The 144,179-nt window shown below is 42.0% G+C and overlaps 1 protein-coding gene and 2 non-coding genes across 3 annotated transcripts; all 3 read right to left on the reverse strand.

Annotated features, from left to right (window-relative positions):
• Nucleotides 1–4,519: 4,519 nt before the first annotated feature.
• On the reverse strand, nucleotides 4,520–110,782 carry SLC7A14 (solute carrier family 7 member 14). The gene is given in 11 exon segments (XM_036015728.1): nucleotides 4,520–11,283; nucleotides 22,112–22,989; nucleotides 24,836–25,044; nucleotides 27,549–27,620; nucleotides 27,622–27,696; nucleotides 36,166–36,368; nucleotides 38,140–38,221; nucleotides 38,223–38,275; nucleotides 38,278–38,376; nucleotides 59,986–60,442; nucleotides 110,593–110,782. Coding segments are annotated over 10 exon segments (2,298 nt in total). The 5' UTR covers nucleotides 60,290–60,442; nucleotides 110,593–110,782; the 3' UTR covers nucleotides 4,520–10,960.
• LOC114491213 lies at nucleotides 71,140–71,271 on the reverse strand. Its single transcript, XR_003684018.1, has one exon. It is a non-coding gene; the product is annotated as a small nucleolar RNA SNORA75 (small nucleolar RNA).
• A 28,735-nt stretch (nucleotides 110,783–139,517) lies between the features above and the next one.
• Nucleotides 139,518–139,590, reverse strand: TRNAM-CAU. Its single transcript has one exon. It is a non-coding gene; the product is annotated as a tRNA-Met (tRNA).
• Between the last annotated feature and the right edge of the window lie 4,589 nt (nucleotides 139,591–144,179).

The following is a 144,179-nucleotide window of genomic DNA, read 5'->3' on the forward strand; positions in this document are numbered from 1 at the left end:
TTTTAAAAAAATTTTAATCATTGTTCAAGTACAGTTTTCTCCCTTTTACTCCCAATCCAGCCCACCCACCCAACCCTCCCCACTTCCCTCCCATTACCACCCTCCCCCTAGTTTTTGTCCATGTGTCCTTTAAATTTGTTCCTGTAAACCCTTCCCATTCTCCCCTGAAATTCCCTCTTCGGTCCCCTCTGGTCACTGTCATACTGTCCTCTATTTCGGTGTCTTTGGTTATATTTTGCTTGTTTCTTTGTGTTGTTGTTTAGGTTCCTGTTAAAGGTGAGATCATATGGTATTTGTCTTTCACTGCCTGGCTTATTTTGCTTAGCATAATGCTTTCCAGCTCCATCCAAGCTGTTGCAAAGGGTAGGAGCTCCTTCTTTCTTTCTGCTGCATAGAATCTTCTAAATTTTTCTATGCATTTATAAAGTATATATATTTTCAAAACTAAAGACATTCTATATATAATCTTTGCATTCTACTTAAAAAATTTAACATAATGAAGATCACACGTCATGAAACATTCTTTAAAGACATTTTTAGATGGATGTACAGTTTCAAGTTCTACAGTTATACTATACTTTTTTAAACCTCTAGTTTGGGATATTAGGTTGATTTCAATTTTGGGGGCATTTTTTTCTTGTAATTACAGATATATTTTTTGGCACAAATCTTTTACCATATCTCACATTATTTATTTTCTTAGGATCAATTTCTAAAAGTGATTTGAAAGATCTGAGATCTGCCAGAAGTAAACTGTTGAATATTTAGAGTGATTGAGATTGTTATTCACTTTGGAAGGAGAACAGGGGGTCCTCTGAGTGCTGAGGAGAAACATAACTTCATTCATTCCTTCAACAAGTATTTGTTGAATGCCTCCTCCATCCCAGGCTATGCACTAGTTGCCAAAGGTGTACCAGGAAGCAAGAGAGATGTGTTCACCCCTCGTGGTAGTGGGGATGTGGAAAGGTAGAAATCATGGGCCAACTTCTGGTTTATAGATGGGAAACAGGAAGTGGCTTGCCTGAGTTTACCTAGCCAGATGTGAAAAGCCAGGAATGAAATATGGGTTTCTCTCCCTTGGAGTCCAAGCCTCTTTGCACCTCACCAGCCATCTGTTCCTTCAGAGTGATTTGGGGACATCAGTTCAGGGCAGGTTTACGGTCTCTTCTCCCCTTGTTGTATTTGGATCTAGCTCTAGGCAAGGTTGGGCAGTGAATGGGGCCCAGTGTATCTGTTGGACCCTGATCTCTTCCTCCTGTCCCATTTCCCCTCCTGAAGTCTCCTAAGCCCCTCTCAAGCACCCAGAGAACTCATAATCTTTTCTCATGACTTGTGGGAATGTGTTTTCTGAGAAGAAACTGGTGTCGGTCATTCATATCTCAACTTAGATGAGTTAAGACACTGTGCTCCTTCTTCCAGGGGGAGTTAACTGTGAAGGCATTGAAAGATCTCTTTCTTATTGAAGAATGCCAAACTTTGTTTCCAGTGGAGGCGTTTTGGGCATCAGGGAGCAGATAGGGCAGAGGTGCCCCTCCTCCACTGGCCTCCAGGCTCACAGCACATCTTTGTACATCCTTTTCACCTTGGTTGGTTAGCCCAACTCCACATTCTCATATAAGAGGGAAGGCTGGTGAGAAAGTTGAGGACATTGTATCCACACCTGGAACTTACTACCAGTAGATTAAAGGGGCTGCTTTGGGGGTAGAGCTTCGTAGAACAGGGAAACTCCATTGCTAGGAAACCCCTATCCTCCTCCCCAACCCTGCCCGGTGAGGAGTGTCTCTGCTAGGAAGGAAATTCAATCAGTCTTCCAGCCACCAGAATTGAATCTGGATGGACTATTTCCTCTTCGGATCCTGTTCCAAATTGCATTCCTCTTGCATGTTTGAAGTTAAGAGTCACAAATCATTTGTATTTCCCCTTTCTAAAGGAAAGCCTGCCACAATAATTACCTCACCCCATTCGCTGACTTACGGAGGGCTCATCCCTTCCTGAAAACACTCTAAATGACTTTGATAGGTAAGTATCAGGCTCACACATATATGTAATAAAAGCTTGGAGAATTCAAATTTCTAGTTCATAGAAGTGGGGGGGTGTGATTTTCTCTCCGAGCCTCATAGTTTCATTTTTCTTGATTAGATTGAAGCCAATGTGAGAATGGAAAACACCTATCTTCACATAGGGGAAGAGATGCACGTGGGCCAAGGAGAGGAAGGGAGCGTGACACAGGAAGGACTCTCATTGCCAGTCAGAGAACTGCTGACAGTTGAACATCAAATGTGAAGGAGCTGTCAATTTAATATTTGTGATATGAAGATTCCTCACATTTCTAACAGGGTATTTAAATTTTGAAGTGGCCTTGAGTTACGGTGTAAGGAGAAGATGGTTCTAAGGCAGCTTTGATACTCGGAATAACATTTTTAATTGTTTTTCCATTTTAAAAACTGTGGTAAAATATGCAGAACATAAAACTTAGTATCTTAGCTATTTTTAAATGTACAGTTCAGTGATAGTAAGTACATTCATCTTGATGCGCAAGGATCACTACCATCCTCTTCCAAAATCTTTTCGTCTTGTAAATATGAACCTCTCTACTCATCAAACAGTAACTCCCCACCCTCCCCTTCCCCAGCCCCTGGAAGCCAACCTTCTTCTGTCTCTATGATTTTGACTACTCTAAATACCTCATGATTGGAGTCATGTACTACTTGTTTTTCTGTGACTGGTTTATTTCACTTAGCATAGTGCCCTCAGAATTCATCCATGATGTAACAGGTGTTATAATTTCCATTCTTTTTAAGACTGAATAATATTCCATTCAAGGTCTGTTGGAAAAAGTCCACCCATTGTTAATGCAATGGGAATGGTTTACACTACATCAGTGTAACCTGGCAGCCAAGGAGAGTGGACTGGGATGAGCATGCATGAACAAGACTTCACTATACTAGTCAGAGGGAGTGGTAGATGCCATTGAGTGAGCATGTGTACATTGCATTCAAAATGACTGAGTGAGTACAGCAAACGAATGTGTGTCAGATTTTGTATTAAACTTGAACATTCCTCCGTGTAAACTATTCGGATGATTCAGAAGGCCACAGCTATGGGCAATTGGTGATTGACAGCTTCACCAGGACAATGCATCCACTCATGCATCACGTCTTATGTAGAGTTTTTTGGTGAAACACCAATCCTAGTGACTCAGCCCCTCTATGACCCAGATTTGGCATCCTGCAACTTCTGGCTTTTCCCAAAACTAAAATGACCTTTTTTTTAAAAAAAGATTTTATTTATTTATTTTTAGAGAGGGAAGGGAGCGGGGCGGGGGGTGGAGAGAAAGAGACACACACATCAATGTGCGGTTGCTGGGGGTTATGGCCTGCAACCCAGGAATGTACCCTGGCTGGGAATCGAACCTGGGACACTTTGGTTCCCAGCCCGCACTCAATCTACTGAGCTACGCCAGCCAAGGCTCTAAAATGACCTTTGGAAGGGAAGAGATTTCAGACCCTTGGTGAGATTTGGGAAAATACAATGGGGACAGCTGATGGCAATTGGGAGAACTGTGTGAGGTCCCAAGGTGCCTATTTGCCCTGTGTACCATGTGGAGAGAAGCAGGGAGAGAGGAGGAAGTCCAAAGACAGAGCCTTTACCTCAGAAACTCAGTCATCTGAAGAGACTAGACAGGAACAAAACTGAGGTTCTATAAATTAATACATTTAAAGTTTGTTTTTCTCCAGTGCTATCCTGTACGGGAGATCATGAGGGGTAGGGAAGAAAGACACAGCAGTTCTTCCCATCTCCAGTAGTGTAGAAAACACGTGACCCTGCTGCACCTCTCTCCATTACTCCAGGTATCACCATTACCTGCACTACCAAAAAGTGCAATCAATTAAACCACCACTGATGCTATTACAATGGGTTTGGGATTGTAGGTGGGTAATATTCCTCCAACTTGTCCTTAAAATGAATGGGGGCCATGGAAGTGAATGCTCCGCGGTGCCAAGGCTGGAGGGGGCATGTGGCTCTCACTGGGAGCTGGTCCTGGGAGTGGGGTAACTCAGGAGGCGGCAGAGTGGGCTTGGTTCTGGGTAGAGCCCTGCACCTTGTTGGAAGGAACCAGTTCCCGTTTTCCTGGGTGCACTAAAGTAAAGTGAATTTTAAAATGCAGGATGGGTGGGTGGGCTGGAATGGGAGTAAAAGGGAGAAAACTGTACTTGAACAATGATTAAAATAAAAAAAATGCAGGATGGCACTGGCTTTCCTCAAATTTAAATTTTGATAGTCAGTTAGCTGTACTTTTTAAAGTATTTTTATTCTGAAAACAAATTTTCCACAATAATGCAATTTGTTTCAAACCAAAAAAAATGTGCTCATTTATCTGGCTTTTCTAGAATGGACAACTGAAACATTTAAGGCAAGATTCATTTATTCACCTCCATTTGAGAGTGGAAAGAATGTCTCAGACATCAGGCACTGGTTATGGTTAACAAAATATGGGGGAGCTTCTTCCTCTTTTCTATTGTCCTTCAATAGTCTCCTGTGTAAAAGCTTTACAATGCTATGAATATTTTATAGTAAGACACTTTTGTTTCTGACTTTTTAAATAAACCTCTTTTAAACTTAAAGGCACACAATAAAGCTTTATGCATTTATTAAAATATACACATTTTGGTAAATTTAGAATTTTCCCTTAGTATCTTGGTAAATCAATATATTATCAATACCACAATCAATTTCAAAATAAAACATACTCCATAACATATCTGCATATTATTTCTTTCTTCATGATAAACTACAAAACCCCATTGTACAGTGCACCAATGGGAATTAAAAACCACAAAACGAACAAACTTTAACGAATACAGCAATTTCATACCAATATATATATACATATATGTATCAGAGAATGACACCAGAAATTACCAGCTGCAAAAAGCAAGTTGTACTTCTCAAGGACCAAACAAAAATGAAACAAGTTAGTAAAATTTACAAGCTGTACTTATAACTTTGGATACGAATTAAACAGTAACCTTTCTTTTCCACAGTGAGAAAAAGCTAGAATGTTGAGTCCTACCGTTGGGTGGTGTGACTACATGGGCTGAGAACAACACCTGCTCTCCCGAAACCTGCAGCCCCGCCGGTTCGCTCAGACTGTTGAGGTATTTATGTGCCATCGTAGCATCAATAGTGTCTTTGCTTTGGAAAGGGGGGGGATTATAATTCTCGCCTTCGGGAGTGTGAGACGAATGTATCACAACTGCCAAGACCAGTCAGGAGAAGGGGGGCAAGGAACAGTCTCTGCATCCCAATATTCAAACCAACACAATCCTTCATAGTCTGCACTTCCTGAGAAATTTACACAACCCACAATTCCCTTCCGCCAATGCCACGGATTCAATGTCAGGAAGATGTAATAGCAAAGGAAATATAAAAAGCATAGAGGGAGTCCCAGATGAAAAATCCATGCTGCCCCCAACTCCTAGTTCAAATACAGAGCCATTTTCTTTTCTTTTTGTACCAAAATGCACTGAATGTTTTTAAAGAGTAAGAAATTAGAGCTACCTACTTTCAGAAGACTTCAAGTCCGCAGCTGTGTTTGTGGAAGCCCTATGTGAGTTTGTAATTCCATGCATGCAGAAGACTGTTGAATGATTTCTAACACTATTTTAGTTGATACTGCAGAATAGAGGTATATTTTTGATAGGCTTCAAAACTTCCACTAATCCCTTTTGAGCTTTAAGTCCTAAAAAAAGGTGTTTTTTTCCTTGGAGAATTAATTTTGGCAAAAGGCTACAGCTTAGGTATTTCAGAATGATGCAAGCTGAACAAGAAGAGGAAAGCATTTTAGACAGGAAGTCGCTCCCAAGGAGGAGAAACAATCACAACAGCCTCTTCTGTAAAGTCTTAGAGAAAATACAAGTAGACGCAGGCTTAAGAATTATGTACATGAAGGGTTTTTTGTTACCCATCACCATTCCAAAGGAAAAACATGAAGCACACTCACTCCGTGGTGAAAAGCATCCTGGTTCCTGCTTGTGGAGGTGCCTGCCATTTGAGATGCTGCTTCTGTACTTGTGCATTTGTTTAACTACAAGTGTTGGCTCTCTCACAGGGGGCCATCATGCTTACCAGTTGGCACCTTTCTTGGGGACTTCAAAGGGCCCCGGAAGACAAACAGGTCCTCAGCATCAGGGAGGTGCTTGCATACCAGAGAAACCTAGGTTTAGCAACAATTTTTGATAGAAACCCTCTTTGACTAGTCTTGTGCCAAATGGCATGAAGATAAAGGGCTACCATGCAGCCCTAGGGGCCAACTTTGGGGTATGAGTTTCCTTGCACCTCCTTCCCTGCATGAGTAAGACATTAAGGCCACCTGTGGATTGCTCACTAACCTGAAGGCTTAAATCCAAGAGTGGACCATTATCTGCTGCCTAGACTCAGTGAGCTGACCTCAGCTCTGGCTTCAAACTCATTTCCTGATATCTGACTTCTCCACCCAACAAGACATTCCAGTCTGAGATACAGGACAGGTAAACCTGTGGCTGACCCTCCATGGGCTTCCACTGACGTCTCTGGGACCTGGTAAAACCTGGTGGGAAAGGGGACAGCAGTACACTTTAGTTTTTTAGGCCAGTTCTCACACTCCTTGAGCTCAAGCTGAGTAAATCTTGAGCTGAGGTTTTACTGTGTGGATAAGATAGAAATAAAAACTTGTTAGCTTTAGTTGTTTAAACTTATTGTTGAGAATTTTAAAGTAGCTGCAAATAACTTTGTGTTATCTGTGCACATGTTAGATGCCCACACTTCTCCTAGGTTAATGCTTTAGGTGTGGATGTTTTTTTCCCTTTAATATGTTAGATCAGCTTGGAGCGTGTATGTGATTTGTTAACTCCTTGCATAGAGGGAGTCACTGCCCCAGCTTCTTAAAGTTCAAATCTCCCTGATTCATACTTTCATCATTTCCCCAGTGCCTCCCCACCCAAGCAGAGTCAGCCAGCTCAGCTCTACTTTCACGTCTGTCTGTGGGTGAGCCCTAACCTGCCTTCTCAGCATGTTTTCTTATGTTTCATACACAAATCATGCATAAATCATGAGCTCTTGCCAAACTAGCTTCTTGCTTTCCCTTGAAGGAGGCACAGTACAACTTACTAGTTAGGAGACAGCCATCAGCCAGAGTCTATACCCTACTCATACTGATCTTCCGCTCTGTAACCCTTTCTTCCACTTCTACCCGGCAAAATTCTGCCCACTCCACAAGCCCCAACACAAGGGCCGCATTCTCTATGGTCTTTCCAGTGGAAGGAGGTCTTTTTCATATGCAAACCCCCATTGCACATTATCTTCATCTCACCTGTCATCTTCACTATTGTTCTTTATTTGTATATTTTGTTTTCCCTATTTCTTATGCCATAGCACACAATAAGCAGTCCATAAAAATGTGTTAAATAAATGTATTTCATTTTCCTTTCATTCATCCATGTGTCCATTTATCCATCTAGCCATTTGCTCAGTCATCAGATATTTAGGGGACACCCAAATACGCCAGGCACACGTACCTGGTAAAAACCAGGTCTGATGCTTATCTGTGGGTTTCAGTGATCTATGCAATTGCAGTTCTCTGCCCTTATGAGGGGACATTTATTTGTATCATACAGGAGTACTTCTTCCTGTCATTATCAACAATTTTATTGTTTTTCAAGTTGCCCCTCATTGGAAATTAGCATTACATATCAAGGTTCTGCCCTGGCTGGTGTGGCTCAGTGGATTGAGTGCTGGCCTGTGAGCTGAAAGGTCATCAGTTCAATTCCCAGTCAGTGCACATGCCTGGGTTTCAGGCCAATTGAGGGCATGAGGCAATCAATCAATGTTTCTTTCCCTCTCTTTCTCCCTCCCTTCCTCTCTCTCTAAAAATAAATAAATCTTTAAACGGTTCTGCATTTGATTACTTAGCACAGTTCTAGCTTTGTCTTATCCTTTTTATTTGCCCCCAGCTCCTCTCTTAATTATTTTGGGTATTACATGTATTGTAATAGCTGCCTCAGATCCTTTTGAAATGAAACAGAGTACCAATACATGACAAAAATGAAAAAATCAAATAATTGGTTCCAAACTACAAATTTGCATGATGTAAACTCAATGGAAGAGCTCTTGCTACAGATGAGAATGTAAGAAAATGCAGGTCTTCCTTGGACTCCTTTCAAGGGGTCTAAGTTTCTGTGGGAATCATTTACAAGGGGATCTTTTCATGTGGGTTCACAAATGAGGTCTTAGGAAAATTGTTGGGAAACACAAATAAAGTCATTCTAGTGATTGTCGGTATTTGAAACCTGCATTGTGGAATCTGGGACTCTTTCACAAGGGCTGGGAAACATGAGGAAACATGTGTCTATTTACCTTCAAAAACTTTTTCTATTAGATTGACAAATGGTTAAAAAAGAAAAACAAGTTTACTAGAACGCTAATGAATCAATTTGAGAGAATAAAGAGATCAAAGCTTAAAAAATTATAGAGCTACTGAGTGGGAGAAGTGACCCCTGCAATGAGAGGGATTCACGGCATCCTCAGGGAATCAACAGCAGTGGTGTGTACCAGCGCTTGTGCTCTCTCTTCTAGTGCTCAGGAATCGCATGCAGCAGCTGCCAGACTGTAATACCTAAACCTTTCTAGTGGAAGCTCTAAAGGAAGCTCTTTCACCCACAAAAGATTTTGTTATTTTGCATTAATATCTTCCTTCGAACATTTTTAACAGATACAGTACCACCCTATCTATCTGGATATATCTCAAGCTTAAGAGATTATATTTAAACTAGGAGGATTTGTTGAGTTCTAAAACCAGTTCAAAACTTCATTCTTGCAAAAAATGCTGATAACTCATTTACAATTAATCCCTAAGGATGTATTTCACAGGCCAGGTGCTGTATCTTTATGGTTAAGTTTAGGAGAGAGAAAAATACAGCATTGCTAAGCATTACATTAAAATGACAAATGATCTCAGAAACCAGAGTTGTATAGAATTAATATAGAAGCATGAAAGAGATTTAGAAAATAGTAATAATTTGAATTTAAATGACATAATGTTGGCTATGGGTATGATATGCAATTTATTTAAAAGCCTATTAAAATGTAGTTTCAATTGACCTTTAAAAACTACTATGTTGAAGCCCAGTGCATCAACCATGGGGACCTGCCATGTTCGGCTGTTGTATCTACAGTTATCAGACTCCGGTGCTGCTCATATTCCCTGGACCATGAGCCTCCAAGGGCAGATGTCATTCTTTTCGCATTCCCATCACTTAGCACTTGGTATGTTCTCAATCAGGGTGAGCTGAGGGGAAAAAATGGACTTCTGCTCCCTGTTCATAATCTTACAGCCTGCCAAGATGGCTCTAGCCTCACCCTCTAAAAAAGAATAGACTGAAATATTTGTTGATGTATTCTGGAAAATTTTTGGCATAGTGCTAGATCCAGGAGAGGGAGAATAAGGAATTTGGTATTTTCCCCCCTTTCAGGAAATTCTCCCAAAGACTTTAGCTTGGTCCAACTTGTGCTTCATGTGCGTGTGCACCTTCCTCAGTGCGGCACTGAAATCCCTGTCACACAAGAGGAGAATTTACAGACCGTGAGTTTTTTTCCTGCACCAGATTGTCTCACCTAGCTCGTTTCAGAGAAATTCCGTTAAGAGCCTCTCTGATGGACCAGATTTAGAGCCTACCGGGTCGATATTTCTCTGGGCTTCAGTGAAACTGCTCTGGCAAATCGCAGGAAAAATACATGTCCGGAGGTGAGCTACCCCAGAAAAATAAGGTTCGGGAGGGAAATGTGATCTCATGGAATGCAATTACCTAAGAAGCTGCACTTCAACATTTTTGTTTTCAGAGTAGTGCCCACCAATCAACTGGGGGCATATCTCAAAAAAACTACAGAATTTATAATTTTAGAAATCTGAAATAGAATTTGCAATGTGATCTCAGTGGCTGGTTCACTTTTCCTTGTAAAGATTTTATCTGATTATAAAACAAACAGCCTCCTTCTTCAAGGCATATCAGTGCCATGAAATCATGCTCCAACTTTGCCCCTTCCATTATATCAGCAGGAGCTTAGAGCTTGGTGTAAGAGAAGGCTTGACAGAGAGTTAATTTCTGCCAGTGCCCTTCTGGCCTTCACTACAAGAGATGGTTATTTCATTTTTTCCTGGGCATTTAGTAGAACTTTGATGGTGCTTCTCACCACATGACTGGGTCTGCATGACTGCCTTCTGGTGAATCTGAAACCTTAGGGAGAATGGTCTCCAAGTCCCTGAACTTTGCTGTATCCTCAAGTTACAGTTTGCAGACTATGGGAATGTTGGTGAATACAGAGAAGCATGCCTCTTTTCTATGGATTTGTTTTTGTGAGATTTCAGTACAAAATGTTGCTTGCTGAGGAAGTGCCAAGGCCACCTGCCCACCCGGGCCTGGGGAGCAGCTGTCAGCCTGCGTGCTGAGCACAGAGCTTTGCCCTGTGGTCTCAGGGGTGGGAATGCTGCCTGTGCCCACACCCACCTGATTTGGCACATCTCCACCAGGGGCTGCAGCCTCAGTGTGGTCCGAGAAGTTTTCTCCTTGCTTCTTGGAGTATCAGTAAGAAGCAAAAAGATTCAACCAGCAAAGCAAAGGCCTAAGAAACATTTGCTGCCATCAGCTCTGATGGTTACACCTAAGATAGAATTTCTTTTACCTTCTTGTTTAGGTTGTCTTTGTTTTCCCACAAGGGGACCAGTAAGGAGACCCAGATTAAACCCTTTGACAGAACTATCCTGAAGAGCAGAAGTAGCAAATGACAGGCTGTGATTGAGGACTGACTCTGGGGAAGGCTGGACTTTTGAAGTGAGAGGCAAAACACGTTTTCACCTTCTAGCCCACAGGTAAAGTTACTGAAAATAAATCACCACCATTTCTACATATTTCTTGTGTGTTTACTCCTACTCTGGAGAGTAATCTAACTCATCGTTTGCAATCAGGGCCTCCGAGTTCTGTTTGTGTTTGCTTTTGCTCTTCGCTTTGCTACTTGTCCGGGTGTTTTCCTTCACATCTGACATCTGTTGGTAATAGAAGCCTTTGTCTTCAGCCGGCCCGCCCCAGTTCTCCTGGCTCTCACCCTCTGTGGCGTAGGAGAAACCCTCCTCCACGGAGAAGGGGTCGTCCACGTCGTAGCGCTGGTACGTGCTTTGGTGCAGGGCCTCTTCCCGGGCGCTGATCTCCAAGGTGCTGTTCCAGATGCCATACCCAAAATAAATGAGCATACCTGCAGGAGGGGAAAGGCACAGGTGAATAAGCAGCTGCTTGGAGACTCATGGGACGAGTAGGGAGATCCCTCTGAGTGGGGCAAGCAGAGCTGGTGGTAGATGTGTTCTCTTTGGTCTACGCCATGTTTAGACGAGACAAAATTAGAGGCTGTTTAAAAATTGGGCCATCTTGCATTAAGCAACCCACATGTATAGCTTCCCCTAAGAATGTCATAAAGTCTGACAACACTGCATCCACATTCCTATCTGATAACTTAAGCCTGAGGGTGAGAACTAGCTGACAGGTTAGACAAGATATGGGTTCTCTAGGTCACCTCAGTCCTCACCTCCCCTGTTGACATCCAGCTCACTACATTCTGAGGTGTAGGTGCCAGCCAGGAATCTGCATTTTCTTTTACCTTGGGTTAAACATTTACGGATCAGTAACAGGGTATTCCCAACATTCTCACGGTGTGTTATCCTATGCCTTCACTGTTTACTTTGCCACTTAGCAACATGCACATATTATCCTGCGATTTCCCTTGCCATGTCTCACTCACCAAACACATAATGTGTCACTGCCACGCAGGGCCATCCACTCTCTTCTGTGGCCTCTCAAAGTGTCTAGTCCATGCCACTGTTAGGGCCCTTAGCTGTTCTGTGATTGATTATTTGCATAGTGAGGTTCTATTTTATAGACTCTGCAGAAAACTGGCACTTAATACTTCTTGAATGAATGAATGAATGAATGAGAATTCCTAATAAGCATGAAATATCCAGTGCAACTCTGTTTTGATGTCACTCCAAGCAAAGGAAAGAACTTGTCTTCCTAGTTAATATGTAGCATTAACATTTCACTGCCATCAGAGTTTTTTTTGAAATAATACATAAAATACTTTGAAAGCCCCCATTTTGTATCTGGAAAACTGAGAACCATAGCCTTGGGAGGCCATAAGGGCATGATGATGAAGAGTGAGAGCTGTGGATTCAAATTCTGCCTCCACCACTATTAACTGTATAGTGTACTTAGCCTCTTTGTGCCTTAGTTTTCTCTTCTGTAAAAGCACAAGAGTTATTGTACCTATCACATGGGGTTGATGTGAGAATGATACCAGTTAGGCAGTAATTTTCAACCATGGCTGCACCTGAGGGTAACCTGGGCGTTTCTGAACCACCCTGCTATCTAAGCACCACCCCAATATCTAAGCACCACCCCTAGAGAGTCTGGTTTAATTGGTCTGCAGTGTGCCCCAAGCCTAGGTATGGGTGTTAAAGCTCCACAGGTGATTCCATTGATCAGCCAAGTCTGAGAACCTCTGAGATCAGGAGCATAGAGCTCCTGATGCATATGTTCCACCGCCAACTCTGGCCATATTATGGTCTGGCTGTTGGGGACCCCTTGGTTACGCAACCTTCCAGGCCCTGACACCCTCTTCTGAGCGGCACTAGTCTCTTTGACTTTGCTAAGCCTGCAGGCGTCTGCTGGGCTCTTTGCTTAGAACAGCAAGGTCAAGCCTGCTTTCTGCTCTGGTGCTTGAGAAATCCAGCTCCCTTTTGCATTTGAAGTGTGTCTATTTAAGCTTGGATTTCTTCTTACTTGTCTCAAATCACCCCCAAGCCCCGTGAAATCAACTTTTCAGCAGCCAAAGTAAGCAGAGATTTATAGTCCTAATTGGTAATAAATCCTCTAGTTAATCATTTGCAGATGTAGCTATTATTCTTAAATCCTGACTTTATTTTTCTGAGCAGGGATTTTTACTTTTTTCTTGCTTGGGGGTGCGGGTGGCCATGGGGGATAGTTACTATCCTTGGGTAGCACGAAGCATCAAATCTCTTAATAAAGGAGAATGCCTCTGAGACCTGAGAATACATTTCAGGAGATGAAGTAGAAATATCAGGCACACTCCTCCTTTGCTCAAGTTTGCTTTTTTACTTTATTTTATTTTTTGCTATTTCCCTGCCAGACATCCAAGCAGGTGCCAAATCTTGCCTCCTGCTTCTGCTTGTTATCTATTATATCAGTTCTTTCCTCTCTGATCCCCATCTCCGACCTCATTTATTTCCCTACTGAACCGAATGCCATTTTGTTTCTCTTCACACGCTCTCTAACTCCCCTGACACTCCTCGCCTCATTCAAGCACTGGTTTGACGTCTATTCCGACAGACCATCCCCTACTTCCACAGGTATTGGGTGCAGGTAGATTGATATTTATGGGAATTCTCTAAAAGTGTTGGTGTGATTGCTCATAAAATCATAGACATTCAGAGTCTATAGATCATCCATTTACTTGAATATCTTCATTTAACAGAAGGACACACAGAGGCTGGGAAAGACTAAGTCACGTCCCTGGGTCTGAGAGGGGCAGAACCAGCATTCCGCATGGACCTAGAAAAGGCTCTCGCATGTCCAGTCCTTCACACCTCCCCTCCCATGGCTGGTTGATAGACTATACTTGTTGCAGTAAACACTTAGTAAGAGTTTTGGTTCACATTTGTTCTTTGGGAGTGGCTGAACCCAGAACGAATGTGTGTGTGTGAGAGAATGAGTTGACTGTGGTTACTTTGGGAAAGCAACCCATGGAAACCTGCCACATAAATATTTATGGGCCTTTTCATGTTTTCTCTGAGCTCCCGGCAGTTTCAAAGGTATGTCACTCTGTCTTCAAAAACACATTTCAAATATGAGTGCTGTGAACCAAGAAGTGACTGTGTGTGTGTGCAGCCTGCTGGAATAGTCGGCATTCTTCTAGGTCTTGGCTTTCTTTCTGCCTTCACTCCTCTTGCAGCCCTGGGCTTCAGTTCAGGAAAAGTGGTGGGAAGCAGAGAAGGTTCGGAGAAAGGGAAAGTGGAGGGGGACAAAGAAACAGAAGGGAGCAAATGAAGTGAGGGAGGGGAGAAAGAGGGAGAGGGGGAGAGGGAAGACAGAAACATGTACTACCATCTGTCACACATAAACAAGGGCTTTGTGTCGGAGGAGTAAACAGAGCTGCTAACAGCCTCCGGTGTAGGAGCAGGGTGCTTTATTTCTGCTGCTTCTTTCGTTCGGCTGAGAGAACTGAGCAATGAGGTAGTTTCTGAAAAATCTGTGGTGATTCCGGGAATCCTGAATCATCTAAACTGAACTTCACACAACACCTCTGGGTGCTGAGTTTCTATAATGATGCATTTATGTTGCTCCTTTATCTCAAGGAGCTCAAACTGTTAGACAAATATTAGCTTGTTTAGACTCCTTCTGGCCTGTTTGGGAGTGTGTGTGTCTAAGGCTAGGATCATGTGCCTTTCACAGACAGGAGACTGGGCACGGGGCAAAACAAAGCATTGTCCCCAGCAATGCGGTTAGCGGTCGGACTGTGACTCCTGGGTCTCTGCATCTAACCTGGGTGCTTCTATCTGTTATTTCTCCATCTACCAGGGATGGCTATTAGGTATAGACTGGTCGAAGAAAATTTTGCTTAACTTTTTATTTTGGAGAATTTCAAATATATGTGTGTGTACACACACACACACACACACATGCACACACACGAGTGGAGGGAATAGTGTAAAGAACCCCAGGTACACATGGTAACCTCCCCTGGCATTCACTCCCCTGCCTTCTTCTCTTTAAGTCATTTTGAAATAAACCCCTTTTGCTCTATGTATGTATTTCTAAAATAGATTCCTTTTTAAAAACTCAGTATCGTTATACATCTAAAAACTAGTAATTCCTTAACATCATCTGATATCTGCTAGTATTAAAATTTCCCTGAATGGTTATGCATGGGGGGAAAACCCTTCGCCTTGTGAGGCTGTATGCTTACTCGGACGGGGCTCTCATTGCTTCACATAGCTTTGGACACTGTTATTTAGGTTGTACACATTTGTTTTGTAAACCCTCAAAGCTGGCAAAGTTTTATTTCTGAGAGTGCATTTGGTTTTGGCATAAGCCAGAAGTCATTTGGAGCCAAGCCTTGAGAATAAGATGGCTAACTGGGAAATAATATTATTTCTGTATTTGCATACTTAATTCTGTTTCTTAAGAACTTTGATCCATTGCTTTGTAGTTACATACTTTGTATCTGTAATAAAGGAAAGGCAGGTGTGATCTTGAAAATAGAAGGGAATCAAATTTTGTGCTGCGGCATGCACTTGCGCCTGTGCTCGCGCACACACACACACACACACACACACACACAAGCTCGAGGGCCCTAGAGGCTCCCTTGCTGGGCAAGAGTCATTTTTTCAGTTGATGAATCCTGGTGGGAGGGGGCACTCCAGGCAGACGCTAGTTAGCAGCAGAAGTCGTTCAATATTTTTACAACAAACATGCTGTTTCGGGGCACATGGGCCGAATGCCAGCCCTGGTCAAAGGTAAAGGCCCTGAGTCCTGTGAAAGGCTGTTGGCAGCAAAGGGAAATATTCAAAGGGAGGCTTCAGCTTCATTTCCAGACAGAGTTCCCTGGTGGAAAAATGTGCCCATGAGATTTTCGGGCTAGACAAGATGGAGAGTCCTGCCTCCAGCCATTGAATGAGCTTTCTTTATGTAGTACAGCACTTTGTGATCACAAAGTCCCTTATAAAAAAGCATTTTCTCTTCCATCAGCCCAGAGAAGCTAAGAACTGTATTGTCAATCAGTGATTGAAATGGCACTGAAACCCACATCTCTCGAGTCTGAAGGGAGGGCTGTTCCTCTCCCACCTAAATGCCCTGGGAAGGTGCAGAGATGCCAAGCCTTCAGATGCTGGGGCACCTCAGCATGAGCTGGCAGTACACCTGCTTGCTCTGCTTGTGTTGATCCGCTCTGTGAAAATTAAGCAAATGACCCCAAACCTACAAGTGAGAGGGGTGGCAGGAGGGGTCCTCTGGATAATATGGGAGAAAACCTAGAACAAAAACTTAAAGCTGAAAAGAGACTGGGTGACCTGGAATTAGAAGCTAACAGCAGCTTTCCACTTCTGCAGGCACAAACTCTGGTAGGGGAGCAGGCCCTTGATCTCTGGAGCCCCTCAGGAGCTTCCTGTGCTGTGCATGTAGCTCCACGCTCCTGGCAGAGGAGGCGGGCCACCCGACCTCAGGCTGGGTGGAGCTGCCTCTTCCTGGGGAGCATTTTCCAGCAGGAAGCCCTGCCCGCTGCAGATAACTGAGGCTTTTTTATTTTTACCACTCTGGGATCAACTTTCCAAAACAGTGTTTGCCAATGCAGAAATGAAGACGGGATGCTAATGAGGTGTCCTCCCATCCAGCACGATCCCCACCTACTCCCACTGTGCTGATTGTTTTTTACAATACCTCTACAAGTCCTGTTGATTATAATAACAATACGGTTTGTTTAATATGGAGTGGCCAGCAAGAGCAGGTTTAGGATGGAAAGATTCTCTTCCTGGCCCTGCAACTAATCTAACATAAAGCCACATTACTTTGTGTCTCAGCGTCCCATCAGCAAAATGGAGCTGGGAGCCCTTATTTTATTTGAGGGGGATAATGGGCAGGAGACAGAATGCATCTTGGTAAAGAATATTTAAAAATCCAATACTCCAAGGCAGCAATCCAATTCTAACTCAACAGAAACCCAAGAGAAGTGTGCCTGTGTTGTCACCAAATGCACGTACAGGAAGGTTCACAGAGGTTCTGTTCCTAACAACCCCAGACTGGAAACAAGCTCAGTGTCCACAGACACAAGTGGATAAATACCTTGTAGTGGATCACCACAGTGCAAGGCTGGACGGCAAGGAGAGTGAGCAAACTAAAACCACAGGCAACAACGTGAGTGAATCTCTCTCTGTCTCTCTGTCTCTTTCTCTTTCACGCACAAACACACACACACACACACACACACTCACACACACACACACACACACACACACAGGGGGAAAGAAGCCCCACACCCACTCTTTCATGGCTCTAAGTGTGTTCCAGGTGCACTGCACACCCCACTACAGGGTCTTCTATCTCTGCCATGGTCCTCTCTCCCCTCGTCCTCAGCTGCCCCGGGTGCAGAGCCATGGCCTCTCCCTGCCACTTCCTCCGCATGTGTCTCCCTGGCCTGCAGAGCACCTCTGCCAGCAGGCAGCCAGGACCCTTGCAGGATTCACCTCCACCCTCCCTCCTTTTTGGAAGCCCGCTGGCCCTGTTGCCCTCCTCAGCCTGGCCTTTGTGATTTTTCTTGCTCTTCTGATGTTGAAAGGGCAGTGGTTTTCTCCTCTGCCTACAGGAGAATTTCAAACTTATTTATGGGACATCCCATCAGGAGTTTGTTGATCTTGGTGCCCTCTCAAGTCCAAGTTCATGGTCTCTGTCTTTTCCTCCTCTTCTCCTCATCACAATGGCTACTTTGGTCAATTTCCAATAAGATTTCAGATAGCTCAAAAACCATAAGTGGTGTCTGCTCTTCAGAATATTTATTTTTAGTACGGGATATATGGGCTCCATTGCCCAAATCGTAAGTCCTATCTGGTCTCTAAATCTATAGACAAGAAATGTTTTTTCTCAGATGGACTGAAAACATTTCAGATGAAAACTTGGCAGACCCCAGGTTCAGGGGGCTTGCAAACTCACCTAACAGATCATTGATTCATATTAATGGCCCGTAGGGAACAGTTGGCCTGAGAGAGGCTCGTGAAAAGCCCATCACAAGGTGTTCTCACTGGACCCTCCTGCTTTCCTATCCCCTGAGACTCTGCCCAACTCCTTGAGGAGCTCTTCAAAAAACTGCATCAGCCAAGAGAACAAGAGAATGAAGGCCACTTTGTGCTCATTTTGTTGGGATTACCAAACATTTGTTATTGAATTATTTCTCTTTGCTGAAGGAAAAGAAACAGGTGCTGGGTAATCTTGTTGGGACTTGTGCCTCATTGAATTCTACGAGTCGTGTCTTCTAAAGGTCAAAGCTTAGCAAAACATTGTGACAAAATGCTGTAATTAAGATTCATTTAGAGAGGGTTGCGTAAAAAATGTATCCAAGAAGATTATCACGTTATGACTCAGCCGAACCATATAAATCTTTTTGAAAAAGTACCTGATGTTTCATAAGAAGCTCCATTTAAAAATATCTCTACTGTTCTCCCCAGGAAAGCTATACTATGAATAGAGATTAAGATGAAAAAATCTGACATTTTGGAGACTCAGAAGTTTAGAGGTGGGATATTTATTCTATAAGATCATTAAAGATTTTATAAGCCAATTTGGGGTTGTGGGATGGATATATCTTATACATGTAAAAGTTAGTTTGAAACATACAAGGGTTTGTAGTTAAATTATCTGCCTTGCTTAGAAGGATAATATCTTCTTATCCTTCGCTCCATATGAGTGGCTCTCAAATGTGAGCATGCACCAGAGCCACCAGGAGGGCTTGTTAAAATCTAAACTGCCCTCGGAGATTCTGTGTTGGTAGCGATAGGGCCCCAAATTGCACTTCTAACTAGTTCCCAGGTGTTGCTGATGTTGCTAGTCTGGGAGCACACTTTGAGATCCACTGTTCTAGCTAGTTAAACATAGCTGCACATTAAGATGACATGAGAGAGCTTAAAGATATACCAAATATTGGCCATAGCAGACCAACAATCCAAAAAGCTCTGTGGCGGAGATCCTGGACATAGAATGTTTTAGAAATAACTCAGGTGATTCTGGGGTGCGTATATCTTTGTTCTAGGCAAAACAGACCCATACACCAGCCTTCGAAGATCACAATACCAGTAGCTTGCTGCTGGGTGCTTTTTGAACTGCCATCTCTGGTGCCCTCCATCTGGCCAGCCCCAGGCTGCAGGGTGGCCTCCTCCCACCGCAGGGAGTATCGGTTTCTGGAGTGAGCCTGAAGCTTGTGCTATCAGCAAGATTATAAAGGGCTCTCTGGGAGTTTTCTCCTGCCTGCTAACTGGGAGGGCAGCCTGAGTCAGAACAGGTTCACGCTGTACTTTGGCGTGTGATAGCTAGTCTGGGGGACAATGAATCATTTTAGATTTTTTAAAAGAAAGGTAAGATAGAAGTAGTTCTCACTGCTTTCCCCAATATTTTCTTCTCTAAGCCCCAAACCAGATCAAGGCTGGGAAATTATCTGCATTTTTACAGATGAGTAAACTGTACACTGAGGCCCCAAGGAGGTAAGTGAACTTCCCAAGCTTACAAGACACAGAGGTGGCAGAGCTGTGATTTGAACCTGGGGTCTGAACACAAAGGCAAGGGTCCCTGCCACCTCACCACTTTTGCAAAATGTCTTCGGTATCCCATAAACCCTAGATATTATGTAGGATCAGCCACTTAATTTGTGGGCCCCAGTGCAAAATGCAACCACGGAGCCTCTTGTGAAGAATTCGAGAAGGCAGCAACAGGGCCTTCAGCCGAATGCAGGGTCCCCTGTGATGGCACAGGTGGTACGCCCAGAAAGCCAGCCCCGATGTTGTGTGTTAATCCACACAAGCTACATATCAAACATTCTGATCAAATAAAAAGGTCTGCTCAGAGGCACCCTGGTAGGGAGGTAGGAGCCCCAGATCTGAGCTTGGAGATACTGGGTTGTAGCAATAGCTCTTGAATAATTTCCTGTTATTCCTGTTGACATCGAACATGCAATTTAACCTCGTGGAGGTTCAGTTTAGTCATCTGTGAAATTGGGAGAGGGAGAAGTGGGGAGGTGGGGACCTGTGTTCATGTTTCTCAAACTGTAGTTACTCATGTAGCGCGTTCTAGTGCGGTGGCCACGATCAGGGACTCTGGGCCCGCACGCCTGAGTTCTGATTTTGGCTCTGCTATATCCTAGCGATGTGACCTCAGTTAAATACCTCAGGTTCCTCATCTGTAAAATAAAGATTGTTTGGAGGGTTAAATGAGATATCACAAGTAAAGCCTCAGAATAAAGGCTGATATGTGATAAGTGCTGTATGTGTTCATTATTACTGTGGATCATATGGCACCTGTGCCAGGGCTAATGTTTTTCTCAATTTGACTCCCTTTTTAAATTTAAAAATAATTACTAGATTTATGTGAGTATGTGTATTTTTTCTAGTATATATGAACATGTATAACAAATATATAATATTTTATAAAGTTCATTTATATACTCTCTAAAATCAGCCCAAATATTACCAATAGAATGATCACCACACTGTGGGTAACACTAACCTAGATATTGAAGGCTCCTTCCAGCTTTAATAATCTAGCAATGAATTAGTAAACCATGTATCTTTCTGTCTGTACCTTCATTCATTTGACAAATATATGACTAAAATATTTGTACGCCCTTCAGTCACTCTACCCATAATAGAATCTTTCTATTGCTTAGCTGCATGTTCAGTGGAAAAATGTTTAAACAGAGAAGAGAGATTGTGAATAAATGATATAAGTGGTTAAAACCTGATGAGTAAGTGGTGATGTCCCCTGGAGAAATCTCCCCAATGTCTAACAAGCGATGAGACCTAGAATAGTGGACAATGGAAACAAAATGCTTATAGAAAGGCACAGAATGGCCATCAGAGGTGAGGAATCTGCTGGAGGACACTGGCCCTTTCCTTTGAATCCTAGGTTTTTACGCACTTCCCTCTATCTAAACCTTACCTGATCGGCCCTGTTCAAATTCTACCTCCTCGAAGTCCTTTCCGGCTGTTATGACAGGAAGTTCCATTGTTTCTCATCTGAAGAGTGCTTATAATCATAGAGATGTATTTATTAGGCACATGGTACTATATATTCCAGGCACAGAGGACACAATATTGAACACCATATCTCTGACCTCGAGGAGTGGATGGTTTACTAATGGATGCGTCTCTATACTGTCTTGCCCGGGGTAGTTGATTCACCCATATTTGTTTTGCCTCTCATTAAGGCAGGGGTTACTGATTCTATTACTTTTCTGTTCCTCAAAGCACCCAAGATCCTCCTTAGCTAAGTGTTTGTTACCAGAGACCCTATGGTTACCAAGTTGTGTAACAAACATAAAAATAGTAATGGAAGAACTTTAAAACAGGCTTTACTTAAACATCCTTCGCAAGTTACCACTAGCACCAATCTCAGCCATCTCATAAACATCAGTGATTGTTAAAATAGATAGGATATAAATAATATAAATAAGTCACAAAGAAAAATTAGAAATCTTGGGAAAGATACAGATCTTCTTGAAGGCAATGAAAGTGAGTTTAGAGAGAGCAACTCTGATTCACACCCAAAGCTGTGAACAGCTGAGGACCTGCCAAAGTCCTATCGGTCACCAGCAGAAGAAGGATGATTGTATGATGGGTACTTCCCAAAGAATATTGGATTGGAATATCAAAGGATGAAGAAAGGGCCTTGGGAAAAATGAAAAACTCTTGAAGAGTTTATAGAAGTCAATATGAAGGGAGGGATGTTAAATGACGCCATAATGCAATTTTGTCAGGAAAAAATGATGCCAAAAAATCCACACTTAATTTATACTTTGCTCATTAAAAAATTATGGCATGGTTCCTATTTTAATTTATTTTTTTCAAATGTAAAGTACATTTTTTCATGATTTTTAGTTTATAAGATAGAATGTCAATCAACTTTTCCCACCCTCACTTTTACTATGTTACTTCCCCCTTTTTAAAATATGGATTCATTTAAAGTAGATTTTATGGTATTAATTATCCATAAGAAGAATAGAATGTCCAGTATTAACATTCAATGAAGTGGTGGATTGATCAGCATCATTCTTCAGAACCAACGGCCAAGACCATAATAGGCAGAAAGAGTACAACCGGCTTTCTTGCCTCTAATGCAGAAAGCAAGGGTCCATAGATCCATAGAACCAGCCAGATTTCTCTTGGAATGCTGATACCTGGTCCAGCAAGAAGGAAATTTTGGGATAAGCCTGTTCAATGCCTTAAAAGGGAACTCTCAAGGCTCCAAAAGAAGTTGCTTACCCACAAAGCACCAGACGGCAAACCGGATCCATGTGATGGTGGAGAGCTTTAGCATGAGATAGATGTTCACCAGCATGGCAAAGGCAGGCACAAAAGGGAGGCAGGGGGCCATGTAGGGCAGCTTCTTGGGGTTCTCTGGCTGCTGCAGGATCACAAACACCAGGGTACTGATCAGCAGCACCATTAGAACAACCAGAAGGATGGCCCACCAGCTCTGCTCTGAGATGTAGTCGGAACCAAAGATGATGAAGGAGCAGAAGATGAACATGAGGATGAAGAGCAGGAGCACGCAGATTGTCACCGTGTGCCCTGTAGCTGCTGTGGGCCGGTCCATTTTGCCTGGAAGGCCCAACCGGATCCTCATGGTGTAGTAACGGGGCCCGATCAGCTTTTTTAACTTGATGAGATAAATGTTTTCAGATTCATCAGCTTCTATGCCTGTGGTCATGTCCACAGTGCCATAGTTGGGGTGGTTGACATTGTAGGTTGACTTGTCTGATTTCCCTATGAGCATCTCATTGTCTCCCAATGATGGTAAGTTCTTGGCCCCACATGTGTTGGTGGCAGGGCCAGAAAACTCTTCCCCTTCACTCACAGGAGAACATACTTCCTTCTCACAGTCAGCCAGGATGCCCTCCTTCTTCTTTGTGTGCTCCTCAGATAAGAACTTGACAAAACCATCAATGTCACTTTCTGGTTGGTATCGAAGGAGCAAGACGCAGACAGAGACCAAGGTGTAGGCGAGAAGTGTGCCAATGGACATCATCTCTATCAGGTCTCTGAGGCTGACTAATAGGGAGAGGAGAGCCGCCAGGAACCCCGACACGACACAGGCCACGACTGGTGTCTCTGTGTAGGAGCTCACATGAGCCAGAAACCTAGAGGGTGAGCGAAGTACAGGGTTAATGTGGGCTACCCATGGCAATGGACTCTAACACGGCTTAATTCCTCCAGGCCCTACCCCTCCAATTGACTTGTGAGTTCATTGCTTTAAATAAAGCTGACATTCCTACCCTAGGATTTGGTTCCTGGAATATAATTTAAAAAGAATTCACTTTTAATTCCTTGGTTTTGAGACATACTTTTTATTGAAGTTCTTACTTAATTATGTGATGTAAAGGGTTGACTGAATCCAGGGGGTATTTCAGAAATCTAAGTGGAAACTCAGGCTTTGCTGAGAAGAAGTGCTAGCTGGAGAAGTCATATACCTGCCTGGGGTCCTCTAGACCTTCGTTACCCAAAGTGTGGCCCGTGCATCAGCAGCACTGGCATTGCCTCGGAGCTTGTGATAAACACATAATTTCAGCTTTCACCTGAGAGCTACTACATCAGAATCTCTGGGAGTGGGGTTCAACAAACTGTGTTTTAAAAAAACCTCCAGAGTCTGATTTATGCCAAAGCTTGAGAAGCACTGCTCTACAGCAAAAGTACAGGGATTTAGGCTGGTAAAATAGTACAGTAATTAACGCAGTCTGAATTCAGGCAGTTACCACCTGGAGAGGATCAATAAGGGCAATTGAATGGCAGCTGCTTCCTTAGCAGTTCCTGGGGGCCTTTGGTAGGTTCCTGCTGTCTTTCTTCATGACCTCGCCTGCTCCCTCCTCTTCCATTCCTGCCTTAGTTTCGGGATTCTCACAAGACCATAAACTGTGCATGGAGCCTCAGCATCTTTCCTCTGAATTTTCTTTGACAGCAGAAAAACCTTTCGGGTATGTGAAGTTGTCACAGCTGCACCACAGTCAGATTCTTCCTGATCTGTCCAGTTCCTCAGACACCACTGGGACCTGGTGATGCTTCAGGGGTAGGTTGAGGAACTGGAGCATGAGATGACAGACAATGACAGAGATGAAGTCCCTGAGCGGGGTCCCCCTGCACCCCTGAGAGCTCGGTGCTGTCCGGGGTTTACTTTTTTCTCTTGTGCACTGGGAAAATACCTTCCCTGCAAGCCCTCACACGGTGGGCACCAAGAACCACAAGATGGGGCCACGCCCCCTCTGTACTGTGGCCAGATAGGCCACTTCATGGTCAAGATGAGGGTCTGAAACTGTCACTAGACTGGTGTGGTTGGAAGTCTGGTCTTTGGAGTCAGACAATCCAGGGTTCAAATCCTGGTCCTTCCACTCAGAAACTGGGGGATTTGGGGCAAGGTTTTTTGTTTTTACACTCATCTGCAAAATAGAGTTATTGTGATGATTAAGTAGGATACTGTGTACAAAGCACCAGGGATACACAAATATTCAATGGTAGCTCTAGTTGGTACTATTATTAGGTCCTGTTCAGAGGGTGTTTATTATTCTCTCTTTGATTATAACTTCAAACTTTCTCAATTTCAGAGGGGCCGTGTGGAGAGGGCCAGGTGCCAGACCTCAGTTTGAGGGCAGGTCTAACATGTCCCTGGGGTGGGTTCTTCCTTCTGTAGGCCACTTGGTGTTGCAGTTTGGCACCCACTTATCTTTACAAAGGAATATACAATGTCAAGTGGGAGAGGGGGTAGTTAGAGGAACAGATCAGTTTGTGCTAGATGGAGGTACCCAGAGTCAAACTGAGGGGCTGTTTCAGGGACTAATCTCTTTCAACTCAAAATCTATGTCAGGATATATGACAAATTCCACAGTCTAGGTGACAGGCATCGACATCAAAATTGCAGTCAGGCTGACAGCAGGTGACATTCTCCCTGTGCAGGCGTGGCAGAACAGAATCAGTTCCGCAGAGTGTAACCCTTACCTGAAAAGGAGCCCATCGCCAGCCATGGCATAAATGACCCTTGGCATTGGGAAGAGGGAGCCCAGCAAGCTGACCGTCAGTCCTGCCACCGACCCAATGGCCACTACGAATTTTGCAGCATAGAACCCATGGGCCACAAACATCTCCATGAGCGGGGATTCCGTGTCAATGTCATAATATGGCACCATCAGAGTTAGGATCATGCTCACCTGTTAAAACAAGAGAAAATGTGTCTGGAGGTGGCGGACACCGACAGCATGGGTGAATGTCCCGCAGGAGAGCAAGAGCCCAGGGCGTGGGGTCAGAGGCCTGCACGCAGTTTGGATCTGCCACTTCTTGGCACGTACCTTCACTTTAGACCAATCACTTGGCCTCTGGAGTTCTCAGTCTCGGTATTTTTCTCCCCACATGTGGAGTTAGTGGGCTAGACCAGACAATCTCTAATATCTCTCAGTGGGCATTTCACATCTGAGGACTAAGTCTGCAGGGATTTTAGCCACATGAAAGTGGAGCTAGACCGACAGTTCAATGAAGGGCAGACATTCCCAGGTGGGAGGAGCCGGGTCTGGCAGTGACTATGAGCACCCTGCCAATAGGGACATGACTCTCCTTTCTTTTATACTTCCACGGTGCTACAAAGTCTTAATAGTACTCCTCATCACCCCAAAGACCAGAGATCAAAACTCCAAAGACAGATGTGTAGGAGACCCATAGCCAATGAGCTGATGAGACCCAGATGAGGACTCCTGTTTCCATTTCTTCTCTGTAGCTCAGTTCTAGGAGCCAGGCAGGTCAGCAAATAAATTATGTCACTGGGTGGAACCCAGGCCTGTTTGGGCTGTAAGACCACCATGGCTTTGCCTAATCAGGGATCACTTAACCAGGACTTGTCTCCTCCTTCCCTTCAGAATTGGCTGCAGGCAACGGCTGGAGCCACCAGTCATATGGTCCAGCTCCCCCTGGCCTGCAAAGGCCAGTGCTGGCATCGAGAAGGGAGTTCGGAGCCTTGAAAGGGAGAGAGTGGTGCACCTCTAGATCACTTCTTTGCCTACTTCTCAGGAGCTAAGATCCTGCAGGGAAGCCATGGGCCACAAGGCAGGACAGCAAGTGGACCACCACAGCCCAGCAGTTCAGCTCCTCTCCTCGTGGTGGAACGGCAGCCTGCTGACCAGCACAGGACCAAACAGCTTCTGAGCATGGTGAAGACCCCTGCATTCTAAATGAATATTTCCCAGCAATGTCACCACTTGCAATGTCCCTTTTAGGAGTGGGGTGAGGTGGGCTGGAGAAGAGTGGGGTTGATCTTATAGCAATTTGTGTTGAGTCTCCTGCCCACATTAGATGAGGACTGGCAAAGAGTTAGTGGATGCAGGGAAATACTCTGTAGTCTCTAAAGTGCTATTCTGAGGAAGGAACTATGGTTATTAACTTTATTGTGTGTGCTGCAAGGGTCGACCCCTGGAGGAGGGGGAGGTGTGAGGAAGGAATAGGAGGGGACATGCAATGCCAGGTGTGTCTCTGCTGCTCCCTCCACAGCACCGCCCCTCCCTGAACACTGTCGGCAGGGATAATCAGGATACAGAGAAGATGAAGCCACTTGTAATGTGTGTGCATAGTGACAGGTGGTAAGTTTGGCCCTATCCACGAACGTTGGATGGGCAACTGAATTTTCTATGAACCACATCCAAAGCTGCTCTTGTGTTTTCCTTGGTTTCCAGGACAATCCTGTTTTGCAGCTTGCTTCAATGATCAATTGCTGTGGCTTCTTCAGGTGGTTGCTAAAATTTTCCTTTTCCTGGGGGAGGGCAGAGAGGTGCATTTTGCCAGCTACGTCAGTGGGAGCCGGAGGGCCTACAGGGCGTACCCCAGCTGCTGACTTCTAATTGTGGTGGCTGAGATGAGTGGGCCCCTCAGGGCCTGGGAGTATTTGTGTAACCACACACCTGTTGGCTTGTCAGCTGGTTCTCTCCATTGCTTGCCGGGGCTGAAGTGGGGATCTTGGATGTGGCTGAACTATCTCTGTGATAGAAATCCTAGGGTGGGAGCTGAGAGATGACACAGCAAAAGTGTGAGGGGCATCTCAGGGAGGGATCCTGAGAACACAAGGTGGAAGGCGTCATTCTGAGGACCATGCTTGACAAGGAAACCCTAAGGGGAGAGCTTGAACTCTAGTAAAAAGAAGCAACAGCAGAAAGAAATTGCACTTCTCCCTGGGAGTTAAGGGGAAGAGCATCTCCAGAGGATGATGTTCTCTCTCTCTCTCTACTCTGGGAGAGCCTCACATCTCCACTGCCGGGAAGCTCCCAGAAGACAGAAGGGCATTGAGGAGGGTGCACAGAGGCCCACAATGCCTCTGCTCGCACACCCACCCGTTACTGCCAGCCTATGATCTGAGCTCCTTGGACGGCAGCCCACTCCCTGCACACCGTCCCGGGCAGCAGTGGATACCAAGAGACCTGATGTGGGGCAGTTGGGGATAGAGAATCAGAGGCCGTGGCTGAAGTGAGGGCCTGGGGCTTCTCCCATCTTCAGTTTGGAGTCCTGATTTTCATCTTGTCATTGGTAGGTGAGGATATACAGAGCACAGATGCAAGCATACAAATGCTAAGGAAAGGATCATTTCCGGGCGGAAGGGACCCCAGTCCCAGAGCCACATGCTAAGGTCAAACATGGAAAGGCCAGGAGGAGGGTCTCAAAAGCATCTGGTACTTACAGATACATATGCTGTCAGGCAGATGACCAGGGAGGCGGTGATAGCATAGGGGATGGACGTGTTGGGGTTTTTTGGCCTCCTCTCCGGTGGTGGCGATGATGTCAAAACCAATGAAAGCGTAGAAACATGTGGCTGCTCCTTGCAGCACCTGTAGGGATGATGACATTTGTCAGACTCAGAGTGTCAGAGCAGCACCAGGGTCCGACATGTGGTACCCACTGTTGCCCAATGCCCAGCAGTCTTTATTGAGTGCCAGAAGGGATAACACGATGGGGCTTGTGCTAAACATGCCAGTTCTGATCTCCTCTACTTTCTAGCCGCGTGACACATTTCCTCAAGTGTAAAATGGAGGTAAGAAGAGTTATGCCCAAATCAAAACAAGCCATTCAACACATTCAAATAATTTTTAGAAATAAGTGGGGTTATAAAAAATCACTAAGTTGGCCATCCTTAGGTCTTGGGGAACTGATGAACCTTTCTTCTATGCTTTTATCCAGTGGTTGTCGACCACAGCCAGGGACTGTATGTCTACCCCTAGGGGGTGTTTGTCAATATGGGGGGGTACTTGTGACTGTCACAGAGATGTGGGGTGGGTGCCTCAGGCATTGAGTGTAGTGGGCTCAGATGTCCGCACAAAGAATGTCCTGCCCAAATTACCATCAGTGCCTCTGACAGATTATCTCTATGGTAACTTCTAGATCTGAAATGATATAAAGATTCTCAGATCTTCACATATTCTATTGTCTTCTATAGAAGACAGGTAGAGATGGTTTGGTTTTTTCTGCTTTTGGGGGGGGGCTTCAGTGACCTAGTTGGGCTACAGGGCAGGAAAGGGTCTGAGGTCTGAGGGGGTGTAAGGCTGAGGAGGTGGTGTCCAGTGACATCTGCTGGATGTCTCTCTGTCAGGGGTACACAGGACTCCATGGGTGGGTGGGGCTTGATAAGTCAAGGTGCCAGTGAAAATCTTCCACTGAGCAGTGTGTTACTTTCTTCCCAAGAATCTACTGAAGTGTAAATAAAGTTTCCCTACCTTAGTATCCCCATTAACAGCTGAAAGTAAAAAATGTGCTTCTTTGAATGCTTGGGGATGTCCTCTTAGGGGAAGGTGAGGGAGATTTTTCTGGACTTGTGGGCATGGGGTGAGGCAACTTCACAGTGTTTAAGCTCTAGCCTGGGGTCCAAGAATAAGGCTCTATGCAGACTGGACCTTTTGTTTAATTTTGTGCATATTCAAGTTATAAGTGATGAAATTCAAAACATATGCCAAGCAGATATCTCTCCCTAAATTTTCACTCTTACCATCTGCAATGACTTCTCAATAAATAAAAACCAAAATATTCAATACTAGAACTTACAAGGTACATCACAATGTTGAAAATCTCACACCTTCAAAAACACCTTTGGCTCATCGCGAAATGAGTTGGCCTCTTCCACAGTCTCTTCCATTAGGACCCTATCATTCCGGTTCCCTAACTGAGAGTTCTTATCCCGGGGTCCATGCAATTCAGGGGTCTGTGGGTTTGATGAGAAAAACATGGCATCTTTCTTTTCACTAACCTCTGACTGAGTGTAAGCCTTTCTTTCCGTTATGAATGGGGGTGGTAAAACTAAGGGTTCCTATAACTTGGTCACTAACAGCATTATTTTCTCCTACCACATTAGGGGCATTGCAGAAGCTTAGATTATCAGTTGTGCTCATTGTTATTTTTAAATGATGATAGTTGTTAGAAGCACATGTTAATATTTAATGTACAGCAAAGAACACGTTGCTATTATATCACAATTTGAAAATATTTTTATAATTGTATTCCAATGTAATAGATTCCTTTTGATTTCCTATGTAATTAGGTTATTCATCTAGAAACACAATTCTCAGAAGGGGTTTACAGGCTTCACCAGGCTGCCAAGGAGTCCATGCCTCCCTCCCCACCCAGAATCTAAGGATTCCTGGCCTATTTAATAACTCAGGTAAGAGAACCCCTCAGACAAGCAGCCCCATTGCCAGAGAGCTACTTTCGGGGAGAGGAGCTAAGCTCCGACCCCAGCCCAGACAAGCCCTTCATCTCAGGGCATGGAAAATGTCTTTGGCCTGCATACAAGGAGAGAAAACAGATGTACACGGAAGCTCGCAGGCTTGGAAATGTGCTTGTTTTCACTTATCTGGAAAATGTTTCTGTTCTTTAAGGATGAACACATGCTGGGCTTGCAAGCTTGCTTAGCTGCCTCAGTTGAGAAAAGCCTTGTTTTAAGACAGCTTCCAGAAAACAGGTCCTGCTTATCTTCCTTTAACATCTTTCTCTACACACCCCCTCTTGTGAATCATACAGTGACCTGTTGTGACCGTCTGAAGGTGCATCACTCCTAATTAGGATGTCCAGGGCTCCAGCTCCATGCCTGTTTAGTGTGGTCAGTTCTGAGTCAATTTAAAAGTTCATCGATACTAGAAGAGCTCACTGTTGAAAAAAGGAGGATGGGAAGGACCTAAACAAGAATTCTGGGGCACATCTACCTCAGAAAAAAGTGAGAAGTCTGTAAGTCACACCACGTGAGGGACACCTGGGGGCCTGAGGATGTCTAACTTGAAGAAGAGAAGATTCAGTGAATGTCATAGAGACATCTTCCAATTTTGGAGCACGGGCCACGCAGTAGTTGGAGGAGAGGTATATTGTAGGCTCCAGAAGGAATCTCGGAGCCAGGCATGTGGGCGGAATCAGACTTGATTAGGAGTACAGACTTCGTAGACTGTCAGACCCAGATTGGTTCTGCCACATACTAGGTTGATGAGCAAGAACAAGTCTCTAACCTCTCGGAGCCTAGATTTTTTAATCACTTGAATGGAGATAGTGATAATACTTAGCTCATAGGGTTGTTACAAGATTAAATGAGATAATATAATACACTGCAATCCAAGAATACTGTAGTTGCTCAATAAGTGTTATATCTTACCACTAGTATTTTTATAACTATTGTAAGTTTTTCTAGACCAGATGAAATTAAGGGCACAAGTTTTTTCTCCTCATCCTTCCCCTCCTTCTTTTCCTTGTTCTTGACACATATTTGCTAAGTGTTTCCATGTGCCAGGCACTGTGCTTGGTGATGTGGAGACAGTAATGAGCGAAAAGTACTCTGACCCTGGCCTTGTGGGGCTTGGGGTCTCAAGAATACTGCACAACCCCAAATGCAGTCTTGACTGTAGTAACAAATTGAACAAACTGAATAAGGTGAATAAATATCTACATATATTTTTAAAAAGGAAATGCTACTCTTTCCTAAATGAGTGAAAGAATAGATGTCTATTGCTGATAATGATTAGATACCAGAAACTGAACTATAATCAAATTGGGAAGAGAGAGAAAAAGTTTGCAACGAGAATGTCTATTAGCCTGAATTTGCAGATATAGAACTAGGAAACAATTAGGTTAAAGAAAGACAGGCTAGATCAAAGGTAGGATGTTGGGAGGTTCCACTGCATTAGGCAGAGAACAGAATTTAACTGAGGTGGTTCAAATAAAATTACTTCAATGAGGGGATTCTAGGAGCTAAGGGTGGGCAAGAGTGAGGAGGAAATACTCTGGCCTTGCTCTCTGCTCACCTTCCATCTCCTGATGATACCTCCCACTGACCCAACAGGAAGCCATCGCAGGGGTCCTCTGGAGCACGGAAGGGAGCATGCGGGGTGGAGAATGAGTCTCGGGAGTGGAGGCAAAGGCAGAGAAACCAGCATACCTGACAAGATCCAACAGACCCTGGCCTAACAAGCTATAGATTAAATACACAGATTATCGAGGAGAAGATAGTAGAATTAGCAAATAAGGTCACCTTTTTACTTAAGTTGGTTTGAATGAGTTCTTCCTTGCAAGCAAAGGCAGGATACATGAAATAAAACTGTGTATGGGTATATCTGTACTCAAGTGACCACTAAAACTGCTTTCCACCTGACTCTACCTGGGTTCAGACCTGGCCACTGGTATTTGTGCTTAGGATACCCTTGCAAGCATGAAGGAAAGTGTGGTACCTGGGGAAGCATCTGTGAATAAAATTAGTGGGTAGTGTGTATGTGTGTGTGTGTATGTGTGTGTGTGTGTACAGATGTGTTATGTCATCAGTACTTCATCCTAACGTTCCTTTAATGGTTTACATAAATGAAAATTAGCATTGACTTTTTATTCTGATGACACAAGGGAAAGTTGTTTTCCAGAGGAAACTTGGTGTAGCCGCTCAGCCAGGTGATCCAGCTCCGTCTGTGCCTCCACAGAGCTTTGTGGGGAAGCAGCACGTGCCTCAGTTGCTAGAGGACTGCTTCTTAATTACTTGTCCAAAGCGATGTCTTTAGTGGCCTGCTACTCAGTGTGAGGGGTCCCTAAAAGCTGAGCCCCTGTGCTTTGCTGATATGCTGCAAGGTATTAGGTATTTGAGAGGCATTTGAGAGGCATTAGGATGGAGCAGCCCCCCCCCCCCCCCCCAAGCCATATCATGCCTTACTCAGTCTGCCAGGTGCCTAGGGGATAATTAGACACTTTTATATAATTTGCTCCCAAGGTAGAACAAGACAAAACTACAACTTTAATAGCATTTTCTACCATGCTCAAGATCCAGATATATTAGCAGCCTGTTCACGGTGACAGTGGAATGTGCTAATAGGTTCCAACAAATGGATTCAACTGTGCAAAACGTGGAAAAGAACTTTTTCCTTGTTGGAAGGCTGTCAGCATTCCCCACAAATGCTTGCTATGGACCATTTTCCTGGGAGATATTTGTGCTTGTAGAGCATCTTTGGTTAAAGAGAAGCTGTAAGATAGCATCAAGGACAAATAACATACAGGGAACACACATCAACAGTGATCAGGGGCTGAGGGTTTGCAGATGGAAGCAGGGGTTCAGCTGAGGGCCAGCAGTTACTTGATATAGGGAAGAAATGTTTGTTGTTCTTAAGCTCTTCAAGACAAAGAAGCGTTTGACCCAGAACCTGTGAGTGAGGTAAACCATTCCTTAAGCTATTTTCTTTGGAAAGAAGTAGCAGCAGCAGAGGAAGAGTAGGCTTATGAGGGGTCCGTGGCCAGAGGATAGAGTGCTCATTAACCCTTTCCAAGTATCTGAGAATTGTGTTTCAAGTCATGTAATGGTGGCCTTCTAACCCATCCCCTATGCCATGGTTTCCTCCATGCCACCCTACCGAAAGCAAATGAAGTGGACTGGAACTCCGAACTAGTCCCCTTGTCTGGTAGGTCAGGTTTTCCTTAAGGAGTGAAGAAATTCATGCAGCTGCCAGGTAAGCAACCCACTTTTGTCGACAATTGTTAGATAACAGAGTAGGGAGTGTGTTTATTAACGTGGTGGAAGAAATGCTCATGAGAAGGTGTCAGACCTTAAAACATTGGATCTATATTCAAAGTGGTCTTGCTGGACTGGAAAAGTGACCTGAAACCAACGTTGAGAAAGAACAGGTCCAGGCCAGTTCTCCAGGGAGGAAATGCACGGTGCAGAAATCCAAGGCCAGGCAGATAGCAGAGGGGATGAGTCAGCAACATCTTTGCACTGGGATGCCCTTGTGCTCAGATGATGCTTTTAGTCACGGCCACTGGGGCACGTTTTTGAATTTCCTGCAGGGAAAATGGATTTGCAGTGAAAAATCCAAATCCCAGCCAAACTTTTTTGGTGGTCAACGGCAAGCCTCCTCAAGATAGTCAGTTTGGGTTGCAGTGAGGTCAGTGGCCAAAGGAGCAAAACAAGACAATTGGTCCCACGTGTCCACTATGGTGGTGGTGGGGTGGGCAGTGAAGGACGTAAATAAGGGCTTTGGCTCATCCAGGCCTGGGATTGCCTTTCAGCTCTTTTATGATTAAGATCTATGGCCTAAGCTTCAGTGGTTTCTGATGTAAAAGTAGAGATCATTGTATTTATTTTCAGTGCTGTTGTGAAGATTAAAGGAAAACTGTATGTGGAAAAGTTGTCATAAAGAAAACGTTAACAGTTAGGAATGGAATCTTTCCTTTTATATGGTAAAACTAAGGCTTTTGTTAACAGTCTTTTCTTTTTTTATTATTGTTTATCCTATCACAGCTGTCCCAATTATTTCCCCTTTGCCCTCCTCTGCCCAGCCCACCCCCAACCCCTGCTCCCACAGTCAATCCTCACACTGATTTCTGATCTTCATTTATTACTACAAAAGTTGGTGAGAACCCAGGATGTATAAATGGGGAACCTCTAAGGCTGGCTTGATTAGCTTCTTCTTTGATGAGGCAGACTCCTGAATGAGAAATGATATGGAGCTCCCAAGAAGGAAAAAGGAGACCCCCAAAGAGAGTAAAGACCCCAGGACATAGCACAGGAAGAAAGACTAAAAGACTTATCTTCTTCAGCATGGACAAAGGGTGTTTATAGGAGGATATGAACTCTTTCCAGTTGTCACATGGGGCCTGGACTCAGTGTGTGCCACTCAGGTAAGCTATTAGGAAAGATCTGAAAATTTTATGTGATTCAAGTACTTAACAAAAGTTTTTGAATTATTCTGATATGAGGTCTTGGTAGACAGTGCACGTTTGGCCTGAGCTGGTTTAATTATACTCCCATTTGAAGATAAGAGACCAGGCCATCTCGGAATGCATTTCCCCATTCCCAGACCCTAAGACTTTAGGAAAGGTTAAAGGAAATAAAAATATAACATGTCAGATTAATTATCTTATTTAAGAAGGCCTCAGAAGGGAGCATCATCATATTCACACACTGATGTAGTAGAAAAGCTTCTGGAGGCCACACAGACCAGGGCAGGAATTTCAGTCCTGGCACCAGCTAGCTAAGTGGCCTCAGGTGAGTAACCCAGCCTCTCTGAGTCTTGGATCCTCAATCTGTAAGTTGGGTATGGCTGACACTCCATTAGAGTTTTGTTGTAAGAGGTGATATAATAGTCATAGTGAACAATGCATGATTCCACAGAGCACCTAGGTAGTGGATAAATCCTAGCTTCTTCCTCCTGTCATTATCACTATTGCTAGCCGCCCAGTGTGCACGTAAAAAACATCCAAAATTTATTCTCTTTTGCAAACATTTGGTTACCACTAGTTTTTCCACTTGATAGCTGCAGAAAACACCTGAAAGCACAGAGTTAGCTGTTGGCTGAAGTCTTATAGTAAGTCCATGGTCCCACTAATTTCTTACAATTGTTAAGAAAATGGTGAGAAACAGTTTTTTGTGTGCTATCATGGAAATGTAATTGAATCCAGGAAAACATTCTTTTTTTTGTCATTCTTATAATTTGTTGTTTCTCTTATTTGACAGGAAAGGAACAATGTGTATCATAAGAAAATATAGTTCTGAGGATCTAGAATGGGGTCAGCAGTGTTTCTTTGTCTCTTCTGGTTTTAACCAGTCTCAGGATTTATCCACTTTGAGGAGGCAGAATGAACTTTGTGGTTCTGTGGAATTCTTACAGATAAGCAAAAGACTAGAAATCTTGGCTGAAATTGCTTCCTCGCTTATTTCTCTGCATTGAACAGCATGGCATGGTTCAGAATAACAGAAGTTATTTTGAATGTTCTCCAAGAAAGATTTCTGGTCCATGAATGTCTTGAGGAAAACAGTCTAAGCAAAAGCTACAGAAGCAAAACTGGAGGAATCCTGGACTTGCTTCTGCCACCATTTTAGGCAGGTTTTGCCTCTTTCAGCCTCAGTTTCTGTATCTGTTAAATGAGGGGGACAGGACCTTGGTGACATTTAAGACCTCTTTCAGTCAAAGTTCTCTGATTCATGTTCTACGTTTTTAAAAAATGGGCTAGCAAATCTACCAATTAATCCATGATAGTTGAGCATTTTAGTCATCCCAGAGAAAGAATCCAGGTGCACCTGAGAACTACCTGTCACTGGGGTGAGATCTGAAAATGTCCTTCTGGTCCAGCCCCTCTCTCTTGCCAACCCCCAGGCTGCACCAGGTGGACTTGTCTGTGTGAACATGCCACTAGAATGGAATTCACAACCTGCACCTACTGGGCCCACTCAACTGCCTTCAGACCCCTGAGGGACTAACCACCTTGGGTCAAACGGCCAGCATTAGATTTTGAAACTGTTTGTTCCCTAGTTCCATACCCAGGAAACACACCCCCTTCCCCACCCGTCCACTCTTCCCGCTTCCTTTACTGTCTTGTTTGTTTATGGACTGACTGTCATCTGAATAGACTACGGGGAGATTCTATGGGTTTTGGAGTCAGATAGTCCTGGCTTTGGGTCTTTTGTATTTACCTACACTGTATGCTTAATAGCAAGCCATATGATCTCTCTGCATGTGAGTTTTTTCATCTGTAAGACCAGAATGTAAATATTTTCTTACAAGTTACTAGGAAGATTAAATAAGCTGTTACATGCAAAGCAATTAGTAGGAGGCATATTGCAAGGGACCAACATACCAAATCTACCATTGTTATCTATAAAATAGGATCTTAATAAATGTTTGTGAAACAAATAAAGTAAGAGCCACTCTTCCAGAACATTCCAATGAAAAGTGAGGAAAGGGTGGCATGAAGATAATGAAACAGAGCAGCATTTTCTTGAAAATATGTCTCAGACTAGTCACAGGGTGGAAGGCAGAGGGTGTGACAGGTACACCAGGATTTAGGAATGAACTCACCCCTGACCAGCCGTGGGGCCAAGAACTGGCCTTCAGCCCAGTATTCCTATTGATGAAGAAGAGGCCTGCAATCATGATGAACACCCACACTGCCAGGTTCAGCACGTTGAGGACGTTGTTGAAGCCCACGGAGTTCTTCACCCCCAGTGCGACGATGATCGTGACAATGACTGCAATCACCAGAGCCAGAAAGTCTGGGTAGACTCTTCACCTTTACCTAGAGAGCAAAGACACGAGTTAATAATGTCCCGAGGGATAAGAGGCCATGCAAACTCCAGCACTGTCGCAGGCCATCTGCACTCTGCTCTGAGAAGGGTGGTCAGTTCGTCACGGCCAGAGGAGAAACTCTGTGTGTGCATGTGTGTGAGTACACACATGTGTGCCTACACTGTGGTCTACAAGTGTCTATTTGCACATGTGAAGGTTTTGGTATGTAGGTAAGATGACCTGGTATCCTGGACTGAAAATTGGATTACATAGTAGGACAGTCACAAGAGTCCTATGGAGCCATGCTACAGAACATTTGAAGTTAGGACTGTCCTGGGATATTTGGCATGTAGATATAGGTTTAACATGTTATTTGAAAGCTGTTTTATCTTCATTTTTGTTTACTCTATGGTCCACAAATTTTCCTTTCCAGTCCAGCAATGTTTTCATTACTAGGAAAAATTGAAATGTATGTCTTTGAAAACTATGGGAAGAAGGGTATACTTTCCATTTATGTGTATGTGGTTGTGAAGAAAATGACCAATGAACACGCCCTGCCTGCTAGGTCTTGTCTGTTAGCCAGTGGACTCCTGCCCTCTATAGAGTGGAAAAGACACAGCCTCAGTAGCCAGGCTCCCAGATTTCAGCTGTACTTTTGCCCATAACCAGAGAGGTCAAATTAGACTAAATCGCTGTTAAGCACATAGGGTAAGCAAGCACACAGGACCCAAAGCCAGGACTGTCCGACTCTTTGGGCAAGTGTCTTATTTCTCTGGACCTCACCTGTAAAGTTAGGGGCTTTGATTGCATGATTTTGGAGGACACTTATAGACCTAAAATTCTATGAAATCAGCATATGAGGAGATGGGGTCTTCATATATTTTTATCTTCTCCTGGGACCTGGATACTCAATGTTTTTGAGTCATTTCTTCAGAGATAGGGACACTGGAGTTAAATGACTTGCACTGATCCCCCAGAACTAGTCCCTGGAAGTTCTGGGGCAAGACCCCAAAGCTTCCTCAACTAATGTCTAGCTTCCCATGAACGTGGAAAGATAAAGTCAGACATAAGAATGGAAAGTGGGTTGCAAGTGATGGACAGAGCCTGAAGTCTCCAGATAATTGTTACGGGAGCTTCTTATTGTTTAGTATTCACTCAGTTCCATTACCCAACCTTGACCACTGCTAGACTGGAATCCATTTTGTTCCATTTTAACAATGTATATTCTTATTTAAGAGTTAATATTTGCTAATTTATGAAAATTTAAGAATCTGCTGAGGAAACCACTGAAGAATTTCTTGACAGGTTCTTACTGCATTAGTTTTATTTTTATATAGTTATTAACACAATACATGATTGTGTGATTTGCATCCTTTGTCACATGCCTTGCATTAAAAACATTCCATGTTATTACAATAGTCTTCCTAGTCATTCTTTTAATTTCTAGCTACATAATGTGCTTTCACAATTTACTTAGTTATTTGCTCCACTGTAGAATATTTAGGCTGTTTCTAATTTTTTGTTATTATAAATAAGGCTGTAATGAACATCTTTTTGTAGAAAGCCTTATGGAAATTAGACTGATTTCCTTAGAATAGATTCAGAGGGGAAGAATTACTTGGCAAAAAAAAAAGAAAGAAAGAAAGAAAGAAAGAGACAACATTTAGGCTCTTGTTATGTTTTTACCAAACTGCGTCCTGAAAGGGGAGCACATTTATTTGGCTCTTCAGGTCTGCAAGTCCGGGTGGGAGGACATGGCAGTCTCACCCAGGCCATTGAGGGTTCCCACGCTGTTTACCATCCAGCGGCTGAAGGTGTGGTTTGCCAGCGAGTCAAACATGCTGCTCAGAGGCACTGGCGCCAGCTGCAGTGCCAATCAGGTACTCCAGGATCAGGTTCCAGCGATGAAAAATGCCACAAACTCCCCGACAGTGACATAGCTGTAGGTGTAGGCCGACCCTGTGGTCTTTGGGACTCGGACTCCAAACTCGGCATAGCAAACACCTGCACGGACAAACACACGTGGGTGGGAAACTTCAGGAGATGAGCTAACTTCTTGGTGACTAAACATTTGGGGTAGAAAATGCTGGGAATCTCTGGGATTATAGAATAAATACAGAGAGTTTTATGTATATGAATCAATTCAACACCAGTAATGTTTCAAAACTTACTCCTGAAAACTTTTAACCTGAATGCCTGGAAGGCAATCAGAACTCATTTTAAGGAACTATTAGAAACTGATCTTATTTATTTAGAAAAATTTGCATCTGTATTATGTTTTTCTGGCATTGTTCCTTACGTGTTAGATACCCTGAGTGAATGTGGGCCTGACTCATTTGACCCCCACAACTGTTCGCACCAGGGTTAGATTATGTATAACATTCTTCCCTTTCATTTTTACATACTGCAGAAGATGCATCTCATTTGAGAGTAATACTTGCAGTGATTCAATATCTAGGGAGCAGATAAAAATTTCAAATATAATAAACAAGTAGTTATTTTTTTTTAAAAATTTAAATTTTTATTGATTTGAGAGAGAGAGGAAAGGGTGGTGGGGGGTGCACAGAGAGAAAGACAGAGAAAGAGGAGAGAGAAGTTTGTTGTTCCACTTATTGATGCATTTATTGCTTAATTCTTGTGTATGCCCCGTCTGGGCGTCAAACCTGAAACACTGGCATATTGGGATGATGCTCCAACCAACTGAGCAACCCAGCCAGGGCTAAAAGGCTAGCTATTAACAAGGAAATTTAGTACATGCAAAAGATAATTTAATGAACATTTTTAGAGTACCTGGCAGGTTGCTAAGTGCTGGGAATAAAAAAAAGACCAGTAAGACATGGCCTTGCTCTCGAGAAGAGATGCCCCAGAAAGTCATCACACATGGCAGGCTTTATTCAGATAGAGAAATGTATAGGAATGAGAGCAGAGAGGAGAGGAGTGTGCATGAGCTGGTTTGGAGGAATTAATGTGGAGGAATTAACTGGACAAAGAGGCAGAACATGAAGTAAAGATATAGCAGAGGGAGATAGTATGAAATATTTGAGTGGAGGGGAGTGTGTGTATAGGGGGTACTTGGAGGGTCAGGGCCCACTTCAATCAGAATTACCTGTTGAATCATAATTTTGGGAGATGGGTACCAGGAATCTGAATTTTAATAAACTCGCTACTTATATTTGAAAAACATTCATATATTGCCTCATTCTCTGTTTAATGGAGTTAGAGATCAAATTAGAAAAAGGCTGGGAATGCACCAGACTTCTGGGGGTTGGGAGAGTTTCCTACATCGTGCTGGTAGCTCTGGATGTGGGGCCAGTGGGTGGGGTACCAGGTTGGAGGACAGATATAGGACAGGTTGGAGGAAACACAGCAGGAATGGGATGTAGGAGAATGTCAGAGGGAACTCAAAGCAAACTTCACCTTCAGTCCCAGTTTTGTTAAGGGCCAACCCTGAAGCTCTCTCATCACAAATCAGAGAACAATAGTTCACTCTTTTGTGAATAAAGACAGCAGGTTTCTTCTCCTTTAGAAGGGGAGACATCAATGCAAAGAAGCAAAAATAGTGATGCCGAAAGTAGTGACACAGTGAGAGATGAAACACAGCGATGCAACGTCTCCTCTCCTTCCTCTCAGTGACATCAGTTATCAGGGTGGTGTGCCCGTATGGAAGGAGCCCTGACCAGTTGGGCTGCGCTGTTATCTCAACTCTACCTCGGACCTGTTCCACCTTTTCAATTCCGTTTCCTTCTTTGTGAAAACAAAGGGATTTGACCGGGATGCTCTCTGAAGGGTCTTCCTACTTCACCACCCTAGGATTCCACCTGCTATATTGAATTTTGCTGCGAAACACATTAAGCATAATCCAAATTTTCTTTTACATTAATTACTATGCTGTCTGGTATCACAGAGATGCTACAAGGGTTAGCAGAGCTGTTTGTCCCTACATTAAATGGCCCGGGCTGCTTTTATTTTGAGTTCCTGTCTCAGCCCCTCTCCTTCCACTTTGTAAAACAGTTTTCCATCTCCTTCTTGGAGATCAGAAGATCAGTTGTTTCTCCTTGTCATTGTCACAGGGTTTACCCTGAGGAGTCAAACCTCCTTTCTAAATTACTGCTTCTAACACTTGATGTTTGAATTGTTACAGAGAGTCTAGAATTACGAGGATGTGGTCTTGGGAGGAAGACCTGAAGAACGCTTCCGTGAGGAAATTGTAGGGTGTATAAGCACCAAGTATGAGGACTAGATGACATTTTCTCTCTTGGAGGACTTTTGTGTTTTCTTCCCCTGAAGAGAGCTGACTTCACACACACAGAGTAGGTTGCTCTTTTAGCGCAGCCTGAGGAAGGGATTAGGAGGCAACTAACTTGTCTTTGGTGTAGGATCCACAATTTTAGCCAATAACTCTTATATGTTGTATGAGTATCTTCTCTCCACCTACCTTTACCCCCTAATAATATATAAGGATTGCAGCAAGCATCAATTTGCAAATTTAATTTGCAAAGGCAGTATTGTGGAGTTTGTGCAATCAAACATCCTCTTCATAATATTTGATCTGCCAAATCAAATGTTAAAATACTCTCTTCATGATCAGAACCGAATAGCCAAGACATCATTAGGTGTTAGGGAGGAGCCTGATGCACACTCCCAAGTTTGTAGTGGTTCTACAGATGCCAGCAACATCTGATTATTTCAGTGGGTCTCCTAAAACACTTATGCCCCAGCATTCACACATTGAAATAAATATTTTTTATTAAAAATTGCTTTTCCTTCATTTATATTTCATACTCAGGGCACATTCTATAGGAAGGTAACATTAGCTCTAGTTTGCATTTCATGATAGTAAAGGAAGCAAAGCAAGTATTTATTACTCAAAGTTGATTTGGTGCACTGGGTGAAGAATCACTATTTTAAAGGAGAGATACATTTCTAAATAATCTTTATTCAATTTAGTATGTATTTAAAAAGTTCTTCCCCCAGAGTTACCTTCCTAATCATATTTGCCTGGGCTAGTGTCAAAGAGATTTTGTATTCCTTGGCTAACCATCAAGTGATTGGAGAGAAAGAGGCATATCGACTCCAAAAGTATAACTGTGTAGCTGGAGAAAGTCAATATAGAGTAGTGTTGAAGTCCAGATAGCCATCAGTGTGGGACTGTGTCATGCAGACCACATGATGGAAGTTTTCCCATTGGAGTTGTTCAGAGATAGCAGGACTAGATCCTTGAGAAATATGGAGGATTCATTTCAGCAGGACTAGAGGAAATGAGTAATTTCTCATAGCTTGTAACTCTGATATCCTTTTCAATTACCCACTCTTTAAGTACATTACAAATGTATCCATGTTTTCATTTTGTCATAAACCTGGTATTCTACTTTTATTCCCTAAACTATTTTTGATTATATGGACACATTGCCAGCCTAAAAGGCAGTCAGACTTACACATTGAAAAGAGGATTGGGTCAAGATATCAGGAGGTTCCATATTTGGAATATTCTCTATAAGCCATCTCATGTGTATTTCAAGTGGTGCATGATTTGGGGCTCAGAAAAATTCAGTCCCTTTCGATGTGAATTCTTTCCAACTCAGAGAGTCTATGGCTCTATCATATATCAGCACACTAGATCAGCCTCAGGTTAAACCCGAGAGACTATGTACTTTGTTGAACTTTCCTGCTGTGCCTGAGACTATGCCACACAATTGCAGAACATCACTAGGTGCTCCTCCTCCTCTAATTTCATTCCTCACTCACAGCCTGCCCTGGCTCTCTATGCTTCTCTTAGAACCAGGAGGCCAATATTCTCCAACCTAAAAGAATATAAAGGAGAAGACCCAGCTAAGAGTAGGCAAGTGGCAGAGAAGGGTCTCTTGACTAAAGAAATGTATTCCCCTCCACAGTCCACCAAAGAAAGTCATTAGATAGATAGCTACTTTTTAGAAGTATTCATTTACCTGGAAAGATTTAATCTAGTGGTTGTTCGCACTTGAATGTTAATTTCTCTACTCAGATAAAGAGGTTTTCTCATTAACATGTAGTTTAGCTTATAGACTAATTTTCTAACCTACTTATCAACTAACTTACCAATTTCCTAAGTAACTCCTGACTTTCTAATTTCCTTCCTTTATGTGTTGCACATTGTTAAGTGCCTGCTAAATTGATCACGGTAGTGAATACCAGAGACACACGGTAAGTAAGGCATGTCTCCTGCCTGTGAAGCATCTATGTTTCAGTCAGGAAAGAGTTGAATAAACAGATGATTCCACATGGCTGGTTTTAATGCTACAGAGTATTTATGAGGTGCCCTTGGAGCTCTGTGGGTCAGCTTGGTCCTTGGGGATATGGGTCTTTGGTTGATAGGGGAGCAGGGAGGAAGGGGTATGACTTTTGAGCTACATCTTAAGGGTGAGCTGGGTTTTGCCAGGCAGAGAAAACATGAGAAAGGGCAGTTATAAGCAGATGCAAGGCTTAGCTGGGTTGACACACGAAGGCCACTTTGGGGATCGAGGAAGCTGAATCTGCAGAGGTGGACTCGGAGTAGGTCATTGAGGGGGTGGGTCCTTTTTAACAGATGTGGGAATCTACTGAGAGGACTGGACAGTTTATCTACTTCTATAGTTTTAAACCTTTGTCTTGGTTGTAAAAGCCCCTTTGCACACAAAGTCTTATTTAGGAACCTAGTACATAAATAACTAAAGGTAAGGTGGCTGTGTCTGAAGAGGGCAGGAGACCTGAGGCTGGCCTGTCCAGGGTCTCCCTCATCCCACACCTTCCCCCAGCCCTTGACCCTCCTCTGCAGATGCACAGGTTATACTGAGCATGGTGTGGGGACAGGTGTCAACTGTTCCTTGGGTTTGATATGACTGATCCCCAGACTGAAGTTGCACATTCAATTAAATACAGAGCTGGGCTAGAATGGAGGTCTCCTCATATCCACTCCTAGGAGCTTTGAATTCATTCCTTTATCCAAAAAATTTATAAGGTGCCATCTCTGTGATTCTATGTTAGCTTTAAGGGATTCAAAGATGAACAGGAAGAATACTATCCCCTTTTTTGTGGGTCTTATAGTCTAATGGAGAAGACAGACCAGAAAACCCACAATTATAATAGAACAAGAAAGGAGATTTTGGTTGCAGGGAGTGGGAGGGAAATGCATGAGCTGCTGTAAGGAATGGCAAAATTGAGTTTTGAAGTCAAGTCTTCTGACAGCCAGGGGGACTGTTCAAAGGGAAAGAAAGTGTCAGGAGATATGAGAGGGAGTGGGGGCAGTGTTCCAGAAAATAATTAGCCAGGCCTGAGTTTTCATTCAGCCCCCTAGGATCAGTAACATCCTGAGTGTGGCTTGGAGTTCTTTCTTTGGGCCTTGCTTTGTGTGATGGGCACAAGTTGCAGGCTTCGGTCTGATGAGTTGTTTTGAACACACTGAATCTACAAATACTTCATTCTGGGGAGGTAGGAAGGTTGGGATGGGCTGATCTGGCAAATGGATGAGGTCACTGATTCCTCATTCATGAAGGCAATTTCCCCGGAGTGTCAATTATCCATCGTCTGTCAGACACAGGATGGAATCCGAGGCTGGGCTACCCTGGTACAACTCACCACTTGGGCCCCAACATGTCTTTAAGAAAGCCCTCACCAAATATAGCACTGCTGAGATGGTGATTACCCATTTCCTTTTCATTTTCTTAGTTGTCTTAAAACATCTTTGTTCTGTTTATAAATTCACAGCAGGGCTAAGACATGTTATATACATTGCTGTGGTTGCTAGTGCTGCTTAAATTGGGAGTAGGGGAAAAGGAGAAATCACAGAGAAACCTCAGAGAGTATAAATTCTTTCGGAAACATTTGTTTTCTCAGTGACACTGGATTCCAGATGATGGGTGATGATGTACCCCAGTCCTTGCTGTCCCCCTTGAGAAGCAGGTTGCTATGTTCTGAGAATCATCTGTTTGCCCCCCATCCTATGGGATGCTGTGGGATGCTGTGATCTGCACCCGTGTCTTCCTCCTAGTGTGCTTGATACGCCAAGAAAACCATGGACCTCTTCTTCAGGGGGTAATCCATCAGGCTCTCCCTCCCTCCCAGCTCCCTGCTACAGTCTCTTCTCCCTGAGCAACCTTGGCCACACACCTGTCAGCAAAGACCAGACAGTTTTTATAAGTGTTTTATAAATTGTTATATAATAGTAACAATGTTGTTATTGTTAATGTGCCTGGAAACACCTATGTTTCTTTGCGTCCAAGAAGAGACTTACACCTGTTCTGCCAAAGCAGGCCCCAGGTGGACAGGAAGAGCCTGTGTGTAGCAATTGGACAGTATCTTCAATCAGGGAGACTAGGACACCGTTAGTTCTAGACCAGACAGAGCTCCAATTAAAGCTGGGTAGTGAACAAAGAACTTGAAAGTTCCCCAAACTGCAGAATGAGTATATCAACATATCAACAGGAGCGGAAAAGCTGTCTGCAAGGTTAGAGAAGTGAGCCCTGAAACAGGTCGAGGAAGTTTAATAACGTGCTGATTAAATGTGACCAGGCTATCCATGTACTCTCTTCTCCAGCCCTCCCTCTATGAGAATAATTTAGAGGTTATTGGAGGCCTGATGTCTGTTTCTATAATGTGATGAATTCGAGCATTATATTGTCTGGTCATGTGATTGTTAACTATCATCATTAGTGTACATTATTGTCCTTTTTAAGGAACTGCATCATTTATAAAATGATAATGAAGATGGTAATCATAATAATAATGCTCATGTGGTTGCTTCCAGCTAGAGAATCCACAAGGTTAGCTGTTCCCAAAGGCTGGAGGTGACCTCAGGGTAACATCCAAGCAGTCTTGGAGGGGGAAAGGCATTACAAAATGGAAAGGCAAAGCCGTGTTTCTGCACACTGACCTGCGCTAGGCCCTCATCTGGTGCTCAGGGGAGCTGTGAGGGAGTGCCGAAGCCTCCATCTGTAGCCCCGCTTTGCTCCAGGAGAGGCAGTGAGGTACTATGGAAGCCACGCAGCCTCCAAAGAGAGACCCAGGGAGCGGTTATGATGATTAGAGATCATGCACATGAATCACGTTGCCCAGGGCCTGGCACACAGTATGTGCTTGATGAATGGCAACCAAAGGCATTACCAACTGTGGCCTTGAGCAAGACTCCAGGTTGTTGAGCCTTAGTTTCCCCACGTGGAAAATGGTGATGGCTGTTCCTGCTGTGTAGGCTGCTGTGGATCTTCAGGAACTCAAGCACGATTCCTGGCATATCACAGACCCTCCTTCTGTGGAAGCTGTGGCTATTATTATACACAAGGAAAAGGAATCTTGGAGAGAATGGCTTAGCAGTAGCCTCTGGAGTGTTTAGCAGGAGCCCTTGCCTTGGAGGTGGGATAAAGAGGTAGGAAGTAAGTGCTGTTGGCTGATGGTTTTAGAGACTCGGCATCTTCAGGGATATAAGAAATTCCCTAGAGTCCAGACTAAACCCTCGTGTGCTTGATTCACTTCTAAAACAGAATAGGGAAATGTTTCTTCCTAGGTTTTAAATCTTTAGTCTGGAAACAACTGTCTAATTCCAAAAATACACTTAGAAATGGTGAGATAGAAAGTTCCCATTTTCTTGCTCAAACTTTCGTTATGAGAGCTACAGCCCCTCATCCAGATGACCCTCATAACTGGGCTAAAAAAGGCTTTGTGCAGAAAGCAAAGGAGAGTGGGAGTAGAAATGACAACCAGCAATTCTGTCACCCAAATATTTAGCAGCTCATCACTCTGCAGGGGTGGTCAGTGCCCCTATTCCTAAGCAGATGGAAGTTACACCAACAGCGATGACTGACCTAAAAAGCTTCTGTGAGGTGACCAGGCCACCACCCTCTTGCCATGAGAATTTAATGGACAGAGTTAGAGGTGAACACCAAGAGAACACACCCAAGCCCTCCTGTGGTCTCCTCAACCCATCTGAGGCGCAGGTGGACCGAATTTCCACTGGGACAGGCTGCAGTCTCAGCAGATGTTCAGCAGGGTGAGACGCAGCAAATCTTTTTTGGGCCTGGATCTGCTCTCTAAGGAGGACCTTCCCAGAGACATCAGAAACCCCTCACATGAGGGGGTGCCATCTTGACTTCTTTGCAAATTGGGCCAACTTGCAGGGGACGTGGGGCAGGGCCAGAGACCCAGGATTGGAAGACTGATGGAGAGAATCTTTCGGGTGTGGGGGTTTGGTTAGAGCTCCTCCTTCTAGTTCTTCTTCCTCCTTTGATACAAACACCTACCACGTCTACCTTCCTCCTTCTCCCCTCCCTCTTTCTACTTCATGGCCCTCAAAATTTGAGAAGAATTCTATTGGGCATAACTATGGAATTTGTATTTTAAGGAACGTTGCCACCTACTGGTCTATGAGGATGGAAGGATGGCGTGTGCTTGGTAAATGGTGCTGTGCACAGTCCCTGTGTGCAGCGGACAAGGGTCTGCAGGTTGCTGTTCTTCCCGATTCTCCCCTAGATAGTCCTGATGGGTTGTTTCCAAGCGGGCAGCCCCTGCTGAATGCAAAGGCGCTGGTGGCATTTTAGCTGATTTTTCTGCAGGACAACTCTAGTAAAGAGAACAGCGACTCCCCTGGATTTGTTGGTGCCTTCACGAAAGAGGAGTTCCTCCAAGGAAAATATCAAGTGCTCTTGGCCAATTTGTAGTATTGCCTGCTCTCATAGTGAAAAACACTCTGAGAAATGTTTGCGAAGGGGCAGGCATTCGTATCTATGCTTCACGTATAAGAGAAATTCATTAACTTGGATATTTTCTTAAAAAGCCTAAGAAATTACAAGCTGAGGTATAAAGTTTCAAGATAAATAAATATAACCAAGAGCTATTAAATTTATTCCAAAATAAATTATCCACTGAAGTCCTGAGTTAATAGTATCTAACAATATGTTTGTGTGCATATGTATATGTATATATACATATAAAGTTATATATACACATATGTACATATGTATGCATGTATATATGTATGTATACATTTTCAGCTACTCTGCAAGGGATTTTTTTGGGGGGGCCAGATCCATGAAAATGGCCAGTGGTGAAGTCTACTATGAAATGTTTGTCATGCATATTAGCAAATCATTACTTTTCACACATGTACAGACACTCATGGGTGCTCAGTAAAGTACAGGCAGAAGTTGTCTCCAAGATAAATGCATTCCTTGGGTTGTTAAGTCAATGATTCCTCCTACTGCTTGAGAGTCCCTCTTCTCTTTGCAACTGTATTCTGTGAAATGTGGTGTCTGTCTACACTACACCCCAGAAACTGCTACTTTCAATCCATGGGCTGTCATGGCAATGGCCTTTCCTGAGTATTTCTGAAGCCTGAGACACCAGGGCTTACACTTTTAATTCCTTGGGTAAGAAGCTGTTCTTCCATCAGTTCTATTCTTACTCCTCTGCCCACTTTTTCTCTTTCTCCATCATTGCTTCTCATTTATCTTCTTTGATGGCAGCCATTTAACCAAGTTTGGCCCCTAGCTCTTTTATACCTTTTGCTTTGGTGATCTCATCAAAGGGATTTTCCACTAATTGCCAATGCAATTTGCCAGGAGTCCCCTGATTCCCTTGATGGTCATGGTACCTTAGCACCATCCTCTGCGACCTGGCAATGTGAGGAGGGATGTGGATGTTTGGAGCAGGGGGCCTGGCACGTGCAAAGCCCCTGAGCTGCCAAGGCCAGCCAGGTGGACTCTATGCACAAAGTCTGCCTTGTACCAGGTGTCTGAGGCAAAGGCTGGCACTTGTCATAACTTCTCTTTAAGGGTTTCTATCCGCATTCCCATCTCAAGTGGTTGTTCCATAGCCATTGTGCCTTACTCATCTCCAGCGCCTATTTCACTTCTCGGAGTTGAAGCTGCTTAAATATCGCGTGGTCAGAGATAGCACTTTGTCATGGTAACCTGTTTAATGTCCTTATAGCACTAATCACAATTCATAATTATTGTATTTATTTCCCTGTTTTCTGAGGCACAGCCTCTCTGTATGTTTTGAAGTATATAGCATTTTTTAATGGGGCTGGGCCACAGAAGTGGCAATTCCTTTTAGGCAAATATTTTCAGAAGTAAAAGCATACTCTTTGCACAAGGTTCATCTGGAGAAAGGGAGGGTAGGAGGCAGGCCTGCTGGGTCTTTTGCTGGGTATGCACTGAGAAGCTTCAGAGTTTAGACCAGGACTGCTCATCTGCATTAAGGACACATCTAGCCTTGTTAAGTTGGGGACCTGGCCAGTAGTAGTGGTAGGAGAATAATAATAACAGCAAAGACTACTGAACATTTACTATGCACACCAGTTATACTAAACACTTTATATATATATATATATAATTTTAATCTTATGAGATGGTTATGATGCATAGGCTGTTAATATTTGTATTCACAGATGATGAATCCAGGATTTAGTCAGGTTATCAGGACTCCCCAGTCTTTTCTGACAGAACACACCTAGATAATGACACTGTTTGTATGGGATGAGAAGGAGGTCATGTGTAAGGGGGTGAGGCTGCTCACAGGTAGAACGGACTAGCCTGGGCCCTCTGTCACCCCCGCCAGCTGCCCAGAGGGCTAAGGGATCAACATGTCGGCACATCAGTAATTTTGGGGATGCTCTAGGTTAAGTGGACTTCCCAAGTCACACAAAGTAGTGAATGGCAGAGCAGGGCTCAGCTACAGGGACTAATTGCTACGTGAGGTTGGTGTGTGTGTGTGTTTGTGTGTGTTGTGGGGGAGTTGAGGTATTGGATCTTTCTTTATAAATCTATCCCTTCCTAGATTCATTAAAACAAACAAACAAACAAACAAAACCTAACTCATACAGGCAATGTAATCCAAATTCTTCATTTTGCAGAGGGAGAAATTGAGGTCAAGAGATGTGAACAACTTGCCCAAGGGTCCCAAGCTGTTGGGGGACAGAGCTGGACCTAGATCTGATGTGTCCTGACTTCTGACCCAGGCCCTGTTGTCTGCTGCCGTGCTTCCAATTGTGGCACATGTGCCTGTCTTCTTTCTGTGCATCAACTCCAGGTTCTTTCTGAGTTCTTTCCTGTGTTCTGCAGCAACTCAGAGCTGGTGGCCACCCTCCGCCCCCAGCCATGCTAGGTGCTCTTGGTCTGCACTGTCCACTCTACGAGGGGCTGCTGAAGATGTAAAAGAAGCCCTGGTTCTTCTGGGGTTTGCTGGAGGAGACTCATTTTCACAATCAGCAATTTGAGAAACTTTCAAGTTTCTATTATATAAAATATGCTCACCTTCTCTGCACTGGTAACTGACATCCTTCCTACAGAGCTGTCAATCAGCCCTGTAAAGAAGACCTACATGCACTTCACAACACCCTTCTCACTGCTAACAGGTGACAGAAAGGTGACAGAGCTTAGAAGTCATTTTCGTGACCTGGGTTACAGAAGTTTTGAGCTAAAAAAAGTGCTCTCATAATCAATAGAATACAATGAGCAACAGGGTTTTTTTTTTTTTTGAAACCCCAATAAGAGTGAGAGTTTCCTTGACTCATTTGATTCTTTGATTACTTTTTGAATTTTGGGGTGTGTGCCTGCATGAAGCAGCTTAGGGGTAAGCGTCTCTGGAGCCAGATAGAACTCAGGTTAGACTTGGCCTTTGACACTGACTGCCTTATGGTCCCAGCAAGTCACCAAATCTCTCTGAGGTTTAGTTTTGACATCTACAAAAAGGGTATAATAATGGCACTTATTTTGTAGAATTTGTTGGGAGGATTATGCAACTGGTATTTAGCTAGTGCCAAGCACATTGTAAGTCTTCAGTGGTTTAGCTTTTAGGATTCACCATAAAATCAAAACACTAACATCAACCTAGCAGGGGGGTTGGGAGTATTAAATGAAGTGATATATGCACAGTATTTGCCTAATAACAGTAAAAACAGTAGTAATAATAATGATACCCCACATTTATTGAGTGTTTAATAAGTTAGGCTGTCTCAGAGACTTTACAAATATCAGGAGTAGCTGTGATCATTATTAAAATTTCAACATGTGGCTGTGTGTTTGAACACTATTTTGGAGTTCTCATCTTCCAGAGGCTTGAAGACTGGTGTGCACTTGCTTGTCTTTGCCCTCCTTCCCTACCCTCTCAATGTTGTTCCTCTTCTACCTCCCAGTATGGTTGAGAGCAGTTCTCAGACATGTTTGGAGGAACAAATCAGGGGAAGTTTGTGGAATGAATAAATGATCTTAGATCAGTGAGAAGGTGTTGCACAAGAACGAATCTCCTGATGTTCACCTCTCAAGTCTGGTTTCAATTTAAGGAGGGGAAAATGGTTTGCCCTTAAAAACAAAACAAGGAAACTCACCAGGCAAACTAAACAGACTCTGAATCTTTAGAAATATTCCTTAGCCATAAAAATCCAACCTGAGATGACCGCTGGAATGAGGAGACTCTGCTTAAACTTTACAAAGGTGCCCAGATCCAGCCCAAGGAGGACGTTGGGAGCCTCCCCTGTGGGAAAGGCATCTGCTTGATAGAGCTCTGCTCCCCTGACCGCCTCCCCAGGGATTCAGCTACCACGGGCTCACCTGCTGGTGAGTCAGAGATGCTAAAGAGCAGCTGAGGATGGCAGGACATATGAACTATAAACCCTAGTGCTAAACCATAAACTAAGAGGACTGAGAAAAAGACTACTCGGTTTGATGATTCTTTATTGCCTTTTAGGCCCTTCTCATTACTGCAATTTATTAATCCACATCTAATGACAAATATTGGCTTCAAAGATCTCAGGGGCAGCTTGCTGAAATGGAAGACCTTGAGTTTTGGGTCCTACAGACTTAGATTTCACTTCTGGCTCTACAATGAAATCTCTGCCCGCCTCTCAGGAAGTTGCTTTAACCTCCGATTGTTTGGCTCCTCATCTGAGGACAGAACTAAAATCACCCCTCCCTCCACTGTGTTGGCAACACAGACAGCAGGTGCTGCATGAAAGCACCATCTGCAGTGTCCTGCACACAAAGGTTAATTTACTACCCCTTTGGGTGTTCTGTGAGGGTCCTCTCTCTATACTGGACTTTTCTTTTTCTACTTTCACTTTGTGTCACCAGAATAGTGTTGTAGATCAATTATTCTAATGACATTATTTCAAAAACATTCTTATTTACTCTGAGTCTTTTCTCAGCTAAAAAAAGTACTTATCTTTTTTCCTTCAGCCTCCTTCATCCACCCATGCTCAAATTTTCTCCATCTTAAGCTCCTTCTATCCACTGTTAGGGCCCAGCGCTTCATAATCTCTTGTCTGTTCCATGCAGTATGCATACAACCCATTTCTTCACCTCTCTTCTCTCCCCACTGTTACTAAAATACAGATCTGGTCATGCCACCGAACTTCTCAGCACCTACAAAATGATATATATAATCTTGGTTTGGCCCCCAAGTCCCTCCCCTAAGAACCCATTTTGCTTAGTGAATTATCTTGATGGACTATTTTGTTGGGAGATCATTGTCTTTGAAAAATGACCAGGATGAACTTGGAGGGAGATAGAGATAAGCAAACTGCTCTGGATAAAATAGGGAACGAGCTTTAGGGCTTGACAGTGAGCAGGCTAAAGAGTATGAAGGAGAAAGGCTGCCTATTAATGGGACTGGAGGCTGGAGCCAAGAAGAGAGGGTTGATTGACATTCTCTAAATGCAGGAAGAATCACAGTGTCCTGTATTTAATTGTAAGCTTAGTGTCCACTGGAATGGACTGCCCTGTATCTCCCATCTCTGGCCCAAACTTTTCACAAAGTCCGCTGTACATGCAATGTACATGTTGCCTTGTTGGTTCTTTGGGGAGCAGAACTGGGGTGTCATCTAGTTGGATGAAGAGGTGAAGAAAGGGGCATTGAGAAGTGAAGTGGAAAATGGAGACAAAAGAGACTCCGTGGAAGCAGAGATTCAGGGTTGGAAAAGGTAGGAGAAAGGTAAGGCTCACAGCTCCCTAGATTTATTAAAGGGGCCCTAGATTTTCTAATTGTGCATTACTGGGAATCAGAACCGATTTTACTTAAATATTTCAGGACAAATTGACCTCAGCAAACTGGAGGGCTTAGGGGTCATACATCCATTATGAATCTGGCAGGGACAGCCAGTTTTCCTTTCTTTCCCCATCAACAGAACCTCTATAATACTGGGGTTGACAATATATCCAATCAGAAGACTACATTCTCAGCCTCACTTAAGTGGCCAAGTGTCTAGGTTGTAGGCAATGTAAGTAGTAGTTATAGAAAAAAAAAACAAAAAACAACCCACTCATGAGAAATGTTCTTATAAAGGGGACAGAAATGTGGGAAGTGACCTGCCCCAACTTTCTGTTCTCTTTCCTGCCTTCTGGAACTCAGACATACTGACTGGAGCTGCAGCAGCCATTTTGGACCTCAAAGTCACTTTGAGCGTGGAAACCACACATCTGGATGGCAGAGCAGAAAGAGCAAATAGCCCAAGACCCTGTGACTGTGGAGCCACAGCAGCAGCCTCCCTTCAGAGTTCTTTTACATAAAAGATAGGTGAAATTATCTCTCACTTTTAGTTGTCTATTTTATACAATTGAACCTAATCCAAATCTGCTAATACAGCAGCAGAACAGCCAAGTGAGTAAGGAGCAAAGTGAGTAAGGAGCTCTGGAGTAAGGCTGCTTTCACTCTGTCCCCTTTTCTGTCACCTCATAAGCGAATTACCAAACTTTTCAAAAGACTCTACTTTCTCATCTTTAATATAAAGATAATAACACCACTTATCACATAAGGTTTTTTGTGAGGATTAAGTAAAATGATGTGCTAAGCATTTAGAACTCTTTTGGTACATAGTTATGTACTCAACAAATGGTCGCTATTGTTGCTACTATTACTATTATTACTATTACTAGTATTACCATAATGACTTCTCAGGTTTGGTGTTCATCTCCATCAATAAGCCATGGCCTTCTGGGGTAGAGATAATTTCTTATTAATTTTTGGTACTGCTCCAGGACTGGTGGTATATGGTGGGTACCTAATACATTGAGCTATAGCTTATTAGATTTTTGCCAACTATTTCTTCTCAGTAGATGATAAAAAATGACTGGCATTGTACACTGGGCAGGGGACTGATGCTGTCTGTGTGTGTGCACTGTCATTTTATCCTTACCCAAACCATCTGTGATACAAGCTTGAAGAGTTACTGTAGAAAGTGCATGAACTTAGGAGTCAGGTCTATATTCTTTTGGGGGTTCAATTTTTTGATATTAAAAGAGAACTGGAAATAAACTTAGAAAACCAGCTGTCTTTTATATGAACTCAAGTTCATAGGAGCCTCTTAGGGAAGGTTGCTTATAATGGCCAGATGTCACTGACGTAGTGGCTTTGCTCTGTGTTTCATCCCAGTCACCTGAATTAGAGAACTTCGTGAACCATCTTTCCTCCATCCATCAGTCTCTCAACAGAGCTGTAGGTGGTAACCAGGAAGAAAAACTATTTTCCCTCCCTAGTTTCTTCTTCTGGTATATACAAAATGGGTTTTAGCTCTGGTAATTGGCATGGGGTTTGGTTGTGGTCTGCTGGGCTATTAAAGGGTGGATCAGACCTTTTGGACAGAGGGCAAAGGTGACAGCACAAGCCGTTTCCTCTGCAGTGTCCCCCCGCTGTGATGGGCTGTGGGCAACTATGCTGTAGGTGCCAGATTGGTAGGAGGAGTGAGGGAAGTTATTGTAACTTTGGGTCTTGTCAAATTGTAGAGAGAGTCACTCTCTCTCCTAGTCAGTTTTCTTTTATATTATAAGCAGGCTAGCATTGTATGAAGAGTGAGGCCACTAGGCTAAGAAAATCTCTTAAGAATCTGCTGGCCAAATAGTTTCTACTCTAACATACATTTCCTCTTCTTATAGGTCATGGCTGCAGAGAAGGTAGGTTCTGGTTTCTATAATAAAGCTGTCCTTAATCCTGGCTGTACATTTGAATCCTCTGGGGAATTAAACAAAAACAAAAACAAAAACAAAAACAATCCAGGCTCTATCCCAGTCCAATTACATTAGAAGCTCTGGGGATGGAGCCTGGGCATCAGTATATTTAAAAATAAATAAACAGAAATAAAAAACCCTCAAAGATGAGCCACAAACTGGGAGAAAATATTTGTGAAAACATACCTAAAAAAGGTCTTGTATTCAGAATACATAAAGAACTTTAAAAATTAAATAATAAAAAATGAAGAACCTAATTAAGAAGTAGGCAAAAGATTTGAACAGACACTTCACTAAAGAAGCTATGTGGATGGCAAATAAGCACATAAAAAGATGCCCCAAATAATAATAATTCGAGAATGTTATCAAACCCACACTGAAATACCACTAGATACGTTTTAAAGTGGCAAACAAACAAAACAACCACAAAAACACAACCCATAACAGTAGTGAGTGCTGGCAAGCAACAGGCAGCTGGAACTCTTGTGTACAGCTGGTGAGAATGGAACAGATAACGCCACTTTGGAAAGACATCTGGCAGTTCGCTGTGAAGTTACATATACACTTACCGCAAAACCCAACAATACCACTTCTAGGTATTTACTCAAAAGAAATGACAACTTGTGTTCACACAATAACCTGTACATAAATACTTACAACAGCTTTATTCATAATAGTCCCAGACTGGAAATAACCGAACTGTCATTCAACTAGTAGATGGATAAGCAAACTGTGGTATAGCCATACAGTGAGATATTACTTGGTAATAAAATAGAACAACCTACTGATACAAACAATATAAACTTATATTGCATCAGGCTAAGTAAAAGAAACCAAACTCAAAAGGTTATATACTGAATGATTCCATTTATGTGACATTCTGGAAAAAGCAAAACTATAGAAACAGAGGAGATGGGCGGCTGCCAGGGGTTGGAATGGGAGGAGAAGAAACCTACAGAGAGGGAACATGAAGGAATCATTTGAGGGTGATGGGACTCTTATGTATCTTGATTATGGGGAGTTTACATAATTCTATGGGTTGGTTAAACTCATAGAATTATACATTTAAAAGGGTAAATTTTACTGTATGTAATTATTATTCAATAAAGCTGACCATCCCCTTCTCCAATCCATTATTCAGAAAAAAATTCTTCAAGAGATTTAAATTCATAGTCAGGGTTCAAAGATATTGTTGGAATAAATAAATTTGAATCTAGGTTTGAAATTTGAAAACAGAATCTAGGTTCTGTTATTTAAGTTTCAATTTTTTTATATGTAAAACTGGAGATAATAAAACCTACCTTGAAGAGATATGAGTTTTAAATGTGATAATATATGGTGAGCGCCTAGTATAGGGTTTAGCACATGATCGAAATAAACACTTATTTAGTGTTATGTGTCAGGCATTGTACCAGGCACTTTACAGGCATCTCATTTAGTCCTCACAACTCTGTGAAGCAGGTATTATTCTCCATTTTCAAAGTGGAGAAACTGAGGCTCAGAGAAGTTCTGGAACTCGCTCAAGTTTTCACAGGTAGTCAGTGGCTGAGCCAGGTTCCAAGTCTAAAGTTAACATTACTAATTAATTCTGTGCCACTTATGAAATCTTAATTTCAAACATCCCACTCTACAGTGTCACTTCTATCCTCTAGCACACTTCTTCGATATTTTTATTTCAGTGATTTTTTGAACTCATTGAGAGCACCAACTTCCACTGACCTCACCACTTCTGAATCACCTCTACCCTCATGTTCTCACAGAGAGAGAACTGGTTATGTTTGGAATAGGTTGAATTGAGTGTCTCTGGAACATTCAGATGGAAATGTTTGGTAGGCAGTGTGAAGCTTGGAGGACATGTATATGGCCGAGACATGAATTGATATAAGCATGCGGGTATTGATGACGGTTGAAACCATGAGACAAGACATAATCATCTTGGAGGGAGCATAGAGTGGGAAGCACCAACATTTGGAGAACAAATAGAGAAAGGGAAGTCATGAAGGAGAAAGGGAAGAAATGATCAGAGAGGTTTAAGAACTTCATATTTTCACACAAAGTCAAGAGAATATTAAATGTCTCGAGATAGATGGCATCACATTGTCAAATATAGCAGAGTTCCAATAAGATAAATGCAGAAAAAATATCAATAAGACTTGGCAAAGGGCATACCATTGGTGACCTCAGTAAGTTTTGTTTCATTACGTAGTGGGGGAAGATGCCAGAAAGCAGTGGGTTGAGGGATGAATCAGAGGTAAGAGCCACCAACGAGCATTCTTGAGGAGTCTGAATGATTAGGAGAGGAGGAAGATTGGAAGTTGCTAGAGGATAATGTGATCCTAAGAATTATATTTTAGGATGAGAGAGACATGACCTGGGAAAGAATCCAGTTGAAGAGAGGCTGAAGACACAATTGGAGAGGAAGATTATTGAGAGTGTAAAAGGATAAGGTTAAGGGCTCAAAGAACTGACTGACTTGAAAGTGAGGACATTTTACCCTCTGAAACTGGAGGAAGGGTGGCATGTGTGGGTGATAGTATAGGGACATATTTGGTGGCATAATATTTAAGGAGCTCATGTCAGGTATCTGGAAGGAATCAAGGTTGTCTGCTCTAAGTGAAGAGATATAAAATGAGCAGGGCTAATGGAGAACAATGAAAGTGTAGAAGACCATTGAGAAGATTTGACAAAGGACAAGTGAAAGAACTTGTGGACCTAGCAAAGGGATGCTGGAGACCTTAACTTTGTGGTATGCTCCTATGTGAGATTGAATGACCTCTCCCAAGAGCTCATTCACCCAGGTGCAGACTTGAGAAAGCAGATTCTGGGATAGATTTCACTGGGTCATTTCAGAGGCTGGATGATGGACAGGGAATCAAAGGGGTTTAGGAGCAAGCCCAGTAAGGGAATGAGCTATAAGAGAGCAGCGTTTTTGTTTAAGGTTATTGAAGTAAAACCATTCTAGGTGATGACAATATCAGGGTGTATCCACAAGTGTGGTGGCTGATGTGGCACCAGTAGAGGTGAGAGCCACGGGCATGACACTGCCCAGTTATGGCTAGGTTGTGGATGGGTTTATCTGCCTGGCTATTCCAGTTGCCTGGGATTATGGCAGAAGCTGGGCTGGAGAGGAAGACTGTGAGGAGTGACTGGGAGGTGAGGAGATCAGAATAAGTGAGCATTGTGGGGTGGGGGCATGAGCCTCAGGAAGATGAGTTTCATGGATGTTCGTCACTGACAGGCATTTTGCCAAGATCTTTGCATATATTTTCACATTTACTCTTCATAACAACACCACCAGTAAGGCTCTATTATTATCTTCCTTTTGCAGATGAGTGAAACAAAATAGAACTTTGAGAGGTTTGGTAAGTTTCTGAAGACCACACAGCAAAGCAGTGGTGGAGCTTTATGTGATGGAGGAAGAACAGGGATCTGGAAGGGGCAGTGGAAGCAGATTCCCCTGACCTTGTGAGTGGGCGAGGAGTGTGGGAATGGCATCCTCCCCAGATTGGGTGGCAGGGCAATGGTGTCCTCAGGGTCCAACCAGCTTTATTTCCAGCCAGAAGGAGAAAAGGACCACATGATATGATTATTGTGATACAGAGCAGCTGTCAAGGGAGAGGCAATATGGGCTGATGATATGGGAGTGGAAAGAAGACAGTGGAGGGGGACTTTCTTTGTTTAGTGACAAAGGATAATAGAGTGAGAGGCCTGGTTGAAGAAGCCTGCTATAAATATGTTAACTTTGGCACAAGTTGTTTTGGTCCTGGCCCTGGCTGGGGCTCTAGGAGGATTCTGGCTAGCCTCAGCAGGGATCATACCTTGTAGAGAAATGTTATGAATGTGGCCATATCTGGAGAAAGGCGTGTCCCTGATTGGGGGAGAAGCAGGCTTTTCTTTTGGTGCACCTGTTACTGAGCAGCAGTACCAGAGCCTTTGGTGGAGCTAAAACCCAACTACCTAAAAACAAGCAAACTCTGGTTTGTAGCATTTACCGGGTTCTGTGGTATGAATACTCCCACCATAACTGACTTCAGGTTAACCACATGACCTCACTAAATGCAAAGTTGGAAGCAGGCGCAGAATCAGGGTTCTTGGTGCGGTGCACTACAGCATGGACCAGTCCAATCTTAGACCCACGTGAGTAGCAGAAGTGTCTTGGTTATGCAGCACCCACGAACATTGTGATGGGGGCAGGCTCCCAGTGGGACTGGGCCTTGTCCTGGTTTCTGAATGTAGTGTGGCATCATGAAGAATAAGATGTGTGTGACTCATTCATAGAATCACCGTGATTTGGGGGACTGGGTCCCAGTAGGATGGATTGGGAGGAGACCATGCAGCTTGTATGAACTGAGCAGGACTCAGCCATTTACCCTGTGCCGTCTGTAGACCCTCGGGTTACAGGTCTGCCTTTGGTCCTACCATGGCTAGTCTGTTCTAGACAGTGACACTTTAGATCTATAAATTTATGGTAAAAATCTGATGCCTTCTCCCAAATAATTTCCTTGCCAAGTAAGTTTGAAAATGATTGCCATCAAGTTAATAGAACTTTAATCATCCATGAAATTCATCTAGGCGAATAATTTATTTTCATCTATAAGGAAAAAATATCCTTTGTTCTGCAGGAACCTTAATTATTAAAATATTCATGCATATTAAAGAATGACTTTAGAAAAGGAGATAGTGGTAAAACTAGCAGAAAAGTAAGCCATGACTGAAGATAGATAAAATCAGTCTGGAAATATTCCCCTCATCAAATTGAAAGGGTGTCAAATACAAACCAGCGTGCTTTCTGGTTGCATGTTTCTAGTCCGTGCACCCCACGTGCACAGGCCACATGGTCTGGATTTACAATATGAGGCAGACTTTCCCGTGATGGCATATGTTAGCACGCAGACCTCCTAAAGTAAGTTCACATCTCTACGTCTCATGAAACATTTGAAAAGACCACGACATTCACCCCTTTGCGGGTTGAACCACATAATCTACCTCATGCTTTTGCATTATAACCATCAAGAGGCAGAACATTTTCCTTTTTCTTCTCATTCAAGTTGTCCGTTGACCTATCCCTGGCATTCTGGGAAATTACTGTATGGATCACAGCTCAAGAGAGGAGGAAGGAGAAGAGCCATTTCACAGATGATAAATGCTAGGTCCTGGTACCTCATTAAAAAGGATAATGAGTTTTATGATTCTTTCTCCAGGAAAGAGAAGGCGCTAGTTGTGCTACCTCTGGAGATCATCAGTCTGTGTGGCAGATGGTGCTTCGTGGGTCTCACAATGGCTTTGCATTTCTAGCTTGGTTTCCTCCTGCTGCAGAGTCGCAGTACCAGTTTGAGGCTCATCAAATCCCAATCATATCAGATTTATTGACTTATTTTGCTACTCTTCCTAGCCTTTATTTATTATTTATATCCAAGCTATATTATCCGTCCCCTCATATAAAAGAATTGACCTTTCAATGGAAGGGAAAGTTAAAATAAAAATGGAACCATTAGGACATGATAGGGAACAGGAAGTTGGGAGATGGCTAGGCACCAGAACAATTATTTGCAGCAAGAAACCAATGAAAAGGGTAGCTACTATAGTTAAGCCAAAACTCTAGAATTGTGGGATGAATGGCAATAGGACGGCAAGCATGCTTTCCACAGGCCTTCCCCTGCATGGAGGCCCTTACCTGATAATATGGATGCAACAGCTGCAATGATGAAGGACACAATGACACCAGGTCCTGCCATTTCCTTGGCCACCAGGCCAGATACCACGTACATCCCAGTGCCCACACAGCTGCCAACGCCAAGTGAGATGAGGTCCACGGTGGTGAGCACCTGGGCTAGCTTGGTGCCATGTGCTGTGGTGGCCCCTGTTCCCTCCAGCATGGACTCTACTGGTTTGGTGCGCAGGATCCTGGAGTGCATGGCATACCAGGCAGCCCCCCACTGCACCCGCCGGGGGTCCAGGGAGGCCAGGAAACCACTCATCCTGAGTGGTATGGGTTCCGGTGAAGGTCAACTGATGGAAGAGGGCTATGGAAGCCTTAGTGGCTGCTTCTGGAGCTCATTTAGTGCGCAGGGATCTCCCTTTTAGGAGAGGTCCAGAGAGATCCAGAGCAGCCTTCTCCTGGGCATGAATATCTGCAGGAAAAACACAAGGAAAGAGATGAGACTAAGTGGGGAACAAACCATGACTCAGAGGCATGCTGGCAGAACTGGCCTATCCTGTTTACTCATACACAGGAGCGTTGCATTTTCTCCTTTGTGTCCCCTCCACTCCTAAACAACAGTCTGTAGTTCGCTCTGTGTTGCATAGTTGTTCAGAAGAGGCTGGTCTGCATCAGCACACTGCCACTTGCTTCTCTGGGACCTGGACTAAGTTCCTTTACTTTTCTGTACTATGCTTTCAATTGTACAATGGGGATAAGAAAGTCAGCCTAATGTTTATGTGAAGATTAAATTAGATTATGTCTAAAAAAAGCTTAAGACAACGCCTGGAACATGGAATGTGCTCATCTGTCCGAACTCTAAGAACTTTTTATCTGGCTTGGCCAAGACTTGGTCTGTGATTCTTGGGCATGCCCTTTGAGGGACACAGCATCCTCATTTTTTACACAAGGATGTAAAATTAGCTCTAGGACTTGTTTTGGAACCTTGCTCTCAAATGAAATAAAAAATGTTTTTCTTTGTTGTACACACCCAAATATATTTTTAATGTTCATATTTTAGCCTAATAACCAGAAAAATACAAATGAATACAAATCAAGACTAGTAAAACATGTCATAATTACTTTAAAATTTCTTAGCATAATGAATGATGGGCAGAGCTCTAATTTATCCATCCTTATTCATACAGAAGATACATGAATTAAGGTAACCAATAGGTTCACCATTATGAATGAATAGTGTAATTCAAGCTTTCGCTTGACCTAGTGAAACATGTTGGCGACCATTTTCTTGCTTTCAAAGACTGGGGATGGGAGAGTGCTCCTGGCATTGGAGGGTGGGCCCCAGAGAGACTACACATACAGGAATATCTCATCAGACATTTTCGTAGGTGAAAATTCTGGTTATGATGATCTGAACCTAAAACCTAACTCAGTTTTACATATAAACACATAGGATTCAGGGGTGGTTGTATTAATACACAATTTCATTGAATTTTTCAGGAACACAACTATAAAATAAATTGAAGGAAGGTTGTAATTTCTTTAGAGGAGTTCCTCTCCATTTTAGAAAACCAGTCCCCCTGTCTCCCGCCCCCCACCCCCTGCTGGGCAAGGCCACACGGTACTGCATCTCCCACGCTGCACACGCGCAACAGTCTACCATTTGGAATTGGCCCATTTTCAGTATTTCTTCATACAGTGCATGCATCTGACAGTTTCATTTGGACATGCCTGAGTGTTTACACACTGAAATGTGTTATCTGGAGGCAGGTTCTCCATGAGTTTTGCTTCAGGACATCAAAAGGAGTGTGGCACTCACTTATTACAAAAGAGAGGTGTTGGATCTGATAGACTTCAGAACTATTGTGTTAGATGACTTCAAAAGTTTTGTCAAGTTAGAAAATTACATGAAGCTACTTTCTTTGGAAGTCAGCAGCATTATAAACTTCTATAAAGGAAAATGTAAAGTACAGCTGAATATCGCACTATGCGGATAAGCCTGGGACATTTACATCTGTAATAAATACCAGCCCACATAATCTACCAATATTAATGAATACCACTTAGTACTTAATGTAACACTTGTCTGCTTCTAAAGCTTTTGCAAACACAACCTAATTAGGAGAATCATGTGAAATGCGGCAGTTTGGTTCACAGGAGTCGGGGGATGGCCCTACTGCTTAAATTTCCTCCTATCTTACAGTATTGCTCCATGCTGGGTTGCAAATCTTGACAACACCTTGAAATACCAGTCCAGTTCAATACCACTGTATATGCCAGAGTCATTTAAAAGCCTAGAGTGTGAGCAACATTCTTTTTTAAAAAATATTTCTACATTTGTGAGAAAAGGTGTCACATGCATACCAAAAGAGCTGCAAGAACGCCTGCTTTGCTTGAGCTCTTGAGGGGAATCTAATGCATTATCTGTTTAATTTCAATTCAGCCAGCCTATATTGAACATCTATTATGCACCAGACAGGTGTTAGGTTCAGGGGTGCAGAGACGTGGTACCTATTCTCACAGAGCTTCCCATGTAGAATGGGAAGTAAACCAAGTCGCAATGCAAAGGGGGGCTTGCTTTGTTTTTCTGAAAAGCTTTTTTTCCTATTACAAAAGCATAGCATGATTGTTGCAGAAAAAAATCCAATAATATAAGCGATAACATTCAGTGAGGAAAGACAAGGCATGTAATACAATACACAGGTAGAGAAACAGAACCAGATGGTTTCAGAAAGAGATTAGGGCTATGTTGTGGATTGAATTGTGACCCCTCAAATTCATATATTGAAGCTCTAATGAGCAGTACCTTAAAATGTGACCTTATATGGAAGTGGAGTCATTGTAGATGTAATAAGTTAAGATGAGGTCATGCTGGAATAGGGTGGGCACCTAACCAGTATGACTGTCCTTATAAAAAGAGATTTGGACACAGAGCCACACACACAGAGGACAAGGTGTGAAGATGAAGGTGAAGGTCAGGGCCATACATCTGTAAGCCGTGGATCACCAGGGGTTTCTGGAAAAGCACCAGAGGTTACGAGAGAGCCACAGAACAGAGCCTTCCTCACAGCCTTGGAAGGAACCAACCATGCCGACACCTTGGTCTCGGACTTCCAGCCTCCAGAACTGTGAGATCATCAATTTCTGTTGAAATCCACCCAATTTGTCATTCTTTCCTATAGCAGCCTTAGCAAATGAATACAGGCTGCAGAGGAAATCAGGCAGGGTAATGAAGGGGCAGGGGACTAGGGTTAGGCTCCTGACCCTCAGGAGCCATAGTGACACTGGCTCCTGAGTGCCAGGTGTCACTCTTCCTGCAGGTGGTCCACAGTGGAAAACAGGAGTGGCTGTTCTGGGAACCGAGTGATCATGACTGGGACAGCACGAGGAGAAGGATCTGAGGGCTGTGTGACAGCTTTACCTGTGTCCACTCATTTAATGCCTACAACAAAACTGCCTTTACAGATGAGGCAGTAGAGCTGGAAGAGGCCAGTCGCTCTGTGGAAGTCACGGGGCCCATAAAGTCAGAGCCAGCACGTGGCTCTGGGGCATCCACTCACGGAGCTCAGTCCTTACTCCTGGCTCTCCTGCCTGATGTGGGCAGGGTCAGACTGCTGAGGGTCCCTCAAGTCAACAGGAGGGGCTTGAGTTTATGCTACATACAGTGTGAAGCCACTGGAGGGTTTTATTTTGGAGAGTGACGTGACATGATTTATATTCTTAAAAGCTCATTGTAGCTGCTGTGCAAAGTTAACTGAGCCTGCACAGCCATCCCCGACCTTTTTGGCATCAGGGACTGGTTTCATGGAAGACAGTTTTTCCATGGGCAGGAGTGGGGTGGTGGGAGGATGAGGACAGGAGGAGGAAGAGCTCAGGGTAAGTTTTGCTCGCCTGCCACTCACATCCTGCTGTGTGGCCCCGTTCCTAACAAGCCATGGACCGTACAAGTCTGCAGCTGGAGGTTGGGGCTGGAGATCCCTGAACTGAGGAATCATGCCCAATGATAAGTTGGTCCCAGGATGAAGGTACAAGGTGCATGAAGTGCGCACCTGCTGCTGAGGGAGGCGGTGGTCTCCATCCTGGCTGCACAGTGGAATTTCCTAGGGGTCTTTCAGAAACACTGGTGCCTGGTCCCTACCCCAGAAACCCCAATTTAACTGAGGTGAGGTGTAACCTAGATACAGGGATCTGTTAGAGCTCCCCAGGTGATTCTAGCAAGACAGGGTTGGGGTCCAGTGCCCTACACCACCAGACATGGCTAAAATGCTGGTGTGGGAAGCCAGATATTGCCTGTGATGATGGATTTTATGTGTCAGCCTGACTGGAATTAGGGATGACAGATAGCTGGTAAAATGTTATTTTTGGGTGTGTGTGTGTGAGGGTATCTCTGGGAAAGATTAGGGTTGGAATTGGTAGGCTAAGGAGATGGCCCTCATCGGTATGGGTGGGCATTGTCCAATCCATTGAGAAGAAAAGGCAGAGGAAGGGTGAATTTGATGATTCTGCCTGAGCTGAGACTCTGTCTTCGCCTCTCCTTGGACACTGGTGTTCCTCATTCCCTTTAAAGTCAGACTGGAGCTTGACCACTGGTCCCTCCTGATTCTCAGGCCTTCAGCCTCCGACTGAGTTACAATGCAACACTGACTTTCCTGGTTCTCCAGCTCGCAGACAGCTAATTGTGGGACTTTTTGGCCTCCATAACATGGGAGCCAATGTCAACAATAAATCACCTCATATATATCTGTACACATATGTAGCCTATTGATTGTGCTTCTCTGGAGAACCCCAACTAACACATCGCCATTTTCCCCATGGGGCCACAAGTCCGACAGATCCAATCTGTTTCTCTTCCCGGGCAGGCAGCTGGGCCTCCCGGCAGCTGGGCCTCCCGGCAGCTGTCTCCTGCTGGCAGTGACCATGGATGCTATGCTGTCTGGAGGCAGCCTCTGGGATACTCATCCTGATCAGCCTTCGTCAGAAAGTGTCACAGGGACACTGAACCACGAACCAGGCTTGTTAGAGAGGTGGTGGCTTCTCTTTAATAGACAATTAGAAGCCATGGTGAAAAAAAACACAGAGACTCGAGTAGCACAAAAGTTGAGGGCAGCGAGGATTCCTTCCTAGCTCTGTTCCCTCGGTACAATTCTCCTCGGTGCTTGCTGTAGTGTTGCAAGCAGGGGCTTGGGGCATTTCCTGTCTTGGTCGGAAATCCACCGGAGGGGACAATATGTACAAGAGAAAACATGCTCCTAAGTGACTATTGACAATATCCATATTCATTACCCCCAGATTATGTTACTCAAAGATAGTTTTGGAAGCTCATTGCTGTTGTCTTTCCAAGATGAGCAATAAATGTGTGTTGTGCTTTCTCCAGCACTTTAATTCGAGTGTCTCAAAATACTTCACAGCTTTAACTAAGGAAGGCTTACAGGACCTCTGGGAGAAGACAGTCATCATTGTGGTGTTTGCTGGGGTGCAGGAGGGTTCAGCGGGCTCCAAGTATAATGTCGGTAAGAGCAGGTTCGGGTGAGGAGGAAAATAATTAAGGCTTAGACGTGCACTGAGGTAGGATTACTGAATTAGATTGGAGTCTGCCTTTGGAGGACAGGACAGGGAGGAAATGAAGGATAACAAAACAGTAAACAGCCCCCAATCATCATCCCTGCCTGATTTTGCAAATACACTAAGGGATTACTGAAATCCCTTTATGACATTCCTGGTGAGTAATTGTCCAGCCTTTGCTGAAACATCTGGAGCAACAGGGAACACTGGCTGGTAGAAGCAGCCTCTTCACATGGTTGGACAGTTATGATTGCCACAGAATTCTTCTAATCAGTGTCCCCTGGCAAACCGAGGTTACAGTTAGAGTGAAAGGTGCGAGCTGCACCTGGTGACTCAGGGTCAGGAGGAGCCTTCTGAGCCCCTTCCATGACTCCTGTGTCCTGGGGTCCTGTGCAGACCCTTCTCCCCTCATATGCTTTTCAGCCTCACTGTTTTTCCTCCTCTGGGCTGAGCTCCTGGCTCCTAGTTAAGGACACAATTCAGCAGCCAGATTCCCTGGGTTCAAATTCTGCCTCTGCCCTTACTAGCTAAGTGACCTTGAGCCAAGCCTCTGATGCTTCAGTGTTGCCATCTATAAAATGGCATAATAAGAGTACTGAGCTCGCAGGGGGCTGGTAAGGAGTGAAGGAGGCAGTACATGTGGAGCTTTCAGCACAGTGCCTGGCACAGTGTGCATGAGTGCCGTGGGAGCCTCATCTCGAACTGCCCTGCTCTGGCACCAGACCAGGTCTCCTGATTTCCAGAGGCTGACACCCTCTCCCGTCACCCCTACCTCCATAGGTAGTTCTCAGGGGACCCTTGGCCTGCTGCCCAGTCCTCATCCAGGGCTTTTCTCTGCTGAAACTCCTCCGAGTTTCTTCTGCTGCAGACTGAACACCCTGGTACTTCCTCTGCAAGGGACTCGTGCTTACCTTTCTCAGGTTTGCAGAGAGCAGCTTTCTCCCTTCCCCTTTTTTTGTCATCTAAAGGGGCATCTCAGCAGATTCGCTTGGGCCTTTGGGGGTTTCCTCCTCTCATTCTTCTACACCCTTGGCTTTTCTGCCCAAGATGTGGACACACCATCAGAGGGCTAGGCCATGGGGGTTCACTTACTGTTAGCACCCCATCCCTGAAGGCATGACCCCCTTCTGACCTTTATGCCTGCGACTAACTCTGCTGAGGTCCTTGCTTCTTTGCTCCTCTAGCCCTTCCAGGCTTGCCAGATATGGCTCTGTGTTTGCACCCCGATGGTGAATGTGCTTGCCTGTCAGTCACTAGGACTTTACACTGGTGGCCAGATCTAGGTCAGATGGGTCTGAATCTCAGGGTCTGCCCGGCCCTAACAAAACGCCCTAGGACATGGGATTGAGATCTGTGTCCTGGTAACTGTCTCCTGTTGTCCCCAGTTTCGTTCTGTTTCTGTACAGATTAGGGCTAATCCTGCTTATGGGGAAAGTCCTCATGTTTTTGAAGGCAATGAACATATCTCTTGGAGTCTCTATCTTTCCCAGACTAAACATCTTCGGTTTCCTCAGTGACCAGCAGTGTTGCATTGTTGAAGCTTCTAGAAGAGTCACATTCTGTTTTGTACTTCTCGGGCGGGCTGAAGTTTACCGCGCATGACGTTTTTGGACCGAGACAGAGTGGTTAGGAAGATGTCTTGTCCTGTGTATGTGTGCACGTGCCTCTTAAATCACACAAGGCTGGTTCCTGACAAACTCACTCGGACATATAACTGGCTTAAAGACCAGGGTTTCTGATTTTTCAGATCACTAATCTCCCCAGTCATATCTTTGTTAAGCATTTGATAGATCAAACCCATCTCAGGTATTTTTGGATCACCCACCAAATTACTTAACAATGTGTTAACCCTTTTATATTGTACATGAAATCTCAGATACAGCTGGCTTTGATTTGCTTGGAATGCCTCTAAAGGGGAGTTTGGATTTATGACGACTGAGTAGTTATGCAAAAGAGGTCATACCAATTCAGCTTCCTTCTCAAAGCTTGCTGTTTCTCTTTCTGTGTCCTGGGCTTCGGGCGAGAGGAGCAGCCCCTGCCTGACACACGGCACTCCCCCCTGCACAGGCCGGGAACAAGGGCTAGTGGAAATGTGCGTTGTGCCTCTTCTGTGTCTGCTTGGGAGTGGCATTTCCCCTGACTTTCCAACGGCTAAAGTAATTCAGATGACCAAGGCCACGGTTAACGGGTGGGTCGCATACCCTTCCCATAGCAGGCATTTTGGTCACATGGCAAAAGGTGAGGTTGTACACTTTTCTTAAACAGAGGATATGAATAGCTGTGATGATTATGTAACTTATCTCATTAAGCCCATGCTATGCACTAGGCAAGACAATTGTATTTTGTTTTGAGGCTTTTTTCCTTTTTTTTTCTGGAATGGGCACAAGTCTATGCATCTGAGGAGTAAACTTAAAGAGACTCTGTTGTGCTTGTTCCTGTACTTCCACAATTCATTCTGTAAAGATATAAACATCGGTTTCCTTTAATGACCAGTGTAAATCCAAAATTAATCTGCCCCGACACCAAGCAGCACCAAACAGTAAGCAGTCACTTTAAATTTATTTGCTTGAAATAAATAATTAAAGAGAAAAACCTTGTGAGGATTGATTGTTACCTAGTCTGGAACAGTATTTCTGCTTACAGAAGTTCCCCATTCTGCTTCCTTGTTTGTCAACACTCCAGGGGGTGAGAATATCATCTGTGTGTTTATTTGGCAGAAACTGTTGTGAAAACACTTTCAAGAGAATGCCTGGCATCTATCTACTGAGCGGGAGGAGCGAGGGAAGCTTGTTCAGAGATCTGGTTATTTAGCACTGAGACACTACCTTTGTCTTCCAACCCCTAAGCCAGGGAGGAAATCACAGCCTGACGCTTCCTTTCACTTTTTTCTCTCCCTCATCGCAGGCCCAGGATCTCAGGCCCCTGCATGGCATCACGTGTTATTCATTGTGCATTTAGTAATATAGACAAAAGTAACAAAAAAGCCCAGAGCCCAGGGAAAGGAAAACCGCCCCATTATCTGATTTCAGTGGGAAAGTCCTCTTTTAGAAGAGGCAAATCACACAAGAAAATAACTTAGCCTTTGCATGCCACTGTAAAAGATCTAAGAAATTCTATGAAATAAATCATTGCATGAAAGTATTTGACAAGTTCCTACTATGTGTTTGGCTCAATCATGGCTGTTGTGGCCATACCAGATATACTGTTAGATAGAGAATGTCAGGAATTTGGACACAAGGGAGCTTCAGGGGGTGTAAATGGCCTCTGGTTGTCCCTCGGGATTCTCTCTCGCTCACCTGCTAGCTGTGTCCTGGGATGCTGCCCGGCACGGCCTACATCCAAGGCTCCCTGGCCTTCTGGTTGGATTGGTCAATGGGAGGCACCAGCAGGCAGTTGGGAGGGAGGCTAAGTGTTTATCTTCAGCTCCCCTCTGCTGGGTCACTGTGTCCATCCACTAAAGATCATGGCTCCTGCCGGGTGGCCCTCTCCACACAACCATCTCTCTCTGAGTCCTGATTACACTTCTCTCCTTTTGCCCTTTCAGGCAGAGTGTGGTGCCTCCAGAAATACACTTTGCCTCATGATTGCTCTACCTGCACCTTTGTATAGTATAGTTATTTTTATCACACTTTCTTCAAAACACAAGATTTGCATGGGCCATCTGCCTCCTGCTGGAAGGCTGGTTGATCCATGGGGAAATCCTGGGGCTGGGAGGGATCCAGGACAACCAACCACACTGACTGTGTCTACGGAGACACCGGGGTTGACGCAGAACACTGAAGCTTAGACTCTGACTCTGCTGTGTGAACTTAGGTGAGTCTCAAAATCTCTGAGCTACAGTTTTCTCATCCAAAAAATGGAAGAAATAATAGTTACCTGGTAGAGTTGTCATCATTTAACAAGATGACGCTTGTGGATGCGGTTTAGAAACTACAAAGGAGCTTATCAGTGTCAGTATTGAAACAGTGACCAATGCCCTAAATGACGGCTGAGACACAGTGAGAGCCTTGACGATTAACAAAAATGGACCAAAAGGTGTTTATCCTGCTGGTCGTACCACCTGGTAGGACAGCGAGCCACTCATGTTAGGAAAACCTCTGGGCAGGAAGAATACTACAACAATACATTTTTGGTTCACACTTGGTTAGCCAGAAAAGTTAGCTAGAACATATTTCCTAAGCATTCCAGTTACTAGGAATTCTACTGCAGGCGACAGTTATTGGGAATTAGGGGGAGCCCGTAGGCCACTTCTAAAACACATGCAGATTTTTAAAGTTAACACTGAAAGGTGAGAGTGCCCCGTCATACAGTGAGCATATGACAGTGCATCCGGAGACCTCAGGCATTGCCCTCCGCTTTGTGACGAGCTAATGGTGAGGTCTTTAGTAGGCCACAGCTCACTGAGGATCCTGTTTTCTCTTTAAAAATATGATAACAACTTATGTTTTTAGTGCAACTCTACAGGTTACAAAGGGTATTCATATGTGATGCCTAACTTTTCACACAAAAATTCTTATCTCCCCACCTCAAGTGAGATCTGAGAGGCCATTCTGTCTGAAATAATGAAATCATGGGGTGTTTGAGATCACCCAGCACGGCACCTTTGTGGCACATGTAATTAATTCAAATGTTGCTCAGCCTCCAGAAGCCAAGCTGCACCCACTTGGGCAGGATGCCGACCTCAGCACGTCATCGTACCCCAGAGAGAAGCTCCGACTGCACTCCTGACATACTGAGGGGGGAGCACACTTTACTGAAGCCTTCCTGACAAAAACGGAGAAGTGCTATCCTATACCACACAGAAATCCCTACTACACCAGTCCCCTGTGGCTGCTGTAACAAATGATCACAAACTTAGTAGCATGAAATAGCACAAATTATTATCTTTCAGTCCTGAGTCTGCGGGGCTACGTGCCTTCTGGAGGCTCTACGGGACGATCTGTTCCCTTGCCTTTTCCAGCTTTGGGAGATTAGGGGCAGCCTGCATTCCTTGGCCTGTGGACCCTTCTTTGTCTTCAGAGCCCGCATCGCAGCATAACATCTCTCTTCTCTGACCTCCTGCCCCCTTTTGCTAATGAACCTCCTGACTATCCCAGGCCCAGCTATTTAATCCAGGATAATCTCAAGATGTTTATCTTAATCACCTCTGCACAGTCCTCTTTATCACGTAAAGTAACAGATTCACAGGTCCAGGAGATTAAGACAAGGACATCTTTGGGCACCATTATTCAGCCTGCATACCTATTAAGAACCACTCTTTAGACATATCTCCCTTTGTATTTCCATACTCTCTGGCAAACTTCCTCTCTCTTTTCTTGAAAAAAACTGGCTCAATTTTTCTCCATACCTTCTCTCCAAAATTCTGTCCCTAATAGAAAACAAACAGATAAACAACCCCACCCCACCCCACCGTTGGCCCATATTATATCTACCTACTGTTCCTCAAGAATACCTTTTATAAAGTAACCCAGTCAGCTACCTTCCCATGAGCAGCTCTGGAGCCCAAGCACTGAAGTGACCTATCCAAGGTCACACGCCAGGTAATGGCAGGTCTGCTGACCTCCATGCTTTACTGCTCCATTTTATGTCTTCTTTTTTTCTCCTCCATAATGTCTCACAAAACAGCTAAACACACCTCTGAAGACAGGAAGCAAAACAATGCCAGCTCTGTGAATTGTCTCTTCTCGTGTGGACCCATAAACTGCCACAGATTGGCAGAGAAGAGCTCAGTGAGAAGGCCTTACTGCTTCACTTCAAAGAAGGCGAACGAAGCTGCCTGTGTTTTCTATGTACAGTATCACTCTTGTGTGAGGCGTGGAGTGATCCCCAAAACAAAATTAGGTATCTGCCTGGTTGTTTATGTGGTAATGTTCCTTTAAAATATATTTTCCTCTTTAGAGCTGAGGGAAGGCCCAGGGTGTTTAAATATTCCTCAAGGCTCTTTCTAGTGACTTGGCCTCATTCAAGGAGTGGATTTTCTTCATTCCAGGAGTGTTCTGAATGCTTTTATTCCCACAGTTAACTAGCTGGCTTCCCCAGCATTGCTCGGGAAAATCCTTAAGTAGGTTCATCCCTGAAGCTACTCTCCCTGCATGTGCTAAGTAGAGTTGCCCATGTGAGGGCTCCCTCACAGACCAATAACTGCAGTTTGAACACCTGACTTTTTGCCTTTGGGTTTGAATTCATATTTGGAATTACTTTTATTTTCTCTGCTCATTCTGTCTTAACCCATGTTCAAGGCCTCTTTTGAACTTTGGATTCAGTTATTCTGGTGATTGGCCGCCTGCCTTTTTGAGATTCCTTCCACTGCCCCCACAAGATATTTCTACTATTTGTAAAGGGTCTGCATTTTAAGTCAGGTAATTTAAGTAGACCAAGTTTTGATAATGGCCATTTTTTTAATGTGATACAGCAATAAACAGACAAGTGGACAGAAGCTTAATTTTATTGATGTAGGTTAGTATAGGCACTGCATGAACTTTTGGTTCTGAACAAAGCTTGACTCCACATAACCAGCCCCACTCTACTCTTGGTTAGTACTGTTCTCAACACACACCGTCTGCTTTAATGAGCTCATAGCACCTAGTAATGTCTGGCACCACGTGTGCAAGATGCAGAGAGAAGAAAGAGAAGGCGGCCCGTGCCCACTGGGAGCTCCTGGCTGGCCAGGAAGATAGGCACGGCAATGAAGTGGCCATCCAGTGGGATTCAGCAGGTCTCCTTGCTCACCACGATGATTTTACTTCTTAGCCTTTCCTTTTTTTTTCTGTTTTTCTCACCTTTCCCCACTCCCTATCATGAAGCTATTAACATTTTCATACTCTTTTGGGACTCAGTTCTGTCCCATCTGTCATTAAATGTGTGTTAACCACAGGGGCCTCCCTTCCTGTGATTTCCTATGGGGCCCCCAACTCAGCATAAATTAAATTGCCTTGTCCAGACTGTTTCATGCACATGGACTGGGCTCTCCTTAAAACTCTCCAAATGGTTTTGTACCACAAAGAAGATGAAATCCAGATTCCTTGCCCTGACCTAGAGGGCCCGACACATTCTGGTGTCTACTTCATCTCTGAGTTCATTTCCTGCCATCACCCCTCTTGGTTCAGCCACACTGACCCCCTTTCCGTTCTTAAAGCACACTGAACTCTTTGTTATTTCAGGGACTTGGCACTTGTTTCCTCTACCGGGAATCTCTTGCCCTGCATCTTTGCATGTCTCTCTCCTCATGATTCTGGTCTCAGCAGACATGTCACCTCTGTGGAGACCTTCCTCTACCATCTGAGCTAAAAGTAACCCTGTCCTTCGTTCTCCTCCCCTCATGTTCTATCTATCTATCTATCTATCTATCTATCTATCTATCATCATCTATCTATCTGTCATCATCTATCTCCTATATTTTTGAGTAATTTATCTCCATTTGAACCTTCATTTATATTTTTATTTTCTGTATCTTCCTTCCATAAACTCCTTGAAGGTAGGATTTTGTCTATCTCATTTCCTACTGAATTCCCAGTGATTACAGCAGGGGCGGGAACACTGTAGGTAATCAACAAATATTTGTAGGGAAACAGACTCCTCCATAGAGCTAAAAAGAGTACTAGGTGTACAATATTTCTTTATGAAAGACATCACTTACAATAGCAGTTTGTAATAATCCCTGCTGTCTTGAGACATCTATTACAATGTAATTTCTTTTTTAATTGCTCTGTGTATAGAATCAAAAAACACAAAACCTTAGAAATCATTTGACCCAAGTCTCAGAGTTTTACAAATGAGAAAATTCTTTTCATTGAATGCCTTTACAGATCTCTTTGGGAACTAAATGATCTATAAATGTTCAATTGTAAATAAATTATCTCCCTATATTTTTGACCCTTTTACATTCATTAAGTCAAGGGGAGACCATTAAAAATCCACAATATTATAATATTAAAATTTCAACATGCATTTATTAAAATTTAGTTAAGGTTAGAGTGGTACTTTTTGATACAGACATTTCATGTAGCTGCTTGGAGACCTTAAACAGTCTTTTACCAAAACTGAGTAGTAAAATCTTCCTAAACCACAGACTTTTGACAACCTAGGGTTGTAACACATTTTTGAAAAATGGAGATCTGCTTGCTCTCGTCATTTCTGGCTCCTGAGTCTACTTTGAGGATGACACCTACACAGTCTGTGAGCTGCAGGCCCTCGGGTACACTCTAGACCTGCAGCCCAGGGAACTTCCCTCTGGGGGCGGGTTTCTTCCTCAACTGTCACTGTGTCTTTCCATTAGGAGATCTGAAAGCTAGGAGAGCACATTTCAATGCCGGCAGCCCTAAGTCACAGAGGAATGCCAGATTTCATTTGGGGACTTTTAAATAAATTCCTAACCTACGAGCTATTTGATGGAGAAGTGCTTGTTTCCAAGTTGTGAAGTTAAAATTTTCCCAGATTGTAAGTTTTTAAGTTCAAATGTATTCCTCACAGAGCACCATACCATACAATTGTCAGTGCAAATATAAACATTTGATACAATAGAACAATATGTCCATTATCACAACTATTCAAAGAAATGCCAAATGAAAGGAGACATTTTCTCTTACTAACATGGCAAAGGTTAAAAAAATAAAAATACTCGCTGTTGATGAAGGGGTCAAAGAAGTGACACTTTCATGCCCAGATGGTGGGATGTGAATGAACACACATGTTTTGGGGAAATAAGTGTATCATGTGGGAATAATCAGGTGCAAAAAGATTTTTTTCAAGGGCATCCACTGTAGTTTTATTTATAGTGGTAAAAATTGGAGACAATGTAAGTGTTCAAAAATAGGAACAGAGTTAAATGAGTTTTATGGCATTCAAAGAATAAAATAGTGAGCAAACACTAAACTATTGTTCTAAAACAGTATTTAAGGACATAAAAACTACTCAGGATATAATAAATTAGGGCTAATATAACTGTGCATGAAGTATGATACAATTTCACTTATGTGCTAACATTTTAAAGTGTGGATCCATGTGTGATGGGTTTAGGAATGATTTCTATTTTCATCTTTTCTGTGGCCAGCATGTATTCCTTAACAATCAGAAGAAAAACATTTTCAAAATAAAACATGCCACTTGGTGGCCAGGAAGAGCCATCCTTGGTTTTGTGTTTATGCTTCTATGCATCCTCACTATGCACCTGTTTTAGGGTATGTTCCCCATGCAGAACTAGATTAACCGACATTATCTTTATCATTCCATTCATTTGGAGGATTGAGTTTTCAGGCCCAGAGAAAGCTCTAACTTGATTATGAAATCAACCTCAGACAGAAGGTTTGAATGACAGGAGCCTAGAAATGGGTGGGATTCTCCCAGTTGCCAAAGAAGTTCAGGCCAACACCCCTGCTGGGAAGATAAAAATCTGTCCTTAAAGCAAACACCTCAGTCCTATGACCCTGGCTTCTCTTAGCATGGTTTTCTTCCTTTCCATGTTGACCATCCACCAAAAACAACTAATTCTGGTAATTCCATGGACAGTTCTAAGAATTCTAATTACTTTCAACAGGTTTTATCATACAAAACAAGCAAAAATAGCTTCCCTCCCACAAACCCCATGCCCTCTTCAGCTGTTGCCACACTGTGGCTGGCTCTACTTCTTCATAACTGGTCAGTAATCAGCCATCTCCATTAGGCCTTCCACGTCTTCTTTGCCACCACCAAAATTTCTTTTGCTGAGGTCATCAGTGGTTTCCATGTTGCTAAATCCAGTGAACACCTTTTAGCCCTCATCTCCCTCACTTGACCTGTCAGTGGCAATCAACACAGTAGTTCAAGTCCTCCTGCTGGAACGCTCTCATTCTCTCTTTCAGCAGTGAGAGCCATGGGCTGTGTGTGTTGGCCATGTGCAAGCGATGTCATACTCTCCTGTCACTCTTTTAGGAATAACCTGTTGTGATTTTTTTCAGTATACTGGAATTTTAAGAGGAAGAACACATCCTCCAGAAGATCCTTACTGCTGGTACATTTGTAGTTCTTAACATGATGTCTACTATTAAATGGGATCACAATGATATTTAGATGTGGCCATGTGTTAGTGTGAGTCAGCATCAAGAAACCATTATGCCTGGGATGTCTTTGCTGAAAGAGTGGTCTAAAAGGGGAAAAGAGACTATCTAAATACTCTTTAGTTCAACATAAAAAAGGGGGGATTTGGTTGACAAATATGAACAAGAATATACCTTCCTTAAGATAGACAGTTAGATGCCTTATGAACTTTCGGGTCTATCTGGGCTGTTTGGTCATCATTACACTTTGGCCCACACTTGGAGCTGACCTGAGACTGCTACCCTCCCTGAAATCTGAAGCTCAGGTCAAAAGTGTAAACTCCCCTTGTGGAGTGAGGCTAGGAGACCCACTGTTTTGGTGTGTCTGACCTCCTCCTTTCCCCCAGAAGACACCAGCCCATATCTGACCTATTTTTTTATGCCTTCTCCAGAAGAAATTGTCATGGTGCCTCATGTTTAGAATCAGCCCAAGAAGAGCCTACTTTACTATGTTCTGCATCAATGAGATCCATGAGCTAATGGGTCTCTGCCCATAAGAAGTGCAGTCTCTCGAAAACCAAGTGGGATGGGAAAGGGGTATGGGCCAAATAGCATTTCATACATGACCATTTAAGGGTATCCCAACAAATGAGCCTCTGTGTTCAGAGCCGGGATTGAGAATACTGAATGGGGTCCATCTGTCATAGCCAAGTGCTGACAGTATAAGTCCTTCCTGCTTATGGTTTGAGTATGAGTGGGACCCCCATTCCATTTGGTTAGTGAGAAATCTCTAAATAAGCAGGGGTAAACTCCCCTTGAGGCACATCACATGGTTAATATAGTCCTGTTTATTATTTTGAACTCTTGCTTTTATTCTGTTGCAAGTAGATAAAGGGTAAAATAGGCTAAAAGAGAATCTTTTATTATGAGGCTAAAAACTGAGATGTTAAAAGCTTATACGTCTGAAATGCAAATCATAGTGCTTAAAAAGGAGTGTTCCCCTCTCTGTCTTCTATGTTTGTACATCTGAGGTAGAAATATTTGCTCATGCTCTCTGATGTGCCAGAGGCTGCCTAGAGAATATCTTGGGTAAACTTCACCCCAAAATTATATAACTTACATATGCTTACTATGTACCAGGCATGATTTTAACTGATTTATATATGTTATTCTTACAACAACCCTATGAGGGAGATATTATTTTTTAACTATTTCCAAATTCAGGGTGAGGAAACAAGCACAGAGTAGGTAAAGCATGTGTTCAGAGTGACACAGCTGCTAACTGGCAGAGCTGGGATTTGAACCCAGGTAGTGTAACTCCAGAGCAGTGGACCATCTAGAACAGCCCTGTCCTGATATCTGTGATGATGAAATTTTCTTATGCTGTGCAGTATGGTAGTCATAATCACATGTGGCTATGGAGCACTTGAAATGTGGCTAGTGCAACTCAAGAACTGAATTTAAATTTTATTTAATTTTAATTAATAATATAACCATATGTGGCTATTGTACCAGACAACATAACTGTAGAGTCTGTGCATAATAACTTCCAAAATAACATCAGAACAGTGACTGTATCCTTTACAGAAGAGGACGCGGGGGGCAGATAAGTTGGGGCACATATCCAAGGGTCTAACACTGGAATGTGGATGCGCCAGGATGTCAGGCTCTAAAGCCACACGCTCTGGTCATCAGAGATGCACTGTCCCCGCTCCCCTCTCCCCATAACCAGTTCATTCTCCTGGCTCTTCATCTCTTTCCAAACAGAATCAGAAAGCATATCTTTCTTCCTTCCCCCGATCAAAGTCCCTTTTTTCCTTCCTCTATTATTAACGCAGTAACAGTAGAACAGCACTTTGTGGCAGAACCTCACCCTGCATGTGTGGGGTATACGTCATGGCCCTGGGGAGCTGAACTGACCAAATTGCAACAGCTTAACTTAGTAGTAGGTGGTGTACTCATTCTTAACATTCTTAAGGGTTTATTCCAAACTGTTCTTTTGTTGCCTCTTTCAGTTATTCTTCCCTCCAATCTACTACAATTCCTCCATCGTTGGGAACAAAATACAAGCCACATAATCAAAAGAGCCTTTGGCTAAAAGTACTAAAGTGTTATCTACTTCAAGTTTTGTTATTTAATTTGAAATTCTCCCAGCTCCGCCCTACCCCCCACCACCCCCACCGCCAAAAAGTTTTTCAATTAAATTCACATTAGCTAATATTATTATTAAAGAAAAAAACACAATTATTTATGGTTTAGGAGACTGTCAATTTTTCTTAAGCATAGTTTTGAATAAATCAACCTTATATTAGCCCATGGTGAGCCAAGCACAGTGTTTTGTACCCAGTAACCTTCCAACAACTATTAACGTTTAATTGATTTGCCTTCCTCTACCTTCCTGTAGTGACTTAAGGACTCATATGAATAGGAAATCTCACTTTAACCATCTGGTATGAACAGAGAAAATAGACCTCTGTTCAACAACAACAAAAAGCCAAATTCAAATACTGGTGCACCCAGGCTTGAAGCACCCAGGCAATCCAGTTTGACATTAAAAGAGAAGAAGTGCTGTTACTTTGTCAGATAGCAGACTGCCCATCTGATTACAAAATACTATCACCGCCTTATCTGGAGATGAAAACTCACCCAGCTCCCAGACAGAAGGAGGAGGATCTAATGTTTCCTGGTGGAGGGGAGCATGCCAGTATTTCCAATGACCTGGAAAGTAGGAGTCCGCTGGAAAGCAGCTTGTGAAGAGACCGAGGAAGACTCTTTTAAGGCACTGAAAACATGGGGAGAAAGGGCATTTGTGTTTGGGTCTCTTTGATGCTTCCAATTCCACTGTGACACAAGCTGTGCTTCTTGGATCCTAAATGATGACTGATCTATGCCAGTACAGCCAAGCTGATGTACTTAAAAATCCAGAACGTTGACATAAATTAGTGTTCTCATTTCCACAGACTTATTTAGAGAATAAGTTCACATGGTGATGTAAACAGAGAAGGTGAAAGGAAAAAGAAGGCACTTTATAATTTCTCATGATATAAATTCTAGCACTGTACTTTCTACTCCCAAGCAATCAGACCTTCAAGCCACTTCCTGGAGCAATCCCCCTGACCAACTGTGCTGATCCCTGGTGTGCCCGCCTACAAAGCGATCAGTGGGGAGGCCCCTCACCCTGGCGGACAGCTGGCTCTGGAAGGTGACATGGATCAGCTTTCACTAGTCCGACTAATTTGTTTTTTCTCCCTAAAGTTTGGACTTGAATTAGTATTGCTGGGGAGGGCTGTTGCACCATGAGTAGTCTCACATGCAGGTGGATGATGCATAGGTCTCCTTGATCTTAGAAGTTAGACTCCTAGGGGTTCTCAGCCCTTTAGAATAATTTTGAACCATGTGAGTCAGCTGGGGAGCTGCAAAAAATAACCATGTCCAGATTCACTACCAAAAGATTTATATTTAATTGGTCTGAGGTGGGAACCTGAGATCAGTGATGTCTAAGGGATCCCCAAGTGATTCCAAAGTGTAGTCCACCTGGTTGGAGCAACTAGCAACCCCAGGTTGCCAGGATCCCCATCTCTTCCTCCTCCTCCCTCTTGGCGCCTTCTCCTCATTGTCTCCTGTAAAGATTCAATGAACCAAATAATATAGGTTTTACATTCTGAAGTGGATGGTTTTATTGTCTCCATAGAACATGAAAATATTTTCCATATTTTCTCTTATAAACAAAACAATATATACCTATTATAAATTCAGACAATTTAAAGAGATCTAAAAAATGAAGTTAAAACTACTCATTCCCTCCACTGGACTTTATCTTGGTGTATGACTTTTACAATGTTTTCTAGAAATATACATATTTCATGTGTATGTGTGTGTATACATATATATATATTTGGTAAGTCCACTTCTAGAAACTTAAGGTAAGGGATTATATGAAAATGTTTACAAATACATGTCTGTAAACATTGTTTATATATACAAAATAATGAGAAGACCTTCAATTTCAATGAAAAGAAAATTTCATTAACTGTTGAATAGTCATAAAATGAGAGCAACTCTTGCAGTCTTTAAAATTATGTATATCTACATTACTGTCTTGGAGTGATATCTCTGATACATTAAGCAGTCCATGTAATAAGTGAAATTTGCCATTACTCATTTGAGTCTGTGTCCCTTTTAATCTCTGAGTTCCATGAAGGCAGAGCTGTGTCTGTCTTGGGCACTGCAGTGTCCTCAGCACCAAGCCAGGGCCCAGTGGCAAGTAGGTGGACCTCAGGACACAGAAATGAATAAGTAAGTAGACATATCTTATAAAACACTTTGTAAATGCTTTCACATTCAGTTATGCAAAATGTATAGGCATTAACGTTCCCATCTTACATGAAAAAGGGAGGCTTGGAGAGTTAAAGTGGTGCTGCACCCTGAATCCAGACTTGGGCACTAGACCTGTCCCCTCTCTGCCTTTCTAGACTGTTCCTCTACAGCTTTTATACTCAGCCTGAGCCGAGGAGATGTAACACTTACTATGATCTCAGAAATTAAAAGTTCTAACAGCTATCCACAACTGACATCCTAGGCAGAGGCACTTGGCTTGAACATGAAGATTGAATTCTTTGAGAATAAACAATGGTTACCACAGTCAGTTCTGGGATAACCACTGTGGTTTTTAAACAAGAGCAGGGGAGAAAACATATGAAGATCAGTCAACAAAAATCGCCTTTCCCCAGGCCATTGGAGGCATGGGCAATCTGAATGAGAATGACCGTAGAAAGCAATTTAAGCTCTCTACAAGGAAGTTTTTATAGTTGCAGGGGCAGAGGCCTGATGGGTGACAGCTTGACTTTAGGGAAATGCTGGAAGGTGGGGTTGCTGTGGTTTTAACTGCCTTTGATTTTACATGCCTAGGGGAAAAGCAGAAGGCTTTGGATTATAATTAAATGATAGCTGTGACTGGGTGTGTGTGTAATGAGGGGCTGATCTGAAAATTGGTTGATGGTCCTCAGTGCTATTATCCTCAGTGATACCTTTTTAAATAGTGCACATTACATTATAAACATGATGGGATTATACCCATTCCTATACTGACATAAAATTCATAGATAATAAAATCAAACTGTAAACATTAAAAAAAAAATCAATATAATGCCTTCATATGGATAAGAACTAGAAGGCATAGAATAGAATAATTTATAATAAAAATTCTCTCCAAGCTGTAAAAGCTCAAGCAAAATATAATGAAGTACTCAAACTTGTGTCTATGCATAGAAGCACTGGGATCTCAAAGCCACAAAGGATAAGGTTGTGGGGTGTTTCCCATTTAAATACTGATGAGGAGCTGAGGGTAGAGTGATTTTCTGACAACTTCCAAATTAAACCTAATACCACCTTTCCTTGTTTTATACATTAGTTGCCTTTCTGAAAAATTCAACACATACACATTTTAAAAATTGAGGCATGATTCACATACCATTCATCCTTTAAAAGTGTATAATTCAGTGTTTTTTGGTATATTCTTAGAGTTAGGTAGCCATCACAATTATGTAACTTCACAACAGTTTTACCAGCCTCAAAAGAAACCCACGCCCATGAGCGGTTACCATCCACTGCCCTTCCCCCAGCTCCTGGAAACCACTAGTCTAGTTTTTTTTATCTCTATGGATTTGCTTATTTTAGACATTTTGTATAAATGCAGTAATATAATACATGTGGCCTATTGAATCTGGCTTCTCTCACAATAATTTTGAAAGTTCACCCATGTATCAGAACTTCATTTCTCTTTATGGCTGAATAATATTCTACGGCATGGATACACCACATTTTGTTTATTCATTTGTTAGTTGATTCCATTTGGGTTTATACTTTTTGGCTATTATGAATAATGTTAGTGAGAACATTTTTGTACACTTTTTTGCATGGACATATGTTTTCAAGTCTGCTGGATACATCCTAGGAGTGGGATTGTTGGGTCATACATACGGCCAATCTATGCTTTACTATTTCAAAGAACTGTCAGACTGTTTGAAGACGGCAATGGCATTTTCATTCCCATCAGCAATGTATGATGTTTCCAATTTCTCCACATCTTCATCAACACTTGTTATCATCTGTCTCTTTTTTACTATGATCATCCTAGTGAGTGTGAAGTGGTATCTATTGTGGTTTTTATTTGCATTTCACAAATAACTAAAGAGCATCTTTCATGACTTTATTGGCTATTTGTATATCTACTTCAGAGAAGTGTCTATCCAGCTCTTTTGCTCACTTTAAAAATTGGGTTATTTGTCTTTTTATTGTTGAGCTGTAAGAGCTTTTTAAAATATACATATTCTGGATATTAGACCCTTATCAGATACAAACTTTGCAAATATTTTCTCCCATTCTGTGGGCTGTCTTTTCTCTTTCCTGATGGCATCATTTGCAGTGCAAAATTATTTGAATTTAATGTAGTCTGATTTACCTATTTTTTGTTGCTTATGCTTTTACTGCCATATCTAAGAAACTATTATTTAATCCAAAGTCACAAAGAGTTATGCTTATGGTTCCCTCTAAGAATTTTATAGTTTTAACTCTTAATTAGGTCTCTGATCCATTCTGAGTTTACTTTTGTGTGTGATATGAGACGAGCCCCACTTCATTCTTTTGCATATGGATATCCAGGCACCTCAGCACCATTTACTGAAAAGACTATTCTTTCCCTATGGAATTGTCTTGGCACCTTTGTCAAAATCTATTGGCCATAAATGTAAGGATTTATTTCCGGACTCTTGACTCTCCCTCAGGCTGCCCATGGCAGTTAATCTGGCATTGTCAACCCCCGTCAGCTGAGTGCCAGGGTGCCTCTCTGGCTCTCATCAGTATCCAGAACACCCTCAGGAAGCAATGCGCCTGTGGAGAGCCACGTCTCTAGAATTACCTTCTATGCCCTTCAACCTATGTCTTTCCTCATCTCCTCCAGCCCATCTCCCACATGTCTAAAACATGTATTTTTCAGGTTACTCTTTGTTTGAAAGTTTTCAATGGCTCCCAATGCTCTGTCAGCTGAAGTTCAAACTATCCAACATGGCCCATCAGCTCCATACCCTCCAACTTGTCCTGTGCTCCACCTGGCCTCTGGAACTGGCCTTGCTGCTACGTGCTGCCCCACCATCAGGCACGCTGACAGCCCTTTGGAAGTCACATTCATCCTTTAGGACCAGCTCCATCAGCTCCTCTGGACAGCCTGTGGGTCTCCTCTCCAGCTGGTGGTGCCCTGTGTTGAGTTCCCAAAGTGTCTCTGGGGACCTTCATTCTGGCATTTATCATTCTAAATGCAAGAGCTGGATACTCTTTCTGCAACTGGCCATAAGTGCTCCGCCTTGTTTATTCTGGCTCCGCCTCACTGTACAGCACATTGCCTGGCCTCTGTTGGGGTCAGTGAATTCTGGTTGAAGGACTGAATCAGTACCTCCCTACGTTCTTCCTGATGAACCCACTCCTGTTCTCTGGAGAGATTGTTTCACCTTGAAGCTCACAGAGATTTATTATCATTTATTTATATAATACACATGCCTTTATTTGAGAAGAATGACAGGGGTCTGTATGTGTAATTCTAGGGAGTAGGAAAGAAAGCTTCCAGTTTCAAACATCATCATCATCATCATCATCATCATCATCATCAACAACAACAGCAATAACAGAAAATCTTCCAAATACTAAAAATTCTCCAATGGGGCATAACATTTTTGTTCCATAAGGAAAGAGGCAGTTTAAAACCCAAGTGCCCCATGTGAGATATTCAAAGACAGTGGAAATGCCTGGTGGAAGATAAGCAGAGGCTACGGAGAGATGAGCAGGCCCAGGGACCTGAAAGGAACCGTAGTGCAGGGGCACCTAAAAAGAGAACAGTCAGAAGAATGTGTTTGTCTGGAGTGGCAGCTGCCGTGTTTAGGTGACATGTTTGCAAACATTGTCACTGGAGTCGACCTTGGACACCATTCCTCCTGTTACAGCTCTGATGCCCAGGCCACTGTTAAAAACTTTTTTATTTACATGACTTGACATTTTAAAATTACTCTTTTTTCTCTCCAAATTAATATACATTAATATTAAGCCTGGACAAGTATGACTAAATAAAAAAGAAACTACATCTATGGCTATGAATTCCACTCACTACAGATGGCACTGTAGATACTGCAGGGTACGTGCTCCCAGTAACTTTGTTTCTCTCCAGTATTTGCCCTCTCCACAGCATGACTCTGGTAGTCAGTCACTGAGTAAAAGGGCAAATGTCAAAACAAAAAAAAAAAAACAAAGCAAAACAAAAAGGTAAGTGCACAAAGAGGGAAAAGGAATGTTGAGGAGTTTGCCAGCTCTCCCCTGTCTGGGGGCTGTGCTGGGCATGGGTGGGAGTAATTAGAGTATTGATTCTATTTCCCCTTGCACTGCACAGCCATGACGTCAGTAATGCAATTCAGCATGATCAGAACGAAATTAACCATGACTCAGATGGCAGCTCCCGGCTGTTTAAGCTAAGGAGAAATGGATTTTGTCAAAGTTTATTAATTCAACATTTTCTCCTCTATGTCTGTGTTTCATTTATTCAGAACCAAGTCCAAGGGGCCATGTTGAAACCTCACCTTAATCGATGGTCAGCATTTCCTTCCCCTGACTGAGGGCTTTTCCTTCAGCTCCACGAAGGGCCAGCACCAAGCCTGTGCAGCCTCTCTGGCATGACTTCCCTCCGTTCTTCCCACAGCATCCACCCACTTCAGCCTTCAGCCTCCAGGGTCACACCCACCTTGACTACTCTGCTTTCAGTTCCTCCCTTTCCATCCTTGGCCTCATGGTGGATGCTGCCCCCAAAGTCCAGCCCTGGGGGTATTACCACTTTGCTCAGGAACCCTCAATAGTTCCCTGATGCAAAAAGAGTGAAGCTCACACTCTTAGCTGTTTACTTGTCTACCTTTCCAGTCATATATATTCTGTTACTCTGAGCTGGGTCCAGTGAAAGTAATCTCTGAAGAAGCTGCCAAGCACCTTGAAAAATATTTTTCCCTCCCTTCCTTCCTCCTTGCCCAAGGACATACTTACTGATTTTATAGAGAGGGGTAGGGAGGGAGAGAGAGAGGGAGAGAAATATTGATGTGAGAGAGAAACATTGGTCGGTTACCTCCCGTACATGCCCCACTGGGAACAGAACCTGCAGCCTTAGGTATGTGCTATGTCAAGGAAATAAATCCGCAGCCTTTTGGTTTAAGGGATGATGCTCCAACCAACTGAGCCATACTATCCAGGGCTGAAAATTATTTTGTTTCTTTACCTAATTAGGAAATTTGTACTTTTATAATACTCATTATGATAATTTGAAAAATTCGGAGAGTGTAAAGAAGGAAAGAATAATTATCCTTGTCATGCTGCCTAAAATTAGCCAGTGTTAACTAACATTTTGGTGCAAAAGGTTCAAAATCATGCTCAAACTGTACATACAGTATTGTATCCTGCTGTTTTGACTTATGCTATAAATACTTGCTCAGATCATTAAAATATCCTTATAAGATGTTACTGGAATGGTTGCTCAGTGTTTCATTACACAGTTGTGCCACAGCTGATGTAATCACCTACCCTTGTTGGCACTGTTAGCCATTTAGGTTTCTACCAAATTCTGCCTATGATAAATAATGCTAAAATGAACTTGCTTGAATATAAGTCTTTAACCACATTTTTGTTGTTTACTTAAAAGAGATTCCTAGGAGATGGCATCACATAACTCTCCAGCCTTTTGTTTTAATAATTGGAACATTTGTTTTACCTCTCTTCCAAATGTATGTCTATCCTGTGCAAACTGGCACAAAGCTCTCTGCATCGTGGGTACACTACAAATGATGGTCGAATTGAAAGATAGTTCACCTTCATGTGTCTCGGTTTCGTTCAGCAGTTTCCTTCATTTGTAAAGTAGAGATGTTGAATTATATTATCTTTTAAACATGACATTTTATGGTTTTTGTGCCATCAGAATTTCACTAATAACATATCTCAGATGTGATATTCACAAACGATTGTTTTCATAGTCCATTTCCTGTATGGATCATTGATTTCCCATGGGGTTCAGGAAGGCCTGCCCGCCTAGCTGGTGGGGGCGCCCATACAGCAAGTCGGGAAGTCCATAGGGTTTGCACTCCCTCAGCCCTGGCTTCAGTGTCTCCTCTGTGTGACCTTGCACACAGGGTCTCAGTGTCTCTGGATTTCAGGTCTTCGGTAAATCATGCCTGCTTTGCAGGGTTGATGGGAGGACTAAATTGGGTAATTATGTAGGGCTCTTTTTAATACTGGGTTTTAATTGTTATAGCTATTATTGTAATACATGTTCCAATAAATCACTTAGGCATCCTGTGCCCGGGATGGTGACACAGGAGTTTGATAAACCAGGGTTATTCTTTTGGGAAGGCATTGGTCCTCTTTTCTCAACAGCAGCGCAGTGAATGGTGAATTACTGTGCAAGCCTATTTTCTGCACGGGTATTTTTAATAGCAGAATCCAGACACAGAGCCTATTCAGGCATTCCTCAGACAATCTAAAGGAGCTAGGCATTGATTTTGCCCCATCCTAGACAGACACAGACACACACGAAAGGAAGCCGATTCTTTGATTTTTCAGGTAAATCATTTCCAGATTGACACTGTACTCACTGAAATATAGCCTACTAGGCTCTACCCTACTCCCATTACAACCTCTGTAACAAAAATAAAATTAAAACCACGATGGTACTAAGGAGGGAAACAAGAGGAGGACCGTAGAAGAGCCCAGGGGGATAAATGAACGAATGGGAGCCTCATTTAAGAAACAGCACCTGTCCTATAGGGTTGTTGTGAGCAATGATGTACAATAACGTATGTAAATGCTTATCACAGTCCAGGCACCTTGGAAGTGCTAAAGAAACCAGCCCAGATCAACCCCCAGACCAACTTTTTTATTATTTAAAATGTTACGGCTTCAAGCCAGGGAGTCTTCAATCAGCCTTCCGTTGTAACTGTCCTTGAGTGATGTAATTCCATATTGATTTTAGGAACAGTGCATCTGGAGTTGCCTAATTTTGTTACCTGGAGAAGTTCAATCCCATTTATCAAACTCGTAACAAGTGCCGATTCTGTGTCAGGCACTCTCCCGGGTGCTGGGGCAGGAGATGAAGGGGGTGAGGCCCCAGTCCTCAGGGATCTTATATTCAGTCATTCTTAGTCTGTGTAGTGCGAATGCCATTAGATGGGGACAGAAGAAAGTAGTATGACATCACGGATAAGAGTGGAGACCTGGCACTAATTACCTCTGTTCAAATCCCAGGTCTGTTACTGACCAGCTATACAAACTTGTAGCTTGAGCTCTCTACATGTGTTCAATTTCTTTCTTTTGTAAAAATGGAGTAATACCAGCATGTTCCCCAGAAGTATTGGGATTAAATGAGACCTTCTACAGAATTGCTTAGAAAATGCAGGTTTATAGTGTCAGTAAATATATATTGCTATTTATTGAGAGGCAAGAGCCCTGAATTCTAGTCCTCCCTTTTTCACTAAATAGTTTTGTAATCTTGGGCAAGATTCATGCCTCTGAATCAAAAAGAGAAGGATGGATATCAGTCTTTTATTGGATGGGTCATTTATGACTATTTTCTCTCATTCAGTAAGTAGTCTTTTGTTAAAGGTTTGCTTCACTGTGCAGAAACTTTTTGGTTTGATGAAGCCTCTGCACAAATAAATACATTTGTTTATTTTTGCTTTTGTTTTCTTTGCTCGAGGGGACCCGTCCGAAAAGATATTACTCAGACTGATGTTAAATAGTTTACTTCCTATATTTTCTTCTAGAAGTTTTATGATTTTACACCTTACATTTAAGTCTTTAACCAATTTTGAGTTTATTTTTGTATATGGTGTAGGAGAGTGATCCAGTTTTATTGTTTGGCGTGTATCTGTCCAGTTTTCCCAGCAAACTTGTCGGAGAGACTGCTGTTATTCTAGTGTGTGTTTTTGCCTCCTTTGTCATAGGTTAGTTGACCGTATAAGCAAGGGTTTATTTCTGGGCTCTCTATTCTGGTCCATTTTTCTATGTGTCTGTTTTTGTGTCGGTACCAAGCTGTTTTAATTACTACAGCTTTGGATACCAAAAAAATATAAGGAACTCCTACAACTCAATAAAAAAAAAAACTAAGCAATCTGATTGAAAAATGGGCAGAGGACATGAAAAAACATTTTTCCAAAGATGACACACACATGGCCGACAGATCTATTGACAAGATGTTCAACATCACTCATCATCAGAGAAATGCAGATCAAAACCACAATGAGTTACCACCTCACAGCAGTCCAAATGGCTATTAAAAAGTCAATAAATAACATATGTTGGTGAGAATGTGGAGAAAACAGAATGGAGATTCTGCAGAAAACTAAAAATTGACATACCACACGACCCAGCAATTCCGCTTATGGGTACTTATCTAAAGAAAATGAAAATACTAATTTGAAAAGATATATGCAACCATATGTTCACTGCAGCACTATTTATAATAGCCAACAAGTGGAAGCAACCTAGGTATCCAGTGACAGGTGAATAAAGAATATATTATACATATGTGTGTGTGTGTGTATATATATATATATATTTACATATATATGCAATGAAATATTATGCAATCATAAAAAATGAAATCTTTCCATTTGTGACAACATGGATGGATCTTGAGGGCATTGTGCTGAATGAAATAAATCAGGCAGAGAAAGAAAAACACCATATGGTCTCACTTACATGTGAAATTTAAAACAAACAAACGGAAGAAAACAAAAACAAACTCATAGAAACAGAAACCAAAGGGATGGTTACCAGAAAGGAGGGGTGGAGAGGTGGGCAAAAAAGGGAAGGGGAATAATAGTCAATAATATTGTGATATTTGCACAGTGACAGATGATTGCTAAACCACATTGTAAGGTATAAAAATATGGAATCACTATATTGTACCCCTGAAACTAATATAACCAATATAAGATGGTATGCCAACTAAAGTACACTTAAAAAGAAAAGGAAAGGAAGGCGGTACTGTACTGGCTGGGCTGGTCGGTCTGGACCATCAGCGGGAAGCTGGGTTGTACCACTCCCTGGGGCCAGGAAGGAGTAAGTCTGGAATACAGGAGCCTCCCTGGGGCACGTCAGAACTCCCCTGTCCTGCAGTTAAAGTCATCGGGAAAGCGCAACCACCCAGTTCAGGCAGGACTGCCGGAGCCTTGGTGTTTAGAATATAAAGTTTAGAAAATACAAGGGTGGGGTGGGAGAGATTAACTACTTAAATTTCCTCTCAGATTTACAACTCTCAAATTCTAAATCCCCATTCTACTTCCAGTTTGCTGTGTTTTGTACACCGAGGTATCGGGGCAAATAGCCAGTTTTATGTTCAGATCACCATGGGCGATGGGAATAGCACCATAATAAGACGATATGGATGAAAATCAAATAGAATCCACACCCACTTTGTATGAAAAATGTCAAATGACAGAGTAAAACATGATGTTTTGCCTACAATGTCATTCTGAATGGAGAATTACAAAGTTGGATTTCAACGATTGGGCTTTTATTCTGGCTATAAATATAAGGCTATAGTATAAGAACGGTGTGTTTAAGCTTCTTCTTGCACCTTAAACAGAAGGAGGGGTAGTTCCTTCCAATTATAACAGTGCTTAGTGTTGGCGTAAATAGCCCTCCCTGTGTGTGGCGCTGCTCAGACGAAGGATGGGAGCTGCTGGTTGTCGTGCTGGTCGCTGCCTGGCTGAGGGAGGGCCTTGAGGGGTGTATACAGGAGTCCAGCTGCATGAAAGTTTTCTTCATAAAACCACAAGGGACAGACAGTGCTTTCTGAACTGGTACCTCACAAAACTGTTAACATGTCCTTGACCGCTGCCAGTACTGACGCTGACGAAAGGCCCTATTCAAACAGCATATTAGTGGTTTTGAAGCCTTGTTTCAACTTTTAAATTTGTTTAGGGGAAGAATAGTGAATACAATTTTATTTTTTAGAGAGGTGGATTGTTATTAAATTAACACTGATTTCTTAAGGTTTACTGAGATTGTCCTCTGGGTACCAGAAAAGATACATTTCTGTCAGTTAGTGGAACAATTGGTTTTAGAAATGCAATGCTAGCCTTTTCCTTAAAAGTGTTGTTACTATAAAAGTAATAACTATTATTATAAAAATTTAGAAAGTAAGAAGACCTATAATCTACTACCTTAACATGCCTACTGTTACACCAATTTTAAAATTATTTTTATGTAGGACTTGTAGCATTCACAGAGTAAATTTTTGTTCTTTTCTCTGGTGAATCTTTTTTAAAATCCCTGAACACTCATTACTTTGCATTATTTAAGAAAAGGATATTGATTAATCTGTGTCCTAATTAAATGCCATATTTAAAAAAATACCAAATTCTAATACCTGGGTTAAAAAACAAGCAAATAGACTAAACAGAAAACATACAGAGTTTCTCTCTCTCCCTTTTTCTCTTTCTCTCTCTTTCCCTCTCTCTTGAATTTGGGAAACCACACCGAGGTTGCTTCTATTAAGTGGGCCTTCTTTAGTCTCACACAGTGTGTAATTAACAGCCAAATCAAACAGAGCCTTCCAGTTCACTGGCATTTCAGAGGTGAGAAGAATCGGCTTGGTCTTTGCCACCTCTCCCTTCCAGCTGAGTCATTCATTGGGTCTGTAGTAACTGGAAAGAGGAACTTTATTTCATTACAAAGGACCCGTGGCAGAGCCGCCAAGGTCCTGTCCTGAAGAAACAAGCACGTTCAGGATTGGGTTGGTTGAGTCGTGTGATGGTTTTGCCTGGGTTGTGTGATGGTCTTATTATTCCTCATTTCTCATCATGAAACTGTGGCCTCCAGAGAATTCCACTGTCTCCCATGGATTGATAGGAACACTTTACTCTGATCCCACCACCTCAATGAGGCATCTTGCTGCTCTTACATGGGGCCAGGCACAGGGCCTCTCCTCTAAAAACCAAATACTAAAAACTTTAAATTTTGAAATATTTCAGACATAGGCAAAAGGATCGAAAGTGATATTACAGACACTCCTACTTATTAACACTTTTGCTTTTGCTCTCTTTTCCTGGAAAGAAATAAAAGGTACCAGTTAATAGTTAAGGTGTTCCTATTGTCTCTCTTCCCTCGTTCTTTTGTGAATCCTAAGAAGAAATGCATGTGTCAAAATGGATTTCTTGTAGTTAACAGGGCCCAAGTTCATAGCCAAAGTCTAGCAGCCATCCTGACTGAGGTCTCCCATGTATCTGCATTTTGCGAAAAGCCACAGACTGAGGTTTCAACCTCCTATACTGCTCCTGCTGCTTGAGCTAAACCATTATAAGGAAATTCTTGGTATCCTCTTGTGATTAGTGAGCTGAGACCTGTTCAGTTCAATTAGAACTGCACCATTATATCCTCATTTGCATTTTTACCAACCAATCAGAATGCATGATACCAATCAGAACTGTATGATTCGGACCAGTCAGAAATGCATGATTTCAAAAACTCACTTGCATCAAATGGATCACATTAGGGACCTGGACAGAAATTTTCTCTGTGAAAGACAGCCTCCCCTTTGTCTCAGTGGAGTGCACTTTTAGTTTTCCACCAGAGGCTGTGTCTCCGCAGTTTGCAAACTGTCAAATCCTCAACCTTGGGATTTTTATACCATGTCAGTAGTGAGAACTTGGGCCTCCATGGAAAGGCTTGAGGTTCTGATTTCTCATGTGAGCCTTTTTTTATGCTAATGATTAGTGACCAAGGGGTATGATTTCTCTAGTCCAGGGGTCCCAAACTCATTTTCACCGGGGGCCACATCAGCCTCAAGGTTGCCTTCAAAGGTCCGAATGTAATTTTAGAACTGTATAAATGTAACTGCTCCTTAACAGTTAAGCGAGAGCTCTGCACTGCTGCCAGATGAAACAAGGTGCCAGACTGATAAAACAAGGTGGAGGGCCGGATTCAGCCTGCGGGCCTTGTGTTTGCCACCTGTGCTCTAGTCCCTCATTTCACTGACAGCAAGGTTCTTTGAGGGTCCTGGATCGAAGTAGGGGGGTCTCAGTTTCAACTCCCTACCTCCCATGGGCCTAAATTCACAGTTCCTCCTGCATGAGTCTCCAAATTCAAGTCCATAACATTAGTACTCTTTCCCAGGTCTTATAACCCTTCTTCCCCTCATTCTTGCCTGCAAGCACATGCCCCTTCTGACTCTTTTACCTCTTAATTCTCTGAGACTAATTGATGCTAATACTACTCCTAATAATACATATTATGACCTTAAGTCTCTTCACAGTCTAGGCCCCACAGCCGTTAGCTCCCTGGGGACCTGACCCATGTTTTGCTCTTCCTTTAGGGTTACTATAGCACCTAGGAAGCTTCTTGCAACAAATATTTGTTAACTGACCCGCAAACTCCCCAGGGCGTGCAATTTCTGTGTGTGCATCTTTGTGTGAAATATATAAGCTGTTTTCCACATGAACTTACATAGTTGGGGATACCACAAACTTCAGATCCCTTTGGGTATTGTGGCAAAATCACTGGACTAGAAATCAAAAATCCAGAGTTTTAGCTTAATCTGCTGTAGAACAATTATGTGTCTTTAGACCAGTTTCTACCTTTCTCAACCTCAGTTTGTTTGCCTACAAAATGGGGATAGTATATCTTCTCTGCTGGCCCTACAGTATTGTGATAAGGGTTAAATAATTGCCATGTGGAAAAGTAGCATGCATTTAAAAAAGTTACCCACCGTGTATTGTTGGTAGTGTGTTGTTCTTTTATTGTTATTCCATTGCAGTTGTCCCAATTTTTCTCCCTTTGTGCTTGTGTTTTTATTTCTGAGTAAGGACATAGTAAACCAAAGAGGTAGTAATACAATTTCCTGATTCCTTCTGGGAAATATTGCTTATTCTGGCATTGTCTGGTTGCCAGCTTTGCTACAAGAAATATTGTTTTAGTTTGTCACATTGCCTTTAATGGTTTACATGTTGCCCAAAGGAGCCCTATTGATATTCTAGACGGCTTCGATGAAGTGTCATTTGTGAATGTTTAACTCAAAGAAATCCATTAAATGTCATCCTTTCTTCTGGAAACATCTTTCCAGTTGTTTTCAAGTCAGTACAGTATTTACCAGCTGACACTTTTCTAAACAGAAACGAGGCTCACTTACATTTCGCTTCTGCTTCCCTTCCCCCTCCCTCACGAGTGTGCACCCAGGCCCTCTGTATTCATTCACACCAGTGTGCCTCCCGCCACACTAAAGATGAGCTAACATCAGTTCAGCAAACCCTGGTTCCTAAAGGTTGTGTGTAGAGCAAACTTTTGCAAACAGAATATCATATTTTCATGTTAAATAACACGTGTTCCTGCTTTGGTTTTGATCTGCATTCAGTCGGTGTTGGATTTAGTAGGTATCTCACTATCAAGTTCAGTCTCTGATAGACTGTGAACATCCACTATTTAGAAATTCTGGTGATTTTTAAAATTAAATAAAGAATTCTTGCTGGTAATTGTTTCCAGCCCTATCAATTGTTAATGTTCTGGTAATGGGTTTTCACATAAGAGGTACGCGTGGGTGTGTCATATTTATCTTTTCTTCCCGTTTCACTTTTGAGCCACTACCCCTTTAAACACATGGATGAGAAAAAAATTGAGTGCAGGTCCTCTCTCCAGGGTCATAAGAGGGTGCCGGGAAGTGGAATGCTGGTGGAATAAACAGTGATGAAAGCCACCTGAGCCAGCCCTGACCCTTGGGTAATCACAGTCATATAAATGATAGGTTCTCCTGGAGAAAAGAATTATCTTCTGACTTATTTCCGGAGCCTCTGAAGTGGCACTTCCTGTTGCTAGAGATCTATTGTGCTCAGGTGAGACTTCAGCTGCTGGCCGCTGTGGAGGAGACATGCAGGGACTAGAAAGCACACTCCCAGGTGCTGAAGCTGGAAGAAATAATTGGACCTGACACTCTCATTTCCTGGCAAAGGAAAGTGAAACCCAAAAGACGTGCCCAGAGTCACACTGCTAGCCAGAGGCTGTAGACCCAGGACCCAGGAGGTGTGCCTCTAGTTCACTGGGCTTTATTTTATTAAGTTTAAGTTTTAACGGTTTATTCTTCTTCAGAAGACATAGGCCATAGTCTCTGAAGTCAGACAAACCTGGTTAGAGCTATTGCCCCACCTGTTACAAGTTTTAGTCTTTCTGAGTCTTGGTTTTTTTCATCTAAAAAATGGGCACAGAAATGCCCACTTTGTAGGATTATTGTGCTAGTTCATGTTAATGTATATGAAGTGTCTGGTACATGCTACAGTACAGATATTATTGTTAGTACTCTAGGAGAGGGGTGGGCCAACTGTCACCTCTAATGTTGACAGTAATGCGTACCTATAGCCCTTCTTTGCTAACTAAATCTTTTCTCATCTCTCCAGCTTTGGGCTCCATTAAATTCAGCTTTCACATAGGCTTCTTTTGGGAATCATGTGTTGTATTATTTAAGTATTTCCAGCCACCCAATAATCTAGTTCTTGTTGCAGAATCCTGGATTATTAAGAAGAGAAATCTCTAGTCTACTTAAGCTCTAAGAGGAGAAATAGATTCTCACTCCCTATACCAGCCTGGTTCTCTCTCTTCCAAGACAGTTGACCTTGAAATATAACCAGGCTGGTATAGGAAGTAGGATACCCAAGCAATGGGTTAAGAGCCTTGGGCTGGGGTAGGATAGCAAGGGAGGGGCGACCCTACCTGAGCCCAGTTTCAGCTGGAATAAACAAGGCAAGGAGCTGATGATTCTCAAGTGCAAGAGTACAGTTTAATGGACCAGAAGATAAGTGACTAATTCAGGTCAAGCACTTTCCTTGAAAGTGAGGCCTCCATGACTTTGATGGCCAGGGGGATGTGGGCAGGCCAAAGTCAAATAGAGGCAGCTGCAGATGGGAGTCTGGGGCTATGCGTGCACATGTCATGTGTGTAGTGGTTATTGTGGAGTTAAACTACAGCCAGACTTGTGCGAATCGCCTTGCTCTTTATTGCTTTTCCTAGGAAAAGGAGGTGACAATCACCTTGCTTGGTCTGTGGGCAGTAAGGGAGATGGTTGCCTAGAATATTTGGGACCCTGCAGCTTGGCAGAAAAAAACAATGATAAAACAAGAAGTCAGAAGGGAGGCTGAGTTCACCTTCCTCTTCTTGCTGATGTAGGGCTGAGGGTCACGAGCAGAATGGTGTGGAGAAAAGCTGGCTGGTTAGGCTGGGCTCCTCCTTGTCCTGTCAATAGTTAGGTAACCTTAGCTTCTTCTACTGTTGATATAGACCCTGCCCTACTGTCACTAGAAAATGAAGAAAAAAATGGAAGTGGGGATAAATACAGCATCAGAAAAGTAATGGGAAAAAAAATAAATGAAGGGTGGAAAAATAAAGTGAGGAAATCAAGACTTTAGAATCTTTGGTGTTTTGTACCATGGTCCATGCTGGAATTGAATTGAATTGGATGTGAGCCATGAAATGCATCTTTAAATTAATAATAAGCTGCTGATGTGATAAATGATCAAGTGGGAAAGACTGACGGTAATCATCTCATAGATGAGGCATCTCAGGTCCAGAAAAGCAAAGGTGGGGCACACACAGCCGGAGAGGGGCTGACCCTCACTCCCCCATCCCAGCTCCATTTCCCCAGGGTGTTTCCTCAGCATTGTTCTGGTTCCAGGCAGGCAAAGCTCATCTGGATTTACCCCTCTCCACACGTCTGCCCATCCCTCCAATGCGTTCACCACTAGTAGAGGGTGGCTGCTGTCAGCTGAAGTCAGGTGTGAAGCCAAGGAGAGAGGGACAGACTCTCTCTGCAGTCCTCAGGGTTGTCTCATCTCAAGCTCGGTTTGAGTGGCATGATTCAACGCCAGCCAAGAAACAGCAACTATGGCTCATGATTCTACAGGTATAAGGCACCCTTTTCTTGCACATTTTTCACAGTTTGATATCCTGACTTGACTTTTCTCTTTCCACCCTCTGTCTCCCTCCCCTATCCCACTCACTGCTGCCAGAACCTTCCAGCACTCTTCTGGTCACAACTGCATGGCACTGACACCTTTTGTGGCTCCCACTACCTGTGACTCACAGTCTTACTTTCTTAGCTCAGCATTCAAGTTCTAAGAGTGATGAGTTTCCCTTATCTTGTAGCCATTGAACTGGTAATGAAATGCTTCTCTAAAAAAAACTCCAAGCAGCTGAGCCCCAAACCCATTCAGGTGAGTTCATTAAGAAATCAAAAAGCCAACCCTGAGACCTTTACTTTAACACTTAAAGCAAAGTTAGAATGGACCACCTTGAGTGATGTGGTGCAGTCACGTCCTCAGTTACACCTTAAACATTGCATTTGCAACGGGTATTTTTCTACATTTTGACTAGAAATTGGCCCTGCATACAAGCTAAGCTGTGAGATTACACTGGCAAATTTATTTCATTTTCTAATGATAGTGATTTCCCATTGATTTTTTTGTTTTCATTTTGATATTTGTCTAGGAAAGGCTTGATGTCCTTTGCTGTAAGTGGAAAAAATCATGTAAAAAGACAAATAATTTGCAGAATATCAATTAGGCCTCTAGGCTTGGTGAAGTTGGGATCATTAGTTAATGACTTCATGATGATGCCTCTTGCAAGTGACTTTTGAAAACTGGGGACAAATTGAATCATTCAGAGATGAGAAAGAGCCAATAGTTTATTTATGTGTGAGACATGCCTCTTACTCTCAACCCAGGGACAGTGGTAAAAGCTTTGATTAGTGCGAAAGAAATGCATCTCTTTTCTCAATGCCCAGGAAACACTCCTGCATCTCCCACCTCAATTCTCCCTTTTAAGGGGAAGTACATTAGAAAGAATGTAATTTCTTCCCCTTCCTTTTTTTGTTGACTTGTTTATTTTTTTGTTTTTACTTTCTCATTCAACATTTTCTTAATATGCTCTAGTTTATCAGCGAAATCAAACTTTAGAATCCTCTAAAATTGAACAAAGGAGCTTTTCAAACCCCCCATCCTGTTTGCTTAATAACTATCCCTTCAGCCATCAGTTCTCCCGTTACAGCTTATTAGACTTCCTGTACTGTGTCTGGCTTTGGGGTGATCACACAATCTCAGCCTTTGCTGAGAGAAATGAGTTCCTATAGGCAGATGAAAATACTGAAAGTTCTAGAATATTAATTTATTTTAAGTCCAAATATGTAGCATGTGTCACTGACAGTTTAGGACAATTTTGCCTGCCCAAAACCATTCACAGAAATGTTGAGGACCTAGGCCATTGCTTTTGTAAGCCGAAACTTGCATTACATTGGTCCATTGGGCCTGTAATTTTGTTCATTTGACAGTTACATGAGAAGAATTCAAATCACTTCACTGATTAAGAAAACCAAACCTAAACAACCAGTGTTGAATGCAACCCTCCACATGCTCTAAGCAATTGGGACTTGGTATTGTTTTTATTTTAACAACAATATTTTGAACAGTGGTTCCTCTTTTTATTAATCTCTTAGTCTGTGTTTCCCGCCCCCCCTACTGTAACTCTGATTTTTAGCATATTTGTTGAATGAATGAGTAACTAAATAAAAAAAAGAGATACTGTTTTTCTTTCGTAGATGGAGTGACAGAGGCCTAGAAAAGGTATGACTTGCTCAGAGTCCCACACACGGTCTTTGGATCTCTGGGTCTAATCCGCTGATGGGACTATAAAGGTGGAGCTCCCAAGTCATTCTGATTCATGCAGGATTGGTCTGTTTCAGAGCAATTGTGGATGGGCAGTATGGACGAGGAAAACTTTGGTGTTGGCATAGCCTTTGAATCTTGACCATAACCTTCTCCCTTCTCTAGCTATGAGATCTTGGACAGGCAATTTAAATTTAATAATCCTCATATATAAAATTGAGATGATAATATCTACTTCATAGGATGAAATGAATAAATGTGAGCTGTTATTACTGTTATCAGTAGTATTGTGATATAACTATCTAATTATCCTTTACTTGAAGAAGAACACTCACTAACTTGTCATATTGGAATTGCTTGTGTAAAGAGATAACATTGTAATGCTCAACTGACAGTTCTCCCCAGATTCTTAATGTACTGTGATGGCACCATTGTGTTTAATCATAACTGTAGTTTGTAATAGACGTGGAGCAGAAAGGAAGAACACAGGCCAGTCACTAAGATAGTACTGAAACAGAGAAGTCTTGTTTCTATTTTGACAGTTAAGTTCTATAATGGCGTATTTCACTTATCTGAATTAGGAATTTACTTCTGATACAACAGTCTATATTCATTCAGATATTATCTTCCTCTGTGTTCTGATGCTGGAATAGAAAGTCTATGTGATTAGGAAGGAAGTTACAGTGAATCCCAAGTGGTCTGTGTAGCTTGTGCCCACTTGGAACTAGGATAACCTGCCAGCTCAAGGGAAAAACAAAAATAGTCAAGTGGTTGTTTGGCCTCTTTCAAAGCAATGATGTTGTCTGGTTTTTAGAAAAACCTTTTGACAGTTGATTCCTTTGACATTTTGTGGATGAGTTATAGTCACTCCATGAATGTTTTCTTATTGAGAGTGACTAATGAACACAGTTTCAAATGTCAGTGTCCACATTTGGAGATTTCAGACAAGGATAAACCAGACCCCAGTGCTCTTACAGCATGGTCAGACTGTGGTACTCTCTGAGGTGGAATAGATAGCATCAGCACAAAGTACAAGAGATTTTCCTCTTACAGAAACAACCCAACCACTAAGGTGGTTTGTTCGTGATAAGTGCTTAACCTGGGGCATCTACCAGAACTCCCTAGAGCAGACTAGCATGTAGCTAACATGAGATAGGCCACGAGTTAAGAAGTGATTACACATCTAAAATAATATTCTAATAGAAGACAGGGACTGTGTAAAGATGAGGTAAAGTCTCTACCATCTGCCAAAAGAAGTTGTCAAAGTTTATCCAACGGCAGTAGAATTTGAGAGAATTCTCTAGTCTCTGTTGCAGGCTGCCATAGCACATTTCATGAGACTGTCCAACTGCATGTTGTACTCACAGGTCATTGTTGATCACTCATTTGGTTTTCTCACTATCCTAATACCAGGAAGGGATGACCTAGGCAGTGCTCACAAGCATCCCCATGGCATGTGACTATAGTGCAGCCACTCAGGATTTGGAGAGCATGGTTGAATTCTACAGAGCTAGATGACTTTTTTTTACAGGTATTATTTATTTTCAGAGAGAGAGGAAGAGATGAAGAAAGAGAGGATGAGGCACATAGATATGAGAGAGAAAAATCGATTAGTTGCCTCTTGTACATGCCTGACCCAGGCATTGAACCAGTAACCTTTCACTTTGCATGAGAACGCCCAACCAACTGAAGCACACTGATCAGGGTGAGCTAGATGGCTTTTGGTAGAACCAATAGGATACAGTTTCTGCACCTAATAAGCCTGGTCAGATTGTGAGACAATCCTGACCCTATGAAATCCTGCCTGAGAAGCCAGTTCTTGGATTTTTCTCCCTTTTTCTTTACTTCTCTTTTCAATATAATTTTTACTGAAACACCACCTGTTTTTGGCTTAAAATGACTCTTCAGAATAAATTTAAACAGAAAATGTGAGTTCCATAGACTTTCTAAGAAGAAAAAATCTATTCCTGTAAATTTTGTGTATACTAAATTAAATGCACTATGCTGATCAATTCAAACACCTTTCCCCTGAGGCAGAGATGATTTGGGAACTGTCTTTTTTCATTTCTTAGCTACTATCAATCTTGCTTAAATTCATACAATTACCCAATTATCAGGTCTCTGGGATTATGAATCTAATAACCTGCCACTTACAGTGAACTTTGGATGAACTTTGCTTCATTATCAGATGATGGACACTACCTTCTTTCTTCATGGGCACACTGTTTTCTGGGGTGATCTCTAGCTGGGTGATGGGTACAGGGGTGGGTAGAAGTAGGTTTACAGTTGTAATGCAAATAAATAATACAATAATTAATAAACAATAATGCAAGAATAAACTCTGTGTTTCATGTACTCAAAATTGTAAACTTACTTTTACCAACCCCTATACATCCTTTAGATTAGAAAGTGTGATATACTCATAACACACTTGGGATAACAGCTTGTGGGTATTCAAAACAATGTCCTGGAATGAATCTCTGAGCACAGTGTAATCAGTCACTTACATCCATCCTTATGCGGTTATGCAATGAAAAGGGTGCGAGGGTTGTAGAGAGTGGGAAAATGCTGCATTATCTACCCTTAAGAAGCAGAATCTTGGTGTGGAGGGAAAAGCACTGAACTTAAAATCAGGGAATTTAGTCATAGTGCTACTTTTAGCTGTGCAACCTTGGGCAAGTGGTTTTACCTCTCTGGCTCTTAGTTTCCATTCTTGTAAAATGAATGGATAAGTTTAGGTGATTCCTATTGAACGTGTATTGGAATGTGGAGGAAAAATGGCCAGATAATAGTAGTAAACAACCAATCTCAGAAATCTAAAGGTGCACAGACTAAGGTGAATATGAGGTGAAATTTAAAATCATAAGCCTAGATAAATTATTAGGAGCTTGCAGATGACTGAAATATTCAGCCCTGTTTACAGAGAGCACTGGCATTCTAGAGTCTGGAATGGTATCTCTGATATGCTCTGTTTGCAGGGAGCTTCATCTTTCTGAGGGCTCCCTCATCTAGAAAATAGAAAGGCAGTGATCACCTACACACACACACGAACAGCACATTATTTCCACAACCAGCAGAGATTAAGATGTCTCCCTGTTCAGGCTGTGCCTCTATACTCTCTAGCAGTTTGAAATGAGGAGGCAGGAGGGCGTGTGTGAGGTGAAGTAAGAATGTCATGCCCATGTTGGTGTGTTATTTGTCTGTGTTTCTTAAGAGAATGCTCTCGCATCATGAAGAAGCAGTCCAGGATCTGATGTATCACCTGGTTGTAATGAAGGAACTATATCTTAATAGTGAGCAATGGAAAACTTGGAGCTTCATAAATATTTAATCATCACACTGTGTGTTACATTGATTATGTTCTAGTGATGAATAAAATTCCCAAAGGCAGCACAGAGCAGGGCAAGATGCACTGAAATAACAGGATGGACTAGGCTCGTCTTTGCCCTGCCACTAACTTGCTGGCTGACCGCAGGCAAGTCACTTAACATCTCTGGGTTTTTATTACTTCAGCTATAAAACATAAGGGAAGGAGAAGTCTAGGATGATTTTTGAGGTTTCTTCTAACTGTGAGATTAAACTTCATGATTCTTGTGTCTGCTATGAATCAAACCTGAAGTCAATGATATTCCTAAAAATATTCATAAAGCTTCTGTCCAAAAAATAAACTCCAGGCTGAATAAATGTATCCACTCAGCTTCTTTCAAGTCTCTCCAAAGTCCTTCCAATATGGCCTCCCATCATTCCTGGCCAGGTCCCTATCTAATCACATCAGCCTGTAGACATATCATTTACCTTCACACACCCAGCACTTGCTTATGCTGTTCCCATTTCTACAATAGCCACATGATAAAATATCATGTATCATTCAAAGTACAATTCTATTGTAATGTCTCTGTGGAGATAAATGGTTTCTTCTTGGAGCCCTTCTCATAACGTTTCAACATGTGTCATGCTGCACATATAATTATGGAGTTTCATCTGACCATCAGATTGTTGATGACTTGAGGGTAGGGATTGTATCCAGTGCTTAGCTAGACCCATGCTTGTCACAAAGTAAAGGTCACAAAGAAACCCAACATTTCTTCAATGGAATGTGAAGGTGGTGTTTTTCAGAATCCTGATTCACTGATTTGGGGCCCCAAGTGCTGACTTTTTATCTGGGCCTAGGATTATGGGCATCCTAACCTATTGGGACACCTTGTGCTTGCTGAAGTTGGAGAAGGCTTCTTATAGAAGCTTCTGAGGGCCAGTTTGAAAACCATTGATCTCTGGCCCCATATTTTACTTCTCAATATAATTATTGGAAGTTCAGTAGTGATTCTGAGCTGCTGTAGACCTCATATGAGTGTGGCTAGATTTCACTTTGGGGAGACCAAAAGTAAATTCTCTCAGTCCACATCATTTGGGAAATCAGGGACTATTAATAGCATATTCTAACAGTATTTTTAAAGAATATTTCATTCATTCATATTTAGAGACAAGGGAAGAGAAAGAGAAAGAGGGAGAGAAATATCAATATGTGGTTGCCTCTCTCATACTCCCCACTGGGGACATGGCTCACAACTCAGGCATGTGCCCTGACTAGGAATTGAACCAATGAACCTTTGGTTCACTGCCCATGCTCAGTCCACTGAGCTACACCAGCCAGGGCTCTAGAAGTATTTTCCAGTGGAAGAGTGCTATTGGCATTTTGGGTGGGTTGTCTTTTTACTGTACAGGGTTGTCCTACCTAGTGCAGGATATGTAACATTCCTAATCCCAGTCCACCAAAATCCCATCCCATAGTGTCTGTGATGATAAAAATACCTCTTAGTGAGATGGTACTGCCCCAGATTGAGAACCATTGATTTTAGAAGAAACCATGAGTGCTCCCATATTGTAAGAACCATTTTCTAGACCTGCAAGTTTAGGTCCATGATCTTAACCCTACAAACTTTGATTTAATTGTCAAAACTGGTTTAGGACTGGGCATCAACAACTTGAGAGTTATTTTTGACCAAGAGGGACTGGATGGAAAACTTACTTCTTTCTTTTGTACAGAATTTATAATTCATAGGGAACTTTAACTAATGCCATCTCTTTAGCTCTTCTTGTTATATGAGGGACAGATTCCATTGCCTCTATTATAATAAAGAAGTTGAATGGTGCTGGCTCAAGTCTCGCAGTCATTTCAAAGCTGAGACTGGAAACCAGGTCTCAGATGACTCTTAGGTCATCCCATTCCCTGCAACGTATGTAGAAAACCACAGAGGTAGAAGTAGTGTTATACATTCTATAATTGCCTTTGGCTTTGGTGGAATATGTGGTTAGTTTATCAAGCTGGAAACTAAAGCTAAAGAATAAACAAACAAGCAAACAATTAAATTTATTTAGCTGCTCTGATAGTATTGTTGTCTTATTGGTCATATCATATTGTGTTAGATACTCATCCACAGATTAGCACACATTAAAGTCCACAGTGGAATAGATGAGCACTGTGGTGTATCATACTTATGACTAATTTGGTAAGGTAGGTTTAATAAGAAAAATGAATTTCACACATGATTTTGAAAGTTTAAGTCTTACTCTTGACTTAAGCACATTAACAGGAAATAACACTGGAAGCTCTCCCTCTCTGCCTCAAAAGCTGTCTAGATTGTCACCTTGAGTCAAAAACCTAGAGCAGAAGCCAGAAGACTCCACTGAAAAGTAGAGGTGTGGGAGACTGACTTTTGAAGCTTTAGAAAATGCTGGACCTTATACCAGCAGACAATCCATTTTTGGCAATGCAGGTGGTTCACACATTCTGGGAGAAAGTAGCAGAGTGGTCCTCATTGCATGCAGCAGCCTGCAAAGCACCAACATTCAATACTGAACTATTGAAACAATTGGTCAATGGCATCAATTACAAAATGACGAGAACTACCTTGCACAAACAAAATGCAGATACCTATACAGCTTCATCAGAACCAGAGAATCAAGGTTCTAGTCACCCTCCTGATTGTTCTTCTTGCCAGAAAATGTAGGTAAAATGGAAATTCCCAAAGGAAGCGGCTTGTGTGTTAAGTGGCCTATAAATGACACACATCAGTTATCTGAGAAACTTGTGGTTTTCAAAGAGGCAGTATAGCATGATGGTTAAAAGCACAAACTTGTTAGCTGTATAAATTTGGGCAGATTATTTAACTACTTTTGGATCCAGGATTATTGCCTGCAAAATGTGGATAATTCCATTATTAACATTATAGGGTCTTAGTAAATGTATATAAGTAAATAAGTATTAGCTATAATAATCATCATAATCTTCATTGTTATTATTATTATTGTTACTGGGTGAAATACTAGAGTAAAATATCAGAACTTCCAATAAGTAAGTAATGATGTAAAACTAAAAACTTTGATTTAATTTTGATTATTTGGGTTGAATTAGGCATAGTATGAATTTACCAAGTCCTTGGCCTTATTACATAGAACTATAGATGTTATAGCTTGCCAGACCTGAAACACTTATTAATCCAATTTTTTAATTTTAGAAATAAAGATGATGAAGTTATCAAGAGTGAAATTTTTGCCCAAATTCTTGCAACAAAGATTCTGGGGCTTTGAATCCTTTTCTTCTGACTCATAGTTCATCCATGAAATTTTTACCTACTGACTATCCTCAACCAGTAGTTCTTTTACCTGGGAGTGCAAAGGGAAACAATCCAAAATCCAAAAACATCTATTTTTTTTACTTCTAATAACTCTGGTAAAGGTTTGGGGGAAGAGGTTAAATTGTTGACTAAACAACTTTTTATGACTAATAAAAAGATGCATGATGTTAAAAGATGCAAAGAGCATTGGATTTAAGGGAAAGAAGGCTGAAGTCTTATTTCTGCCTTTCTTATAACCTTGAATGACTGTTCTCAGCTTCAACTTCTGTTTATAAAATGAGAGTTGGGTTATATGATTGTTACAAAGTATTGGCACAGTAATATATTGTATAAGTATAATCTCTAATAAACAGTTATTATGAAGACCATTTTGTCATTAGAATGTTCAAACACCTGGATGTAATTTTTAAAAATTTGCTGAATATTAAAAAAAGGAGAAAAACAATTTAAACAGTAAACAGGCTATGGAAACCAGCTCACTCATTTGTAGGACTGTTTATTGGGTTGGAATAATTTGCCATTGGCAAGGGAGAATCAGTTAATTCCAGGCATTTGCTTATTGACTTACTAGAGTAGGATGATCAATTTTTGTTTCATTTTTGTTAGTAATCACCAGTTAAAACTCTTAAACAGAGGCCCAATTATTCCTGGAAAAGGATAATATTCTGTGACCTGCCAGACTGTGATGTCACCAGCTCTCCTCTAATTAATATATGTGCTTTCATTCTAAGCTAAGTAAATGCCTGCAACAATCATGAAGGCCAATCAAATACTTTCTCAAGGAAATAACAAGTACTTCTTTAATGTAAGAGTGGAAAATAACACACAACTCCATTTAAGCATTGTGTTTCTGAAGTTGTCTCTTCACAATGAAATGAACGACCCTTGGGCTGATATTTCCCTTGTTTCCTGGAGGAAGGAAGCAAGATATAGTTCTCAGAAGCAGTCTTTCTTGGTCATTACTACCTATGTCCTCAGAGAGGCAAATAGCGATTGTAAGGGTAAGATTTGGTATTCTGTGTTTGTCTCTTGTATTATCTGCTAAAGGAAAATGCCACAAGGAATATTCCTCTGTTGGTTAGATGAGTGCATGGCATGAACTGACCTGGAACAATGGCCTGCTTTCAACAAATATTTATTGAGCACCCATGTGCCAGGCTATAGGAGTTTTAGTCACCCAATGACCACAACATTTCTGTGCCAATATAAGACACACCTTCATTATTGTATTGATTAAATGAATGACTGCATGCCACAACTATCAGTTTCAAAGCCACACTATCACTTCCCTTTATTTCCTGGGATATAAGATCAGTGAAATCACTCAAACTAAAGACAGTAAAAATTAAACTCTTTCCAACTCTGATGTAATGTATTTTTTCCCTCTTCAAAATCCAGGTTCTTCCAAGAGATAAACAAGTTTCAAGAAATAAATAAACCATAATTCCCAACAAAAGCTGTTTATTATTAAAGCCAGCATGATCCACTAGAGGCCAGAGTTGACAAGCTCACTAATTTTTCCTTTAGTAATGTATTTCCATATGCAACAAAGGCCTGAGAATGGTATGCTTGAGCAGCATCGGGCTCAGAGTATCTATCAGGTAAAGGCAAACTAGGTCCCTAAGAAAGGAAATAATCTACCAGAGCTCCTGGAAATAGAAATAGAAACTGGAGCCCTTGGCCATACTCATGAGATGAGTAAGAGCTCACTTCAATTAGTAGTTAGTAAAAATATTCCTTTAAATGATATCCCTTACCCATTCATACTGAGAAATATCCACAATACTTTTTGTTTTCTCTAAACTCCTATGACTATGACAGAATAATTATTGACAACTGATTTGAAACTATTATTTAAAAGGTAAAAGTTGTTTCAGAACCACTGAGACATCCTAGCTTGTTTGTTTTTTTTTCATCCTAAAGGAAATGTTCAGGGACAAAGAAACTAAACTGCAAACAACATTTCAATTCATAGAACCTAACCAAACAGAAATCTCACCAACATAAATGGCTTTTTTCTTTGCCATTCCACTTTTCACTAAAAAAAAAATGACAACAGAGGCCAAGTACACTTATACCAGGAATTAAAAACATTCCAAAATGCATTTAGTTAAACTTCCCTATTTGTTGATTACAATAATATGTTCTGCTATACACTCTACATAATAGTACTAACCATTACAGATTCAATCATACTCCTCACAAAGTACTTCTATATACCTTACTGTGAGTCCCACCATAGCCCTTTGAAATTGGTATCATTTCTCATCACCATTTTACAAATGAAGAAATGGAGCTCTAAATAGCCTTATAATGTCATCAAGTAGTAAATAATACACTTAGTGCTAACTTCAAGTCCTGTATTCTTTCCACATTTATCATACTATACTTATACTAAGACAAGATACATACATACATATACACACATGTTATATATATGATTGTATATAATCATATATGATTATACATATGAACTTGCATTCTGTATAGAACTTACAAACTCTTTCTAAGTTGGAATTCAGGAAACTAGAAAGACCCATCTATGGAACATTTTTCTCTATTGGTAAAATGAAATCTATATGAAGTAAACCTCTGAGGTCATCAGCGCCTTTAGTGAGACATGTACTCTCTTTGCTACTGTACTGTCTTCACCATCTCTGTGGGCTTCTGGGAGCGTTCTAGGTACAAAATGTCTTTTTCTGTTTCCTTGGCAGAAGTTTCAAAGCAAAGTCCAATGTCTTTTATGCAATTCCAAGTTCTCAATTGCTGTGAGGATGTTTTTAGCACTTTTTAAAAAGATTTTATTTATTTATTTAAAGAGAGGGGAAGGGAGGGAAAGAGAGAGGGAGAAAAACATTAATGTGTATTTGCCTCTCACATGGATCCCACTGGGGACCTGGCCCACAACCCAGGCATGTGCCCTGACTGGAAATTGAACTGGCAACCCTTTAGTTTACAGCCTGAACTCAATCTACTGAGCTACACCAGCCAGGGTTGTTTTTAGCACTTTTTAAAACAACATTGTTTAATAGAACTTTCTGCAACCCTGGAAATGTTCTGTATCTTCACTGTCCAATAAGATAACCATTAGCCTTATATATTGGTAGTTATTGAACACTTAAAATATGAATAGTGTGATTAGGAAACTGAATTTTTAGTTACATGTGGCTAGGGACTACCACATTGAATACAGTCTTTCTGGATAACTTAAAATTCTGGTTTACAGGGCCCAGAACATCCCAGTAACTGGCATCCTTGAAAGATCACCCAGTGGGGGTCCAATAGCAGTTAAGTATTTAATTATGAGTTATGCCTTAATTGATTCTAGGGAGGGGTTGAAGCAGAATGTTGATTTTAGCATTAAAAAGTATATGGGGATCTTTAAGTAAAGGGTAACAAATGGGGGTATGTTGTGGTAAATATTAAGAAATAAAAGAGCAGAATAGTACCATTTAAATTGAACCTGCATTTCTAAACTGTACATATTTGAAGCAGAATAGAACTATTAAATTCAATATAAAAATTTTCTCCTTGCCAATGTAATTACTAGGGCTGCAAAAATTCAATTAAAGAAGATGAGATTTTACTATGGGCTGAAAAAGAAGCAAAGAGAAATGAATACAGCATCAGGTTTTGCTGTATGTGAGCATGGACTGGAACTCTAGGACTGCATCCAAAGGAATTATCTACTTGACAGAACTGTGAATATTCAGTAAAATGATTTATGAAAAAATACAATACCTAGCATGTGGTAAGCATGTGACAGATATTAGAACTTATAATGATTATTTATTTCTGCCTACATCTTTTTAAGACTCTTCCAACTCCCTATTAGAACATAGGAAGATGCTTAAATTATGTTTCCAAAATCATTTTGGAAAAATTATTTTTTGGAATAGATCATAGAAGAGGAAATATAAACAACATAAAGGCAAGTAAAGAAATGTCACACTGTCATCCCCATTTATGAATTGCTGTCATCAGGAAAACTGTTATGAGGAAAGCAGGAAGTCTCAGGTATGTTGGGTCAGGCAACACTGTAGTAGTGAAACCAGAGGGGAAAGAATAGAAAGTAAAAGTAGTTAAGAGGACTGCTTACATTTTACATGTTTGTATGTATTTGATATATTACTGATGTAATTCACTGATGATGATGTTTTTGTCAAAGACAATCAAAGTAGGCAGCAGGAAAGAGGATTTGAGGTACCAGGAGTATAGTTATAGTGGCACTCTCCTGGGCACTGGCCCTGGAATCAAGTCAACTAGGTTCCATGCCCAATATTCACAAGACAGACTAATGACCATCTTTTTGTCTTCAAATACTTCTTGTAAAATAACAGTGCTGAATGACCTTAAGGTTATTCCTACCCTGAAACTCAAGCATATAACTCTGAGTATGAAAACACCTCCCTGATCTAGCCCCCCAGATTCTTCGAAGCTCTGCTGCTCTTTCAGGCAAGCCCGCTGTTTTAGCCCTCTACTGTGTTTTTGTAATCCCAAAGCTCAAGTTGTGTGAACGGTGTTATCTCAGGCAGCACGCACAAAAGCAGTTGGTATGGTGGGAGTGAGTTGCCGTGGGTGGATAAACAGATTAAAGAGGACAAGGTTGGAAGAGAATGTTGTGTGTGAAAAAGAAAGCAGTCCTTTCTCCTTTGACAGCCTCTTGCTATATTTCTGAATAACATCTTTCCAAAGACAAGTGCCAAAATGGGGGCATGAAAAATAGCTTGAACTTTGGAGTTAAGCAGACCTGAGTTTGAATCCAAGCCCTGGATCTGAGATATCTAACTCTAGGGTTTTTTGTTTGTTTGTTTGTTTGTTTTAATCTTTGGGATTCTGATGGTTTACAGTTTATTTCATTTAAACTTCATAATATTACCCAGCAGATAGTAAATGTTCATAAATATTCTCTTAACTTTGCCTCTCAGAATTAGCTTCATTCTTTTCCCATCTTGCCCAAAATATGAAAGACTAGTAAAAAAAAACAAAATAAAACAAAAACAAATATGCAGGGATGCTTAGAGATCTTATCTAGAGGATGTAAACAGCCTGGGGTGGGGAGAGAAGGGTGCTAAACAGAGAAAAAGCCATAGCCAGGAACAGATAGCCCAATCTCTCCGTTAATGAAGCCTTTTCCGTTGGGTAGCCTCACAATTCTTTGGTTCCCCAAAGCCGCGAAAGTGTTTATTAGAATAGCACTCCTAACTGCTTTCCCAACACTTCGCCAAAAGATTCACTGCGCAGGCAGAGGAAAGAGAACGAGGCACCACTCGTCTCATACCCACCCGAAGTTAGCTAGACTGGATCCTGAAGTGGCACCCGCCCCTTGCTCCTCTACCAGAGGGAGGCAAGAGCATCATTTATCTTCGTCGCTTGCTCCATCTGACCCCTTTTATTTGGTTCTAACGCAGTTTCTGCCTGCGGGAAATGCTGGCAAAGGGCGAGCCGCCAGTTCTCGGGCAGCGTAAGCTCCCCTCCTCGCAGAACTTTCAGCACCGCGGACAGCTCCAGGCCCGCAGTAGGCTACCTGCCCTGCTTCCTCTTCAGGACCGCTTACCCCTTGGAGGAGGTGGGGGAGGGGTGGGGCGGGTTATCTTTAGGTTTTTGCCAGCTTTGGCTAGTGACTGTCCCCAGAGTTCTGCGAGAAACCCTTCACCAGAGCCGGTTCCTTTGCACCTTTCAGTTCAAGACCCCAACGAACCAAGCTTTGCGCAGGGAGTCGGGGTCAAGGGGGCTAGGAGCAGGCTTGCTGTTCCAGCTTTCCTCGTTTCCCCTTGGCCCTCCTTTCGCTTCTAGGCCTTTGGCGACTTTCTCTCTTACTCTTCAATCACGATACAAAATACACGTTACCGACGGGGCTCAGGAAGGGGAAGGAAGTTCAGGCTACCTCCCTCGAGGCCACTTTGCCCTACTCAGGCCCTCTGGGTTCGCAGGAAGCTGACGTGCTTTGGGATGGGGAAGAGGCGAGGCTCTGACCCGGGAATAAGTGCGAGCGAGAATCCCTCCCCGGGGCTGCTCCCGCCCCCCCGCCCCCCCAAAACACACAGTGGCTGGGGAGCGTCTCTGGACACTTCTCCCATTACGTCTCCCCGGTAGGTCACCGCTCCCTGGGGACAGATGTCCCTGGGAGCGCACCGGCCAGGTCAGGGCACCTGGCTCCGCTGGAGTCCCTTTGAAGAGTTTGCTCTCAGGTAAAAAAAGGGCGGACGTTGTCCCGCCCTCCCCTGAGGGCTGCGGCCGGAAAAGCGTGTCTTCCTTTCCCTGGGCTCTTTCGGAGGCCGAACACAGAGAGGCGGGAGCCGGGTGCCATAACGGTGAGGGTAAGAGGCGTCCGTGGGGACCCGGGCGGTCCGTGGGGACTCACGGCTCCCCCCTTTGCCTCTCGCCCCGGAGGCGCTGAGGCTGCTTTTGCCCCAGCCCCGCCTGGCAGCTCCCGCAAGTCCCCAAACGCTGGACGCTGCCCCGGCCCCATTCCAGGTCAGAGCCTGAGAGATACCCCGACCCAGCTCCTTGCTTCTTCCAGGGGACCCCTTTCCGTAGGGCGCTCTCACCCTCCGCGCCATGTTCCTGCTTCCTCCCTCCCCGTGGCTCCGGCTCTCTGGTGCTTTCAACCAAAGGCGATCATCCCATTTGCAGAGGTCCAGCTGGGATGCAGGGGGCGCGGAGGGGTACCGACTGCGGTGAAGGGGCACTTTCACTCACCGGAGGGCTGGCGGCGATGAACTGGCTGCCCGACTGGTGACTGGCCGTCCGCACTTAGAGCGCCCGGCTCTCTCTCCCACTGTGATGCGGGGTGCTGGTGGCCCAGGAAGCGAGAGGCGGCCGCTGCTGCAGAACAGCTCCTCAATTATTCAGATACCAACCCCCTCCCGCCTGAGGCCTGTCTGTCATCCCTCCAGCTCGTCTGTCTCCGCCTTCCTGAAGTCACGTGGGCTGGTCAACCCCTTATATTTCTCAACCCAAGCCTCTTACCAGACGACCCCCCCCCCACACTTCCAACACACACACACACACACACACACACACACACGCAATCTGTGATTTTCAACGCCTCCTTGGCCCACTGAGCCTCCCGGTGGGGCTTTAAGTATCCCAGGCTGTCCAGAGACCGAGGGGGCCAGAGATGGGAGCAGTGCTCTGCCCTGGGAAAACAGGAACAGACAGGACTGCAGTGTCCGTGTGTTGAGAGGCGCCTGTCAGCAGCCCCGCCTCTGCTGGACTCAGCACTGAGGAAAGCTGGCTACTCAGACCTGCTTCCTGCCCTCTGAAAGCTTACCCACCTCCTCCCCCGAGCTATTGCTGCTCTTAAATTTCTTCCACCTCCCTCAGCATTATTGGAATGAGAGGATGGGAGAGACAGAAAATTTCTCTCCTTCCCCGCCAAATCAAGACCCCCTTTTTCAAAGCTAAAATAGGCCAAGTTTTTCTTTGGGTTCTCAACCCAATCTTGTAAGTGGGTTTGGTATGTGAAGACCCATCAGGAATTTCAGTCCATGTGAGCTTGAGTTATTTCACTTCCCTGAGCCATTCTTCTTTCATCGGGAAAATGACCACCTCACAAGACTGTTAGGAGAATTAGAAATGATAACGATCTTGACATTGCCTAGCCCAGTACTGGATATTACATATTGGGAACTCAATAAACGAGAGTTCTTCCTCTGCCTCTGTTAAACATAAATTTCAGAAAATTAGACAGTTGTGATTTGTGTCTGTGGAATAGAGGTATCTTTTGTAAACTTGGAAGGGGGTATCTGTGAGGTCAGACTAGGCCGACATCCAGTTTGAGTGGGGACAGGAGAGGTACAAGGCTCATATTTTCCACTGGTTCTGGTAAGATGAATATCCCAGAGCTATGTTATATATTAAAAAGATGAGGAGTAAATGGTATGAACCCAGACATGTTTGGCCTCATCAGAGAATTAATTATTTAACATGCATTGAGTAGACTGATTTGGATGGAAAGTACCTACACGAATTCTTGCATCTGTAGTCCAAGCCCTTAAGATATATGGGAGCTAATGAAATGTAACTCCCTGCCCTTGGAAACAAATTCACTGGACTTTTATTTGAGAATACTGGCTAACTGATACCCCCTCCCTAGGATGGAGCAGTTCAAAGCTACCTTTAGGCTGTGTGTTTAGCTCAGAGGCCCTGCATTCTCCCCAGAAAAATGACTGACCAGTGCCAGGACAGTCCTGGTAAAAACCATTTAGTTCAAGCTTATTACCATCTTGGACCAGCATCGAGGCCTGAAGTCTTGGCACATCCCCTCAGTTTAAATTTATGAGAGTCTTGCAGGAGCAAGGTATATCAGACTCAAGAAACTGTGAAACATTGCATAGAGTTAAAGAATTAGAAATTTGTTGAAGTCATAGTTCAGGCCCTGCCAGTTACTTATTCTAAAATCTTTGGTAAATGACTCAATCTCTCAGTCTCATCTTTAAAATGGGAACAGACAGCTATCTACCTTCTCCATGAGACAGTTGTAACATTAAAAAGAAATAATGTATGAGAAACCATCCTGTGAAAGGTAAAGAGCAAACAAATATAAACTACTGATGTTATGGACTGAAGAAAACCCTAAATTTATTCTATTCTGATGCAATATGGACATGAAGGGATGGGAAGATGGGATTTGTCATGGAATGAGCAGCTACTAAAATGTCAGTGTATTTCTGTGGGCCTCTGTGTGTCCATGTAATTCAAGGGGTATAGTGTTGTGAATGAGGCATTTTTAAATTTTCACTCTCTCCTGTGATGGATTTCTATATTAAATCTCATCCCCCCCCTCCAGCTTTTCAGTTTTAGAATAGCACTAGCCACAGTCACAGTGGTTATGAGTATTTAATATCTGAGATAAGTTTGTGCTGGTATTTCAGAACAGCAGGGTTTAGACTTTTCTGCCTCTGCTGGTTAAAACTGATTTGGATTCAAATTCAAAATGGGTTTGATTTCAAGAAAAATATTTAGCATCAAAGGGGTAATTCCTGGTTACTCATCAGTACTTTGAATGGTGAAATGCCAGTAGACCTAGTGAAATCTGCACAGAAAGCAAGAACTCCTGAGGAGATTCCCCTACACTGAAGCAGTTCAGTTTCCTGGTTTACTTCTTTATAACAGTCCTGAGCACATTCAGTCTAGATCCCTTATATTTAGGGAGACCAGAAAATACCAACCCATGCTTCTATATATAGCATTTTAAAAAATTGTTCAGACTAGGTAAGTTGCTGCCTCTGACTCCTACCCACCTCGGTGTCATCATGAGAACACATGAGAAATGCAAGATTAAGCATGCAATAATTTAATTTTGCCTCAAAAATGGTGCAGTTACTCAAATGAGTATAAATTTCTGAATATTGTGGGCAGTTTCACCAGAAATTGCTCTGAGACTCTGCATAATTTTTTTTCAAATTAGTTTTAAATGCCCAAGTCAACTTTACCCAGCAAAGAGTAGAAGAGAGAGCTTGGAGAACAGATCTTGCATAGATTACAGTAGAAAGTTACACTTTAACAATGATTTCTTGATAATGTTCCTTGAGTCCTACCTCTTTACTTGTGAGCTCATATCTTTTACCTGTTGACTATTACCTTTGTAAGCCACTGTAGACACTTTCCAGTTGTTGGGAGAGCACTCATGAACAAATTAATAGAAATGCAGTAGATAAAAGTGTAGTTGAACATTTAGAGACAAACACAGGAGCAACAACTGATGCATATCTCAGTTTCAGGGTTGAACAATGACACCACAGAATGACTGCTAATTAGATCTTGAAAGTACACATCCCAATTTTATTGTTCCAACAATTGGAATATGGAGTTTTTATTCATTTATTCACCATGTTCTAGATACTTGAAACAACAGCCATAAACAATCCAAAATTGTTCCTTCTCTCCTTGAGCTTACAGATTAGTGGAGTGAGTCGGACCCTAAACAAGTAACCAAAGAACTTGAGTAAAGTTCCTGATCAAAACAAAATAGAGTGATATTATAAGGGATGAAGGGCCACCACTTTACTTGAGTGGTGGAAAACTGACAAAAGCAAGGGCCCAGACACAAAAGTTGTTACTCTCCAAGGAAGGGACAGTGCCCTCTTACCTAAGACCTTTTGCCAAAAGCCTGCCATTTTCAGGGTAATCACTAAAATAATTCATGATTGACCAGTTTGATTGGATTAGGGTTAGGTCACAAGGGCATTGGCCAGAAGCCTTAGAAACAATTTTCTATTTTTGTCTCATGATTCATGATGATGTGTACTTGAAGCTTTCTTCTAGAAGAATTCCCAGCTCATCAATGCACCTGATTTTTGACTCTGGGAAGATTCAGAACCTGACAAACCAAAGATACTGCAACAGTCTGACCAGGGTCCAGTTCAGAACCCTTTAAAGGGAGGGGTGGTTCAGAGAAGCAGGAGAAGAGAAGACACAGAACCAGATCCCAGTCTACCATAGGCACACAATAAAGATATATTGAATAAGTAACCTGCTGTTAGTATCCTACCAATGTATAAGCTAAATTGTCTATGAGTAGTTATCATTTGAGTATCTAATTAGTAAGAGGAAGAAAGGGGAGGCTGGCCTGAGCATGTTAATTTTATTTCTTCCAAATTTACAAAGATATATAGCAACTTCCCCCACCCCCCACCGTAACACCATCCCTGCTTGCAGAGCGAATAAAGTTGCTTAATGGTAAAGCTGTGGAGAGAGGTCTGGAGTGTCAGACCAGTGGAGTTCCTGACATGGAAGGAAACATGAAAGCAAGTACTTCTTCATATTTATTACACGTTTTCTTTCTATCTATTCACTTTTCTACTTAAATAAAATTTTTAAAGAGGTTTCTAACATCATTTTAAATAGAAAACTGATATCTGTTGCCATAAATACAAAATAACCATTTAAATAAACACGGTAAAACTAAAACAGTACTATTACAGTCAAGCTAAATACTATTGCCTTCCAGATAATTTGAAACTTGCTTTCACCTTATTAAAAAAGAAAATCAGCAACTGTTAGAGAGGTGTTAAAGACATGTTGGCATCAAACTGAGGTTTTCTCCATGAAGTCATCAGACAGTTCTGAAAGATAAGAGGAAAAGGTTTAACTTCCTAACTCTGTGATTAGAGGCCATTTAGTGCTGAGTCCTATGTAAGTCAGTATTTCCCCTAACTTTAATGTGTGTAGAAATCATCTGGAAATCTTGTTAAACGCGTAGAATTGGATTCACTAGGTCTGGGTGTGACTTAAAGATTTGTATTTCTAACACAATCACAGTGATGCTGGTGTTGCTGGTTCTTGGACCACTCTCTGAGTAGCAAGAAACTAAAGTACCAGTGATGTTATGTGCCCCACATTTGGGGATATGCTACCTCTTTTTTTTTACTTTTTTAAAAATATATTTTATTTATTATACTATTACAGTTGTTCTATTTTCCTCTCTTTATTCATCTCTGCCCTGTACCACCCCTCCCACACACATTCCCCACCCACTTAGTTCATGTCCATGGGTGGTACATATATGTTCTTTGGCTTCTACATTTCCTATATTATTCTTAACCTCCCCCTGTCTATTTTGTACCTACCATTTATGCTCCTTATTCCTTGTACCCATTCCCCCATTCTCCCCCTCCCCCTCCCTGCTGATAAGCCTCCATGTGATCTCCATTTCTGTGATTCCTTTCCTGTTCTAATTGTTTGCTTAGTTTTTTTTTTTTAGGCTCAGTTGTTGATAGTTGTGAGTTTGCCATCATTTTACTGTACATATTTTTTATCATCTTCTTTTCCTTAGATAAGTCTCTTTAACATTTCCTATAATAAGGTTTTGGCGATGATGAACTCCTTTAATTTAACCTTATTAGGGAAGTACTTTATCTGCCCTTCCATTCTAAATGATAGTTTTGCTGGATAGAGCAATCTTGGATGTGGGTCCTTGTCTTTCATGACTTTGAATACTTCTTTCCAGTCCCTTCTTGCCTGCAAGGTTTCTTTGGAGAAATCAGCTTATAGTCTTATGGGAACTCCTTTGTAGGTAACTGTCTCTTTTTCTTTTGCTGCTTTTAAGATTCTCTCCTTCTCTTTAATTTTGGGTAATGTAATTATGATGTGCCTTGGTATGTGCTCCCTTGGGTCCAACTTCTGTGGGGCTCTCTGAGCTTCTTGGACCTCCTGGAGGTCTATTTCCTTTGCTAGTTAGGGAAGTTCTCCTTCATTATGTTTTCAAATAAGTTTTCCATTTCTTGCTCTTCCTCTTCTTCTGGCACCCCTATGATTTGGATTTTGGAACATTAAAATTGTTCCAGAGGTTCCTACGGCTCTCTTCATTTTTTTGAATTCTTGTTTCTTCATTATGTTCTGGTTGAATGTTTATTTCTTCCTTCTGCTCCAAATCATTGAGTTGAGTCCCGGTTTCCTTCCCTTCACTGTTGGTTCCTGGTGCATTTTCCTTTATTTCACTTTTCATAGCCTTCACTTTTCCTTCCATTTTGTGACCATACCCAACTGTTTCTGTGAGCATCCTAATTACCAGTGTTTTGAACTCTGCATCTGATAGGTTGGCTATCTCTTCATTGCTTGGTTGTATTTTTGGAATTTTGATCTGTTCTTTCATTTGGGCCATCTTATTTTGTCTCAGCACAGCTGTTATGAAGTAAGGGGCTGAGCCTTAGGTATTCTCCAGGGCAGAACAACCCACTTTGCTGTGTTGTGGTGCTGTATGTGGGGGACAGGTCTGAGGGAGGGAGCAATGCCACTTGCTTGGCTCTCAGCTGGCTTTCAGTCACTTACCATGCTACCCACAAGCAAATTAAGCACTTTTGGTGCTGATTCCTGGGTAGATGGGATTGCATACTTTCTAGGATCCTGTGGGTCTCTCCAACAAACTCTCCTGTGAGGCTGGGAGTTTCTCCTGCAGGCTCAACCCCCACAGGTTTTTACAGTCAGATGTTTCTGAGGCTTTATTTCTTCTCATGGAATCCTGGGTTGTGCAGTCTGTCTGGCTCACCAGTTGTTCCTCCTGGTTTATCTGCACACAAATATGGGACTGCCTGCTCCAGCAGCTGCTGTCTCACCCCATCTGCCAGCTGCCACCTTGCCTTGAGTCCTCTCTGTCCTGGCTGCTCATCTGTGCCCTTCTTATCGGTCTGGATGAATGTTTCTTCTTTAACTCCTTGGTTGTCCAACTTCCATACAATTTGATTTTCTGTCAGTTCTGGTTGTTTTTTGGTTTTAAATTTGTCATAGTCCTTCTTATGGTTGTATGAGGAGGCACAGCGTACCTACCTACACCTCCATCTTGGCTGGAAGTCCAAATGAGGATATGCTACCTCTTATTTTATAGGTGAGGAAAGTAAGGACTTGAAGGTTGTGAATAATCTGAGTTTCTACAGTTATTTGGTAGATTAGTTAGGACTAAACTCATTTCACAGGCTTCCTGCCCCTCAGTTTAGTGCTTGCTCCCCAGAAAGCTGTAAGGACACTGATGTGCTACTTGGACCAAACAAACAAAACACCCCCCCCCCAAATCCCTCAAACAAAACAAAACATTTTCAAAAGGCTATGACATGAAATCCAGGGTTTGAACTGCTATATTCTATGTTATGCCCAAACTCAGTAGCTTAAGATAACAAACTGCATTTGTGGGTCACATTATGTCTCCACTGTAGGTCACTATGGGCTCTGCACCATGTAGTCACTCTAGACCATTTTATGATGTCCCATCTCAACATTATACTTCAGAGTTCACCTTGGCAGACAGGACCAAGTCTGGAAAAACCTGCACCAGCAACTAAATACTCTGGCTTGGAAGTGATGCACAGCACTATTGCCCACAGACCACTGGCCAGAACATGATTGCCCCACTCAACTGCAGTTACAGGGGAGATGGAGAAGGATAATACTTCCATCTGTCTGGAATGGGAGTTGAATCAGATACCATGAACATTAAAGTCTTTACCAAATATATAGTCTTTCTATCATGAATATTATTAATTTTTTAAAAGACTTTATTTATTTATTTTTAGACAGAGGGGAAGGGAGGGAGATAGAAAGGGAAAGAAATATCAGTGTGTGGTTGCTTCTCACACACCCCCTACCAGGGACTTGTCCCACAACCCAGGCATGTCTTGACTGGGAAACAAATCAGCAACCCTTTGGTTTGCCAGCCGGTGTTCAGTCCACTAAGTCACACCAGCCAGGGTGAACATCCTTGATTTTCACGTCTCAGTCTTTTTTCCTCTTTTCATGAGCTCCCTTATCCAAGTTTTCCGAGCTAATGAGGCCACTGTTAGTCCATTTTCCCTGGGTCCTTCTGTATCACATAGAAGGAAAAGGCAGTATAGTGGTAGAGGAAACACAGAATGCCAGGGAACTTTGGTGATAGCAGGGGTGTGAAAACAGTTTGGCCAGTCAGCAAAAGTGACCATGGTGATTAGAAGAGAGAGAGGGGCAGAGAAAAAGAGAAGTGAGGGAAAAGAAAGGAAATGTTCATTTCTCGAGGGCCTTGTATTAGGACATTTACATGATTTTATCTTCATAACATTCCCATCAGATTGTTAGTAGCCTGTTTTACACTCAAGGAAACAGATGCTCAGAGGGCTTCTTTAACTTTTCAAGGTAAACATAAGAGTAAATCAGGATCAGTGTCAGACCATAAACTTAGTGTTTTTCCCAGGAAGTCTTAAGAAAATCACTCTTGCAAAGCAGAGCAGGTCCTGAAGAATAGTTTACTTGTTCACACTGATGTTGGGACTTCTGAGACTTGGCTTTGCTGTGGTTGGCACATGCAGGCACATAGTTGAAACATCCTGATTTCATAGTAGTTACTGAGTGGGATTATACAGTTTTTGTGAGAGACCAAGGTTCTTTTGACTTTTTAACTGGATGTCATCATTGTCAATCATCTTTGGGCATAAAAGAGGAAGTCAGGTCACCCCCTTGGAGAAGGCCAGAGTGGGTGCTAAGGAGTCTTCCTTAGGAGACTGAGAGTGATGGGGTCTAGATTGTTCCATGTGCTGCTGAGGTCATGGTGGGAAGGAACAGGGGACTTTTGAGACAAACAGACCTTGGTTTACATCCAAAGTCAACTAATTATTAGCGACATGGTATTTGACAAATTATTCAAGTCTCTCTGAGACATAGTATTCCAACATGCAAAAGTAGATAATGATGCCTAACTGCAGAATGGTGGTGAAGATCAGAAATGATATATGTTAAGTGCCCAGCACATGTCATTGTTCAGTATCAATGGCTCTTCTTAGTGTTATCATTGATAAGAAGGTGGCTGTGAAAGGCTGGAGAAGCTCAGTCTTCAATTTCCTGAGTGAGCTCAGCCATGCCGTTTCCTGTTCTGAACCTCCATTTGTTCTTCAGAAAAGTGAGGGAATAAGAGCAGATTTCTTCTAAGAGCTCTTTCATAGACTCAAGTCAATGAGCCAGGAGTCATGTGGTTCTCCTGGGGAAGGATAAGGACCAGTCTTGGTGAGCACCTACTCACAGTATGGCAAAGAGAGGGGAAACAGCTCACACTGAATGAAGAGGTCCAGGGATTCACTGGCAGAGTCCCTGAACCCCAGACAGGAACAAACTTCATTTTGTTGCCATTGCCACCAACCGATGACCCATTACAACAATAGGCAAAGTTAGGGATGAATCTGAGTCAAGGGGTGGTCTGTTTAGCCACCACTGCATATAAGAAAGGCCACATTTGCTAACAGAAGCAGTACTCACTCAGGCAGCAGTCACAGCAGCAGCTTTGAATACAAAACAAAAATGTCAATAAGCACCAGGGAGAATTGGAGGGAGAGGGATGAAGCTCACTCTAACGGGATTGTTAGCTTGCTTCAGTCTCTGCAGCCCATGCTATTGCCACCAAGTGGAAAATGGATTATACTGGCAGTGGGCCAATTATGTCCACAGCAGATTCCCTTCATGAAATGGACAGGCAAATCACTACCCTCTGAGGAAGCATTCATCAGTGAAACAGTGATTACTTTGTTAGCCTTTTAAAGATATGTATTTACCTGCTGTGTATATAAGCTTTCTCTTGTTTAATTCAATGAATTTGATTTGTTGTTTTTAGTAAATTTATTGGAGTAAGATTGGTTAATAAAATTATACAGGTTTTAGATGTACAATTCTATAATGCATCATCCGTATATTGTATTGTGTGTTCACCACCCAAAGTCAAGTCTCCTATCACTCTATATACCCCCACCCTTTACCCTCTTCTACCTCCCACACTCCCCTTTCTCTTGGTAATAACCATACTGTTGTCTGTGTGTATGAGACTTGGGTTTTTGTGTCTAATCCCTCATCTTTTTTACTTAGTTCTCCAGTCTCCAATCTCCCTCCCCTCTGACAGCTGTCAATCTGTTCTCTGTATCTATGAGTCTGTTTCTATTTTGTTTGTTAGTTTATTTTGTTCACTAGATTCCACATATATGTAAAATCATATGGTACTTTCTCTGACTGGCTTATTTAACTTGGCATAATACTTTCTAGGTCCATCCAAGTTGCTACAAAAGGTAAGATTTCCTCTTTTTTAAGGCCAAGTAGCATTCCACCATGTGAATGTATCACAGCTTTTTTTATCAACTCATCTACTGATGGGCATTTGAGCTGTTTCCAAATCTTGGCTATTGTAAATAATGCTGCAATGAACCTAGGGGTGTATATATATGTTTTTAGTTAGTGTTTTGGGTATCTTCAGATGTATTCCCAGAAGTGGAATTGCTGGATGATAAGGCAGTTCCATTTTTAATTTTTGAGGAAACTCTATACTGTTTTTCACAGTGGCTATTTGTGAAAATCTGCATTTTCACAAAGAGTATATGAAAGTCCCTTTTCTTCACATCCTTGTCAACGCTGCTTGTTGATTTATTGATGATAGCCATTCTGACAGGTGTGAGGTGATATCTCATTGTGATTTTCATTTGCATTTCTCTGGTGATTATGTAATGTTGAGCATCTTTTCATATGCTTATTGGCCATCTGTATGTTGTCTTTGGAGAAGTGTCTATTCAGGTCCTTTGCCCATTTTTAAATTGGAGCGTTTGTTTTTATGATGTTGAGTTGTATAAGTTCTTTATAAATTTTGGATATCAACCCCTTATCAGCTGTGTCATAGACAAATATATCCTTCCATTCAGTGGGTTGTATTTTCTTGATGGTTTTCTTTTTGAAAAGAAAGTTTGATGTAGTCCCATTTTGTGTGTGTGTGTGTTTTCCTTGCCCAAGGAGACATATCAGAAAAAAAATATTGCTCTAAAGAAATGTCCAAGATTTTACTGCCTATGTTTTCTTCTAGGATTTTTATGGTTTTGAGTTCTACCTTTGAGTCTTTAATCCACTTTGAGTTTATTCTTATGTATGGGGTAAGAAGGCTGTATAGTTTCATTTTTTGCATGTATTTGTCTAATTTTCCCAACACCATTTATTGAATAGACTGTCCTTACCACTTTGTATATTTTTTCTTCCTTTGTCATGTATTAATTGACCATAAAGACATGGGTTTATTTATGGACTCCCTATTCTGTTTCAATGCTCTATATATCTGTTTTTATCCCAGTAGCATGCTGTTTTGATGACTATGGCCTTATAGTATAGTTTGATATCAGGTAGTATGATTCCTCCAACTTTGTTCTTCTTTTTCAAGAGTGCTGTGGCTATTCAAGGTCTTTTGTGGTTCCATATAAATTTTTGGAATATTTGTTCTAGTTCTCTGAAATATGCCATTGGTATCTTGATAGGAATTGTGTTGAATCTATAGATTACTTTGGTAGTATGGATATTTTAATCATGCTAATTCTTCCTATCTATAAAATGGTATATACTTATGCTTATTCACATCTTCTTCAATTTCTTTCTTCAGTGTATTATAATTTTTCAAGTACAAGTCTTTCACATCCTTGGTTAAATTTATTTCTAGATATTTTTAATTGTTTTGGATGCAATTGTAAATGATATTGTTTTCTATGTCTCATTGTGCCAGACGCCAGAAACCTTTAAGATGATTCAAGGCAAGACTGAGTAATGTCCTCCTTGGAGATGTAGTCATCCTATAGCACTCTGTGTTCAGATTGGCAGATCACTGTAGGTACTGGTTTTTGGCTCTGTGTTCAGCTTGGTCTGGAGCAGGGCACTTTCTTCACATGACTTAGGGAAACACTAGTGAACTTCCAGATCTCAAAATATGACCTGGCCTCTTAGGACAAGTCCTAAAGCAGACATCAGTTCATTATTTTCTAGGTACTGACTCTGCAGGCCCCACTTTTAACAATCTTTCTAATCTCTGTGTTATTGCACACAAATTGCACTGAATTTTTTCTTATTTTGATCTATGCTTATATATCTATGTTCAATAGAGCCTTGGACCTCTATTAAAGTGCAAATCATGCAGGAGGTATTTGTTTAATTTATACTAATAACAACACTGCTATGAGAAATAAGGATGGTTCCCTTTATCCTTACCCTGCCCTGATAAGTAATTGCAAAGTTTTGCTTCATCTATGAGGTCAGTTTCTAGCCTTGAGCTTCTCTGCTGATTCTCTGGGACCTCTGCCTCCTGATGTAAAGATATGATGATGAAGGTGATGATGGTAGTGCAGTAACAGTGTCCATTCCTTCCTGTTCACTCTTTGTGTCATAAGCTTCTTACTTTGGCTGAATCAGCTGCTGCTATTTTCATTATGTTTAGTCTTGGGAACATTTGCAGCAATTAATGTATCATCAGAAGAAATACTTTAATCTATAATGGGAAATGAGGCAAACTTAATTTCATCTCACAATTGCTTAAAGAGTATAATTGTTTTGTCCAAAGCAGATGCTGACAATAGCTGGTTTAATAGGCAAGTGCCCATCTCCTTTGAATTCTATAAGTAGCTTTAACATCCCTGATTCTTTACTAAAATAACTCTTCACAAAACTTGGTCCAATCAGACTTCCAGTCAAGATGGAGGCATAGGTAAATTCCTTGCACAACTACAGCAAAAATTACAACTAGACTACAAAACAAATATCACCCAATATTGTCAGAAAATCAAGTTGTGTGGAAGCCTGACAATAAAGGCTTTAAAGAAGCCACATTCACCCAGACAGATACACTTTTCTATAATAGGCCATGCCACTAAGACAAAGCAACTCTACTTAATATACAGAAACAAAATAAAGGGAAGCTGCCAAAATGAGGAGACAAAGAAATATGGCCCGAATGAAAGAACAGAACGAAACTCCAGAAAAAGAGCTAAATGAAATGGAGATAAACAACCTATCTGATGCAGAGTTCAAAACACTGTTTATCAGGATGTTCCAGGAATTCAATGGGTTCTTCAACAGCATAAAAAAAGATCAAGGCAGAAATGAAGTTTACATAAAGTGAAATAAAGAAAAACATACAGAGACCCAACAGTGGAGAGGATAAAGCTGAGAATCAAACCAATAATTCGGAACACAAGGAAGAAACAAACACTCAATCAGAACAGCAAGGAAAAAAAGAATTAAAATATGAGACAGTCTAAGGGACATCTTAAGATGCTCCTAAGATGTGCCTCTGGGACATCTCTAAGTATATCAATATCAGAATCACAGAGGTGCCAAAAAGAGAAGAAGAAGAGCAAGAAATTGAAAACTTATTTGAAAATAATGAAAGAAAACTTCCTTAATTTGGTGAAAGAAATAGACATATAAGTCCAGGAAACACAGAGATTCTGAAACAAGATGGACCCAAAGAGTACTACACCAAGACACATCCTTATTAAAATGCCAAAGGTTAAAGATAAAGAGAGAACCTTAAAAGCAGCAAGAGAAAAGCAGATAGTTACCTACAAAGGAGTTCCCATAAGACTGTCAGCTGATTTCTCAAAAGAAACTTTGCAGGTGAGAAAGGACTGGCAAAAAGTATTCAAAGTGATGACAAGTAAGAGTCTACAACTTAAATTACTCTATCCACAAAGCTATCCTTTAGAAATGAAGGGCAGATAAAGTGCTTCCCAAACAAGGTGAAACTTAAGGAGTTCATCATCACCAAACCATTATTATATGAAATGCTAAAGGGAATTATATAAGAAAAAGAAGACACAAATGATGAACATTAAAATGGAAATAAATTCACAGCTATCAGTAGTTGAATCTAAATAACAAACTAAGCAAACAAGCTGAACAGGAATAGAATCATAGATATGGATTTCATTTGAAGGGTTCTCAGTTGGGAGGGGGAAGGGGAAGATTGGGGAAAAGGTGCAGGGATTAATAAACACAAATTGTTAGGTAAGGAATAGATAGGGGGATATTAAGAACAGTATGGGAAGTGGAGTGGCCTAAGAACTTATATGCATAACCCATGGATGTGAACTAAGGAGGGGATTGCTGGAAGGAATGGGGGTACAAAGTGGAGAGGGTCAAGGGAGAAAATTGGGACAACTATAACAGCATAATCAGTAAAATATATTTTTAAAAAACTTGGTTCACTTCACACATGCCAAAGATTTTTGCTGGTTAGTAATCCTCATAAAACAAGAGAAAAAGGGTCAACATAAAAGAGAGCAACAATAAAATACTTGCCTTATTTAGGAAGGGGACATAACCTTTGGCTTTGACAGAGGTGTGTATCTAGTCAAGGGAACTGCATTATATATTTTGAGAATTAAGTCTTTTTCTCTGTTGGATAAGTGAACCACAAGATAAAGAGATTCCAAAGTGCACATAATATGTTTATGTGGGGAGTAGAATAAATGATTGCTATGCCCTGAAGCCTCCCCTTATGAGACTTGGGCAAGTTTAGAACAGTTGGGAAGGAGATGTCTATTTGAACAAAATGGGGAAAATACAAGTAACAAAGGCATCTTTTTGTGGGTGATTTCAACCTGGCCAAGAAGATCATAAGACTTTTTTAAAAAAGATTTTATTTATTATTTTTAGAGAGGGAAGGGAGGGAGAAAGAGAGAGAGAGAGAAACATCAATGTGCGGTTGCTGCGGGCTGTGGCCTGCAACCCAGGCATGTGCCCTGACTGGGAATCAAACCTGCGACACTTTGGTTTGCAGCCCATGCTCAATCCACTGAGGTACACCAGCCAGGGTAGATCATAAGACTTTTAAAAATAAAAAATGTAATGGCTAACATTTATTGGGTGCTGACAAGAAGGTCATAGATGTCAGTCATTTGTTGACTTAGGTAGGTCTGTGTTTTCAAGAACTTCAGAGCAGCTGCCCTATGGAAAACTCATTTAATAAACATTAACTAGATATTTCCCAAGAGCCTACTGTGTGCACAGTGGCCAAGCTAGACCTCTGTGGTTAAAGAAAGGAGCCTAAATGAAAGGGTCATTGACTGAAAAGTCAGGGACTTGAAACACAGCTCGGTCCAGGTACTGAAAAAACATCACTAGGTGTCTGCTGTCATCTTTCAGTTCTGTTTGTTTCTGTTTGTAGCTTTAGTCTCAGCCAAGCTCTCCTCAAAGGTGGCTCATGGGTGCCAGTGGCTCCAGGCTCACTGCTTACCAGGTTAACAACCCCCGTGGAAAGAGAGTATCTTTTTCCTAATACTTTCAGCCCAAGCTCCAGGGCTGACTCTCATTGAACTGAGAGTTATTAGCCCCTTTCTTAATTAATCATTAAGTTGAGAAAAATGGAATGTGATAGATAATTGGCTGGTTTATGCCCTGTGCCCACCATAGTTCTGGAAGGTGGGGTTAGTATCACCTATACCACATGGACTGGGAGTGGGAAGTAGGACAAGAACACTCTTAATTAAAAGAAAGAAATAGATTCTAAGCAGGCGGAAACAGCGAAGCATATTCCAAACTTTATTGCCCAGAGAATCCTTTTCCTTAAAATTATTATTCAGTAGAATATACTTGTGGACATGCAATCTTAAGTGATTTGATCCTTAAATAAAGTCTCATAATGAAGATGGTCTTGTTCCTAGACATTCTTATCTGACCCTATTAAAGTTGTTTGTCCATTAAGATGAAAAATGCATCACCTGATTATTCACACCCCTAGGAACTGCCACATTGACGATGATAATTGTGATTAAATTTCTTCTTAAAAGTACCACTCTGCATTTGTTTAGTGCTATACAATTTATCAAATGTTTCCTCCCACATAACATCTCATTAGTTCTTAGATACTATCAATTGTAGTTAATTACTCCATGACCTAAGCTACCAGACATCAGTCTTCTTGTCATTAGCTGTCAAAATATCATACCTGATTCCCAGATCTCTTTAGTTCCACCTGTCACCTTGCTGGACTCAAAAATCTCTTTGTGAGGATATTAAGTATGCTAGTTGACTTTGCCTTGTTTAAGGTGTCTTTTATTTTAGTGACATAAGATATTAGCAGAGGAAAGGGCTGCTTGAAGTAAAACTGGCTGATTGCTCTCAGCTGTCAATCTGAAAAGTGACAGAAGGCAGTCTGGGTCCAGGTCCCAAGTATTTATGTTCAAGAGCAGTGGCATTAGCGTGGCTTAAATGGAGCTGACACCAAGCACTGGGCAATTTTGTTTTACCCAAGAATGCATAAATGTTTGTATGCATGTGCCAGTGAGGTTGCATTTGGTTCTAAGTAAAGGAAAGCTCAACTTGAACTGACTTGAAAATAAAGGGAACTTATTGACTGTTATAATCCCATGTCTGCCTTAGATATTTTTTAGGACAAGAATGGTAGGTAGATAGATGATAGAGAGATAGATGAGAGAGAGAGAGAGGAAGGAAGGAAGGCAGGAAGGCAGGAAGGAAGGAAGGAAGGAAGGAAGGAAGGAAGGAAGGAAGGAAGGAAGGAAGGAAGGAAATATATAGGGTGAAGTTTAAGATTTGTTTGGTCAGTGTCTTGACACAGTCGTCACAAACAGCTTTTTTTTCATGGAATTGAAATGGCTGCAATGGTTCCAGGCTTCATATCTGCACCATATACCATCCAGGAGAGAGTAGCCTTTCTTTCCTGTGAGCCCCCAGCAAACATCCTCTCCAGCCTCATTGGTTTGAATTAGGTCTTATACCCCTTCCTCATCAAGAAGTCTGACCAGATGTTTGGATTATGTTGGTTAATATTCTATTCCTGAAGCCAGAATTTCAATCAGTTTCCCCTCAGTCAGATGGGGGTTGAGTGAACCTGGTGGTCTCCAAGGCATGGGAGTTAGATATGGGGGAGGAAACTCCAAACAAAGCTCATTAGTCTAGAATGATATCAGTGTAGTTTCTCTCTGTCTGTCCTTTGAATATTATCTATTTATTCTCATTCTACAAAGGATTTCAGACAAGCAATGGACATTTATAGGAGGGATTGGAAATAACAGAAAGAGCCCTGGATTTGGAATTCACTGATGCCATATCCCATCTCCATGACCTTGGGCAAGTCCTATATTTGAAGTTGTCTCTCATTAGTTAGTGAGAATAATATTTACTCTATCCACCTCACAATGTTGTTGTGATCAAAGAAAAGATCATGACTTTAAGAACATTTTCTCGTTTACAACAAAAGTGTAAGTTGTTATTTTTTTCATGGCTGGCATCACTTAATGGGAAATACAGATTTCAGAGCAACAGATTTGCTTTGAAAAATGTTCCATCCCAAATCTCCAGTAGGATTAAAAAGGAACAGCAGTAGCTTTTAGGTATATGGTGCTGAGCACAGGAAATAATGACTTTGGAATAGCTGGAGAAAGACCAGATGGATGCCTCTGTGATCAAAGGAGTTATTTTTAGAAACATGTTCAGTATCCTAGGACAATGTCATGTGGGGAGAAATTATGCTCTGCTGTATAAAGTACTGTACTAGTTATTCCCCTTGGAATATCCAGAGGTTAAAAACATGGGTTTTTGAAACAAACAGACACCAAATTATCATGTAACCTTAAGTCAATCATTAACTTTTCAGATCCTCAGTTTTCTTATATGACAAAGGAGTAATAACACTGACCTCATAATATTTGAGAGATGGTTATACTATTAGCTGGTGACTGACTATACAGTGCCAAATGGTGCCCGGAACATAGTAGCTGCTTACTAAATGGCAACTCCTCTGGCTGCCTCCATTAACTATGAAATTTGCAAGTGGCTAATCATGGCAGGACCTTATCTCTGAAGCTTCTTTCTCTAAGCCTCAGAAGTTCATAAATATTTTAGCTAAAATTCTTTACATTCTTTATCCTAAGAAAAATGATTTGGAAATGACACTAAGATATTTAAAGCTAGACAGTGATTCCTGAACCTTGTAAAGTGTCTTAGCACACTTGGTTAAGTGTCTAAATTGGTTTTATTACCAGACTGAATTGTATATAAAAATGAACAAGTAGCCATCTACTTAGTTATCAATATATCACCTTGTATTTCTAGTTTTATTTTTTAAAAATTTGCAGGGTTTCTTTTTAGAAATATAACCATCATTTAAAAATTCAAGACAACCTAATGGTTATTAAAATTTTAGAAGATCAGTTTTGGTCATTATATACTGGAAATTTTATCTGATTGGTACATCCATGAAGTAACAGTTCAGTATTGGTTAATGTTTGTAATGATGATTCTCAAGATATTGCCAGTACCTCTGAGTCATCAGACATAGGCTGAGTAACATTCAAATAGCTTTAGTGTTAAATGCATTTTGTTCTTTTTGGATTCTTTGAAATCTGTATTTGTGACACAAATGTTATCTTTCACAAGACATTTTCATAGGTTAACTTGAAAACTTTGTCTCTGGACCTGGAATAATACAAAATCTCAATCCAACTGGGGATTTCAAACAAATTTTTTACTCTAATAAAAATTGTAGTTATTATGCAAATGAATGAAAGTTTATATTTAAGGATGAATATGAACATTTACAAACAATGATAATTACTTAATACTGTGGGTTAGTAGAAAGATCACAGGGTAAGAATTAGGAGTTATTAGTTCTAAACCCTAAGTTTTTTCATAACTTTGGGTAAATCACTTAACATCCTCAGTTTCAACCCCTTTATCTGTAAAATAAGGAAGTTGAACTTGATGATTGCTGAGATGTCTTTAGATCTTAACATTTTATGCTTCTATTATCCTTTATAATATGTAGTATGTTTTTAATAGAGAACCAATAGGCTACAGTTGGAATTTTAATCTTAACTAAGCCCATGTACCTTTAAAATACAACCACTGTTTAAAATTACTGAGTAAGGACAAACTTCAAAGAACAAACTCCAAATATATAGCTTATTATTTCTAAGATGAAAGTACATTATTTGATATAGGCAATTATGGCTATAGAAAACTACATTGATAACTGAATGCAAACAGTCCTGTTTTGAGGATATTTGCTAATACTCTTTCTTTATTAATACATATTTCATCAAATATTTTCTTCAATCTTGAATAAATGAATAACTTCAATTATAGACAGTGTTATCTATATATGTATTTGCTGTTAATGACAGATGTCCATCCACTGGCTAAAATTTGTTAATAATCCTCTAATCAATATTTATGCATTTATTGACACACCTGCTTACATCCTCTAATGGCCTATTCCTTACTTAATATTAGTCAAAAAATACCTACCACAACAAAAAAACGCTTTAAAATGTTCAGTTATGATAAGCATCAGGATCAACAAACACTGTTGGATGTGTAAATAGCCATCAGTAAAGATGGTTTGTGTACAATTCTAAAAAGCCAGTCATTGGTAGATGTTAACCTGTCCGTGGACTTTGGTCACAGCATATTCACTCAAGCTGCAAGAGTGTTTGCAATGGAAACTCCTCCAGGAGCAAAAGTAGCAGCATTGATTTCAGCTGATTAGCTTGCTGCCTTAAATATGTGTCAACAGGTAACCATTTAAGGAGACAGCTGACATGCTACAGAAGCTGGAGATCAGACGCAACGAGGAATGTATTTCAGACACAAGCAATGGGAAATCAAGAAATTCCCAATCTATGACAAGCAGCAAAGCTGACATAATTGTTGAGGTAGAGAAGATATGCTTTGACCCTTACTATGACAGCTGCTTTTGGTGGAGAAAGAACTGTGAAAACAATAAAAGGAAACTTTACTATAGTTACTGTGATGAGTAGCTAAATATGAAAATACAGGCATATCTTAAAGGTAGTGCAGGTTTAAGTTCAGACCATGACAGTAAAGCAAACATTACAATGCAGCAAGTTGTAATTTTTTTTTTGCTGGTGGAGGGGTTTGCCTTCAATTTGTATAAAGCGCAACATCTGTGAAACACAATAAAGCTAAGTGCAACAAAAGGAGGTATGCCTGTATCCTTAGGGTTAGCCTAAATTCAAGGAAGCACCTATTATTACTCATATGACTTTTTGGATGTTATTTATTTTCAGAGTGCTGCCAGGCCCTAGGGTGTTGATGGTATGACTCTCACTGTAGAAAGAAAAGGGATCTTTTAGGATGGGGCAGGCAAACAAAGGGGGACCAGTGTCAAACCAAGTGTGTCTGACACACTGGCAATGACAAGAACCACCAAATTGAAATCATCATTAGGAATAAAGAAATTTACCTAGAATCCAGATGTAAGGCAGACCACTATGTTTAACTCAATCCATTTACTCCATCCTTGTTTTCCTGCTGTTTCCTTGGTTCTTCTGCCTGCATGGTAGCTTCATGCTGGTATTGAGAGGTTGCCCTAGGATTAGATGTCATGTCTACTAATAGGAGAACACAAAAGGGAATAAAATATTGCTTCTGGGACTTCCTTCCAGAAGATCAAGGGATAACTTTTTCCAAAAGTCATTAGGAAACTTATTTTTGCATCTAATTAATCCAGTTGACATCATGTGACTGGTCAGGAGTCAATTATGGCAAGTGAGATGGGATGAATTTTAAATGAATCAAGCTCTCTGGGGCTAGATGTGTGCTCAGCTTCCATCTGAGCACATGTGTGGGGCACCATGTGTGGGAGGACTGGATACCTGGAGAAAATCAGGGTTCTGTTAGGAGAGCAAAAGAGAGGGAGAAATGGATGCCCAGACACTAGTCTAGCACTTGTCCTTACCAGGGGATGAGATTGGGCAGGGCAGCTAGCCACTTTATTTCCCTTATCCAAAAGACAGTTCTACTCTTACGCCTGATATTCATTTTATCTTCCCTTAGTGACAATAGTTCCTTTTTGTTCTGGTTGAACAAATTGCCAGCTAAAGTCTATACTTTTTAGTATACTCTGCCTCTCAGGCTTTGGGGAATTGCTTTAAAAGGTGAGCTGACAGTTGATATGTAACTTTCTTGTCTTTCTTTGCTTTATCTTGTTCCCTACCTTGAATCAAGAGGTAATTATTAGAGTTTGACAGCTATTTTTGGATAGGAGGGACTCTTGAGAATGGAGACCATGTAGAATTAGCAGTTCAGCCCTGGACCTCCTGTCTAGACCTTTCTTTTATGTGATAGAAAAACTAAATTATAAATTTTTTAAGTCACTCTTACTTAAAATATTTGTTGCCAGTCTCAGAACTCATTACTTAAATGGTCTTTTCCAATCATCAGTGTATAATAATTTGTTAGTAAAGTTGAAATCACTATGACAACTCAAATGAATGACCTTTCAAAGTTTCTATATGCTCATGCAGAAAAATTGTTCTCTTCCAATGGAAACTTTTAATGAAATAAAATTATAATCAAATTAAGTCATCCTGCTTTTTATTCATTCCACATAAAAGCATGTATGAGAGACTGAATTTGCAGGGGAAATGCATAGAGCTCTCCATATTGTTTAACTCTGCAACAATCTGCATCAGAGTTTATGATTCATTCAATACTTTAGCACCAATATTTCATTGAAAAATGCATCATTTTGGAGGATAGCACTTGTGTACTGTTGTAAAACTAAGTGAACAGTTCTTAAAATATCCTGTCACATTGAATTTGTACTGTATGTCTGTAGCCACTCAGTAATGGCAGAAGTAACCAAGTGTTTTGAATAAAAATTTTCTTTAGGCCAGGGGTTATTTGTAAATTTTTTTTCTGGAAAAACTACATTGAGATATTTGCATTCAGCTTCCCTTCAACTCTCTAGATAGATGGCACCCATAAATGGACTTGTATTCTTCTTCATGCCTCCACATTCGAAGATGATGGCATTCATTGTGCTTGCTCTTGTTTCCATTTCACTAACTGAATCTGCACTCTTACTTCAATACCTGCTGTGGGTCCTTTGGCTTTGGGTACACTTCTAGAATTTTTCACAGGATGCTTCTTTTTCTTTCTATGATTTCTCTTTTGACTTTGGGAGTTCACATTACCTTGAGTGAAATCACTACCCTTTAGCTCCTGGCCCATGAGTTTCCTTTTCACCATCTTTTCAGCCACACTCAATTCCTAGACCATATTTTTGAGTGAATAAAAAATATCTCATGATTCTTCTTTCAGTTTAAGATGGTAGCTTGAGTGAATGGGGTGGGGAAGGCCTGGGGTTGGGATGGAAGACAAAAAAGGACTGGGAGTGATAGTAGAATTTAGCCCTTGATTTTAGTTTTAAAACCTTGTGCATCTTCTAGGTTTTTATTTAACTCATCATCAAGTGCTAGATGTCATTTATTTAAGCAACCATTTGCAGAGTCTGTATGTACCCAGTTCCATGCTAATTACTGGGAATACACAGGTAGAAGATACAATATGTGCCTTCCAGGAGCTTACAATCTTATGAGGGAGGCAGACAAGTACATGAAAATAACAGTTGTCTGTAGTGGGCTCTACTGAAAAGCTCTAAGAGAATCAGAGAGAGCATAAAACAATCAGTGTGTATGACTGTGATTTCATGGCTGGCTTGGAAAGAAAATACAGGTTGGTCAGTTAGGCAGGAATTATCATACAATATTCCAGACAATATTTATAAGTCCATGTCACCTGCTGAAGACATTTTCCTTAAGCTTGGTGTAGTTCCTAGAATGATAGCGTTGCCCCACCCATGCACCTAAAAAATAGATGGTTGCTGTCCTTGGTTCTGAAACACAGATTTTTGTGTAGGTAAAGAAAATAGTATAAACGGTGTTGGTTTCTAAAGTTAGGGGCAGGGGGCAGGAGCGTGTAGATATTTATCTAGAGGGCAGGCTGACCATAGGCTGGGTGGCTCTAATTTTGACTATAGATAAGGAAGTGTTTGTGAGCAGTCATTACTGAGAGGCAGAGCACAAGTCCTTCATAGTCTAATTCCTTTATGATTCATAAAGGAATTGGTTTAAGAAAGGCTCACCATACTAGTGGGGGTAGGGGTGAGGGGTGGAGGGAGTGAAAACACAGGAAATGGAAGTGCTCTCTACCCCCACATCCTGATGCAGCAGATGCCATGGTTATGTATGAGCATCTCAGGGGGAGGAGAGGTCAGTGTTTGGAAAGACACAATATAGCAGCTGTTCCTGGTCCCACTTTCCCAGCAGCTACTGTTAGGGTTGAGACTCTCTTCATAAACTCATCAATTCTGGGATACACTTTATAAAGACATTTTTAAACATGGAGCTGCTTTCCATGGTTAGGGCTAGGGCTAGGGCTAGGGTTAGGGTTAAGCTTTGTCTCTTTAGTGGCTAATGGTCCCAAGGTTGCTCACTCAGCTTTAGCCATGGGGGGTTTGCAGCTTCTGAAACCAGGAAGGGAAGTTTCCAACAGGGGTGCATATGGGAGAAAACTGGTGTTTCTCTCCCCTCTCTCTCCTTCCTCTCTCCCTAAAAGCAATAAAAAAATGTCCTCTGGTGAGGATAAAAAAACTGTGTTAAGAAAATGGCAGAATTGTAGTGAGGCTTCATAGGCACAATACATGTAAAGTGCCAGCAGTTACTGACAAGGGTACATTCCCCATAAATGGTAGTTATTAAAGTTAAATATTGCTATTTTCAGTAAGTTTTTTTATCTCTTGAGGGATAAGTGTGTGGGCAGAGATGCAGAAGATATATTTTTCTGATAGGAGCACATACAGTCTCATCACATTAGGTGCAAAGCACCTTCACTTCTCTTTAATTCTTTTTGGGAAAGGAGTAGACTGATAGGCATGTGGCAGAGGCAAGGAAAGTCAGATACGAGCCTTTGCTAGCTCTGAAGCTAAATTTTCTATCCAGGGTAATCTTGAAGTGGGCTACCCACTATTCTTGGATTTGTTTATCTTCTTTTGCACTCTGGAGTACAGAACTGAGTTCATCATACCTACTCATAAATTCATACCTCACTATCCTCATTGATTCATAGAAAACCCTTCCTTTTTGTGTTTTATTTCATTATTTTCTCTCTTTTTCCTCTAATCCAATCCATCTTTTCTACACTCAGAGGCACCCACCATGACTTATTTTATGAATGTCTTTCCATTTTGCTATTCATGTATCTATTTACACATTTGTATATAAATAGAAATTCATAATTTTATGTGTATTTTAAATGTACAGGAATTGTTTTTTTTTTGTCAAGAGTCTCATTTTGTTTCTTAGTTTAAAGCTCGGAATTATGTTTTGAGCTTTATTCATTGCACTATGCAGATCTATTTCCCTCTATCCGATTCTGGCACAGGTTTCCTTCTTACACGAGTATGGTATTTTACATGTAAGATCCCCTGGTGGTTGACTCTTACTCTTATTGTTCCAGACCACACTCCAATTAATATTCACTTCCACGTTTTCTTGTGCACTTGTCTGAGACTTTCTGTGGTGATACATCCAGGAATAGAATTACAAAGTTGTCAAGTACAAGCATGCTCTGCAGGCTCGATTACCTTACGAAATGGCTGCTCCAGTTTGCATTTCCACTAACAGTGCAAGAGGGTTTCTGTTTTCACATCCTCATCAGCACTTGATATTATCTGCTTTTCTAATTTCTGCAGTCTGATGTTTGTAAAGTGGCATTTTACTATTGTTTTATTTGAATTTCTCTGATTACTGCCTGAGATGGATCATTTCTTTATGTAATTACTAATTGTGCTTCCTTTTCTGTGAATTACTATTCTTATTTGACCACTTTTCTAGTTGCTTATCTTTCTTTGTGGGGCAGAATTCTTTGTATAGTTTAGATAATAATCTACTGTCAGTCATGAAAATTATAAACATCTTCTCCCAGATAGTCACCTACCTATTAATTGTCTGCAGTGTTTTTTTAAAAATGAATAAAAATGTTTGTATGGCATAGTTGAATTTAGCAAAATTTTCAAATTATTTTATAATTGGAATATAACAAATATAAAATTTTGCACACATCACAAGAGCATGGGTTAGTGATTATCACAAAGTGAAACCTCTGTTCACCTTTGAAGGCAAGGAATAAAACATTATAAATGTCTACCTTGTGCTCCCCTTTATTTGTTATCCCCTTTTTCTTTCCTGCAGTTAACAACTGTCTTAGTTATTTCTGCATCACAAATTATACCAAATTTAGTGGCTTAAAGCAATAAACACTTATTACCTCATACAATTTCTGAGTGTCAGGAATCTAGGAGTGGTTGAGTGGGGTGTTTTGGACTCAGGTACTCACAAGACTGTAGTCAAAGATGTGGGCCAGGGCTGAAGTCATCTGAAGGTTTTACTAAGATGTGCTTCCAAAAAGACTCACTCATGCAGCTGTTGGCTGGAGTCTTCAGTTCCTCTCTGGATGCTGCAGAAAGCACTTCAGTTAGCTAAAGTGGTAGATGTTATTTGTGCCCTGCTCATATCCACTGTGAATAAACCATTTCTGTGCATGCTGAACTGGCTACCTGTGATTCAGTGATTCTTGGCCCGGAAGCTTTCCCTTGTCCTTGGATGCTCTTCTGCCTATGTGTATGTCAGGCTGCAAGTGTCAGAGAATTAACACATTTTCATACATGGAGCAGCCCTCAGCCAATGACTGATGGAACTGGGAAGATAAAGGATCCAGTTTCCATGCCTCTGGGGTGGGGTGGGGGGATAAAACTAAGGCATGTGTTCTACACCGGCTCCCAGTTTAACTAATGGATTACGCACAAGAAACGCAAGTTGCTCACAATGATAATTTGCCTGAAAGCACTCTTGCTTCCTTCTTTTATTCTTTTAATTTACTCACTTGCTAGTGTTTTCTAGAATCATCTTACAAATAACTCATTGCTCATAAATCCTTATTTTTGGGTTTGACTTTTGTGGCATTCCCCAGATGAGAAAGCTAACGTTTTTATGAATTTTGTATCTACATTCAAAAGTAAAATCACCCTGTAATTTTAAATCTTATATTACCCCCTTCCAATTTTATTATCAAAGTGATATAATACTAACAAATATAGTATGATAGCCTTTCTTTTTCTCTTCTTGAACAACTTATATTAGAAAGTGATTATTCTTTAAAATTATATAGAATTCATATACAAAGTCATCTGTGTGTTATGATTTCTGGGGAGAAAAGAGGAAGCTTTGATTGCAATTGCATTGTTTTAATGGCAGTTGGTTTATACAAGCTTTCTATTTTTTCTAGTGTCAGTTTTGCTACATTTAGGTTATTCAGTCAAACAGAACTTCAAGTATATTGGTTTATAGTTGTTCATAATAGTCATTAAGTATAATGGTGGAGCTAGCCCATAGTGGTTCAAGAAAGCTGATGATTGTTAAATTTTCAAGAACTTCGTAAGTGGCTGATGTCACACTGGTAACCGGTCACAGCTGGTAATTGGCCATGGTAGGAGTATTTACATTATGGAAATTGGCAAACACTACCTATTGGAATTTTTTCCTGGCAAACTTGTTATAAATACCAGAACACCACTAGTTATTCTCATACTTCATTGGCCCCTTCATCTCCATCTCCTTTATTGACTTCTCCTCTTTACCTTGACTCTTAACATTTCAATGTCCTGTTGTAGTCTTTGGTCCCCTTCTTTTCTTCATCTATACTTCTAGTATACTAGTATACTTCTAGTATACTTCTAGTATACTTCATCTAGTGTCATGGCTTCAAAGTCCACTTATATTCCCATGAATCTCAAATTCCTATCTCCAGTCTGGTCATTTGTTTAAATACTGGACTCACATATCCAGTTGTCAACTCAACATCTCTACCTGATGTCTACTAGACATCTCAAATTAAACATGATTAAAGCTGACCCTCTGGTTTATCTCCTCAGGTCTGCTCCACTGGCAGTCCTCTCCCTCTCAGTTGATGGCAACCTCACATTCCAGTTGCTCAGGCTTCTGTTTTTCCCTCGCCCCCTATATCTAATCCACTAGAAAATCATGCTAGCTGTACATGAAAAATATACACACCTTGCAATTTCTCACTATTCTTACCTGAGTCCTCATTATTTCCTAATTCAATTATTGCCATAGACTCCTAATGGGTTTTCTTACACCCACCATTATCCCCCTCCCCCAGAGTCTATTGTCAAGTCCTTCAGGTAGCCAGAATGATCCGTTTTTAAAGATCACATCATGCTATTTCTCTGCTCAAAACCCTTTGATGACTCCCAGTTACACCCAGAGTATAAACCAGAGTCCTTACGATAGGCTTCACCTTTACTTCTCTAATCACATCTCTTACTAAATTCCCCTCCCACAGACACCTTGATCTGTTCAATGCTTTTTAAAAACACAAAAACAAAACAAAACAAAACAAAAAGTAGGCAAGCATCTGCCTCACAGCTCCTGCCTGGAATGTTCTTCCCTTAGATAACAGCACAGGCTACTTTTTCACTTGATTCAGAAAACATTTTGTTTATTATCTCTCTCCCCCCACTGAAGTCTGGGTCCTGTGAGAGGAAAGACTTTTCCGTTTGTTCCCTGAGGTATCCCAACAGAGAAGCAGAAGAAGACTTGACATACTGTGGTGATCAGTCCATATTTGCGGAATGAATTATCTGCTTACTTAATGGAGAAGTGGCTTTGCCACCCTTGTTAAGTTTCAGGGCTATGCTTGCCTCTCCAGGATATTCTCAGGTAATGGGACATGCCAGTCCCACTTCCATGGTGCATCTTGTGAGAGCTATTCCTATGCTTTTCTTTCCCCTGACTGGAGGAAGCTGACATAGTTTTCTTAGGAAATCACAGGCAATGGAAACCACTTTGCCCCCTCCTCGCCATCTGTCAGCGGGAAATCCTGTTTGGAATGAGAGGAGACTTTACTCTTCTTTGGCTGGGAGCCCCACTCCTTTTTGGGACCACTTTGGGACAAGGAGGATTGGAAAGCAGAAATAAAATGAAAGCTTAGTTACGTTTTACCTGTGCTTGTAGGCATATGTTCCCTGCATTCACATTCATGATTTAAAGGAAAAGAAATTGCTTTTAAGCCCATGCCTAAAATTAGAAAGTTAGTCCTTAATCAGGCAAACACAAACAGATAATGATTCAGAAATAGGTTTAACAATTTGAGGAGATTCAGCTCAGTAGAGTGTAACAGTTTTATTTTTTCCAATTAACACTTTAAACTATGCTCTGATAAGTTCTCCATTTCCTGTGTCTTAATAGCATCCTCCATAACTTCTTGTCACTTTTGCTAATTAAGAATCCAGTTCAATTTCAAAGCTTATTTAAAGCTCACCCTGTCCCCTCCCCACAGCACAGGGCTGAGCAGTGACCTCTGGATGTTGGAAGCCGAGGAGGGGAGACACACACACCCTGCTTTCTCCTCTTCTAGGTCTCCATCCTCTGGAGTATTGAGGGCTAGAAGGAGAGATGGTGCAGGCAGGGGTCATCTTCTACAACTTGCCACAAGTGCTTTGATCAGATTCTGCTGGGTGCTAGTGACCTCTGCTAAGAGGGTGGTTTGGCATAGATATTATTCAAGGTTTCTTTGATGGTGGTGTCAAATTTTGTCTGATTTCCACTATTGGTACTTAATATTCTTTAGAGAGAGACAATTGGCTCTTTTTGGCCCTACCAGTGGTCCATGTCTCCACTCTCCTCTCCTGGTAGGGTGTTGGGGTCCGCCCTGCCTGGCCTCAGGAAGCTGTAACCCCCTGTGACTTAGACTGAGTGAGAGACCTCCGGACCAGGAGCCACTAAAGAGACAAAACTTATTTCCCTGGCATGAATGCTGCCTGTTCTGTGCCTGGCCTCCTATGCTTGATCAGTTAGCCAATGACGGGTAAGATTTCCCACAGAGGGAATCACCTAAGACAGGCATGATTATGATGAGGCCTCAGGGGAGACACTTGGGGCTGTGGAAATGAAGGGGTGATAGACATCAACCCCTGCTCCCTCGGCTTTGTCAAAGCCTGAGTCCTCGTTCTTAGATGTGAGAAATCCAAGTCTCCTGGCTGCCTTTGTCTCCTCTGCTCAACTCAGGCCTGCGGAAATAACAGGGGAGGTGCAGTCAAGACCAGAGTTGGTGGACCCCTGGGATAATCAGGCCTGGGACACATAATATGCAAGATCCTGTGAGATCTGCTTGCTGGAGGATGCTATTGAATTAGAATATGAAGGCATGGGCAGAAAAGGAGACTAACCTTTTAGGTCCTGTAGTGATAAAACCCCCACCTTTGCTCAGAATCCCAGCAGGAGTTCTGTCAGCACCTTTGAAAGTTACTTATTCCTTTTGATCTTTTCTGCCAGACTGTGAATCCACAAACTGAGTCTGTATTCTTAATAAAAACCTATTGAGACAGGGGCTTGGAGCGCTCTCCACTAGAGAGAGTGGCCCTTCTGTCCCTATTTCCCCACAGGACCTGGTTGTCTCAGTTTATGTTTTTCTCGTGTTTTGACGAGCATATGCAGCAGGGGTGGATACTGCTGGCCAGTATCCACCACAGCTGGTGCCCAATGTGGGGCCTGAACCCACGGCCCTGAGATTATGAGTCTCATGCTCTATTAATTGAGCTAGCTGGGCTCCCCCTCGGTTGTCTCTGTGTATGTTTTTCTCGGGTTTCGATGAGCATCCACAGCAGGGATGGATACTGCTGGCCAGTATCCGCCACAGTAGGGTATCACCTCACCTGGCCTGGTGGCTGCCCTAGCAGCCCTATAACTCCTCTCTCCTGCTACAGTTTTTATGCTTCTTTGCCATCGAAACCATGGAGCTACATTCCACACCTTTTGAGAGTCTTGGGCAACTGGGCTGAGGCTGTTCTGACTATCATTTTCTTACATGGCATAATACATTATAGTTCCTTCTCGTTCTGATAACACTCCTTTAGAAATATCCAGAAAAGAGGCAAACACCAGTCTCTAAATTTAGAAGCATTTCATCTTCGCATCTGTGGATGTATGTGAAGATGCCCTAAGAATTCTGTCCCCACACTCCTACCCTCTCTGGAAGGCAGTATCAAGCAAGGAGTCAGATCACAGCTCAGCCAGCATCCATCTAGGGGGTGAGATGACAGACGCTACTCCTTGTGGGCACCTCCAGTCTCTACAGTTGATTCTTTGGGGACCTTCTCTCCATTACATGGCACTAGGTAATTTGGCAATTGTGAATAGATGTCCTCTAAAATTTGTGCTCCCCTTCCACAGTAGAAAGATGTCTCAGAGAGAAAGCTTCCTAACCAGGCACTAGAATTCCCTGCCCCCTTTGTGTCTAGGTCAGCCCACATGACTGGTTCTCACCAATGGAATGTGAGCAGTGGTGACATGGGACACTTCTAGGTGAAAGTATTTAAGAAGCTGACATGCTTCTTCTATGCACAATTTCCACTTCTAATAGCTGGTTTCAGATGATAGAACCCAGGAAATGGGTAAAATCACAGGATAGGAGAAATCAGAATCCCTGTATCACTTATAAGTGAAAGTTCTCTGTCGAACAGGAACATCTGCTTTGAACTGCTGTATGAAAAATAAACTGTTGTGTTTGAGCTATTATAGATCTTGGGTTCATTGGTTACAGCAGCTAATGTTACATTAACTATTATATGCGATAAGGAAGCACCAGTCTTTTTCCCCTGTGATGGGAGAAAGAAGCCCCTGACAATGAACCTGAACTCTTTACATGGGACAAATCACTTTCCTTCCCAAATGCCCGTCTTATATAAACAGAAGGCTGGAGTGAAGGTTGGGAGTGGGAAGGGATGTTTTATTGGCTCTTAGTTTGCTGTGGGCCAGTGTGTGACCTAAGCATTGATGGCTTTATTAGGAAGTAAAGATACCTACTCACCAAGTCTAGGGAAATAGAAAGTGTTTCACTCAGCATCTCATAATAGTAATTTTTGAAAATATGAAAATGTGTTCATGGACCACTCATAATCATCACCACAAAGCTTGAGGGAGCCAGAAGCTCCAGATTTGTAATGACAGATATTGACTCTTTGCTCTGTTCCCTGTCACTGACATGCTGGAGTGGGGACTGATGGAGGGACAGCTGTGGTGATCCCCACGGTTGAAGAAAATGTCATATGGTTTGATGGCTGAAGGAACTGTTTATGGAGTATCAGCCAGGCCTGGCTTTGGTGTCAGTGACTACTTGACTTCACAAAATGCCCCCTTCCCTACCTGGTGCTGAGCTGGAGTGTACTTGGTGCCAGGACCACGAGAATGTGTTTAACTGGGGTTAAGACACCAGAGTGGGGTATGAGAGGTCCAGTCAGCTAGCAACAGGTAGCAATCCAGACAGGTAAATAGTGGGTTGCAACGAGGTCCTGCAGGAGGCTAAAGGTGAATGCTCTGGAGGGTGGGAGAACTATAGCATTGTTTAATTTATTAAAAGAAGAACAAAAGATAAGAAATCCCAGATTGGGAGTCTGGAGGAGGACTCTAGTGTCCAGAAGGTGAGGACCCATGTGATGGTAAGTCAGACTTTAGAAGAAACCTGCAGAGTAAGAAAAACCAAGATGAGGGCTCAGGCATTAGCACCTACAGGAACCACAGAAAAAGGCTGCATGGAACTATTTTCAAGGTTTCTTGGTTTTGAGTCACTGAGTGTTCTGGGGTTATGTGAGAGAGGTTATGTCCTCCTAGTGAAAGAAGAATGGTCCCAGGACCTGGCGAGGGCTGAAACCACAGGAAAAGTTTAGGTGATCCAAACTAGAAAGCTCAGACAGCCTTAGGTGCAGGGAGGTTAAGCAGATCAACATGCTGTGGTGTCTGAAATTCCCATCATTAGAGTTAAGGCTTTAGGTTAAAATAATGTACAAAGGTATTATTAAAATGCAAGTATATCCCAAGAGAAGTAATTAACATTGGCACATCTGTATATTAGAGTATCAGAAAGCTAATTCTGAAGGGATGAGACTTTCTTTGATAAGTTTTATATGTGAAATGTTGGAGGGAACTAATTTATCTCATTTCTTATATATTATACTTATTTTAAATCCATATTTTATTTACTCTTCCTATCATCAATTCCAGGGTCATATCATTATTCTCACCTCATAGTAATTTGCAAAAGAATGCAGAGTTAGTAAATGGCTGTGTTAAGTTATATTATTGTTCAATATATTTGCTGTCCCTCCTTGGGGATGTGTTAAACATCCCCGCTGTGCTGGCGACAGACTTGGCCATAGAACTAGTTTGGTCAGTAAAATATAAATGGGAGTGATGCGAGTAAAACTTTTACAATCAAGCATATGGGCCCACCATCTCTTCCCCTTTTCCACAAGAGTAATTCCCCAGATAGAGGCTGCCCCTTTAGCCTGGGTCTGGAGATGAAGGCAATGTGGCACAGAGCCACAACTGACCTATAATCGATATGTACTCTGAGTGAGAAATAAACCTTCGTTATTGTGAGCCACAAGATGCTGAGTTTGTTTGTTACCATAGCATTATTTAGCTCACGTTGATTAATACAGTGATTGACACGGAATTCAAGCCCAGGCCGGTCTAACTCCAGAGCCCATGCCCTTTCGCTCTTAGCACGTGACGTCCCAGCAGGAAGGACTCAGAGGCTTAACCACCACCGCCATGCAGCATGGGGCATCTCTTTCTCACTCCTTCTACCTCCTTCTACAAATGACCGGTAGAAGCTTGAGAAAGCTTCATGAGCGTGGCTATCCCCAGCGGAGCCCCTCCTAGAGGTGAACATACTGTACCCGCACAGCAGATCTGATGCCCCAGTTTCTTCCAGGTTCTGGGAAGCAGTAAAGCAGGGGAGGGAATAGTGATGACAGTGAGGAGTTCTGTGATGCCTGAGTGCTTTCCAGAGACTCTCTCCAGCTCAGCTTGGCAGGAACTGGTGCCATCTGGTAGAGACGGATACCCAGACTGGAGCCATGGGCCAGCATTTCACTCCCAGTTTTCTCCCTACCCCTGGAGTAGCTGGGAAGTCCTTCAGCCCAAATTGGACATGGGCACTTCCTGGTAGGGGAATGGCCCAAGGGCCTCTCATTCAAAACAAGTAGGCTTTCTAATGGAAACTAGGCTGGGTCTTCAGGCAACATGGAGTTTTTCTACCTAAATTGACTGGCTAGGTCAGGTCAGGTCAGAAGGGAGCAAACAACAAAGCAAACCGACAAACCAACAAAACAAAGAACTCAGCTAATCCAAAAAGTGTTTTGATGTTGCTGCTTTCCTCCTCCCCCCACCCCCAAACACCAATGGCATTTTTCCTCCAGAGATTTAAACTGCAAAAATGGACTTAATCACCCCTTTCTTTGTTTGAATTTCTCCCTAGGGTTCTGTGTTGCAGGGAAAATCCAGACTGGGCCAATGGCCTGGAGAATTGCCCTAAAGAGTCACCTCCCAGGGCATCTGTCAGAGGAACCAGGCAATATGGAGCAGCCGAGGCACCCGGGGCAGAGAGCAGTGCAGACCGAGTCCACTGGGTGCCTGTGAGCCAGGCTTCCATTTCCAGGGGAAGGGATCTGTGTAGCCAACCTGCAGGCCACCAGCTGCATCACTTGTTTTCCTTTTAAACTGTCTTTGAGGCACTGCATAATCCTCCCCAAGTGATTGATCATATTCAGGAGCTGATTGGCACTTGAGTTTCTTGGGTTTCTTTGTTTTCCTGGAATCCAGAGCACCAAAAAATACCATTTTATTCTGTTTTACAATGAATCCTTTGGAGATGTGTACAAAATGGGAATTTTGTTGAAAGCCTTAGAGTCAATCCTGATCTATAAATAGTTTACAAAAAGCAAAAAGATGCAGAAATTCCCTTTGGGCTATGATGTGTATGTAGGTTTGCTCCTACGTTTAGTAGTGAGGCTTTCCCTCATTACATGGCTCCTTGTTCTACTGTCTGGGAGAACCAAAGCATCTTCTTAGCACTGGTGGCCAGTTGACCCATTCCAGTGGATCCATTGTGTTTAGTTCCCCACTGTAGTAATAGCCAACCTGTGTTGAGGTTGATAAAGCATTGACTAATCAAACCTTCACCATTTCTTCAGAGCAGATTGAGCAGAATATTATTAGGAGCCCCTGTATACAGCAGGTCAACACTGGTTTCATTCACCATCACGTTGCTTGCATCTGGGGGTCAGGGACCAAGTTGCTTTGGTGTGGTTCTGGATTGTGTGCCCTTTTACCTATAAAAAGGATGCACAGAATGAG

The sequence above is a fragment of the Phyllostomus discolor genome, chromosome 2 (assembly GCF_004126475.2).
Source record: "Phyllostomus discolor isolate MPI-MPIP mPhyDis1 chromosome 2, mPhyDis1.pri.v3, whole genome shotgun sequence".
Taxonomy (NCBI): Eukaryota; Metazoa; Chordata; class Mammalia; order Chiroptera; family Phyllostomidae; genus Phyllostomus; species Phyllostomus discolor.